Raw genomic sequence first — 126,527 nt, forward strand, 5'->3', positions numbered from 1 at the left:
TCTAATTTGGAGTGAAAAGAATTCTCTAAAACGTCATTAAAAACAAAGTGAATATGTTCTACAAACAAAAACACTAGAGATTTTTCGCTTTGTATAGAATTATCAACTTACAAGTTACTTATCAAACATATCAATTTGATTGTTTCACCTCCAAAACCTAAATACGCACCTGACATAACTTACAATTTTCTCAATTAAATTTGAAAAAACACATGCGCGGTTGCGAGAATCAAAATCTAGTAATTGTTTTAATTATATATGAATGTGATGTTTGGAGATCATATGTGCTGGGATCATATGTACTTACCTCCTGTCTTATACTGTCTCGATAAAAGAAAAGAAGTAAATTCTCATTATACAAGACCATAGGCTATAATTAAGATATGTGAAGATGAAGGAAGATCTTTAGATGCCATTGAGAGTGAATGTAGTAATGTGCAAGTCATATAAATGAACTGAATATCTGCCAAGTTTCCATTTTAAGTTTTCGTTTTGTTATCAGGATTCTGCGGCGATAATATTAGGGATAGGTATCTCACATCGAAAATTCAAAGAGACTTTAAATAATATATAAAGGGTTAGGGTCAATTCACTAATCACCAATTGATTTTAAGTTGGAAACTCATAATTAAACTCGAATCTAACATGGTATTAGAGCTCAGATCCTAAATACCCTAAACTCTTAATTAATATAAACCTTTCGACGGGGTATAAAGGTCATGCTTAACGCTTCCAACCAGATATAAAGGTTGTATTAAACTCGTTCGATCGAGTATAATTGACTTAAAGTTCTGAAATTTTCGGTGGATAAAAGCCATCATCACGAAGAAGAGTATTAGGGATAAGTATCTCACATCGGGAATTCAAATGGACTTTAAGTAATATATAAAAGTTTAGAGCAAATCCACTAATTACCAATCGGTTTTAAGTTGAAAGTTCATAATTACCCCGAATCTAATAGATAATAAACTGTTATCAAGTGAAAATCCACCTAACAATAAATTGGACAAAACATAATACTGTGCTCACTCACTTGGTTGACATCCAAATATTGATGCTTTTATACACATGAAAAACGTAATCATAAATATCGTATGGAAACGTATATCAAACGATTTTTTCTTGTTAGCTACATGTATTCTATCCGGTTAGATCTGGATGATATCAATTGCACTAATACATACATGCATATAAATATATATCATAAAATTTTAATTTAATAATGAGAAAAGGAATCAATTGGGGACGAGAATACACGTGAAAATAGACTAAAGGAGATGCGTTGTGGAGCCAACTATGTTTATATGTTAGGTTTATATTGTACCCTCGTGTGCATCTCCCATTTTTCATACCTTCTCACTCACCTATCCTTCCTTAATTTTATTCATTCTCTTCTTTTGTCATTATTTAATCATTACATATTACAAAAATAAAAGCTTTAAGGATTTTGAGAATCTATAATGGAGAACATGAACAATCATACAAATAGTACTAACTCACACAAAAGAGGGGACAAAAGAACATATCAATAAGAGAATAAGACTATAAGAGTCTAACATACCTTGCTGGATATCACGATTTTGCATGCCTCTTTGTCATTTTCTGGGACGTCCGCTTCTATATAAGTATTAATTATAGTGTGTTTATTTGTTTTTCTTGCTATCAATAATATTAGTTATGTCGAATTATTTAATCAGTATTTGTGTACAATGAATGTATCTCAAGATATCGATCAACAGAAGTGACTATTGTTTTTATTTTTCTGACGTATCATGTGAAATAACTTTCTTTTTAATCGGTTTTCTGTGGGAGGATAATTCCATGATTGTATACTGATGTTCTTTGTTTATTGTACATACTACAACTGATAAAGTCCTTGTCTACATTCTCTGAACAATACAATGTATATTATAAATTAGACGAGCTAGAGCGTACGTGCGTATATATTATAGTAATAAGCCAATATTATACTATTGTATCCAACCAGAGATTCAATTGACAAAAAGTTTTTTTTTAAAAAATAAAAAAAGGGAATGAGTGACGTCGAAATGAAGCTCGGTGCGATCAAAGAGACAAGAAACAAACAGAAAAACAAAAGCAAAAGAGAAACGAGGTCCGACAGTGGCACTTCACCGTAACTAAAACAAAGATACTCTATCATGTGGTTCTCTGTTTGGTCCCAATCGCACATTGCTTTAGCATGAAGTTCATGACGCACCATACGTTCAATTGACATGCCTACGGTGTGGTCCCTTAGGAAATTTTCAACGATTACATATTCATGATGATAAAATGTAGCCAATTGAACGCAAGTAATTCAACCAAATTGGTATTAAAAATAGGGTTGTCGTAGTCTTTTCTACAGTCTAGTTTGTAAATTTTTTGGTTAACAAAAATGGTACAAATTACTAGATGCGATAAACGTCTAGCCTCACTCCCTTTCAAAGTTAACCTACCAACAAATACACCCCAAATCTTATAATTATTGTTCTTAATCATCATTACCTTATTTGCAGTTTAGATGATCTTTAGACTAGTACTCATTAAGGTCTCCAACATCAAAGCAATTCAGTTTTTGGGGTAGTAGCTAACTAGCTATGTCTCTAGTCTCAACAATATTGTAAACCGTTATTTGGTGAGTGGAGTTGGTAGCCTTAACCAAAAGAATGAAACTACAACACTTGTATCCGGCATATCGTAAGAATGATAGCTGCCTTTAGTTGATTTTAAGAGGTTTAAATTTTAGCTAGTGACTTGAGGATCGTAGATGAAATAAAGGGACGTTTAAGGGCAACACCTAAACCTTTTAGAACAAAAGAAAATAATAACCACTATGAATTGCACATATATGTATTAGATATTACTTGATGAAAAATATGTACATTTTACTCTTTTGGTAATTTTACTTTACAATGTACAGTACACGACTAATAAATGAAACACGAAAATGGCAATAATCTTATTAATTTGTAACTACAACATACTCATGAATATTTTCACGATCTCAAAAGAAATATACTAAGGTCCTGTCCATAACCACCTCCAGGATTCATCATATGAAACGATTCCGAGTCACTCGACCCAGTGACTCGTTCGAACCTCGCTCTCAAGTACAGCGTCTGCTCCTCTTTATCCACCGGCACAACTCCAGCTCCGACTGAAACAGACTGCATCATCCTCAAGAAAACAGCGTCGTTCTCCGTCACCTTCCTCCTCACAGCAGACCCCATTTTCCTTCCGTTGCAATACATCGACCACACCGGAACATCAAAGATCGACGAAGGGCCACTGTTGCTGCTTTGACGACGGTCACACTCGAGGGCTATGCGTAGAACACCTGCTTGATCCATCTCCTTGGCTAACGTCGCCGTGGGAACAGCTAGTTCGAGGAGGAGAAGCGGAGGAGATCCCACGGCGGTGTCTTGAAGGCAGAAACTGACTCTTCCACGACGGTGCCCGAAGAAAGTTCCACTTATGATGCTGTTACTACGGGAAGAAGAGGATGAAGAAGAGGAGGAGGAGGAGTGGTCTGAGGAGGAAGAGGAGGAAGAAGAGGAAGAGACCGAAACAGTGTCGTTTTGGTACGAAGGGGAAGGTTGTTGGTAAGTGCAACAGTATGGGAGTATGCATTCGATGAGTGAGCGGAGAGTTCGTCGGTGACGTAATTCACGAGCGCAGTCCACGGTGGTTGGAGTGGTTATGAGTTGCATGTGATGATGATGCTTTCCTAAATCGACCATCGTTCTCATGCTTGTTTCTCTCCTCTTTTGTGAGTTAACTTAGTGAGAGTCGAGAGGGAAATTAAGAGTATTGAGTTTGTTTTTGGTGTGTAGGAGAAGAGGAAGTTTAGTGGCATATATGTATAGGAAGGAGGTGCTCATGGAGAGTGGCGACCTTTTAAAAATATTATTATTATAGTGTATGCTTTATATCTTTCTTTAATCTAGTGCACATTTCTAGTAATGCGGAAAGATTTTTTTATTGCAATAAATTTAGTATTCTTTCAAAAAATATAAAGCAAAAAAGATTTATCTTATTTGTAAATTGATTTAATCTCGTGACTATTTGTGCCTTTATAACCAACCCCAAGATCATCACGGTTTATATAATTGGAAATGATAGAATTTGGTATGCATTTAGCTTTTCAATTCATGAAGAATTCTTCATTTTATGTGTGTGTTTTGTGCTAACAAAGCGCTTGTGTTTTTAAACCTAAAATTTTAAGGTAAATCATGTAATTTCAAAAATAAGCTCGAAAATTCTTCTTTTTTGGTGTAATCGTAAAATCTTCTTGTTCTAAGTTCTTGATGATCTTAATAAATTTTAAATAATAGTGATTTGAAGTCAATAAAGTAAGGTTGCAGAAATTTGCATCTTTTTTTACCAATTATTTTTCGACAAACTATAAACTATTATCAAGTATAAAGCGTGAGAGAATATAATCCTTATACAGACATGAAGTGAAAGAGGAAAATAGGAGGCAGTGGTGGACGGAAGGAGCAGAAGTGGGCCAATTTGTTAATGTAATATCCAATCGGTGCGTTTGGAAGGAAGCGAATGGTGCGCGTGCGTCACTCCAAGTGTAGTCCCACGGCCACTTGACACTTCCAATCATTTTTCACATTTTAATTTTTTTTTTGTTTAATAATATTATACTTCGTCTTTTTTAACATCTGTGATATTCTATTTCTTATTTCTTTCATAATCAAATTATTTAGCATCATATAAAATTAATTCAAATCATATCAATAAAATAATCACCCTAAAACTCGGGCTTTATTTGCATCAATCTATCTATTGTATTAAAATAGAAGTCATAATTTCATTTCATGTATGATTTTTAAGTTAAACTATCCTAAATATTTTTTATTAAATGTATTTTAATAAAACTAATAATATATAAAATATTTGAATTAATTTAATCATAATATCTTTTCATTTAAAATAAAAAAATAAATATTAAAAATTTCGAAGAAATCTGTTTAAGAAGATTTTAACAAGATCTTAAAATTCAAAAATTATATGTAAATATTTTTACTAATTTCGTGATTACTTTTGAAATATTATTATGCACTAATATATTCAGTTATTGTTTAAAAATGAAAAATAAATATATATCATATTTTTATCAATTATATAATCACAATCAATCATATTAAATGAAAATTATTATGTTCATCAAAATATTTTAACAATATATTAATTTTCAAAAAATTTATGTAAATATTTTTCACTAATTTCGTAATTATCAATGAAATATTATTATGCATTAATATTGTTTATAAAATTTAAAATAAAAATTTGATCATAATTTTATCTATTTTGTAATCATAATTAATCATGTTAAAATAAAATTATTATATAGAACTACATATGATAAAATTATATTAAACTGATTGATTTATAAATTTCATTTTCAAAAATATAAAAGATTTATTTAAAAATATAATATGATGACAGACTACAATACATGTATAAAAATTACATATCTTTGAATTTTATAAATATAATATTATATTATGTAAAATGAATAAACGTAAAAATATTATTAAAATGAAATCCAGTTTTAAAGGGCGGGTAAAAGTTTAACATAAATTAAATATAAATAATTTTCAAATATTGTTTTTCATGCATATATTAATTTATTTAATACTAATTAAATGCAAATACAATAAGATAAATATATAATAAAATAATAAACACATGTGATAGATGACAAAAAAAAAAAACACATGTGATGGTTTTAAACAACTAATTATTTACAGCATATAAACTAAAAATTATTATATTTGAAATAGTTATATAAATATTTATATATATGATTAAAATTAAAATATATACTAATGATCTAAAATAAATATATTCATACATATAAAATTTAAAATAACATCTGCACGGTTACGCGGATCAAGATTTAATTTGCTTTATATTTGTTGATGTTTGGAAATACAATTCCAGTGGCTGGCACTAACTCACTTTTTCTTATATGATATCTACATATATAAATATGCACATATTAAATCGAACTAACTAAATGGAAGTATTCGTAGGAAAAAAAAAGTTTAAACATTTTTCCTCAGGTGTTAAAAAACATTTTCCTCATTTTCTCATTTTCTACTATTCATATGAAAATGGAATTTAATGTTCTCGAAATATGTTGTACCATTTTCTTTCTTTTGCCATCACTATAAGATATGCTTTTACCAAGAAAATGTAACATGAAAATAATGATGTAGGGCATGAGGCCTAAGAACAAAGCATGCATAGAGCAATGATTAAAGCCCAATCATGCTCCGCTATTTTTTATAGCATTTCGTAAGATGTTTTATATAATCATTGATTCTAAATTACATATATTGATTTATAGTGCTTGTGTAATGAATGGAATAATGATACTACTGGATTTTAAACCTAGAATTTAAGAAATGCTCGTAGCATGGTACCTTGAGAAAGAAAAGTTCAGAAATCTTTATCAACATCATCCTTAGCATTTTTATATAAGAATTAATTGGCCGCTTCCTTATACTTATTATTTTCTTTTCGAAGACATCACTTTTACAGGAAATCAAACCATGGTTCATATGTCATCATAGATTCACACAGTCGAATTTGAATTTGATATTCGTATATATATATATATAACGGCAAAAGATTATTAAAGTATTGACTAAAAACATTTATATTTCATGTTATAGCTAGCTAGAATACACCAGAACATTCGCTTTATAATCATTTAGAAAAAAATACTGGCTTCGAATGGCATGCAGATAAAAAAAACGCAGATCAAATCCAAAACGCAGATCAAGCAGAACATATGCAGATCATGCAGAACAAATGCAGATTTAACTGGTTAAGCTAATTTATCGAATTAGTGTATTTAATCAAATATTAAAAATAATTTTGTAAATTAAATATCTAAAACAAAAATACAAATTCTTATCAATTATTTTTGTTAATTTAATAAATGCAAAGAAAGTTTAAACATTATATAAAAGTTAAACACAATTATAACAAAAAAAATCATAAACAAAAAAAAATATAATTCTAATAAATATATTGAAACTTAAAAATTATATAAAATTCATTAAAATGACAAAGAATATTCCATTTCCATTTAATTATTTTTATAGTCCAAATTACGAGTTTTACCAGTTTTTACGAGATTTGAAGGTTTAATTCAAATCCGATCTTTAGAGCAACCCGAAACATGAAGATGGATGAGTTACGGTTTGACCGGCCAGTCCAGTCTGGTTTTCAAACACTATTCAAAACAGTTGTATCTTTATTTATCAAATAAACTTACTAAATTATCATATTTTATTAAATGTTAGAAAATAATAACTAAAATTAAATATATAAACCAAATATACAAATTCTTACTTATAAATAATGAAATTTAAATTACCAAACATCGTAGATATATTCATTAGAATAAGTTTTACAAAATATTAGAAAATAAAAGTTTATAAAAATTTATTAATTATTTTAATTATATTACTCATAACAAGAATAAAAATAAAATATACTATAGTATATATGTTTTCTATCAATGTAAATATTATAAATGATTTTTAGTAAAGCAAAGAAAATAGATAATACAAAAATAATATATATATATATATATATCTATATCTAGTTATTGCAAACATAATATATAAAAATATGAATATGTTGAATATATACTTTTATGTAAATGTTTTATAAAATTATTTAAATTCTATAAAATAAACTTGTTTTAAAATAAATTATTTATAAAACGAAATTATTAAATTTTGTTTTAAAGATTTAGTTATTTAGTTTCAAAGTGAATAACATGAATTAGTAAAGTGGACTTTCTATTAATAATTAATAGCCAATATAAATAAATTTATATGCTGTCAAAAAAAAAAAAAAAAAAAAATAAATTTATATTATTGATCTGTATGTGTACAGCTGCTTTTTCTTCCTTAGTTGCAGATCAAAATATTTATGTGCAATTTAGATCTGCATGCAGATTTTTTATTTTTTAATCATTTATTTTTGATCTGCAAAAATTGTGTTGAATGGCTTCGAATGGCATGCAGATCATAAAAACGCAGATCAAACAGAAAATGCAGATCAAGCAGAACAAATGCAGATCAAGCAGATCATGCAGTACAAATGCAGATCAAATCTTTATGACTAGTATTAAGTTTTACGTTTTATCCACGGTGATGCCATATTTATAAATTTTAAAATAATATTAGTTCAATTATATGAACATAGATATAAAAAACTGATAAAACTAATTAAACATAAGATTAAAATAATGCATGTGTTATAATGAGTATAATAATCATTTTAAAATAATAATTAATTATAAAAATATTTAAATTTATAATTATATGAAAATAATACACGCAATATAAATAACATGCACAAATTTATTAAATTAATATATATATTATTTTTACATATATGTAAATAATTATATATAAGTTATATAAATAGTATAAAGAACTAATATTTAAATTCATTAAATCTGGATATCCATAGGAAACGAAAAAACCACAAATATTAATATTTTTAAGAATAGATATCCAATCCGTTATATGCATATATATACATATATTTAAAGAATTATATAAAAATTATATAAATTTTATATTGTATATAAGTTTTACAATAGTTTTTTTTGAATTAGTAAATTATTTATTAGAATTTTTAAAAGTAAATAATTCTTTTGTTATAAAATATTATTATTTTATAATATTTTATATTATTATTTTATTATTTTTTCTTTTAATTTAATTTCTAATATATTTTTATTTTTATGGATCAAATCGGATATCCAGTCAAAATCTAAAATTTTCCAGATATACGGGACATAGAATATTAAGGGGGCTACGGATTGAATCAGAACATATAATTGATTATTCGGACGAAACAGATTGGATCATCCAAATATTCGATATGTGTTCACCCCTATTTTGAATATGTATATTATATATATATATATAAGTGTTTATCAAATTTAATAATATTATTTTATATATATAATATGTCATTTTAGTTATTTGTATAAGAAAATTCATCTTAAATTATTTATAAAAAACAAAACAAAAAACTTACACTTAAAGAAGAATTTTAATTTGTGAAGAAAAGAAATAAAGTAATATGAAATATTGTTAACTAAAGGAGAAAAAGTAGTTGTCAAAAAAAAAAAAATCAAAGGCAGATCATTGGGCTCCTGTGTTCGATCAGCCCACTTATTCCTATTACTTGCAGATCAGTTTTTTATCACATGAATTGTCCTGCATGCAGTTTTCATAATTTTTTAATATTATAATTTCTTCTGCATTTTTAATGTTGATTGGAGATAAAGTGCAGATCAATCTGCATATTAATTTTTCTTGCATTTGTACTGCATTTACTCTGCACTACATTCATAAATGGCAAAAAAATTGCAGTCCAATCTGCATTTAAAATGTCCTGCATTTATTCTGCATCTTTCCTGTGTTACATTCAAAGCCACTATTATTGCTTTTCAAAAATAGTCGTTTGTCACTTGAGTGATATAATTGCGTTACAAAATAATAAAGACTATTAAATTATATTTTTATTCTATCACTATTAATTATTTGTTTCTAAGTTTTTTGTGATATATCGATGATACAATTTCTTACATGTTTAATTTCTCGTTTGGGAAAAAATTTCACGATTGAGGAACTTTTCAAGAAATAATGAATATAAAGCACAACAGTAGGTTATTACGTACACAAAAGTAGATATAAGCATACATATCGCATCGACTTATTAAGATTGCATGCAGTCTAATCTCTTAGATTCATAATCTAACAACTAGATTCACTCGTCATACTCTAAATCATGCAGTTTATTGATTATGTTGATTTTGGAAATGATTTAATTGCTTACACTAGTATAACACTAATATTATATATTTGCCAGACTCAATCGCGACTGATTCATAATCAAAATCAGACATGGACGATGTAAGAGTTGTCTTAACCGGTAGTTTTTCTCTGTCTTCTCTTGATGGCGAGCTGGATCGTTGTCGTTGCCAAAATCTCAACCAGATGTTCATGGGAGTTTAGAAAGCTCATCGGATTCCTATTGCCTATGGCAAAGGTCCTTTGGAGCTACCTTACTTTCCTTTGCAAGGTTACAAAGCCTTAGTTCTGGACCATTTCAAATTTCTTCAATGGAAAATGCACCACTCGGTGTAATGGAGTTGGTCATGTACTGCATTCATATTATTCGGCACCAACTATTCTGAGCTTATTGTCTAGTTTCTATTGAGGCCATTTGGTCGGTTTTGGAATAGCTTTGCACACTTATCTTTAGAAGTAGAATGCAGGTGGTGTAAGAGGCGGTTCACCTTGTGTTTTAGGGTGAATTCGTCCCATGTGGTTGCAAGAATACAACAGAGTTTGATTAGATAGCATAGAATCTATAAACGTATTCTTAGATGATACTAGATCACTCTATTGTTTTGCGGTTGAATTTCGGGTGAAGTCTAATTTCATTGTAAAACTCTTTGGCTAATAATAAAACTGATATTGAGCTAAAAAAAGGAGTTGACAACTCTGGACTTTTAGTATTAAAAATATATTTACTAAAATAAGATTTTTTAAAAAATGGTTATCAAGTTTTGAAATAGTATAAATATGAGTTTGACGGATTGTAAATATATTCACAAACTTTAATTAGATTTTTGATTCAATCGTGTTTTGATTTCTTAGTTTTGTTTGCTTTTTCAAAGATATTTTTTATTCCCAATATTAAACTAGTAATGTATTGATTAATTAGCTACAAAGGGGGTGACTGGCATTAGATTATGAGAGTTGAATTTTACCACATCTACAAGTTACCTTACAACCAACTTTTTCTTTAGTTTCATACAAACATTTAGATTAGGGTTTGAAAGTTTTTTTCTAACAAAAATATTCAAAGCACTCATTAACAAAACATATATGACACAAAACTTTTTTCGGTTTTGGATCATATGAAAAAGGGGGAAAACATGAAAAGCCAAATATTTATGTGAATGCTTTTTTTTTTGTAAAATTTTATGTGAATGATTTGCTCGCATTATGACTTTTTATTCTTCCACAGGAAATTGTCGGCTTACGTTTCCAAGTGTAGTATCTCCAATTTCTCTATATCAACTGAGGAGATAATCACAGAATCAAGAAATTCCATGATGTCCATAATATTCTTTATTATATTTTTCAAGCAAGTCAAGAGATTTATACGACATCAGTTTTAGTTTTGTATGGCTATGCTAACTACCTATTTTAGTATATATGATCACATCATTATCATTCGTAACAGGTCTTCTAGCATTACAAGAATAAGTTTCCATGCCAACCGTGAGATACGTCGGAAAGTCGTCGAAATCCTTGGGCTCCAAAGCATTTTTCACCTAGCAATTTGTCAGAGTTTGGGTCTTAGAATTTTTTTTGATTAATATAAGTCAATTGATCACTGGAACCATCCACTTATAGACGCTAGAGCTAGTTAATTTGATTAGTGGGAAATAATATAAGGTTAATGTTTATGACACCAGGCTAAAGCTAGTTACGATTCAGTTGTATATAGTATTATATAAAGGTGATCAGTGGGCAATAATATATAGCTAATGTTTATGACAATGTAATGGATTTTATGATGGCATGCATTCTTAAGCCGTTTATATGTGCACTGAGCTAGTGGACTCCAAATTCTTTTTAGTCAAATATTCTTATATTATACAACATTTTTGACCAGCTAATTAAAAGCCTAATTGACTGGTACTTGATATACATCTGATCTGATGCCATGATAAATACATAAAAAGACATTATAGTAATCAAGGCACTAGTTAACAAAATTTCGACTGATATTTAGAAACGTGTCCCCTACCACATCCACATAGCCTAAAAACTTAATCATGTCCATAATCCCATAGATCTATATATAAAATAATTTATTTCTTCAGTCTAGTCTATGTTCTAAAAATCAGATTTTTAGAACCTTTACATGAAGTTTTTCACAAAAGAATAGTTTCCATACTTGTATACACTTATATAATATATACATATATAAATAAAAACGTTTAGAACTATAATGGATAAAATTTTATTGGAGATGCTCTAACTACATATGCTATGAAATTTTAGTCAAACACCGGAGTTATTAAAAATAACTAGTACGTCCAGAAAATTAATCTAACCAACCGTTTAAAAAGAAAATCGACCTTATGAGCACCACAATCTGTTGTTCAAAAAAAAAAAGAGCACCACATATTTATATTAATTCCTATAAATGTCACTAATTTTATGAATGCACCATCTATGACGTTTTTTTTTTCTTAAATCTAGAATTTCAAGGAAATATATCATTCAAAATTCAAACAGCTTTATAATTTGATGAATGAGAAAATTTATAGTGTTATGAACAGCAAAATTTTAATAATAATAACTATGTTGTATCTTGATCCGTATAACATAGTTTTTTTTTATAATCTAACCTATTTTGTCTTTGCAGTAAAAAATGTATCAAGTAAAACCATATATAGTATTTCTTTCTGGATTGGGTTTTGCTAAATAGCATGTCTTTTTTTTTTTGTCAACAAATAGCATGTCTAATAAAGTAACATAAAACTTCGAGTTTTTTCAAAACAAAGTAAGAACCACATATCAGTGCAATCGCAGACTAGGTATGGACTCGGGCCTTTTCTGAAGCCACCACCCATGTTTATGATACAAGCACCATTTTTAGATATATAATTATATTATTTGTAGATATAAATTATATTATATATAAGTTGTAAACGATTAAGGTAAGAAACACGTATTAGGTTTTCGAAAAGTTAAAAACTAAATGATAATCCATGTGTTTTCTATTCATAACTTAAATATAAAAACTCTCTTTGATTAAAAAAAAAACTCTCTAAGAACACTCCAGCAAAATTTATTTTGTTTATTAATATTCTAGTAAGCAAACTAAGAGGACCTCCTCAAGAACTAAGTTGACTTTGCTTAGATAATCCGATTGATAACTAAGAATAAGAAACTGGCCCAGTTTAACTGGGTAAGCGAGACCTACTCTAGCATATATACTTCGACTTCACAATGCTATCTAGCTTTTCGACGATATAAAGTAGGTAACATAACTCTTATCTTTGAAAATATTGTAGCAGATAATATAAAATATTAAGAGATTCTTTGAATTCTAAAACTGAATAGCACATAATTTCAAAGTTTGATTTTTTAACATGGAATAACTTATTAATAAAATCAGATTCGTGAATAAGTACCTGAAATATTTTAGTAATTTTTTCTGTGGTTATTAATCAAAGATTTAACCTACAACATGCCAACATTTTGGAACAGACATAGACATGAAAGAGTTAATTTTGATGGTCAAGAATCTAATATCGTAGCTAGACTTTTCAACAGAACTAATTAGAGGTAGCATTTTTTTAAGAACGCTTCCAAAACTTTGAGATTATTCACATTTCAAAAACACAAAATAGAACAACCGGCTCACTAGTGAGGTTTGCGTTCCACATGAATTTAAATTTTATTGGTTATTCTATTACAGTCTAGATTTTCTGACTCCCTCTAGTTTGAGTGATAAACATTCATTTGTTGTTAAAAAAATACAACATTTTCAATTTATAAATTTAAAACTAATTGTTAATCTTACTCTCCAAGGCAAAGCTATTATACTACCCACTTGATATACTCAGTTTAAATTTAAATAGCAATTAAACGTTACAAGTAATTTAGCTTCAGATTATATTTCAACGTATGGAAGACAACCCATATAAAACATTTCATACAAACAACCACTTTAAAGTTTTATATCTTACCACAGTATTATTAACCTCACGTATAATTGTAAACTATGATTGTCTAATTATAGAAACATAGCCAATCATATGCATACTTTGTTTGGGAACATATTCTATATACAAACAAACAAAAGTTTACGAGTAATATAACGAATCTAAACGACGGCGCCTTCGTGTATGGTTGAAAGTTTCAACCTAAAAGATCGAACCGCCCACTTTGCTCGCGTAGAAGTATATCTTCTCAAACTACGAACCAAACCAGACCGGTTATAACCGCTCGATACCTTTAACGGAACCGTTTTATTCCTAACCGTCGATTCACTTGTTTTTCCGTTAACAACGGCGACGGAATCGTTAGGCTGAGTAAACATCATCATCGGCGAGATTCTCCCCTTCTTACGCCGGCGAGATTCTTTCCCCACAGAGTTCTGCATCGCGACGCTTGCTTTCACGGCGAGAGCCGCCATATCCGAGGCCGTTAGACGGCTCTGACGCTTAGAGATGGGGAGGACGAAGTAGATCTGCTCGGCCTGAAGCGGTTGCTCCGATTCAATCGCCGGAATGAAGTCGTCGTAGCAGAGAGAATCTGAGTCGCAGATGAAGTAAGAGGAAGGTCTAGAGGAAGAAGAAGATAAAGGAGCAGCTGCTGATTCGGCTTCCAGGACCTGAGATGCTAGCACCGGAGCGTTGTATTCTCGGAGATCGCCGTTAACCGTCACGATCTTCACCGTCGGTGGAGAAGTGGACTCTCTCTGGTTGAAGGACACACAGATTCCCATTTTCGAGTAGTGATGTGAAAACTCAAGAAGATATTTGAAATGGATTGAAATGATAGGACGCGTGGAGCAAAAGAGTCGGTCAGTGTTGGGTTATTTATAGGAGAAGGAAGAAGTAGTATTCCAAACCGGATGATCAAATTCGGAATTTACTATTCCGGTTACGGTTCAACTGTCAAAAAACCGGTAGCTGACACGTAGGCCCCTAGCTTGGTCAGTTTGTCTGTCCGTTAGTAGATTCTTGCCACGCATAGTAAAAGGACATTTAATTATTATTTTTTCGAACATTAATTTAATATTTTTCTAATCGTGACTAAAACTACAGTTTGCCTCCTAATAAGCCCTAGCTAATTAACTTTATTTTCCATAACCTTAATCTCTTTGATTGTCCATATTTATATCAGTGAATACAGTGGTCGTGTCATGCAATACACTGAGATCAAGAACGATAGAACCAATTTTGTATGGATTAAGATGTGAATGACGCGTGGTCAGAAAAGCATGGCCGAATGGCCGACCAAACCGGATATGGGAAGGTTAGCTGCACGGTGCAGTAGATAAGGCCCACTTAGCTCAAGTCTCGGAAGGAGTCTCACATGCAACCAAAAAACATTGAATAACCAGGCTTCACGTGTTCATACGGTGACTTAATTCAGATGATCAAGCTATTTACACACTCGTGATTTAGTAGTTCAACTTCAACATTTAATATCTGGCTTAGATTTTCTGAATGTGAGGACCGAGTAACTTGCCAAACTTCAAAGTTTGGAGTTGAACTTACACATATACGGTCAAACAAACAATATCGCCCATTCTACGACCAACGGCACCATGTTCACATTTTCTTTTTGGTATATATAATGCGCCGATATTCTATCATTTCTTTTTCTTTCTTTTTTGACATCTGCCAATATTATATCAAATCACAAATCAGATAATTGTTTAGCATATGTGTGTATTGTTATTACTTAGTAGATGAAGATTTTCGGGGTTTTTGTCTATTTTATCTTGGGTTTCGACCTGAGTAAGTTAGTTTGGTTACTAAAGCTATATATATGAAATATAGCCATAAATATTTCATTTCAGTTATAATTCTCAAGCTTGTTACAATGTGTTTCGGTTGGATTTTATACTTTTAATTTAATTCTTAACTAGATCTCGATCCGCGCAACCGCGTGGATTTTTGTTTTCATTTATTCTTATATATATATATATTGTTTTCAATTTTAAATTGGTATATATTATAATACATGTGTCTATCAATTTTTAAAACATAATAAGTTTACGGTATATTTTTTTCATTTAAGAGATTGTTTTAAATTTTCACATGTATTTGTATCTTCTTCTATATATATTGTTTCATTGGCGTATTCAAAGATATTGTAACATTTTACAAATTTAGAATATTTTTTAAAAATTAGACTTTTCGCTTCATAGATTTATATTATCATGTAAATAATTAAACATTTAGTTTTTGTTTAATTTTTAAAATCAAGTATATAGTTTAAATTTTGTTTTCATTGGTTTAAAGTAGTAAAGATTAATCATTGTTAGATAATATAATTTTTGTTATTTAAAAAAAAATTATAATTTTAAAAGTTAACATCGACAAATATTTAAATATTTAATATATGGAGGCATAGAGTTCTTGGTCGTATGTGGGGTAGTTGAGCATGGCTCCTCCAAGCTTCTCACTGAGGTATAGTATTACAACATTAAATTATATTTATTTAATTTATACTATCTATAAATCTAATGGATCATATATTCTTTAAATCCAATTATTGATAGTCCAATAAAAATTTCTGGTATGTCCAAAATTTAAATGATATAAGATTAGAGATTAAATGTAACGTGACTTTCTAGGAATATGTCAATTTTTTAAATAATTACACATGAATCAAAGTTGTGACTTCTGTTTTAATATATAAGATTTTTAATTCTAGCTTCCTTGTCTATGCATTAGAAAATTATAGAATCTATATTAGATATGTGCCATGGTTTTCAGAGTTTCATGTGGTTTCAAGTCTTTACAAGAAAAAGAAGTAACAAATATATTACACTAGACGCAACAAAACTGAAGTCTCATGTTTTTATCTGGTTCTGTTTTAGTAAATCTGTTAAAATTATAACTATATTTCTAGTTTAGTGCAGTTATACGTTATAATGTTCAATCAACTCATCCTAAACCTATTTAAAAAGAGCAAGAAATTACTCAGGAAGTATAACTTATTCTTATTGTATTTCCGTAGCTGTTCTTTTTCCTCCTTTCTCTTAAATACTAGTGATGTTAAGTAAAAGGTACTTATCGAATTCATTTGTCTTCGCAGCGTGTTTAGTTTTCCTTTCGTCGGTGTTTAATTAGCACATTTCTATAATTAGCGAATCAAAACATATATTAACATGTATCTAAAATATCAACAAGAATCTAAACTAAAAAAAAGATTAGCTGCATCTGCAAATAATTGTCAGTCACACATTCAAATTCGGACATTTCATAAACAATATAAGATATAAATTCAAATAAAGAAGCTCGAGTGTACCTAAGACTAATTAATTAATAAGTGTATTTTAATTTGTTCGACAGTTGGATTTTGTTTTTTTTTTTTTGCTAAATTGATTATTTGGAACGATCGATCGCTTATATGCGTAAATTAATCTGTTATGCTCTTGTGTGTATGACCATAGTTGCTTTTATTCGTGTGACTAAACAATCACGTTATCACGTTATTCCTAGCTAGCGTCTTCTTGGCAAGAAATCACTCTCAAGAAATATACGAGAACAGATCTTCACCCATGAAATTAGGGGCCATGAAAATGTGATTTGCGATATGTCGTATGATTAAGTGTCAACGTTCACATGTTTTCGTGGGCATGAAATCATTTACAAGAAATCCACTCGAGAAAAGATCTTCACCCATATCAAGTCAATATGCAATATTAAAATTCATAATTAGGGGCCAGAAATTTAATGTGAATCGCGATATATAAGTCGTGTGATTAAGTATCGATGTTCACATGTCTACTTGAGAAATTCGAATATACTAACAACCATATATCACCCAAACAAGACAAACTAAGCCATCTAGTGTGCACAGAACCTCTTCACACGTCGTCTCTTTCCTTTACCGAATGTATTCCAGTTCTGCCTTACATAATTCGTGCTGATAAGTTGATAACTTCCTCTTAGTCATATGTTCCGATCTTTTTGTTGTAAACAAGTTCATGATGGAAGGAGCCAGGAGTTGGGCTCATTCGGGCCCATTAATAACTTCGGCTAAATTAAGCCAGCCTATATATGGTTTATGATAAATTACTACAAACGAGATAATTCCTCACCGATATCATGTCTCATTTTCTCGATCATATCTTTTCTTTAATTTTTTATTTTCTTCTTCTAATTTTCACTTTTAACATCTCAAACATGTGCAAAACAGAAATTAAATGAAAAACGTTTTATCGTACGGTAATATAATTACAATCTTTAGCTAAATATTACCAACTAAACACCTAATTTCATTTTTTTTTCTTTTAGAAAGTGTACTATTCAATATAATATTTGAGATGATTTGACTTTTAATAGAGTTTTAGATTATTTCAATAAGTTACAGAAATTTAAGTAATTTATGTTAAATCACTTTAGAATATAACCTAAAATCATGGGATTTGAGTTTTAATTTTTTTAACTAAAAAACTCCGCCTAAACACCCTAAAATCACCTCAAAACTTTAAAACTCCACAACTTAAAATATTTTCAATAACAGTGAATTTTAGAGTACTCTACGAAATGTTAAGTTCAATAACCGTTTATTTTAAACGAGTTTTTAAAATTTATGTTTGAATAAAAGTAGATTTGTCATTTTAATATAAATCACCTAAAACTCTCAGTTGAATACACCCGCCTTAATTATATATAAAAAAAGAAACATAATTAAATTTATGTTAGCGAATAATTTTTTTTCAGAAAAGATTGTAAATACATTTATGATAGTATATTTCTTTGAATACATATATGGGAGTATGCAGTACCAACTTTGTTTCTTTAAGGAATTAAGGTCCTATTTTGTCAAAAATATACAGATTTAGGATTCTACTTTTGGATTTATAAAAACATAACTTCAATTTTGAAAAAGATAATTTCTAGCACATGACCCATTAAGTTAATAAGCCGGCCCTGTGCCTGGGTATATGTGTATGCAGTAATTTGGGTGTTTGGAATTTCTGTATATATTAATTTTTGTAATCATTTAGTTAACTTAAATATTTTATTTGGATTTTATAAATTTTTGTTCTATAATAATTTCTTACTTTTAGATAATTGAAACATTAAATAATTGATATACGTGATTTGGGGTTTTCACTAATATACAAAAGTTAATGAATGAAAACTATTTTTTATTTCTCTTATACTTGTATTACTAGGTATTTTGCCTCCACATGCGGACATAATCTTCTTATAGATATTTATTATTTTATATTTTATTAATTCAAAAACAATATGTTAAATTATTATTTATATTCTTAACAAGTTTATAGAAACATAAAATAATTTATATATGACAGAAAATTTTATTAAAATATATATACTAATTATTGTGTAGAATTTTTCAAAACACTTATATATTAGAAATGTTTTAAACTATATTTTTATACAAATGTTTTTTCTTCATTAATATTTAATTATATATTGTTTTATATCTTAATTTTTATAATAGAAATATTATTTAAAGATAACAACACAATATATAAGTATTATTTTATTTTTTTAAAATATAAAATATTATTATAAGATAACAATAAAATATATGAGAATTATTTTTTTTTAGAAATTTAATATTATTAATATAAAATTCGTTTTTAATTAAATTATTATATATAAAAATTTATTAAGGATAACAATAATATTAACCAGACTAATTTTTAATGTGAGTGTTCGATTCTGAAAATTTACTTCGCAAATAATAGTATATATAAATTGATTATTTCCTAGATTATTAGTTAGTTGTGAAATGTCTCATTCAAAATGAAGATGCTCTAAGATAATAGAGGGAGCATACATAATTAGTAAATTTCGCGAATCGGAGCCTTGTGGAAAACGGAACTTATCCTTATGTATAGGATTTTGCTTTGTTTCTTGGTCTCCTCTCGCGTCTCTTTTTAGTTTTTAGGTGTCTTATAGTCAAACAACTTTGAAGCATACATCTAACTAATATTTATATTCACTGTGGAATGTGGAAAGCACTTTAGCTATCATCATAACGAAAAGTGATCTAACCGTAACTTATCTAATTTTTATGTTTTGCTAACTCGATTTCTATAACTCTTTAGATTCTAGTACTACATTACAATTCAAGTAACTTTGCAAAGAATCAAAACGAAACAAAATATCTAAACAATTCGCAATTTCGCATAATCGACATCAAAAAAGTATAGAAACAGTAAAACTCTAAAAAGACATCACAAATCCTAATCTGACCACTTCTCGTGTCGCTAGCGTTCCCATTAATATTACTTAACGTCTTGGGAGACTGAACAAGATAACTCTCACACAAGGTCTCACGTGGTCCCCTCTCACCTCTACTCCTACACACGTGTTACCTGATCAGTGGTTTCACTAGACAAGTGTTGTGTTCGTAGAGACGAGGATGCGTAAGTAGTTAGAAGTTCGACCTTCTGAAAAGTCAGAAACCCACCCGTCGCCCGCGGGGCAGACTGAGATGTTTCGTGCAAAGCCGCCGTCCTTGGGCCGGAATAGCGTAGCTCTCGTTTATGTATCCTTTTGGGTAAGGGTGGGTTACATTCAAAAATGAACTAAAATATTTGTTTTTGGACAAATCTCATAAATAACATTTTTTATATTTTTTTTTACAAAATAGTACATTTAATCGAAATATATAAATATATATATTTACTATTTTAAATGAATGTTATTTTGGAGATTTTTTTTTTGTTTTGTGTTATTTCTTGAACAAAAACATAATTTAATGCTCTTTGAAGATAATATTATTATATATATTTTTTAAATAATACAGTTTACTTTCTCATATTTTCCTTATGTTCATGGATTTTGACAGTGATCCAACCTATCATGCATATATCTTGTGGTCTACTCCTTCACAATTCACAAAAGTAAATCAAATAACTTAACCCTATTTAAATCATAATTGAGGAAAATTTATAAGGTATCAAATAACTTAACAATACTTAAATCGTAATTGAGGAAAATGTGTAAGTTATCAAAAATGTGGCAATCATTTGATTCCGTGGGTTAATAGCTGCTAGAATGAAGTTGGATAAGATACTATCAAAAGTAATGAACACCCGTCTCTTAACGGTAGCAGAGAATCGCACGAAGCCTTTCTGATTCCACACGGCTCTTGTTTCCCTCTATCCACTTGCTTACTTTTCTCATATATCGCATATTGTTCGTCTGAATAAATATGATAAATTTCCATAGCCTAATATTCTTCTTGATAACATCAAAGTATAATAAGTTACAAAAAAAAACATCAAAGTATAATAACTCAACCAACATTACTGAATATTAAAATCTCAGTCGCACTCTTACGACTAACACACATCCATAACTACGACGTCACCACTTCAATTAGAATATTATCACAACTTAGTTCTAACTTCTAAGTCACATAAGATAACTGGATAAGTACTATAATTGCCCAATATTACATTCATTATAGTAATATCACTAGACATTATTAACTATCGTATGAACAAAATGATAATGCACACTTGCATTACACATGCCCTTTGAACAAGCTACGAGCTAACATCAAACCCTTCACAATATAATGTAGATTCTTCTATATTTATATTTATACAAATGTATTTTATGTATGTCTAACTATGCTGCCTTTATCTTAAAATAAAAAACTATGAGAAAAAGACACTGGCCCATTTACAACATTATGACTCCATCCATTTATAAATATTAATGCGTATTATCTATATTTAATTAATTAATTAATTCGTTTTTTTTGTTTTTTTAGAACGGGGCACGGTGTGGGATGCCTTTTCGTCTGCTTGAGTTCCGGTGATTATAGATCGGAGGTGTTCCCGGAGAGAAACTTAAACCACCTTCTTCGCCAGAGCTTAAACACCGGTAATCGCTACCTAGACCATAGTCGTCAAATCTAACGGTGGAGATAGAGAGACCACTCATCAGACGGTTGAAAGCATTCGTCTTGCGCATCTTAGTCGGTGTGGTAGCCTCGTCCGACTCCGACCCGCCGCCTTGGTACTCTCTCCCGTGCTTCCCTCTCACTGAGAAAGTTAGACTTTGATCTCCTCTCTTCATTCCACCAAGCTGAAACAGTAAAACAAAAAACAATATGATCATTGCAAGCATATGTACAGAGGAGTCCACATAAAACACGAACGAAGCTTTAATTATTTCTGAATAAAATTTGCAATATAATTCATTAAGAAGTAAAATGTGTGACGGGTCTAACGATTTTTCGGTTCAAACTATTGAAAGTTCTCATTTTTAAGACAAGAAGTGGTGGAAACAGAGCAAGAGAGTTTAATTGTTTGGTTGGTGTACCTTGCAACCGAGAGAGCAGAAGCGGAAAGAATCAAGGAGGCTTCTACAGCAGATTTCACAAGTGTTTGTAACACCTTTTCCGATTCTTGGCTGAGGTCTTTCGTTGAGGAACACGATCTTTGCGCTGTTGATGATGTATGTCTGAACGCAAGTGATGTCTATATACTTCTGTATCTCATTCACTCTCACCACGTTGTGGTAAGAAGATCTCCTTATCTGCAATTTAATTCCATTTACATTTGCATATTAACATAAATAAATAAATAATTTGGGAAAACAAGAAAAGAGATATTGGACCTGAACAACACGATGGTCTTTATGTTTGACCATACAGTACGAGCAAAAAGCAGTTCCAGCACAATCGAGACAGAACAAGTTGCACTCGTTTTTGTTTGAATCGGCGTGGATTGAACATGGGACGAAGTAGCTGCCTCGTAGCATTGGCATTAGCCACGGTGGACTCATGTAATCTTCTTCCTCCTCTATTCTTATCATCGGGCCCTGAAAATTTGAAGCTAAAAATCAGAAACTGGAGAAGAATGATTAGGGCAGGCAAAAAAAAACGGTGAAAGAAGAATCACCATTACTTTCTTGTAATCAGCCTTGAAGGCCCCGAAGCTAAGCTTGTGGTTATGGTATTCAATAGCCAGGTTTTTGAGCTCCACTGTGTAGAAAAACTATAGACGAAGGTAGAAGAAGGAAGGGGAAGAGGTAAGTGAAAGCGGCTGCTGAAGAGAGAAAATAAAGGCTTTTTATTACTTTTATTCAATTTTTCTTAAGGCGGTCATTAAAGTTTATGCGGTTTATATTTCATATGATGATGGGAACACCATTTTAAAAATATTTTTGAGTTGTTTTGTATTTTTGTTACTCCCTCTGTTTTTTTTATATAAGTCGTTTTACGGCTATGCACGTAGATTAAAAAAACCATTAATTTCTTATATTTTTTTAAAAAAACATCATTAATTATTTACCTAACCACAATTGAACCAATAGAAAAATAAAAGATATATTACCATTGGTCATACAACATTAATTACTAATAAATTTTACATAAAAAAATGAAAACGACATATAATTTGAAACAAAAATTTTTTTCTACAACGACTTATATTAAAAAATGGAGGGAGTAATTAATAAAGACAACATTATTGCAGTTTTTAGTTTGGTCTTTGAGAGGAGGGGTCCTACAAAAACAGCAGAACCTAAAGAAAAGTCCACAACTAAGAAATATTTTGGTTTGGACCCCATACTGTTTGCGGACTCCACTAAAACATGGTGATCTGTGATTAGTTAGTTTTTAATTTTTTTTTAATCGGATAAAAATAAAATAAAAAAGTTGAAGGACCAATTATTAAGGACTTGGCAATAATAATACTCTAAAAGTCTCTTTTTGTTTTTTTCCTTAATTATATTTTCTGACTCCTTTATTTGGGAAAAATCAATTAATTTTATTCTTTATTTAATTTGGAGAAATCTTTATTTCCTTTTTTTTTCTGTCCTCCAAAGACGCACGTATCTATGAATTTGCGTGTCTGTTCAGTATGTATGTAGCAGATCCCTAAAGAAAACAATCAAAATGTTGAAATTGCATATTATTTACATATGGTCACAAAAATTTGCGTTTTAGATATTTCCCTCATCTATTATCCGGCGTTGAGTATTCAATACATTTTATACCATGTTAATTATACTTATGAACTTGTGTTATACGATGATACTAGGTAATAATCCGCAATGTGTACAGAATAAAATAGTTTATTTGATTATTTATTGTATATTGTACTAAAAAATTTGTTGTATACTTTTTTCGAGAGATAAGTATTCATATATATGTTCGAATTCAGTTGATCTATTCGGATTTTGAACTTTTTGAGTTAAAAATTTAAATCGTAGTCGGATATTACAAATTTTGATCTATATTTGGTTCGAATCATTAAAGGTTTGGTTTAGATTCGAGTTCAGGTACCCATTTTAATTATGTATTTTTTTAGAAAAAATCTAAATATACTTAAATCCTAAAAATCCAAAAATAAAATAATATAAAACATAAAAAATTGGATAATGTAAAACTAAATATTTAAATTTACATAAATATTAGTTCAATTTAAATATTTGGATGGAGAACAAATAAATATTTTCAATATTTTGAATATTTTCTGTTACTTTTAGATATTATTTGTAACTGTGTTGATAATTTTTAGATATTTTCATATTTTTGAATATCTAATAGATATACAAATTAAAATAATTAACATATTTAAGTTTATAATTGTGATTTAGATATTTTGGTATTCAAAATATTTTGGTTTGGATAATATTTGAATCTGGTTATCTGGATATCAAATTTTTAGATCCATCTGAGTACTTAATCAGTTTTAGTTTGTGTTTAGTATTATTTTCAAATCTACTTTAGTTCGGTTCTTCGGATCCATATATTTTATCCAGATTTACTTTCTTTTAATAATATAAACCAAATTAAAATAAATGTAAAACAAATAGTCAAGGTTTATTTAACATACATAATTGTTGGATCATACTTTAAAAATAACAATAAAATGATTGGACATCGTGTCAATATTGTTGCGCATGTTACAAAACTGACATAGTCTATAACCAATAACGTGTATTTTCTTATAAAAATTCTTGGTAAATATAATAAAAATTTGATACAATCGATTGAAAAGTGTTATAGTTGCATGAAAATAATATGATCTCTTTAGTTGGCACCTGAATTATGTTTTTCAATCGATTTCATGAACTTTTTCCTTTTAAAGCTTTTTTATTTCTATTTTTTTCTAGCCATCTGATTATGTTTTTAATTCTTGGTCTGATATGAAAACTCCGTAAAAAAATCAATATTTGGCTACTAAAGATCCGACTTTACGTGTGGTGTTTTTTACCTCAATTTCTTTAATTCCTAACCAAACACAATTCTTTTTTTGCATTTGTGTATATAAACTTCAACCATGGCTAAGTTCGGCAAGATACAAAACTTTCAATTTCTAAAAACATTCTCATTCCAGTATTTTAATAATATGTGAATCTTAATGATTTTAGAATTTATTTCTTTCAGAATGATATTATTCACTAGTTATACAAAGAAATTTTCAGTTCACTAATACAAATGATAAAAATACAAAAACTAAAAATGAACTATTTAAAAAATTAGTGTGAGCACATTAAATTGTTTGTGGTGAAGTTAAAAAATTAGTATGTAAACGTATTAATTGTTAAATAATTGTAATGTCGATACGTCAGTATACTCTAATTGAAATCAATGTAAAAATGACATGTGTCCAATATAGTGTAAAATCATTAAATGACAATATTTTTCGTTTAATATAAATGAGTTATATTACATTTTTGTTTACATGTTATAGTAGACAAGCACATATTTGGATTTCAAGTCTAGTTAAGCCTTGAGAGTGATACAAAGAAAGGAACAACCACACTAGAATTTGAAAAAAATGTCAAATAAGAAATGGAAATTAAGTAATGGTCAGAATTAGAAAGACACATTATCCTAACTCTTTGTATTATCGACAATTTAAATCAATAAAAAAGAGAGAAGCAGAGGTGGCGATGGATGAGATGAACCTTCTCGTCTAATCGTTTTTTTGTTGAGTTGATTACATAAAAGGGCACATTTTGTCTTTGTCTTTCACTCTGAGTCACATTGAACATGTGACACACTTTCCTTGGAGCCAGCCAATATTTCAGACAATAGTGCCCTTTCTTCTCTTTGCGATTTTGTTTAGTTTTCCAAAGTAAAATCGGTACAGTTTTCTGGTTTAGTTTATTTGTTTCAGACATTAATTTGTTAGGTTTATTGATTCAAGTGATTTATTTTTGACCGTTGAATTTCGATCTGGTACTTTTCATCCAAAGGCAGAAATTAAAACTTGATCAGTAGGTCAATTTGATAAAGACGTGAATTTGTTGTGTTGGATGTGGGGAAACGATCAAATACAAACTTTTAAATTGTGGTCGGCCTAAGTATTTATTCCGGAATCCGTCTACAGTATCCTTGTACTCCGTACACAAAATCTTCTGATGTATAAATCATGCACAAAATTTTTTGCACCTATTCTATCCATATGCATTTCTCAAATATAAATCATCCACAAAATGTTCAGGAAAAAAATATAGAATATGGCTAGTGCTGATCGTTAACATATTACAAATCCTAAAGAAAGTATACAGAGATAGGTTTAACATATTATATTGGTTGTGGGTATCAACCACAAAAACACAAAAGCCAACTTGAAGGTGGAAAGCGAAAAGCATAAGCTCGACCGTAGTAAGCAGGTATATGGAACCTGTGGCCGAAGAGATGTGGGAGTAGTTGGAGTTAGATGGAAGGGGGTTTCCTTGTGGATGAGTGTGTTGTGGATAGGGGAGCTGTGTATTGGAGAGTTGTGGACGGTAAAAGTGTGGTCGGTTGGTTGTTGAGCCGTCCACTAGCAAAACCAGTCGGTGGCGAATAGTCTCGATGGGAAGCGGTGGTCCGGTTGGTTGTTACCTGAAATAATGGAGAAAATGAAATAAAAATTAACCTTTTCAAATCTAAAAACAGTGAAATGGAGTTTCTGGGTACGAGAAAAGTAAACCAAATCTGTAAAGGAAACAAACACAAAACTGTGTTCTTTAGGTTTGAATCGAGAAATTGATAATGTAGATTAGGAAGAAACTCGAATATGAAACATGTTATAGAAACATATAGTAATGGATCTGAACATATAAAGTGTAGATTAGGAAGAAACAAACTTTGCGCATGATTTGAACCGGAGGGACCGAGAACGGTGGTGTTGATTCGTGAGAGCGGCGGGGTTACGGAGGCGACAATGGAAGACTGAGAAGACTGACAGAGACGGATTGATTGAGAAGCAAGAGCTTGGCGGTGTTACGAAGGTAAGAATGGAAGGAGAGAGTGAAGAATCAAATCTAGGATTCTAAAAAATCGTCGCAAAAGGGATGTTTTTAGAGAGGCTGCGATTTTAGAATAAGAAAATAGGGTTGTGAGTTCGAATTAGAGAGGGGTTGGTACATTATGTAAACCGATAAGCTCTGATTGGTTTTATTTTTTTTTTTACTTTCCAAAGGAATAAGGACATAAAAGACATTGACTAAAAAGAAAGGTTGTCACATGTAGTAAGTGTCTTAGACTGTAAATCTAAAGACATAAAGTGTCTCAGAGAGTAAAAATTCTTTTTTGTTCTTGGTGGGATGTGTCTGACGCTTTTGTCCTTCCGGTTCAAAATTTAAGATCATTTTCAATGAAATTCTATTTTTTTATAATTTACGTTAGAATAGAATAAATCTATTACAGTGTAATTTATACTCAAATTAGTGTTATTTTATTATAGAGTGTAATATAGAAAAATATTATCTTTTACTTTAAATATAGAGTAAAATGTCATTTCACTATATTTTACTCTATTTACTCTTATGTTCGAAAACTTGTTAGACGCAACGCGTGCGGTCAGATATCGCCTAGCGCCGAATCAATTAATCGGAACGAGTTGTAGCTAGCATGTATTGAACGAATAAAATATTTTGCCAATGCAGTGAATTTTTTATTAAATTGCAGATATCCCATATATTTAGAGCATTAATAATGGCGGTTCTTAGGGTGGAGTTCTTATCAGAATATAAGAAATCGTCTCTTAACTTTTAACTAAAAAAGTTAAGAACCGGTTCTTAAAACTCTTATTTAAGAGCCGGTTCTTAATTTTTTTAATAAAAAGTTAAGAGACAGTTCCGCTAAGAACCCTACTCTAAGAATCTCCCATTAATCATGCTTTTAGAGGGGTCAGACTTAACGTTAAGAGTAAACACAGCCGACATTTTTTTTTTATGTATGCAAATGGATAGTAAGCAGAGATTCATATACGGTAAACTTCCATAAATTAATACTCGATAAATTAATAATCTCAATAAATTAATATTTTTTACCGGTCTTCTGGACCGGTTCAAAATCTGACACAAATTGATAAAATAATAAGATAATAAATTTTTTCTATATAAATATATGGTCCCATTAAAACTATAAATTAATAATTTATATGTATACATATTTTATATAAGTAAGTACTTATTAGTATGTTGTTTGTTTTATATTCACAATGGAATTAATTTTATATTTTCTTAACGCTTAGTATATTTTTGATGAAATTTAGTAATATTATATCTAAAACCATATTTAATTTCAAAAATAACTTAATGTCTATACACTAAAATTAAATATTTCTTTTTATCTTAGAATAAATACATCTCAAAATAAAATCTAAATAGCTTTTTTTTGTAAATTAATATCTTTATTAATTAATTAAATTTAAAAATTTCAAAATTATTAATTTATAGAGATTCTAGTGTATGTGTAAGTGTAGAGAAACAATGTGATTTCATTTCACGGAGCTGATAGATCAAATATAACGTCTTTTTTACCACTCTGCCCGAACCGGTGATATTTTCCTTGTAATAATATATATTAAATCCTAAAAAGATATAACTTCGTATAACCCAAAGTATTAGCTTTTTCTGCGTGATGAAATAAAATATAGTAGTTAAAGGGATAGCCATGTATAAAGAGCAGTGTTCTAAAACGTGCTAGGCGTTGATTACACGTTAGATGACTGTATAGTGCCTAGCCGTATAGACGGACGCCTAAACGGGGTATATATAGATATATACTTTTATACAAAATATAAATATAAGATTAATATATATATATATATATATCATTTTTGAAAAAACTGAACATGAATATATTTTAAATCCATTTTATGTATAAGTATATATTTTAACATATATAAATAGTTTTAAATTATAAAAATTAAAGCAAGATTAAATATATAAAGATGATAAATTTAAAATGATTTTGCAACAATTATACTAATATTTACAATCATGTAAATACATAAAATAAGTAAAAATAATATAAATAATAAAATTAATAAAATATAATAATAATATTAATAGTCTATTTTTCGTATATTAATGGTTAAAATCCACCTAAGCATCCGCGTAGACCGCATAATATCCGTCTAAACGCTGTTATTCGCCTAAATTATACAAATTTGCATAAAATATTGTATAACATAAAAACAGTACGATATGTTACCATATAGCGTTTAGGCTGACATCTAGACTATATTTTAGAACACTGATAAAGAGAATATGATCCACGTCATCAAAAATAATATACATGAACGAAATGTGACCACTAATACTTAATAAAAATCCAACCGAAGAAAGTCAATAGTGAACAGTGATGAGGAAAGTGAAAGAAACATCTTTTTGTAAGTTATCTCTTCAAGTTAGCAAATAGAAAGAAGAACAAGCAAAAACTATAGATTGGTGTGGCTCGAAAGTCGAAACAGTTGCACTTGACTCACGTGACTTATATATGTGTATCGACTGACCACGTGAGTCGTTAGATAATACGAGCCCAAAAACATGAAAGTTAACTATAGCGTGCCTGAAGTCTAAAACCACCTTTTGTTTGTCTATAGAATTACTATCAAAACCAGACCTGGATAAATATAGTAGTTACACTAATATAGTACATTAGGGTCTTTTAAAAGTTTGGGAATGCTGACCAATGTAATCGATCGGACCTTACCGGATTGTTCATCTGCTGGTTTTCTGTAACCGGTTTTAAATGAAGAAGCATTAGCTATTGACCCGCTTGTATGAGGTGTTTTTGGTCCAGAGCTGTTTATTTTATATCATTACCTAAATCGTGTACAATTTTTAATGAAGATTAATGCGCAATTTGGATGACCAAAGTAAAAGTGCAATTTGCAGCACGATAAAAAGGGAGTTAAACCCTTTCTTAAAGATTTTTAATATTTTTGGGTACTTCACTTTCTTTTGCAACTTGCTTCTGGTGGTGAAAAAGAGCCAATTGGAAACATGTTTGGTCTTTGATTGGAAACATGTTTGGCCTTTGATTAACTGCGCTCTTCCATAAAGTATATCCTCAAATTCATAAATTACAATTTTCATTGCTTTGTGGTTTGAATTAGATTAGAGCTGAGCATCGGGATGATGCGAGGGAAATAGTCTATAAAGATCAAGTAATATATTCATTATGTTCCATAATAGTATAAGATGTTTTGCAAAAAACACAAGAATTAAATAACTTAATTTTTTAAAAGATTACATTATTAACAGTATAATTTATATAAGTTAATGAATCATAAATAATGTAATAAATTATTATTCGCCAACCAGTTTTCTAAATTTAAAGTACTTTAGAAAATATCAAAACACTAGGTGATTTTTCCGTGCTCATGCACGGATATAATATTTCAAGAGTAAATATATTATAATAATAATTGATTGCTATTTCATTTTAGTTTAAAATTAATTTACAATTTGTATGCATCATTTATATTAATAATATTATATTACTTTAATTATACATATAATTTTATATATGTTATATCTAATCGGATTTGTTATTATTATAGTCGAATTAGTTATCATTTGGATAAATTGGATTGCATTGCTGAATTCAACTGTAATATTTTTATTCTAAATATATTAAAAATTTGATTAATTTCTTATTTACCTTTAGATGGTTGTTGTCTTAGATATGCAAATATATTTTATTAAGATTATGTATAACTTAAAAAATATTATGCTTAGAATGAAATAAAAATAAACTAAAGTTTTTGATTCTAAATTACATAAATTAATATAACGATAATATCCTGATGTCTTATGCATATATATAAATTTTACAAAAGAACTAAATTGTAACAATTGTTTAATTTTTTATTTTCATTTTTAATATTTTTGAGTTGTCCTATGATTTATTTTACAAAATAAATTACTATTCTTATAAAATTATATATTCTTATCGTAATTAAATCTATGATTTTAGGTATAAGTTAGATTAGTCGAGTCACTCATGTTGTGAGTATATTGAGTTACATATATTCTTCCAAATTCAAAATAACGTAAAATTATTTTTTATTATAATTAAGTCAAATCAAATAAATTTTATTTCTCGTTTAAATGTGCATGTATTTTCATAATATTTATCAAATTATATGTTGATGTTTTTAAAAAATATTAGAAAATATGGCGATGATCAATCGAAAGTTACATGCATAAGTAGCTGATACATTTTTGAAAGCTCATGAAGACATATCAATATTTACAATAAATAAAATATTTTATAAATTCTAAATAACTTTATGCCTTTGAATTTTTGAATGGAAACTGAAATTTATTTTAAAAAACCTTTAAAATATAAATAAAAATTTGCTTTGATGTTTTGATTATCGTTATATTAAGTTCCACAAACATAAAAAAAGCAAATTTAATATTAAGAAAACAAATAAGTTTAATAAATAAAATATAATATATCTACCTTATTAAACTATTTTGTAACTATTTGATCAGACGATGTTTATTTTAAAAATGTATTTTTATTTTTTTAGTATCTCTTAAAACTAAATAGTAAACAAAATTGTGATTGTATTTGAAAATAATATTATATAAGTATTATATAATTTATCTATATTTTTTTGATGTAACTGAAAGATGTTATATAGTCAACTAATATATGAAAAATAAATAAAACATTTCAATAATACTTATTATAAACTATTTTTAGTTAATTAAACATATATCAGTTATGTTTTTAATTATTTTTATGCGATCATCTAAGAAAATAGATAGATATATAAAAGAATTTATATTACTTTGTTTTTTTTTGTATTGTGTAAAATTAAGTTTTAAAAGAAATAATATTTCTTTTTCAAATATCAAGATTATTTGTGTAAATTGTTTTTAATGAAATCATATTATATACAAATTTATATTTTTCATTTAAGAAAATATAGATATAAAGAAAGTATTTTATTACTTCAAAAGTATATTGTATGTTATTTAAAATATTTTTTAAATTAATATTACTGTTTTGTGAACTTTCCCTTTTTTATGAAATTATATTATTTATACATATATTTTTCGTTTTTCAATTCGTTTTTTTAGTTTATAAAAATTTTGCTTTTTATTATGTGTATATGTTTTGGAAAGTTTTAAAAAGGAAAATAAATAAAAAATAAAAAATAATATTTTAAATATAATATTTTAATTTATTAAGGGTATTAGTGTAATCAACTATCGTGAAAGTTAACATGGAAGCGACACATAAGAAACTGACATCTCAAATAATATTATAGAGATATTATATTTTTAAATATTAATTTTCTTTATAAAAAGGGAGCATACAAATCCTTGAAAGAAAATAGTAAAGATGTTCAGATTAGGTTTTGGTTCACAGCTCACTTATTTACAAAGTATTTCTTACTCGATTTTTTTATTTGTAAAAAATATCTATAATTTTCTTCTTATATTTGATATGTTACAGATAACACAAAATGTTTATGTATCAATCACTTTTCAAAAAAGGTAAGTTCAATATATTTGAAAAAGGAATTCTATTTTTTCAGTAAACTAATTACTACGGGTAAAACTGATAATATATATTTGAATAAGAAAATCTTGCCTCAAAATATTTATTGATATATGGTGAACGGTGAACCACGCGGGAAGCGCCGCAATTAGAGTAGTGTTATGGTCGGACTAACCCTCCGAAATTGTGAGAAGTTAATTGTCAATACACTTTATAAATTCAAAGTTGTCACTGAAAAGTGAAAATTCACTTCGTATAAGGACTCCCTGTTATTGAGCAAGGAGATGCATTGAAAGAATGAAAGTAACGAAAAAGATTAATGGATATTAATATATATATATATATATATATATATAATAGATATTAAATTACTACTACTATAATACTTTCTCTGTTGTCTTTTACTTGACGTTAATACTTTCTCTGTTGTCTTTTACTTGACGTTTTACAGATTTTTGCAAATTCAGTCAAAACGGAGGGTACTGACATTCATGAAAAAGTTAAAAATAGGTACTCTACATAAAAAAAAAAAATTAACCGTCATATAAAAAAAGTGGAGGGAGTATGTAAATATTTTTTTCCATTTTAAAATACTCTATATTTTAATATTTCCAAAACATATTAAATTTTAACCATAAATACATAACTTGTGATTTATATATTTCTCATAGTTCTAAATCTATAATAACTCAATAAATACAATTAAGATTTTCTGAAATTTACCATTAATCATTATTACTTAATATATTTTTAATAATAGATAAAAATATATGATTTTAGAAAAAATAAATATATAATTTTGAAATAATTTTCTTTTAAAAACGTGTATCATAATGCAATTCAGTAGAACTTCTATAAATTAATAATGTTGAGATTTTAAAATTTTATTAATTTATATAAATATTAATTTGTAAAAGTTTTGTTATTTAGATTTATTATTTTAAAATATATTTATTATAAGATAAGAAAAATATTTTATTTTAGTATATAAACATTAATTTTTTTTTAATCTGACATTTATATTAATTTTATTATATTATTTAGTGTATATAATATATATTTACTAAATCTCGTCAAAAATATATTAGGTATTAAGAAAATATAAAGATAATTATATTGTGAATATAAAATAAATAATATAATAATAGATTCTTACTTATATAAAATATATATACATATAAGTTATTAATTTTTTATTTTAATAGGATTATATATTTATACAGAAATTTTTTAAAAAATATTATTTTATTATTTTATCAATTTGTATTAAATTTTGAATTGATCTAAATTAAGATCAACGAAATTTATTACTTTATAAAAATTATTAATTTATCGAGTATTAATCAATAGAGGTTTTATTGTAAATGGAATATGAATAAACTAAAAATATAACGTACGAAGATACAGACATGAAGTTCAAACAAAGAAAGCAGCCTGTATTTTTGACCCAAAAAAAAAAGAAAGCAGCATGTATAGGAGTTAGGGAAGTAACTTTTCAGAGGAGCCAAGTAACTATTTACAAGAGTCTTTCACTATTTCATATGGGCCGAAAGTAGAAATAATATTATTGTGGGCTTCATTATAAGCCTAACTAAATGTAGAACTATTAAGCCTGCATCGACTTCATTTTCAAAGGGCAATATTGCGAGTTTGATTGATCTGAATCTAGAACATGTATACTTGTATTTTTTTTTTTTTTTGCTAAGAATGTATAGTTGTATTTTTATCTAGCTATAATATGAAATCATCTACATATATAGGTTAACTTACTTAGATCTTAATTGGTAGAGCATTGGCATTATGCTCTACATTATCCAATCAACAATTGTTAGAAAAATATTTAAAAAAATATTTATTAAATGCTAATACTCTCCAAATGCTCTCTCGCTAATGCTTTCATATGAAGTTTTAGGAGAGCATTTGCATTTATAATTTATAAAATTAAGAAAAATATATAATGAATTCATTTATTTTATTTAATAATATCATAAAATTATTTTTATATCTAGAAAATAAAATTTTGATTTCTAAAATTAATTTACGATAATTTTTTTTTTTTTAAGTAGTTTTTCGCATTTAAAATATAAAATTTAATTCATATAATTTTATTTTATATAATTTATTTTAAATGTGAAATATTATTTTTAAAATAGATATTTTAATTATAGAATTTATTTTAAAATAATATTTTTCGATATAAACATAAGTTTTAAATTATTAAATAAAATAAATTTATTGTATATATTTTTCATTTTATATGTTACTATATTTATATATATATATATATTAGAAATATATTCATTAAAAATAAATATATTATATATTATATATTAATTTTTATAATAATTTTAAATAGCATATTCATACAGCTCTACCAATTATCTTATTAAACAGTTTAGCAAAAGCATACAATTATTGGCTATTGCTGCATACTGCTTCTAATGCTAACACTCTACCAATCAAGACCTTAATAGGTTTGGCCTAAACCGAACAAAAGAAAACCAAAATGCCCCTAATCATAACATATTGTAGAGACTAGAGAATATTCGTATGGTCATGAGGAAATTAAAGTATATTATTCATGACAACGTATGAGGATAAAGAAAAAAACTACTGTTATGGCTAAATATTCTTTTATTCGCTTCACTACCTTAACTATTTACGTTTTTATTTCGTCAAATTGTAATGAATGATTAATCCGAAGATGAAATGACAGAGTGGAATAACTTTTGAAATTGAACAAAGCGAAACAATTGGCTAAAATCAAGACTTGTACTCAAGCTTTTTATAGACTTTTAATTGAGTGAGAATCTTAATTATGGTGTCAGTCCTCTGTTGTTCTTTGATGCCTTCTCCTTCCCTTACAGCGCATACATAGCTGAAAGGTATTTGTATTTTATGGTTCTTTTTTCATGAAATGGTTGAAAATTTATAAATATTTTCAAAAGTGTAGTAAAGAAACGGTGAGTGAGTTTTTCTTAACTTCAGTAGCATGTACGTTCTGAGAAGCTTCTCGTAGAGAGGAATATTACTTATTCCCACGATCGACTGCATCCAATATGCATGATCTGGTGTGGTCATAAATGTTGCTCATATTCAAGTAATTGAGAATTTTTTTTCTCTATATTTTATTGATCCACACAATATGAAATTCTTATGCATTAATCCCGAAATTTAATTAACAATTCGTGATTCTGAACAACATTTATATAAAATTCTTAACGTTTATAATAGCAACGATAATTGTATTTTGAATGATATCATATAGAATGATCATGTGTTTAAGCAAAAAAAAACACCTTTTCTTAAATCGACCACTAAGTAAAACATTGAACAAAAGTCTAGGAACGAATACTACTTTTTTGAATTGGTTACTATAAGAAATTAGTTCTATAGTTGATCTTTTGGGTTTGCTTGGAAACTATCACTATACTTATATGATTTCGCGAAGAACTAGAATTAAAACGGGTCCCAGTACATTTCTGTGATATATTCCAATGCTGGATTTGGTAGGGAACTAAGCATTTCTCATTACGTGATTTTTAAAAAACCAACTCTTATATTTCGAACCTTTACTTTTCCCTTCCTTCTGTGCATACACTCATGACTCAACATAAAATGTGTTGGTGGGTGAACAAACGGAAACTTCAACGCGCAATGTGATTTTGTAAGAATACATTCAGTGGAAATTTTTTTACAAGAGTTCTCAAAATTATATAAAACTATAGTTTATTTTGGGTATCTAAAAATGATTTACAGTACTTCAAATACTGTATAAAAATATATATGTATAAAAAATGTTTCAACAAAAAAAATTCAAATATATTTGAGAAACTCTTAATTTGTCAAAAAAAATATTTGAGAAACTTATTGTGAAAGAACTTGAGTGAGATTGCTCCAAAGGATTCTTGTTAAATGGTGTGAAGTCCAATCCAAAAGAAAGGTAACTAAGATGTGTTTACATTTTAGAATTTGACTGAAAAACACTGGCATTTCTAGATTTCTGGTCATATCATAGTAAACTATATATATTAGGCTTTTGTTTTTGTGCACCTACATTAGGGCTGGGCAAATAAACCGAATCCGAAAACCCGAACCGAACCTGATCCAATAAAAATAAATCCGAACCGATCCAAACCCGACATAAATACCGAATGGATCTTGTTTTATGGTATTTCGGGTTATGAGTATTATCCGAACCGAACCCGAACCTAAATGAATACCCGATAGAACCCGAAACATTCAAAATTTTCAAAAAGAACTTGTACCAAACATGATCTCAATTCCTAATATGTATTCAAAATATATTGAACATCTAAAATAATTATGTATTATATGAAGATTGATGGTTGAAGGTGGCTGTTGAAGGTTAAAGTTTTTAGATTTTGGTTTTGTTTTCATTGAATAATATTTTTTATTTCATGAGAACTTGGTTTTCGTTTTATGCTTTCATTTATTTGGTTTTCTTTCGATCAATAACTATTTCACTTGATTTTGAATGATCACATTTGATGTTCCTTTTTTTTTTGAACCGATTTTATTTATTTTTTGGTTACAAAATAGTTACAAATCAAGTATTTTAAAACCAAAGAACCGATTTTACTTACTTTTTGGTTACAAAGTAGATATAAATCAGGTACATTTAAAACCGAAGAACCGATTGGGACTCGAACCCGAAAGTATATTGGGTTGTACCGGTTCTTTGAAGATTTACTAAATCCGACCCGAACCCGATAGAACCCGAACCGGTCCCGAACCGAATTTTTATATAACCCAAATGGGACTGGTTTTGATAAACCCGGAAAACCAAAACCCGATTGGACTAAACCGAAACCCGATTGGGATCCCGAATGCCCATGCCTATACATATTAGGCTAATGAAAATAGACAAAATATACAATCATTATTTAGTTTAAACTCTTTAAGTCTTAACGTAAAACGCACAACCAATTAGTGACAAATAAGTCCACGAAGCATCTTCTTTCCTTTCTAGAACCCTAAAAGCAAACCATACACTTCTCTTATCTCTCTCTTTCTCAAAGAACCTGTCAATGTAATTAAAACAGTTTCCAATATTTTCGCCACCATAAATAAACTCTCACCTCCACCTCTTTAACTCCACCACTCCAATTGAGAAAATAATTTATTTTATAAAACTTCACCACTCTAGAAATTTCATACCACGCAAACAAAAACAAACTCATAAACCCTAATCAACCACAACTTCCACCACCAACTCAAAGCTTTCATTTTCCAAATTAAAGAAGAATGAGCAGAAGCAAATCCATAGTCATCAATTCCAGTTCCGAAAATAGTATCTCCACGGTCGCTGCCGCAGCTGTAGCTATGAGACGTTCTGCTTCAAACGCAAGCCCCGTGGTACATACTAATGATCTTAACAGAGAACCGCGGCGACCGCGGTCAGTTAAGTTTCCGGTATCTCCCCAACTGATACAAGGGGAAGAGATGGTCCATTTCGGACATCCGCAACACGTGCTGGTTAAAGTTGAATTGCCAGATATCTACACGTGTGCAGGTTGCAAAGAAGAAGGAGCTGGGATTAGGTACGTGTGCCAAGAGTGTGATTATCAGCTCCATGAGTTTTGTGCTTTGGCTCCTCCTCTACTCAAGTCGCATCCTTTTCATTACCAGCATCAGCTTCTGTTTTTTGCCAAGCCTGGTACGCTTCTTTTACATGTCCCCTCTTCTTCAGATGCTCTTGTTTGTTGGAACTTTTTGAATAAAATCAAGAGGTAATTTTGGAAATGGCTGGACTTGGTCGGTTTTATTTTCTTCAGCATTTTTTCCATGTTGGTGCTAATCTTATATTCGTTTTGTTTGTTTTTCAGACCAAGTACTAGATGCATGTCACTATAAAGAAATCCTGATTATTGTAGACTATATATTAGTTGCTTTACAAAGAATAATAATGATTTGCTTTATACACGATAAATATACGGTTAAGTGGGCATCAACATTAAGAATTAAATTTGGCCATGTTGAGCAACAGATAATAAGCTTTCTAAGAGATCGTTAAGTCTTAAAAATTGAACTTTAAAACAATAATTAGAACTGAATCACTAGCTAATAGCATTAATATTTGTCATTAGATATAACTGAACAACGTAAGGGCTAAACATCTATTTCGGTGAATGTTTTTGCTCGACACCATGCGGATTTTAACTTATAATTTTACTATAAGTATCCCAATAACCGTATATACTAATAAACATAGATATGTCTCATGTTAGTACGTTATACTTTCGAGGATATTATATTGCTGAATAGTTTTTTTTTTCAATGATGTATAACAGCTAAAGGAGGAATAATGAAATCAAAATGCGACGTGTGTGGAAGATCACCTAAAGGTTACACCTATAGATGCAAAGCTTGCAGTTTCCAGATGCATCCTGGCTGCGCCATGTTATCTCCTTCCCTCTCCTCTTCCTCTCTCCATCGCCACCCTCTACAGCTCCTCCCCTCTTCCTCCCCTGCCAACACCACCGGCGGGTTCCTCTGCGGAGAGTGCAAGAGAGGTAAGCGAGTCGGGAGGGTTTACCGTTGCACCGTTTGTGATTACCACTTGCATGCCGTATGCGCCAAGGACGCCGCCGTGAACGGCCTTCGTGAGAACGGACACAAAGGGAGGGATAGGTCTCCAGCGGTTTTGGGAACGGCGGCGAGGTTAGCGTCGCAGGTTGTGATTGATTTTCTTGGTGGTATGATGGAAGGTCTAGGTGAAGGTGTTGGTGAAGCCATTTTGGACGGTGTAAGTAGAGGCGGTGGTGGTGGCGGTCGCGGTGGAGGAAATGGAGGTGTTACTGGGGTAACTCCACGTGTCAGAGGAGGCTAATTATGGAACTTTGGAGATAATTAATTAGGAGTGTTTATATGCATATTGAAATGATTGTATTGTTTTTTTTTTGCCGTGGTGATTGGTAAATGGTAATTACATATAGACTTTGTAGTGTTGATGTTATTGGGTTGGGTGAGAGGGAGGTAGTATATTGATTAAATTTGGGGATAAAGTAACAAGAATACGAAAAATGTGTAATGTTTAATTAGTTTTGATATTAATTAAAGTAATGTTGATGTATATATCTGTGTGCTGTTCTTTTTCAATAATTCAGGAATTTGCAAGTAAAATATCTTACGTTTTACGTGCATAAGCTTAATTGAATACATTGTAACCAAACGTATATAACCTTTTTGGTGTATTTTGAAAATATGAAAAGTGTGTTTATATTTATTTGGCTTTTATTATGTTACTTACATAACGAGACATAGAAAGAAAGGCAAAAAGCTACTACCTAATGCTGATGGCATCTTGGAAAAGAGAGGCACCTCAGCTGTAACTCCCATTCAAATATATAGTGATCACTGAGACCCACCACTCACAGTTTATCTTCCATCCAATTTTTGGTTTTGGTTAAATGTTAAACATGTTGTTCCCATTTTTGTTTGTGAAAATTAACACCAAAAATACACCACAAATCTTTAAAAAATCATTACAATTTGGCGAAGCTACATGGACAAATTAAGGGTGGGGCAGTTGCCCACCATGATTTATAAAATTTCAATGTATTTTCTTTAAATTTTTAATGAATTCCCTATGTATATACAATAATTTGTTAATAAATTTTATGTTTGTCATAGAACAAAATAACTTCTAGATCATCCATTGATTGCAAGAACCACGCATTGTTTCAAGGCAATTGTAGATTTTAATTTGACGTTTATTTTGTATTGACTAAGTTAAAAACATGCGAGTTCGCCCTAGAGAAATCCTCTCTGGCCCGATTCCCAAGGTGCGCCGCTCAGATGAATCTCCTCCGCTCCAACGCCGCCGTTCTTTCCCCTTCCCTCTGAAGCAGCTCCTCTCCCTCTCCATGGTTCTGATGGTGACTCCTTTTCCATCACGGTTCAAACCTCCTCCAGATCCACCTCCTCCAGATCTGCCGCCGTGGTCGCTGTGTAAGTCTCGTCCGTTTAAAGCTCGCTTCCTCATCGTCCCTCCAGAACCTCCAGAACCCCCAGACGTTCCCCTTCTCCTCGCTCCTCTCCTTCATACCCTCGAATCCTCCATCAATCCCGTCGTCTTCCTCCCTCGTTGCAGCTCTCTGGTTCCTGTTGCTGTAGCTTCTCCTCTGAGGTTCTTTGCATCGAACATTGGTTTAACCGGGACTGTTTTCGGGTTATTTGGAGTGTGTGTTTCTACTGCTTGGTGCAGATTTCAGCACAGTTCCTCTTTTCAGCTCGAGCCACAGTTTATTTTTGCAGAAACCTCCTCTCTCTTAGTCAAGCTTTCAAAAGGTATTGTCTCTGTTTCTTCATGGAACAAGTCTTACCTGTATGAACCTTCCCTCGTTTTAGGAGTTAGTTGTCTCAAGATGAGTCCTTTACCTCTGAATGAGGATATTGTCCTTCCTTTGAATCTTACTTTACCTCAGTTTGAGGATGTTGCAAGCGATCGGTCTTTACCTCTATATGAGGATGGTGCAAGCGATCTGTTGTCTTTACCTCTATATGAGGATGTTACACTGTGTTCTCCCCCTTTAGTACCTCAGTATGGGGTTGGTACAAGAACCTTTGTCTTGTTGGCTTTGGTTTCTATGGTTTCAGGGAATGATGCTTCTAAAAATGGAGGTCTTGGATGGTGTATCCATGGTATGGATGAAGCCCATGACTCTCAAAGCTCTGCTAGGATACTATATGTGGTCTCAACTTTTGCAGCCGAAGCTTTGACGTTGCAGGTGGCCCTTCCTTCAGCATCATCTGCTGGATTTTCAAAGCTTCAAGAAATTTGGGACTCTATTGTCCTCTTCTCTGCCCTGCATTCAGGGATGGATTTGAACGAGATCGCAGGTTGTCTCCTTTCAAACCTTGCCACTCTCTTCAGTCCTCTATCATTTAACTTTTATCAGTGCATGGCATTATGTTTGGCTGTTGCAATTGCAATGTGTGTTTTCTTCAGACTATGTTCCTCTATTACTCTATTTTGAGATATGAATGAATGAAAGAAATGTTTGACAAAAAAAAAAAAGTTAAAAACATGCATTTGCTAAGAAACTAAGAATTGATCAACAACTAATATATACTATATTTTAAAAACAATTAAAATAATCTATCAATATTACCCAAGTAACGAAACTACACTAATATCAAGAATCCTTCAGTAGTACTTATGAGTGGTGACCCAAAATATATAGTGACTTGTGCTATTTCAAGAAGCTCCACAATCCACGTGGGAATCGTTAATCTGTCATGGCCTTTTGGAACTCTATGTGACAAGATTCCTATTCTCAATCTGTCATTGCTTCCTCCTCTCTTGCTTTCCACCGATCTTGTTTCATATAATATACATAGGATTTTAAATGGCAATGTAGAGAATCAACGAGATACCCCAAGGATAACATGTTAGTTATATTACCCCCGAATACACGTTAGAATGAATAATATAAATTGTTAAACTTGGTAATTCTTCTCGTTATTTTTTTCTCTATTGAAGGTGATGAGAGGATTGTACTGCAAAGAATCTGATTCACTATTAAAGGTTACGGAGACACAGCATGTATATAGAGAGATAATGATATAACTAGGCATATGAAGTGTTGAACTCTCCTCTGTTTTTTATCCGAGCACATGGTCGTTGTCAAGTCCCTGAGCTTTCCTTCGTCCGTAGTATAAAGTCTCTTTCCTTTTTCTTGTTTTTATTTTGTTGAAACCAAAAGAATAATTTATAATCGACTTTTGTCTAGATGGAACTCTTCTCTGTTTTTAACTCTCATCTGTTTTAATCAATCATTAATAAATTTGAAAATATTTCTTCATTATTGGATATTGTATTATTTTTACATTTAAAAAACTTAATAACTAATAAATGATTTTAAAATCTCAAGAAACTATAGATGCATACTAATGTTTTGAATTTCCATATTTTATCAAAGACAATTAAAATTAAAAAACCATATTAAAAAGTAAACAAAAATTTAATAAATCTTATTTCAACTAAAATTAATAATTTTAAATTTGTTTTTGATTTTTGATTTTTTATAGTGGTGAAATTATTGTCCTATACATATTTTTTTCTTATACAAAGCTAGAATTTGTTGTTTATATATAGGAATGGCAATTGGTACAACCTCATCCGTAAATAAATGAGATGAAATTGAGATAAAACCAGAATAATAGCGCAAAATATATGTAGCTAGAGAAATTGACAAATCAAGTCAACTACGATCATGAATGTTTTATCTTTGCAACTTCTTTGATGAGATTTTCTTCAGATTATAACCCAAATCTCTGAAGATGATGCGATGCACAGATCATTTCTTCCAAATATATTTATCTGACACAAAATTTGGACCATGTGTCCTTCATGTGCCATCTTTTTCTCTATTGAAGAAGATGAGCAGAAGAGTTGGGGAGTTTAGGGTCAAAATCACACGTTGCTACATTGTATATAAATGTATTATTCTCCTTTTCTTCTATATTGACGTGGATGAGAAGAAGGTAACTATAGCTTCTAAAGTCCGACACATCTCCTCTCTACATGCGGTTATGGAACTCATTTGATAAAACCAAGTAATTAACAATCTCTCATGTTTGATTAATTTCGGGTCCATAAATAATATCAGAGAAACTATTATATATGATTGAGAATGCTTGCTTCCAATCAGTGGCGGAGACAGTGAACAAACAGGGTGGTCAATTGACCCACCTCAATTTTAAAATTCAACTTAATGTGAGTATATAATTGTAATAAATATTGATTAATTAGTTCAATTTTTACAGTTTGACCCTCTTGATAATTATGAAACCTCCACTGCTTTTTATATAATCTAATTTTGACCCACCTAGATTTGGATCCTACCTCCGCCACTGCTTCCAATATGATTCTCTAATAGATATCTCATGGTTTATGGTAAATGAAGAGTAGTATATATATTGCAATAGCAATAAGGAGAAAAAAATTCAAAGTCCATGCACGTCAATGTTTTAGTGGAAACACTTGAATCAAACTCAAATGATTGTTAAAAAAAAAACAAATTTGAATGAAGTGTCTCATTTGAGTCTAGGTGATCTATTATTTTGATTTGGAGATGATGATGATTCTATTTGTAAATAAGATAAAAGAGTCGAGGCATAGAAGCCGACCCAGTTCCGTGACCAAATATATGCATAAACGTAGTCCAATAATACAAATTTAATTGTTAAAATTATCAGAAAGTTTCGAAAATAACTATTCAAACCAAGTAACCAACGGTTTAACTCTTAAGATATATCATTTTAATTTTAAAACAACTAATAAAATCAACTAGAAGACACAATTATATTAGAAAGATACCAAGAAAAAAAAGAGAATCTAGCTGTGGTCGGGTCGACTTCGAAGACGTATATACATAGAGGAGACCATGAGAGTTGGAGTTTGATTAATTGAAATTTGATAATTTTCAAAATCGCAAATTTAATTATAACTAGAGGTCAGCTGGAGGCAGTTGAATCTTTATTATAGAAAATAAAATAGATTTATTGGATTTATATACTGTCGAGTCTCTTTACTTTAACCGGTCTGGTTCGGTTCAGAAATCCAATTTAGTAAACAAGTCAAAATCTGTTCAGATATTAATAGGCGAACCTAACCGGAACCGACCTAAATACTTGGGCCGGGTATGGGTTTTGGGAGCGGTTAGTTCGATAATAGATAGTTAAGGATTCGCAGTCTGTGAAATAAGATCCGTCCGTCGGAGTTAGTTAGAGAACGCGAGAACGGAGAAACCCTAATAATCTACACGAAGCTTCACTCACTCTCTGCAGAGAAGAAGATTCGAGCTGTTTCCGTAAGTCTCCTTCTCTCTCTCTGCTCGGCGGTTCTCGTCGGCGTTTCTAAATTCGATTAGATCCGATTCGTGGTGTTATTAACATTGTTTGATTCTGAATCTTAGGGTTTCCAGTGATGGCGAACTTGGGAGGCGGTGCGGAAGCTCATGCTAGATTCAAGCAGTATGAGTACAGAGCCAACTCCAGCTTGGTGCTAACCAGTGAGAATCGTCCTCGCGACACACACGAGCCTACGGGAGAGCCTGAGACTCTGTGGGGGAAGATTGATCCCAAGTCTTTTGGAGATAGAGTTGCTAAGGGGAAGCCTCAGGAGCTGGAGGATAAGCTTAAGAAGTCGAAGAAGAAGGAGCGTGATGTTGTTGCGGATGATTCTGTTTCTGCTCGGCAGAGCAAGAGGCGTCGGCTCAGGGAAGAGAGTGTGCTCACGGATACTGACGACGTGGTTTATCAGCCCAAGACTAAGGAGACGAGGGCTGCTTATGAGGCTATGCTTAGTCTGATTCAGCAGCAGCTGGGTGGTTTGCCTCTGAATATTGTTAGTGGTGCTGCGGATGAGATCCTGGCTGTTCTCAAGAACGACGCAGTGAAGAACTCTGAAAAGAAGGCGGAGATTCAGAAGCTGCTGAACCCTATTCCTGATCAGATTCATCAGGTTTTTGATCAGCTTGTTTCCATTGGGAAATTGATCACCGACTTTCAAGAAGGTGGTGATTCCGGTGGTGGTAAGGAAAATGTAGATGAGGGGCTTGATGATGATGTTGGTGTGGCTGTTGAGTTTGAGGACAATGAGGAAGATGGCGAGGAGAGTGATCCTGATATGGTACAGGAGGAAGATGATGAAGAGGATGAGGAACCTCAGAAAACTGGAGGTATGCAAGTGGATGCAGGGATAAATGAAGAGGATGCAGGAGATGCGAATGAGGGCACCAGTCTGAACGTTCAGGATATTGATGCTTACTGGCTCCAGAGAAAGATATCTCAGGCTTATGAACAGCAGATTGATCCGCAACAGTGCCAAGTACTAGCTGAAGAGCTGCTTAAGATACTCGCTGAAGGGGATGATAGGGATGTTGAGAACAAGCTGCTTATGCATCTTCAGTTTGAAAAGTTCAGCCTCGTTAAGTTTCTGCTGCGGAACCGTTTTAAAATTGTGTGGTGTACGCGATTGGCTAGGGCAGAGGACCAGGAAGAGAGGAACAGAATTGAAGAGGAGATGAGAGGGTTGGGTCTGGAACTGGCAGCAATTGTGGATCAGTTGCATGCAACAAGAGCAACAGCGAAAGAGAGGGAGGAGAACCTGCAGAAAAGTATTAATGAAGAGGCCCGACGTCTGAGGGACGAAACTGTTGGAGATGGAGGTCGAGGCAGGAGAGATGTTGCTGATAGAGATTTAGAGAGTGGTTGGTTGAAGGGTCAGCGTCAGATGCTGGACTTGGAGAGCTTGGCTTTTGACCAAGGTGGTCTCCTGATGGCGAATAAGAAGTGTGACCTTCCAGCTGGCTCCTACAGAACTCATGGCAAGGGATATGATGAAGTTCATGTGCCATGGGTTTCTAAAAAGGTTGATATCAGTGAGAAGCTTGTGAAGATCACCGAGATGCCAGATTGGGCTCAGCCGGCTTTTAAGGGAATGCAACAGCTGAACAGGGTTCAGAGCAAAGTGTACGATACAGCGCTATTTAAGGCAGATAACATACTTCTTTGTGCTCCAACTGGTGCTGGGAAAACCAATGTTGCCATGCTCACCATACTGCAGCAAATTGAGTCCAGTAGGAACGAAGATGGAACACTCAACCATGGAAAGTACAAGATTGTGTATGTCGCACCCATGAAAGCCCTAGTTGCTGAGGTTGTAAGTAACCTGTCTAATCGTCTGAAGGATTATGGAGTCACTGTGAGGGAACTCAGTGGGGATCAGTCCCTCAGTGGGAAGGAAATTGAGGAGACCCAGATAATTGTCACCACACCAGAGAAGTGGGATATCATCACAAGGAAGTCTGGTGATCGCACTTACACCCAGCTTGTGAGACTTCTTATAATCGACGAGATCCATCTTCTTCATGATAATCGAGGGCCTGTGCTTGAAAGCATTGTCGCTAGGACTCTGAGGCAGATTGAAACCACGAAGGAGAATATTCGCTTGGTGGGTTTGTCAGCCACACTGCCAAATTACGAAGATGTGGCCTTATTTTTGCGGGTTGATCTTAAGAAAGGGTTGTTTAAATTCGACCGCAGCTACAGACCGGTGCCTCTTGGTCAGCAGTATATTGGAATCAGTGTGAGAAAACCATTGCAGAGGTTCCAGCTGATGAATGATCTTTGTTATGAGAAAGTAGTGGCTGGTGCTGGAAAGCAACAGGTTCTTATTTTTGTTCACTCGAGGAAGGAAACAGCAAAAACTGCGCAAGCAATAGTGGACACCGCAATGGCGAAGGATACACTCAGTAGATTCTTGAAAGAAGACAGTGCAAGTCGTGAAGTTCTTCTGAGTCAGATTGAACTTATAAAGAACGGTGATCTGAGGAAACTTCTGCCTTACGGTTTTGCTATTCATCATGCTGGCCTAACAAGGGGTGATCGTGAGATAGTTGAGGCCCTTTTTGGTGAAGGGCATGTGCAAGTCTTGGTTTCCACAGCAACTCTTGCATGGGGTGTGAATCTGCCTGCTCATACTGTCATAATCAAAGGAACGCAGGTCTATAATCCTGAGAAAGGGGCGTGGATGGAACTCAGTCCCCTGGATGTTATGCAGATGCTTGGTCGTGCTGGAAGACCTCAGTATGATGAATATGGAGAGGGTATAATTATCACTGGCTACAGCGAGCTGCAGTATTATCTCTCTTTGATGAATGAGCAACTACCTATTGAGAGCCAGTTCATTTCCAAACTTGCTGATCAGCTTAATGCTGAAATTGTTCTTGGAACTGTTCAGAATGCTAAAGAGGCTTGCCACTGGCTTGGGTATACGTATCTCTATATCCGTATGGTTCGTAATCCAACGCTGTATGGTTTAGCGCCGGATGCCCTTGTAAAAGACGTAGTCTTGGAGGAAAGAAGAGCTGACCTGGTACGTACTTTCATCTGCTTTTACCTGTTGTTATCTACTGTTAAAAATTTACTTGCTATCGTAATGCCTTAACTTAAGCTTTTCCACTGTTAAAAATTATTTGCTATCGTAATGGCTTAACTTAAGCTATCTACTGTTAAAAATTAGTTTGCTATCGTAATGCCTTAACTTAAGCTTTCCTACTGTAAAAAATTATTTGCTAGCTTAATGACTTAACTTAAGCTTTCCCACTGTCTAATATGTGCGCTCCATGATGAGCTATTGTTATCAACTTTACTTGCTTTTTATCCTTCAAGTTGATTACAAATTTAGTATTCATTTCATATTTTCTGAGAATTTGAATAAGAAGTTTGCATCTGATAAATTGATGTCATATCCCTGAAATTGCTTTTCATATGTTTAATATTCTTGATGAACTCTTGAGCTTAACATGGGTAGCATTGCCTCTGTCCACTATATATGCCCTTGATGAACTGTTTGGATATCTTGTGCTTATCACGTTGATTGTGAAATTGGTATTGTAGATTTCTCTGTGAGTCTCTGTGAGAATTTTTAGTGGGAAGTGTATATGATGATATAATGACGTTGCCATTTGTTTGCTCTTTTCCTGTAAATGTTGTTCCTAGTATCGGTAGCTTTCTCATTGTATGTTACAACTTACAAGCACTCCATGATGAACCGTAGGATGCCTTGTTTCTTTCATGTTGATCACAGATTTAATGTCATTGCTCCAAAGTTTTTTTTTTTTTTAAAATAGCATTTATGGCCATCTGTGTCTAACGTTTACTTGAATCATTGTTCTTTGCAGATACACTCAGCTGCTACTATCTTGGACAAAAACAACTTGGTTAAGTATGACAGGAAAAGTGGATATTTCCAAGTTACTGATTTGGGAAGGATTGCTAGCTACTACTATATAAGTCATGGGACCATAGCTACGTACAATGAGCATTTGAAGCCAACGATGGGTGATATAGATCTTTATCGTCTGTTCTCACTGAGTGAGGAGTTCAAGTATGTGACTGTTCGGCAAGATGAGAAGATGGAACTGGCCAAACTTCTGGATCGTGTCCCAATTCCGATCAAGGAAACACTGGAGGAGCCCAGTGCAAAGATTAATGTTTTGCTACAGGCATACATTTCACAGCTAAAGCTTGAGGGTCTTTCTTTGACATCAGACATGGTTTATATAACTCAGGTTTGTTGCTTGTTCTCTCATCTCTACATTATTAAATTGCTGTGTCTGTTCTCTGGTTTGTTCCTTGTTCTCTCTGCTTTTATCTCTCATCCCTCCTAGTTACATTATTAAATTGCTGTGGTCTCTGGTTTGTTTCTTGTTCTCTCTGCTTTCGTTTCCCATCTATCCTAGTTACCTTATTAAATTGCTGTATCTGTTCTCTGGTGTGTTCCTTGTTCTCTGTGCTTTCTTCTCTCATCTCTCCTAGTTACATTATTAAATTTATGTATCTGTTCTCTGGTGCTTACGTGTCATTTTTTATATCATTTTCAGAGCGCTGGACGTCTTGTACGAGCTCTCTATGAAATTGTATTGAAGCGCGGATGGGCTCAACTGGCTGAGAAAGCTCTGAACTTGTCTAAAATGGTTGGGAAGAGGATGTGGAGTGTCCAGACACCTCTCCGTCAGTTTCATGGAATTCCTAATGAGATTTTGATGAAGTTGGAGAAGAAGGATTTGGTGTGGGAGAGGTACTATGACCTGTCGTCACAGGAGCTAGGAGAGCTTATTCGTAGTCCTAAGATGGGCAGACCGCTTCACAAGTTCATCCACCAGTTCCCAAAATTGGTTCTTGCAGCACAAGTTCAGCCTATTACTCGAACTGTTCTGCGGGTGGAGCTCACAATTACACCAGACTTCCAGTGGGACGAGAAAATTCATAAATACGTGGAGCCGTTTTGGATCATTGTGGAAGACAATGATTGTGAGAAGATCCTTCATCATGAGTATTTTCTATTGAAGAAGCAGTATATCAGTGAGGATCACACCTTGAACTTCACTGTCCCAATCTTTGAACCGCTGCCACCTCAGTATTTTGTCCGAGTGGTTTCAGACAAGTGGCTTGGGTCGCAGACTGTGTTGCCTGTATCTTTTAGACACCTTATACTTCCAGAAAAGTACCCGCCACCTACAGAGCTACTGGACTTGCAGCCCCTCCCTGTCACAGCGCTTAGGAATCCGAATTATGAGAGACTCTATCAGGATTTCAAGCATTTCAATCCGGTGCAGACTCAAGTCTTTAATGTTTTGTATAACACTAACGATAATGTGTTGGTTGCTGCTCCAACGGGAAGTGGGAAGACTATATGTGCTGAGTTTGCTATATTGAAGAATCATCAAGAAGTACTCCTAAGGCAGGAAGATGATACTAAAAGGCAAAGTGGACCTGATGCTACAATGCGTGTTGTCTATATTGCTCCGAAAGAGGCTATTGCTAAGGAGCAGTTTCGCATCTGGGAGAGGAAGTTTGGGAAGGTTCTTGGTTTACGGGTTGTTGAGCTGACCGGGGAGACAGCGTTGGATCTTAAGCTGCTGGAGAAAAGTCAGATAATTATAAGTACTCCTGAGAAATGGGATGCTCTGTCTCGCAGGTGGAAACAGAGAAAATACGTACAACAGGTTAGTCTTTTCATTGTGGACGAGCTTCATCTAATTGGTGAAGGTCAAGGTGGTACAGTGCTGGAGGTGATAGTCTCTAGAATGAGATATATTTCTAGTCAGGGTGATAATAAGATTAGGATTGTTGCGCTTTCTACTTCCCTTGCAAATGCGAAAGATCTTGGGGAGTGGATTGGGGCCAGTTCTCACGGCCTATTCAATTTCCCTCCTGGAGTCCGTCCTGTTCCACTGGAGATCCACATTCAAGGAGTGGATATATCCAGTTTTGAAGCCAGGATGCAGGCAATGACCAAGCTAACCTACACCGCCATAGTCCAGCATGCCAAGAACAAGAAGCCGGCTATAGTTTTTGTCCCAACTCGTACACATGTCCGTTTGACTGCTGTGGATCTGATGGCTTACTCTCACATTGACAACCCACAGAGCCCTGATTTCCTGTTAGGGAAACTAGAAGAACTTGAGGATTTTGTTGATGAACTCCGCGAGGAAACATTGAAGGAGACACTGCGCCATGGTATTGGGTACTTGCACGAGGGTTTATGCAGTCAGGATCAGGAGATCGTGACACAGCTCTTTGAAGCTGGACGGATTCAGGTTTGTGTGATGAGCAGTTCATTGTGTTGGGGCACTCCATTAACTGCACATCTGGTGGTGGTGATGGGGACGCAGTACTACGATGGAAGGGAGAATTCACACTCAGATTATGCAGTCTCTGATTTGCTTCAGATGATGGGGCGTGCTAGCCGACCTCTACTTGACAATGCTGGAAAGTGTGTGATATTCTGCCATGCTCCTCGTAAAGAGTATTACAAGAAGTTTCTTTATGAAGCCTTCCCTGTGGAAAGTCATCTCCAGCATTTCTTGCATAATAATTTCAACGCAGAAGTGGTTGCTGGGGTTATAGAGAACAAGCAAGATGCAGTTGATTATCTTACATGGACTTTGATGTACAGGAGGCTTCCCCAGAATCCTAACTACTACAATCTTCAAGGAGTGAGCCACAGACATTTGTCTGATCACCTATCAGAGCTGGTTGAGAACACCTTGTCTGATCTTGAAGCCAGTAAGTGCATTGAGATAGAGGATGAGATGGACCTCTCTGCTCTCAACCTTGGGATGATTTCATCCTACTATTACATCAGTTACACCACCATCGAGCGCTTCAGTTCTCTTCTGTCTTCTAAAACCAAGATGAAGGGACTTCTTGAGATCTTAACATCGGCTTCAGAGTATGACATGATCCCAATAAGGCCTGGCGAAGAGGACAGAGTTAGGAGGCTCATCAATCACCAGAGGTTCTCGTTTGAAAACCCAAACTGCACAGATCCTCATGTGAAAGCAAACGCTCTTCTTCAGGCTCATTTCTCGAGGCAAAGCATTACCACGAACTTGGAAATGGATCAGCGTGAGGTCCTTCTATCAGCAACCAGACTTCTACAGGCGATGGTGGATGTGATATCAAGCAATGGCTGGCTGAATCTTGCTCTTTTAGCAATGGAAGCAAGCCAGATGGTGACTCAGGGCATGTGGGAGCGTGACTCGATGCTTTTGCAGCTCCCTCACTTCACAAAGGACTTGGCAAAAAGATGCCAGGAGAATAACATTGAAACCGTATTTGATCTTGTGGAGATGGAGGATGAAGAACGCCAAGAGCTTCTCAAGATGAAGGACACTGAGCTCTTAGACATTGCCAGATTCTGCAACCGCTTCCCAAACATTGACCTGACTTACGAGGTTGTGGGCAGCGAAGATGTGACCGCAGGGAAAGAGGTGACATTGCAGGTGATACTTGAGAGAGACATGGAGGGGAGGACGGAAGTGGGAGCTGTGGATGCACCCAGGTATCCCAAGACCAAAGAAGAAGGGTGGTGGCTGGTTGTGGGGGACACCAAGACGAACCAGTTGGTGGCCATCAAGCGTGTATCCTTGCAGAAGAAAGCGAAGGTCAAGCTGGATTTCCAAGTACCAAGTGAAGCAGGAGAGAAGTCGTACACACTCTACTTCATGTGCGACTCTTACTTAGGCTGTGACCAAGAGTACGCTTTCTCCGTTGATGTCAAGGAATCTGGCGCTGAAAATCAGATGGAAGAGTGATCTTGTGTTTCAGGTTAGTGTGTTTTAGTGCATTTGTCAGATATAAACTTGGATTTTTGTAGAGTTTGAAAGTCAGAAAATGAGACATGCTTTCTTTTATTTGCAGGCGTGCTGTGGATTCTGGAGAGCATTCTCACTTTTATGTAATATGTGTCTTGAGTTTTAGAACAAAATGTGTGCTTCTGTACTGTTTGTTTTTGTTTTGTCTGGACCAAAATCGAAACAGTAGACGTGTCAAAAACTCGTTTTGAGTTCTGTTTCTCTGAAAGCTGAGATTTGAGAAACGAATATTAATGAAGTGCAGCAACTTTTATTAAGTGACAATAGTGAGGCCAGGATGATGTTGTAGAGAGGCGTATTGAAAAGCACTGAGCAGTGACTGAAGTTCTCACTACCATTTCTCATCGACTCTTTATAAACTTGTAGTATGAATTTTCCTTTGCATAAGCACTTTAATCATCCATCCAACACACTTGTGGGTGTTTCAAGTGTGTTTTGTCGTTTTCTTTTGCGTTGCTACTTTTGTTGTTGTCCGAGTTTGGAAAGAGAAAAGACAAAAAACAAGTATTGGACTATAGAGTGAGCATCTTCAATTTTGTTAGTTACACTCAGAAGTCGGAAGGAATGAAATCGTTAAAATCTTATATTATGGGGAATGGATAAGCTTTGACTTGTAGTAACAAAATTGGATCTTAAACTTTCATGTACAGTATTTGTTTTGGTTCAAATAAAATATGAAATACCGTATAACAAGATCCATATAGATATTTATGTTTGATGGTGTTTCAAAAAAAAATAACAAAAAAAATTAATGTTTGATTAGATTGGTTTTTTTTTTTTTTTTTTTGTCAACTTCTGATTTTATTAAATACTAGGTAAAGAACCCGTGCGATGTCGCACGTGAACTCATTTTATAAAAATAAATAACATATCACAATAGAAATTTTTATAAATGTATAAATAATTATTCAACCTATTTTTGGTCTTAAAAATATATTCAATCATGTTTTGAGTCTTTAAAGTATTTAAAATATTTATTTCCAAATTGTTTCGTATCAAATATATTATAATTAATTATATTTATTTATTTGTTTCCATTTGTATCGTTTTCAAAAGGTGTGAACAAAAAAAATATGATTGTTCAAACATAAATCCATCATCCTTCATTTTTTATGTTTTTATAATATTTTGATAAATGAAAATCTATTTAATATTTTTAAATTATGTCTTTATCAATGAGGTTTATCAATGAGTCTAAAACATATTTAAATTTATTTAATCAAAAAGGCATAGATACACCCATATAAACAGATGATTTTTTATCTGAAATATAATTTAAATTTAAAATTATTAACATTTTGAAAGGATACATTTTTACAACATTTTTTGTATTTTTAAAGGATGCATCTATTCAACAGAAGAAACAAAATTCATATTTTGCATGTAAAATAAAAAAAAATTGATTAAATAGAGATAAATTGAGAATTATAAAAGTAAATACTCATAAAGTATTCAATTGTTACAAGAAAAATACACAGCAACTAATAGAATATAATCAATTGGTAAATGCGCACACATTGAAATTTGTATGCATGTTTAAGTTATTATCGTTAACTATTTTTATATAAAAATATTTGCCATTTTGTATAATTTATAATTTTTTATCACCAAAATTGTTGATTATCAAAAATTGCAATTATTCATCACTAAAAATTACATCTATCAACAGTTTCAATGTTTCATATAAGAAGTTGTAATTGTTCCATCAAACACTTACAATGATTTACTTAAACGATTGCAAAGATTCACTTAAATCGATAATTATTCTCTTCAGTTTACACGTAATATTGATTCACTAAATAAATAGCACATATAACAAACTGATGCATAAAATAAAAATGTTTTAGCGATAGAATTATTAAGATGAAAAACATATTAATTGACAACTTCTTTTAAACTCATTCAATTCTTAGGATTAGAAAACACATTGTTAGAATAAAAAGACATATTTTTATACATGCAATTCTTAGGATAAGAAGACATGTTTTAGATGGTAAGATTTATGTAATATATAAAAACATAAACATTTGGCCAACTGCTTGAATACCAAAGCAATTTTTATAATGAACATACACATATTAGATAAGAAATAACTCCTAAAACCTGCACAATTTATAGGATAACTAAATATATATTTAGACATATTAAAACCTATTCATTTTTTAAGGATTAAAAAATACATTATTATGAAAAGAGCCATTCTAAGACTTTTTTTATATAAATTTCTTGAAAAAAAATATAATCATTATAATCAAAATATACATTTTAAATATTTCATCGATACTTTCTATTAAACCAAACTTAAGCATTGCACTGGTCACATTGCATTTTTATTAATAGTTTCATTGTTAAAATAGACGTCTTTTCTGATAATATAATGAACTATAACTCTAAAGTTTACTTTACATTAAAAAGTGTTTGGTATATTAAGCATGAACTGTAAACCAGATTATTTGTTCTAAGTTCCCGTATCAAATATGCATAAACAAAAAAACAGAATAAAGTCGCTCACATAAACTATATTTAACGTTTCGTTCTCAGTTTAATTAAGATAAAGTAAATATAAAAAATTATAAGACATGCAAATAACCTTTTTTGTTGAAGAATAATTGAATAATGAATCTTTGATGATGCAGAAATGTAATAGACACTCTTGGTATTTTTGAAGGCAAATCTATTATCCTGAAAATTAAATATGAATTATTAAAGTTGTGATTTACATTTACTGAACGTTTACTCATTTGATAAATGGAAAATACAAGTTGTATTGGTTCAAGAAATAAAAAATAGTAAATAAGAAAAAAAAATATTGGAGTTTTAGCCAAGATATTCTACAACACACTATATATAGATATTATTATTATTATTTGTCGACTAATAAAATGTTATTAAATGATACCGAAATTACAGTGTCGATCATACATATTATAGAATGCAAATTATTAGCTATGTGCGCCATATGCTGAAAAAAATATTAAAAGTAATTTTCAGGACGCATCTTGGTCGAAAACGCCTTACTCGCTAACAAAAACACATACTCGTAGTACTTTTTAATAGCCTCTTGCTCCAATACGATGCTTTGCCTTTATTTATCTTGAGGCTGTTTCTGGATCATATTAGTAAAACCCATTACACCTAGTATTAGCTCTGAGAATGTGACAATCTGACACCAATTAGTCCATATCAGTGTCTTTCTAAATATCATAGATCTCTGTTCAATTCCAATATAATCCATAAGCACAATCTTTTCTTCAAAACCAGCATTGCCATTTCTCTTTACAAGCGTCCCCATAAATCTTTGACCATCTTCTGCCATCCGTTCATTGAAATGCAACAGATGTATAATCCATTCAAAATCACGAGATGAGACCAAAGCCGGATGGTGATATACACCAATGCCAAGTATTGTTGACTTCAAGCGTTTTTGTATTTTCCTTCAAGAATATATTTCTGGGTTGTCTTTGTTGTATCCCCTGGCCACGGTGCTTTAACGCTTTGGTTTATTGTTCCAAAAAATTGTACTTTCCTAATCAAGTTTCGGGAAAGAGAAAACCGATGTGATTCAAAGATAACGGAAATACGCTGGCAAAAGAGACTTTGAAGAAATCATGTTCAAATGCCAGAGAAAACACTCCCATAAAAAAAGACAGACAACGCCAAATACTATCAGAAATCATAACCCAAATGGTAACGGCAATGGCATCAACAGCAGGAGGAAAGCGGGCCTGAAAGCATCATATCGGCACACCATAATAATTAACCAGAATTGAATTGCCTCTGGAAGTAGATGTCAACCGTAAGGGTTTGGTTTTATAGATATCAAAAAGACATAGTAACTGATACAACTTTTCATACCAATGTTCATAACCATTAGATGCACCTTTTCATGATGAAAATAATAAAAATAAATACAAAATTCTAAAATTGAAAACGAACACATGCATCTTTTAAAATTCAGTTAAAAACAGTTATTTGTTAATAAAATAATAATATAACTTGTAATGATTTAAGTTAAATGATCTAAACTTAAAAAAAAAAACTGATAAGTAAATATTTAATTACTTAAGGCAATCTAACTTTAAACTACATTGGCATACTTTGATTTACAGTTGTCGTGATTGAATAGTGTTTTAAAGCATTTTTAAATCTAAATAACACAATTATATACTTCAAGTATTTTATATGATAAATTATGTTGCTGCGAACATCATTAAAGATTAATTAATTATTTAAAATTAAATAAAAATTTTGCATAAAATAAAATATATATTACAACAAAAACTATAAACTACATTCTTACACATGTTCACAATCTCTAAAAAAAAAACTATTGCATGATGAAAGGACACCTCCCTATAGAAAGACCTATCTGTATATACTTTAGTAACATTTTTTTTTATATTTTATTAACTTCTTTTAAACTAATGCAATTTTTAAAACCAAAAGATTAATCCTTAAATATTTTATTTTGGATTTTCAAAAAGTACTTTCTTAGCATCATAGGATGCATCCATACACATTTTAAAAAACTTTTTATATACATTATATGATGAAAAGGCACATCAATATAGAAAGATACATCTTTTGACATTTTAACTTCTTTTCAACTAACACAACTTTTAAAATAAAATAACACAATCTTTCACATTAATTGAGATTCCTATAAAAACACACAACCTTTGGAATTAATTGGGATTGCTATTATTAGTAGATAAAGAATACAATATCCCTACACACATTACAAAGTGAAATACACGTGTAGAGTAACAAAATAATTTTCAGCCACGTGGGATAAATGAGACATGCAAATCTAGATCTTTCTCTTTACTGCCGCCGGCAAACTTCCGGCCACCGTCGACGATAGAGCTTCATCTTCCCACCTTCATTCTTCGTTTCACTTTGATTTTGTACTCTCTATATTTAGCTTTCGCCTTCAACTGTCACTAGAAGTTTGAATCTCTTACAACTGCTGCTGAATTTAAACTGAGATAACTCTAATTGATTCAACTAGAAGACTTTTAACTGGACCACCTTTATAGAAGATGCCAGTTTCTACTGAGTCTCCATTAAATCAACCGAGTAATTCCAACATCACCATCGTCCTTTTCATCTGAGATGCTCTGTTTTTATGTTGACTTATACTCTTAATATATAAGAGAGAAAGAGCCTCATACAAAAGGGATCTGTGCTCAAACAGCAAAGAAGAAAAGTTTCAAACCCAAGCATCAACGGAATATGGATTAGCCCAACGAAAGAGATAAACAAAAAGTCGCCTAGCGAAAGATTTATCCGCAACGGAAGGTACTTTGATCTAGTGATCGATAATATGATACAATATAAACAAGAAACAAAAAAGAGGGGTGGTGACCGGTGGCGAGTTGCTCACCGGCCACCGGAGATGATTTCAAGTTCGATGTAAAACTAGAGAGAAGTTGGAGCACGGAAGTGGGATTAGTGTGGGAGAAAGCATGATTAGATTGGGTTTAAATTCATTTTTTCGGGTCAGCTCGATACATATTATTCGGTTTCTTTTTATTTGCATGCCACACCAAGCTTCAGCGTGACAAAAGCAAATAAAAATTATTTGCACACTGATGCGTCCAACGAGATGTAATGGACTTTAAAACGGGCTTTATAAGGGTGAAAAGATAAACTGGGCTGATAACAAAGTAAAGCCCACAAGCACTAGATTACGCCCTTTTCATCATATTTATTCGTAGCCACTGAAAAAAGGTAAAGAGTATCGCCGCTGCACTGTCTGAAAGGGTTAGTTTCCTAGGAAGAAGGAGAAAATGCCAGGCCCCGTTGTTGAAGAAGTGAAGATTGAGGAAGCCATCAAAGAGCAAATGAAGCTCGAGGTTCGTTCCCTTCCCTTCCCTTCCTCTCTCTCTCTTTTGTTCATATGACGATTGTTTCTTCTGTCTGTGTATTGAGCAGAAGGAAGACGATGTTGTCGTTGAGGATGTCAAAGACGAAGACGATGATGTCGATGACGATGAGGACGATGACAACGTCGATGGTATAATCTATTCTCTCGATTTGATTCATTCCGTCGATGTGTTGGTTCTAGTGATGATTAGTAATCGTTTATTTATTTATTTATTTATTAATTGAATCTGTTATGTTTGTATTATCGTTTGTGGGACTCTGTTAATACTATATAATAAGGTCAAGGAGCTGAGAGCGGTAAACAAAGTAGGAGCGAGAAGAAAAGCCGCAAAGCTATGCTGAAACTTGGAATGAAACCTGTCACTGATGTTAGCAGAGTGACTATCAAGAGATCAAAGAATGTAAATAACCTTTTTTTTAATGTTTAATTAATCCTTATCTTTCTTGAAAACCAATGCTTGATTCTTGCATATTCAGGTTTTGTTTGTCATCTCGAAGCCCGATGTGTTCAAGAGTCCCAACTCCGAGACCTATGTGATATTCGGCGAGGCTAAGATTGATGATATGAGCTCTCAGCTACAAGCTCAAGCTGCTCAGAGGTTCAAGATGCCAGATGTTGCTTCAATGATCCCCCCTAACGCTGAAGCAGCCGCGGTTGCGCAAGAGGAGGATGATGATGATGATGATGTGGATGAGACCGGTGTTGAAGCCAAGGATGTTGAGCTCGTGATGACTCAGGCTGGTGTTTCCAAGGCCAAAGCCACTAAGGCTCTTAAAGCCAACGATGGAGATATTGTTTCCGCCATCATGGAACTCACTACATAGGTTGAGTTCTCGCACTTTCGTCCTCTTTTCATTATTAAACGTTTCATTTCTCGAACATTGTTTGTGTTCCGCCACTTTAAAAAGGGTATTTTTCTCCTCTACTTTAGAGCCACAAGTACCACTTGATGATAACTTGTTTGTCACTGAACTTAATCTCCTGCTTTGAACAATCTAGATGTTTAGTGAGACTTGCTTGTTTCTTCTGTCGATCATCCCATCTGAAACAATGATGAAAACCAACTTTTTCTGTTAGAAAGAAAGAAACCTCTTGTGGATCAATCATTGGTGAGAAGATGGGTATAACAGAGTAATGAATGAGTAGTAATTGTTCCACCATATCTGTGCTTTTCTGTTCAGCTCATCATTCACTAAGTTTCTCTCTACCAAACATGTCGAGGAGTGTTCTGATGAGAGCACATTAGTCTCTTTCAACTGAAGAAACGAGCAAAAACTTGAAGAGGGACAGGGAAAAGTCGGATTGTTCTCTAGGCTCAGAGGTCTGGTACTTCTGAAAAAGCCAACCAAGCTCGTTCAAGAAGCACACAATCTCTTCTCTTGATGTGGGACAGCAAACGAGGGCGATTTAACTCTTTGCAGATGGATGCATTGGCAATTATCGATGGAAAGCTGTCACCGCTAAACCCATTCTCCACCTGTATACAAATAAGAAGTTAAGCATCTCTAGATTGACAAATAAAGCTATTGAGTTATATGAAGTCACACCTAAATGAAACAGCGTCTAAGAAAACCAGCTTGTGCATTTGTGTACATGTGGAAAGGTGATTAGTTCGAAACCTGCCATCTCAGATATACCAATACAACATGGATATCTAATTACCACTGCGAACAAACAGATGATCAAAAAGAAATCTGATAAAATGTATCAATGCGACGAAAATGTATCATGCGAAGATATGATCATTTAAATTTAATCAGTCATTAATAAATTTGAAATTATTTCTTTATTATTGGATATTATATTTATTTTTTACATTTGTTTATAATTTAATAACTAATAATTGATTTTGAAAGTTCAAGAAACTATATAGATACACACTAATGTCTTGAATTTCTATGTTTCATCAAAAAAAAATTAAAATTTAAATTTTTTCTTGAAAAGTAAATCAAAATTTAATAAATCTTATTTCAACTAAAATTAATAGTTTTAATTTGGTTTTGATTTTTGATTTTTTTTATAATGTTGAAGTTATTGTCCTACACTGTTAAATCTTCTTTGCTATAAAACTAGAATTTGTTGATCATATAGCACTAGACATTAGTGTGTATCAACAACCTCATCCGTAAATCATTGAGATAAAACCAGAATAATTGATAAATCAAGTCCACCACGATCATGAATGTCTTACTTATTTTACCAAAAAAAATGAATGTCTTACTTTTGCATCTTCTTGATGAGATTCTCTTCACATTAGAACCCACATCTCTGGTGATGATGAGATGCACCGATCATTTCTTCGAAGTGTATTTATCTGACACAAAATTTGGACCCATTATGTTATTCATGTTCCATCTTTTCTCTCTATTAAAAAATGAGGGCCAATCACACGTTGCTACATTGACCTATATAAATATACTATTCTCCTTTTCTTCTATATCGACGTGGATGAGAAGAAGGTGACTATAGTTTCTAAAGACCGACGCATCTCCTCTCTAAATGCGGTTATGGGACTCATTTGATAAAACCAAGTAAACAGTCTCTCATGTTTGATTAATTTTGGGTCCATAGATACAGAGAAACTATTATATATGATTTGCAGGAGAATGTTTGTTTCCCATATGATTTTCTAATAGATATCTCATGGTTTATGGTCAATGAAGACATTTTTTTTTTTTTTTGTAAAGCTATGGTCAATGAAGACTAGTATATATAAATTGCAATAGCAATAAGGAGAAGGAATGGTCAAACTCCATGCAAGTCAATGTTTTAGAGGAAGAAACAATTGAACCCAACTCAAATGATTGTTACAAAAAAAAAAAAACAAATTTGAATGAAACGACTCATTTGCGTCAAGGTGATCTATTATCTTGATTTGGTTAGATGATGATGAATCCATTTGTAAATAAGATAAAAGAGTCGAGGCAGAGAGGCCAAGTCTAATTATCAGAAATAGTTTTGAGACTAATTAACGGTTTAACTCTAAGATATATCATTTTAAAACAACTAATACAACCAATTAGAAGACATAATTTGGGATTTTTGCAAAATTGACCTACAACTTAAAGTCAAACACAAAACTAACCTCCCTTTTTTTTGAAAATTGGTTTTGCCCTATTCACCCCACAAGTTCATATAATTTACGAAAATGCCATCAATTTTTTTTTTCTTTTTTTTTTCGAAAATGACATTTTTACTCTCTCACCCTCATCATCTTCAAGTAATTACAAGATTGCCATTGTCATCAATACCACAACCACCATGAACAACCAATTTGAAGCTCTTAATGCTCCCAAAATCGATTTACCCTTCTTCTTTTTCCATTCTTGTGAACTAAACACAACATATCTCTCAATTTCTCTCCACAATGAGCTAAAAAAACCCAAGATTTTGATTCTAAATTTTTTATGGTTCATAGAGTCATAGAAGCTAACAATTATGGGTGGGTGACTTTCGTTTGTGATTCTGTGTGCTTGGAGAAGCCTTATGTATGCTAAGGAACTTATCTCACCAATTTAAGGTATGACATCGAGTTTTTTTCCAGATCTGTTCGTCAGACGACTTACTTGGGAAGTCGTCTGGCTGTAGACGACTTACCTTTCAGTCGTCTGGCTGTAGACGACTTACCTGGAAGTCGTCTGGTCAACGCAGAGGTTATTTTTACAATTGACTTTGAAATCTGTAACCTGAGACGACTGAAAGTTAAGTCGTCTACTATTGTTTGGATTCAAAAAAAATTCCAAAGAACCTAGACGACTTACATTTCAGTCGTCATAGGTTAGTTTTGCATTTGACTGGATAATTTCAGAAGTTTGACTTCCCCAGACGACTTACATTTCAGTTGTCTGGCGAAAATTAAAATAATAATATTTTTTTAAAAGTAGACGACTTAAAGTTAAGTCGTCATAGGTTAGTTTTGCAATTGAAAAAAAAAACTTCAAGATTTAATTATACACAGACGACTTATAATTCAGTCGTCCACCAGACGACTTAATTGTAAGTCGTCCAGGACTTTTTTCCGAGATTCTGGTCAAACCTCGTAAATCCTAGACGACTTACATTTCAGTCGTCTCGTGGACGACTGAATTATAAGTCGTCTGTATATAATTAAATCTTGAAGTTTTTTTTTTCAATTGCAAAACTAACCTACGACGACTTAACTTTAAGTCGTCTACTTTTAAAAAAATATTATTATTTTAATTTTCACTAGACGACTGAAATGTAAGTCGTCCAAAAAGTCAAACTTCTGAAATAATCCAGTCAAATGCAAAACTAACCTCTGACGACTGAAATGTAAGTCGTCTAGCTTTTTTGGAGTTTTTTTTTTAACCAAACAATAGTAGACGACTTAACTTTCAGTCGTCCAAAATAACAGATTTCAAAGTCAATTGCAAAAATAACCTCTGCGTTGACCAGACGACATATAGTTTAGTCGTCTAGACAACTTAGATTGAAGTCGTCCGCGTCTTCTCCACTAGTTTTTAAGTCTTCTACGTTAGTTTTTGAATAACTTGTATTTTTAAGAATGATAAGTAACTTCAAGATATGTAAAACTCATATTTACAAAATATGTTCTCTCCCTTAGTTTTACTAAATTTGACTAAGTTTTTCAATGCAAACTTATAAAAAATATGATATGCTTTGACTAGTTACTATTGTTTGTTTCCATCTCTTACCAACATTCTTGTTTATTATGATGAGAAAAAGGCCATTGGAGTTTATTATTGCATATGAGAGATCCAAAGATAAGAAAAAGGCTACTGAAGTCTATTATTTCATTGATTTGTAAATGTGTAAACACATTGTTAGCACATTTAATACATCTTGGAAAATATTATTACTGATTTTACAAAAAATTCACAACTAAAAGAGTATACATGCAATTCACAACTTGAGTAGATGAGTAGACAAGACCAGACAACTTGAGTAGATGAGTAGACAAGACCAGACAACTTTTAAGAAGTCCAGATGACTTCTAAGAAGTCCAGACGACTTCCAGGAAGTTCAGACGACTTTTAGGAAGTCCAGACGACTTCCAGACGACTTTACAGGAAGTCCAGACGACTTTACAGGAAGTCCAGACGACTTTACAGGAAGTCCAGACGACTTCCAGACGACTTTACAGGAAGTCCAGACGACTTTACAGGAAGTCCAGACGACTTTACAGGAAGTCCAGACGACTTTACAGGAAGTCCAGACGACTTCCAGACGACTTTACAGGAAGTCCAGACGACTTTACAGGAAGTCCAGACGACTTCCAGACGACTTCCAGATGACTTTACAGGAAGTCCAGACGACTTTTAGGAAGTCCAGACGACTTCCAGACGACTAACAAGTAAGTCGTCCCAAAAGTCTTCCAGATCTGAAAAACCTGCATATTAAATCCAGATCTGAAAAACCTGCATATTCAAAAACGTTCAAATGGCTTAAAAACAGAAAAAATGAATGGAAGATTAGATAAATCTACCTTTATAGAACACACAAAAATACATATCTAAAAATAATAGATCTACCTTTAAATTAGTGGAAGATGAGTACCATCTAATTAAAAACCTGCAAAAAAAAATAGATTAGTAACAAAGACATGAGACAAAATTGAAAAATTCATATAAAGTTTGGTGTTTTCAAGTCAAAGAGATTAAAGTGGGTTTGGAGAGTTTTAGTTTGGGAAAAAAGTAAGAACTTTATACAACAAGAAGTTACCAAATGAAGAAAAATCAGACATAAGAACTTACCAAAACGCTCAGAAAAATCCAGACGACTTCCTAGAAGTCCAGACGACTTCCTGGAAGTCTAGACGACTTCCTGGAAGTCCAGACGACTTCCTGGAAGTCCAGACGACTTCCTGGAAGTCCAGACGACTTCCAAGAAGTCCAGACGACTTCCAGACGACTTCCAGACGACTTCCAGACGACTTCCAGACGACTAACACGTAAGTCGTCCCAGAAGTCTTCCAGATCTGAAAAACCTGCACATCAAATCCAGATCTGAAAAACCTGCATATCCAAAAACGTTCAAATGACTTAAAAATAGAAAAAATGAGTGGAAGATTAGATAAATCTACATTTATAGAACACACAAAAATACATATCTAAAATTAATAGATCTACCTCTAAATTAGTGGAAGATGAGTACCACTTGATTAAAAACCTGTAAAAGAGATGGATTAGTAAGAAATACATGAGACAAAACTGAAAAATTCATATAAAGTTTGGTGTTTTCAAGTCAAAGAGATTAGAGAGAGGTTGGAGAGTTTTAGAATGATGAACATTACATTTTTGTTGCAGCCATTTGAGAGGAGGAGAGAGAATGTGTAAATTTTTCTTTATATAGGGAGGCAAAAAATCTAATTAGGTTAAATATTTTTGACTCAGACGACTTCCTGGACGACTTACATTTCAGTCGTCTGGTGAAGAAATTAAAACAGACGACTTACATGTAAGTCGTCCAGAAGAGTTTAATATTTTTAGCGGGAAATTAAATATTTTTAGTGGGAAACTAAAATAGAAGACTTTCCAGACGACTTACAAGTAAATCGTCTGGACGACTTACAAGTAAGTCGTCTGGACGACTGAAATATACGTCGTCCGGGTAAATTATTCAACAGACGACTGAAATATAAGTCGTCCACACCCTAAACATAACCCCTAAACTTAATTATCTAATTAAACACTTCATAAAACCAAATCAAACTTGAAAAGTGTTTACTATACACAGAAATAAACACATATAAGTGAAAACTAATTTCTGAAAAAAACATTTTAGTTTTCCAAAATCTAACCCTAACAATCCATACAATACTACAACATATGTTTGCCAAACTCCTAAACCAAAGTATTTCATGATTCACTACTTCCACTCATCTATCTTCAAAACAAATCAATTTTATCATATCTTAATTTATATCACTTAAAACTGTTTATAATTACTTGATTTTTATTTTTCACGCATCAAAATATTTTTTACAAGATTTATAAATTATTTTTAAAATAAGCTGGTACCAGACGACTGAAACTTCAGTCGTCTAGACGACTTCCAACAATTCAGACGACTCAGACGATTTACTGGGGCTATATTCGTAAAAATGGCTTCTGTTTTTTTGTTTGGTCACAAGGGGCTGAGCTGTAATTTCACTAGGCTTTTAGGTTAGTTTTGCATTTGATTCAAGTTTGGGTATAGGTTTGGGATTAAAATCAAGTTGTGGGTTAGTTTTGGCAAAAACCCCACATAATTTTATATTCGAAAGATACCTTTTGTAAGGTTTGGAGTTTGATTAATTGAGATCTAAGCATGAGAAATTTGATAATCTTCAAAATCACAAATTTCATGAATTATATAACTAGTAAGGTCAGCTCGAGGCACTTGAATATTTATTAGAGAAAATATAGATTTAAAGTTTGGATTATATACAGTCGACTGACTATCTTTCTTTTAATTTCGGATATTGGATAATAACCAGTCTGGTTCGGATAGATAATAACCGATCTGATTTGGTTCCAAAATCCAATTTTGTAAATAAGTTAAAATCTATTCAGACAATTCTTTGCATAAGCACTTTAAACATGTCACACACTTGTGGGTGTTTTGTCTTTCTTTTGCAAATGCTGCCTTTGTTGTTGTTTGAGTTCGGAAAGAGAAAAGACAAAAACAAGTATTGGACTATAGTGGATTACAAACCCAGATTTGTAATACATTAAGTAGGGAATTTTGTTCAAATCAGGCTTGTAACCGTTTCACAATTTTCATTTTCGTCTTTTCGGTCGATTTTAATATATAATATCTATTTAAAAAAAAGTATTGGACTATAGAGTTTTTTTGTTAGTAACACTGAAAAGGAATGAAATCGTGAAAACTTCATATTTATGTTGAATGGAATATTTATGGAAACATATAAAGCTTTGACTAGTAACAAAATATTGGATCTGAGATCAAATAAATTTTAGATATTATTATTATTATTTAATATCAAAAACCCTAGTGATGGTGACGCTCTCTCCGGTTTGAAATTTGAAAAAAAAACAAACCGTTGTGAGATGTGTGTATATACCCTTTCGCCTCTTCTCTCTTTGAATCAATCTCACATTCACAAAAACATCATCCTGAGAGAGAGAGAGAGATGGAGAACAACGGAGTAAAGAGTGCAGCGTCGTCAGCCATGGAAGCCTTCGAGAAGCTAGAGAAAGTAGGAGAAGGCACTTACGGCAAAGTGTACCGAGCAAGAGAGAAGGCCACCGGTCTCATCGTCGCTCTGAAGAAGACTCGTCTCCACGAGGACGAAGAAGGCGTCCCTCCCACCACTCTCCGCGAGATCTCCATCCTCCGCATGCTCGCTCGCGATCCCCACATCGTCAGGTCTCTTCTTCTGCCATTCCCCCTCTTTTCTTGATCTTGATCTTGATTCTTCATCTCCAGGTTGATGGACGTTAAGCAAGGACTGAACAAAGAAGGCAAGACTGTGCTCTACCTTGTGTTCGAGTACGTTGACACTGATCTCAAGAAGTTCATCAGAAGCTTCAAGCAAGCTGGGCAGAACATTCCCCAGAACACTGTCAAGGTTTTGAGCTTTTGTCCTTCACTCAATATGCTCTCTGTAGTGTTGCTAAATGAAACATATTATTCTTGAGTGCAGAGCTTGATGTACCAACTATGCAAAGGCATGGCTTTCTGCCATGGCCATGGAGTGTTACACAGGTATAAAGATCCATTCTTTGTTGAAACAGTAGATCATTAATCTTACTTCTTCTCTTGGGTTTTGATTACAGGGATCTTAAGCCTCACAATCTCTTGATGGACCGCCAGAAAATGACCCTCAAAATAGCTGATCTTGGATTGGCCAGAGCCTTCACTCTCCCTATGAAAAAGTATACACATGAGGTATTTTTATTATTCTCTCTTGTTTATTCATCCTAGCTTTGTATCTTTGGAGTTTTATTCTCTCTTCCGTTGCAACAGATTCTAACTCTATGGTATAGAGCTCCAGAAGTCCTTCTTGGAGCAACCCATTACTCAACCGCTGTTGATATGTGGTCTGTTGGCTGCATTTTTGGTACACATTCTTCTCTTTTAGCTTCAGTTTAATAGTAGCAAGAAGGACTAACTGTTTCTGTTTCCTTTTTGTTTGTAGCTGAGCTAGTGAACAAGCAAGCAATCTTTGCTGGAGACTCTGAGCTCCAACAGCTCCTCAGCATTTTCAGGTAATTATTTGTGTTCTTCTTCATCATTCTCTACCACACAAACATGACTTTTTTGCTTATTCTGTTTCTTTCATTACTGTGACATTCAGGTTGCTGGGAACACCAAACGAACAAGTGTGGCCTGGAGTGAGCAAACTCAAGGACTGGCATGAATACCCACAGTGGAAACCATTGAGCCTCTCAACAGCTGTTCCAAACCTCGATGAGTCTGGACTTGATCTCTTATCAGTAAGTCTATAAATGTTCCCAACACACCTCTTAGACCTTTGCTTGATTAGTTGAGAATCACACAGACCGGAAAGTAATTTGCGTTTCTCTTTGTGTTCTAAACAGAAAATGCTGGAGTATGAGCCAGTTAAACGAATCTCAGCAAAGAAGGCTATGGAGCATCCTTACTTTGATGATCTACCTGACAAGTCCTCTCTCTGAAGATCTCTTTATGAACTCTCTCAGTAGTCTTGTTGTTTGTTCCAACTTTGTCATTGCTTGTCTCAAGCACTTCTTCTTAGGATGATCATGTTTTTCACATTTCCCTTGGCGCTGGGGTCATGTTCCCAGTTGTATAACTCTCAACTTCCTTAACATTGATAGAAAATATCAATTGCTCTCCGTAGTAAGCATTTTGCAAAAGTTCAGAATATCAATTTGAGCTTCTCTCGCTAGCACTCTCTTAAGATTGTATACATACGCCTCCAATCTAATATAAATTATCTAACTTTCAAGAAAGAAACAACTTTTGGAGGATGATATATATATTAAAAGTTTACCAGAAGCACAGAACGAGCCGACGATGAATGTGAGCAGAACATTGAGTGGCTTGGCTTGAACTACCTAAAAAATTTCCCATGAAGAGATCTAAAATCAATTTTCATTTTCAGTCACCTCTCTGGTTTGAAATCTTGCAACTCACATTTTGACCATGCATGCATGGCCTCACGGTCCTACTTTTAGTACTTAGTACAACTACCCACAACAACAACAATATTCGTATAGAATTGAGAGCAACTGAGAATATATTCATATATCCCATATATATTAATCTTGGAACATTGATGATTCTTAGAATTTTTAGAAAAATAAGTTGGTCAATTTAAATATATATTATAAGTTTTATTAAACTAACTATCCAATTGATTAATAGTGTGCAAAAGAATATTCTCAATTCTCATCTTAAATAAAAGCTACGGAATTACCTAATATTATTAACATATAGATGACAACTAATGATTATGAATAATAAATATTTGATAACAATTTTTGTATCCTATCTTTTTTTTGTTTAATTTTATATTATTAAAAGAAAATTAAACAATCACATTAAGCATATAATTAAAAAATTAGATTTTTATTATATATTATATTTTAAATTTTTTGAACTACAAATTACTAAAAATAGTAAAAGTCTCACATTGAAAATTTTGTGATCAATTGTTTAACTATTTTTTTGCTCAAACAAGATACAAATGATTATAAATCATATGAATATGAAGTCTCATTAATCAATTTTCAAATTAGATATATATATATATATGTTAATATCATTTAAATTAAATTATATACTATATTAAAAAGAAAAAAAAATATTAATTTCAATATTTATATTGAAAAATTATTGAGATCATAATATTTTAATTTTAAAATTTGTATTGAAAATCTCACATTAAAAGTTTTGTGATTAACGGTTTAAATTTTTGTTACAACAAATATACAAATGTTAATAAATTATACGAGTAGGAAGTGTCAATAATGAATATTTATATTAAAATATACTATATATATATATATCTATATCAATAAAATCCCCTGTATATTATTTGAGAAGCATTACAACTTCTTTTTGTAGCCACGTGTCATCACTAGGATGATTCTTAGAATCATTAGAGAAATATGTTGGTCCATCTAATTATATAATAAACTTTTTATTAAACTAACCATAAATTCATTTTTAATGTTCTTTATAATTTCCTTAAATAAAAATTACGGAATTGCCTAATACGGCTAAAATATATATGACAATTAATGATTTTGAATAATAAAGATTTGATAAAAATTAGTGTATCTTCTATCATATTTGTTTAATTTTAAAATATTAAAATAAATTAAACAACCAAAATAACCATATAATTAAAATTTAGATTTTTCTGTATATGTTATATTTTGAATTTTTAAAAATAACTATAATCTACTAAAACTGTTAGAAGTCTCACATTCAAATTTTATGATCGATGATTTAAAATTTTTGTTATGAAAAAGTACAAATGATTACAAAATCATAAAAGTAAAAAGTCTAATTTAAATAATTATTAAGATTAATAAATATATATATATATATATATATATATATATCATTTTAAATTAAATTATAAACCATATGAAATACATAAATATTTTAGTTTCGAAATTTAATCTGAACAATTTTTTTGATAAAAGATTTGAATGAACTTTGACAACTTAATTTTTTCTAAAAATATAAATTACTAAAACTATTAATCCCATGAAAATTTTGTTATCGGTAATTTAAAGTTTTTACTATAAAAGATACAAATAATCAAACAATTATATGAGTAGAAAGCATCATTTAATAGACATTAATATTAAAAATTCAATATGTATGTTAATATCATTTAAAATTTAATTACATATCCTATCAAACAGAAAAAAAATTGTTTGGATTAATAAAATTGATTTAATTATATGTTCGCACCAATTTAATTATATATGTAATAGTTAATGACTTTTAATTATTTAATATATATTTATTATTTCATGCAAAAAGATATAATATATATAATTATTTATATATATAATATTCATCCCGTGCAAGGATCTTGACCTAGTTTAATTATATACCATATGGAATAACTGCTTTATTTTTTCAGCATTCTCGGCCCCTCATTAAAAAGGATTTGCTTGACTTGGTTAATGATTTTTTGGTATTAGGGAAAATGGATGTAAGGCTAAATATTACAAATATATGTCTAATTCTGAAATCAGAGAGACCCACAAGGATGATAAAGTTGCGACCCATAAGTTTATGCAATGTAGGATATAAGATCATCTCTAAAGTATTATGCCAGAGGTCGAAGTCTTGTATGCCCTTACTATTATCTGAAACTCAATCAGCCTTTGTGGCCGGTAGGTTGATTTCAGATAACATACTTATTGCCCAAGAGATATTTCATGGGTTAAGGACAAATAAGGCATGCCAAAATAAGTTCATGGCAATAAAACGAATATGAGTAAGGCGTATGATAGGGTGGAGTGGAGCTTCATTGAGGTGTTACTCCACAATGGATCAAATTGATGATGAAATGCATATCGTCGGTTCAATATCGAGTTTTATTAAATGGTCATCCAAGGGGACTTATTATTCCACAGAGATGATTATGTCAAGGGGATCCACTGTCTCCGTATTTATTCATCATGTGTACAGAGGTCCTAATATCAAAAAATTTAACTAGATTGAAGGTCGCAAGAGATTGTCCGTCAATATCTCATTTGCTCTTTGCGTATGAAGCTGTGCCGGGACAGCCGATAAATTTTGAGAAATCTTCTATCCAATTTGGTCACCGGATAAAAGAGACCACAAGGCAAGAACTCAAGGATATATTAGGGATTCAAAATAGCGGTGGGATGGGATCATATTTAGGCATACCAGAGAGTTTGGGAGGATCGAAAACACAAATTTTTGGTTTCATTCATGAACGGTTGAATAACCGACTTAATGGTTGGACTTTTAAATTCTTCACAAAGAGGAGAAAAGAAGTGATTATAAAGTCAGTGGTCACAGCACTACCAAATCATGTTATGACATGTTATCGTCTTCCAGAAGCAGTAACGAAAAAATTGACGAGTGCAGTAGCACAATTTTGGTGGAGTCCAGAAGGAAGCACGAAAGGTATGCACTGAAAATCGTGGGATAAATTATGTAACTCTAAAGATGTAGGGGTTTCGCACTGTGGCCATGATCCGCCTGCATCTAAGGAGATTCATAAGAGTTCATCTTTGTCTTTGTCTTTGCAGTGTCACCATGATGCTTCTGCATTTGATGAGATTCCTAAGAATGTCATGCAAGATGTCCATGATGAGTAGTTTTTACATTAAGTTTTGTGGCTTATATTTTTTTTAATGTTCTTTCTCGTTGATGCAAAGACTACTTGTATTGAATACATGTATTGTTTCACAACTGAAACGAGTCAAAGACTAGCCAAAGGAGTCATCTAATCTTTAGAAGTTTGACGAAATGATGTTGGGGCATAATGGCACCTTTAACAGTTTAATGGAAGATTCGGAAATATTGAGTGTAAGTTTAGTATTTGTTTACAATATTACCATTTATTTGATATCTAGCTCCAGTTTTACATATGCACCTCAGACCATTTTTCTTGTAAAAGAAATATATGTGTATAATAACCCTGCAAATTATCATAAAATTTGGTTCTTCTCTTTTTCTCCTTTCCAAAATTTTCTCTTCTCGAATTCTCATCACATGATTCACAAACTCACAAGAGTTTTTTTTACTTGAAAATTATTTTAATAGAAGCGATTTTTCTTTCAAAACTATTGTCATAGATTTGTGATATTACGTGTATACGCACACCAATTAACCTAATGTGCACACTACCACAATCGAATGGTATGTCGATGTAGCACTTTAGGATCGAATCCACAGAGACCAACTGTTACACTTTATTTCTATAGGATCAATATTAAGCTAAAACAATATGGGGGTTTTAAGATTGAGGTATTATAACAGAAAATAAAAGACTAGTTAAAAGGTTTTCAGATGATTAAAAGAGCTAGGTTCAGGGTGATTCATTGGGATACTTAGAATCATGAGCTACACAACTATTCAGGAAAACAATACGAGCCAATCTAGAACTTGAACAACAAGAATAGATAAACCCACTGTCGTGGTGTCTACCAATTTATCAAGCAATCCTAATGCCTAAACTGTCGTTTGGATCAGAGAATGATGACAAGCATTAAGTTCAGATTCAATTGGTTCACGATTCGCCTTAACATCAGCTTTCGTTGGCTAAGGACAAATCGCCTATCTATGCTATTTCCAGTAACCTAAAACACTTTTGATGAATAGATTAAACTTGTGATCAGATGCTAAATGGCCAGTTTAACATAAGCAATAAGCATAACAATAGACAGAGATATCAAAGAATAACAATCCTATTTGTGTCTAGCTCATTGATCCACGATCCTTAACACCCTAAACCTAACAAGCGACTACTCAGACATGGACAAAGAAATCACAGAGACAAAGACTGAATAAAACATCATGCAATTCAATAGAATAAGAATAGGGTTCAGGATAATCTTCTCTATGACGAGAGAGATGGAGCCTTCTCCCTTTACAATAAGCAAATCCTCAAATTCTAAAGTCTTCAATGGTTTTCTTCTGTCTAGAATAGCGTAGAATGATAAAGAGAAACAGAAAATATGATATATCAAAGCCACAGGCGGCTGGGAGAGAAAATATGGATAATTAGGGCAAATCCCGTAATGATTGTAGTTTCCTAAAAAATCTCTGCCGCTGGAACACTCACTCGGAACAGTCACTTGGGTTGCTCCGCTATCCGGAACAGTCATCAAGACTGTTCTGCGTGAAAACCACCGAATTGCATTGTTTTCTGCCTCTTTTGTTCCAGCTGATCCATCTCCCATCCAATGCAACTCCAGACCTGTAATGACTCCAAAAGGACTAGGAAGACTCGATAAAGACTTGAAAACCAATTTAAAAGCATATATACAAGATGTATAAAACACCATATATCAATTCCCCCAGACTTAGATCCTTGTTTGTCCTCAAACAATGTCAAGTATCAAGAACAGGGAGAAAGGTTTGAAAGTGTGGGAACTCTCCTATTCTCAGCAACCATACTTTAACCACGAATCTCTAAACCATACAAGCAGTAAAACTAGGACAACACACCCTTACCGGAACCCCACTGACTGCTGTTCAAAAATCGGCTCCATACTCTTCATCTCAAACCTGAAAAAGCAACACTATCGAGACAGAACTCCCTACATTCATTTAAGAGTAGCGTGAGCTTCTCATCACAGGCATCATTCAGGGTAGACGGTCTAAATGTGGAACAGGCTATTTAATGGTGGAGTTAAGAGTGTTTAGGGGCTACCATTTCATTGAAGAGGATGCAGGATATCACACAAAATAGCAAGAGAGGATAGATCCATTGATGTCCACAGCCTCTACTCGTTTTTGCTCTATCTGGTGCGACTGTTCTGATGACGGAACAGGCAACTGATTGTTCTGCTTTCTACTTTCCTCTACACACTCTTCAATACTTGGTACCAACTTCTTGCTCGACCTTTCCAGTGGCTCCATGTTTATTTTCTTTCTTCCCCTTCTCCATCACATTAATCTCGTTTTTTTTTTTTTTTTTTTTTTTTTTTTTTTTTGAAGACTGATATGGTGATGTGACGAAGAAGGAGGTAATACATGATCGTTCTGAGTGCCACTGGTGGTTCTGATTTTGCAACCATTCTGGTTCTCCACCCCTGCTCTTGTGCAGTTCATTGGTTATGGAGCAGTTGCTCCCTTAATCTGTTTGTTCTCCTTTCTGACTGAATTTCTGCAGCAGTAACGAGTAGCAGGCTGCGTTGATCCTTTCCTCTCCGACCTTTTTGCACATATCTGCACATATGACACTGAAAAACAAATGCATGAAGGTGGAATAAAGGCTAAGGTGCAGGGTGGAAACTAGCTAAAGATGAGCTAGCCACTCAGGATCAGCAAGATGGATAAAAAGGATAAGAAGTCCTGAGTGTGTTCTCGTTTCCCTGATCTAATGCCCATAACAAGAAGAATTTCAGTCAAGATTAGGTTCAAGTAAGGTGGAGTTAAGTCTACCCAGTGTAACCTGATCGGCTGAGAACCTTCTGGAGAATCAAGTGAGATATGTCAGGGTGTTCCAGGTCCACATGTGTGTCTTTCGCCACTGCTAAGGTCACTGAATAAGATAACTAAAGCACGAGGTGGTTAGTGATCAACACGGAATAAGGTCCTAATTCCCACAAAATTTTGACTGACTCAATAAAAACTGACTCGAATTGACCCAAAAGAAAAACAAAAGAAAGAAACGAGTTAGTAAACGACGAAAACCCTCCCCCAGACTTACTTCACAACGTCCCTGGTGTGAAAATAAATCAGAGAGAAGGTGAAATCAAGAATAAACATTTTTTTTTTTGTTCGAGATACTTACCTGGCGCGGAGCAGCCTGACAGAGCAAGACGCGGTTGCTCCGGTAAAGGATGCTCTGGAATGAGAGCAGCCAGCTGCTTGCTCCAGTCAAGGGTCTCGGATTTTCTGATTTCTGACCTGAGACTCAACAAACTAAAAAAAAAAATAAGTAAAAAGAAAATCCTAATGTTAATGACACTCAACAGTGGGTTGCCTCCCACCAAGCGCTTGGTTTAAGTCTCTAGCTTGACTTGGTGACTGGGATCAGTCGGGTTGAGCAGGAGGGCTTGTTCCAAAACAAGCTCCACAATCAGACATGTTCAGCTTCAAAACTCTGCTCAACAACCCTTTCACAGCAGCTTCCCCTTTCTCCTTCAGCTCATGTGTGAGAATAGCTCTGACTTTAGAGAACGGTTTAGAGGTACCTTTGCACTTTACCTCATACTCAATGGAGTTCTCATCACACTTGAGAGGTATCAAAGTCATTGTAGGATCTCCCTTGATCCTTTTCTTCTGGACTTTCTGTTTCACCCTTGAATTCCCTCTGAATTTAGTAGGATCAGTGCTAGGATCTTCATCAGAGAACAGCCTGCTCTCACCCTTATCACCATGCTCCTTTTCTGGAACAACTTTCAGCTTTTCTACATCAAACACTGAGATGCGAGAGGCGTGTGATGAGGAAGATCTGGTGGGTACAGCCTTGTAGAAAACTTTCTTGTTGATGTTGGAGAAGCAGACTCTCTTGTTGGGCATATCGATGGTTGCTCCAACAGTAGCCATGAATGTCCTTCCAAATATCAAAGGCATCTCATGATCCTTGTTCATCTCAACAACTTGAAACTCAGCAGGAACAATGCATTCCCCTACTTGAACATGAAGGCTGCGGATGGTTCCATATGGGACTGCTCTGGAAGAGTTTGCAAAGGTTAGGGTCAGCTGAGAACGCTCAACATCAGCAATACCCAAATCGTCTACAATAGCCTTTGAGACGAGATTCACACAAGAACCAGAGTCACACAGAGCATCCTTGAAGGTTGTTCCTGCGATGGAGCATGGGAAAACAAACTTTCCAGGATCATCAACCTTAGGCAATACCTTCAATGCTGGTGTAGACAGTGCTTTGATATAGAGAACCTTGATCTCCTCTTGAGTCTCTCTACAGTGTTTAAAGAACTGGAGCAATGGACGAATCTGCAGAGCATCTTCGAATGCAAGTTCTTTAGGAAGCCTTCTCACCATCTTGTTAAACCCTATCAGCTGCTCTTCACTAATGGGATCCATCAGATGTCTAGGTGGAATTGGATAGGGAACCTTGGGAACATAGACTCGAGATGGTGGAGTCTCAGCAAACGGCTGCTCTATTGCATTACAGTGCTCAGTCCTAGGATTTTTATCAGTTCTTCCAGGAAGCGTCTCTTGTTGCCTCTTGACACTCTCAACTGTTTGAGCAAGCTGAACATCGATCTTTCTTATATGGATCGCAAGATTGTCATACTTGTTATTCAGCTCAGTGAACATGTTGCCCATCCTGGTGTCTATTTCCTTGGTTACCTGATTCAACGCCTTGGCCTGAACCTGCTGACCCTGCAACAGCTGTTGCATCATCATACCCAGACCCTTCAGCTCATCTGGTTGACTGTTCCCGTTAGCTGGAACAACATGCGGATTGCTCTGCGGTTGTCGCTGGTTCTGGTTCTGAATATGCCCGGCCGTAGGTTGTTCCATGTTGAAAACGTGTCCTTGGTTGTTTTTCAGTAGCTGATCAACCTTGGCAGTCAGCTCATCTATTTTCTGGGCGTCAGAACTGTTCCCTTTCATGGAGCAATCACTCTCCTCTTTCTTATTAGCTGAGCTAGCAGCCATGTTCTCAATCAGCTTAAAAGCTCCATCAGTGGTTTGAGTCATGAAATCTCCATTGCTCGCAGAGTTTAGAGCACCTTGGTATTTCCAGTCCACTCCATCATAGAAAATGTCCAGGAGATAATCATCATCAAATCCATGGTGAGGACATTCTCTGCGATAGTCATTGAAGCGCTCCCATGCGTCGCAGAAAGGCTCATCAGTGAGCTGTTTGAAGGAGGTGATCTTGTTCCTCAATGCAGCTGTTCTCGCCTTAGAGTAGAAATAACTGAGGAACGCTGATCGGACCTGTTCCCATGAAGTGAGAGAGCCAGTAGGGAGAGAGTTCAACCACCGTGCAGCTTTTCCATCAAGAGAGAATGGGAATAACATGCACGTGATGTAGTCTGGTGGAACACCATTCACGCGAGTGAAACTGCAGACTTTTTCGAAGCTCTCAATATGCTCCATTGGAATTTCTGTAGAGAGACCAGAGAACACCTTTCTCTGTACTAGACCAATCAAAGCAGGCTTGATCTCGAAGTCCTGCCTGGTGCAGAGTGGAGGAACAATGGCAGAGCGCGTAGTAGGGATGTTACGCGGAAGGTTTCTCTGCCCGATTGGAACAGTCTGCGCCTGTTGTTCTTGCTGCGCGAGAGCAGCCTGTTCAGCAGCATCCTGCTGAGCTTGGATGGTCTGCTGCATTTGTAGCATCTGCTGCTGCATGAGTGCCATAGCCGCAGCGAGATCATCCTGATTGGCGTGATCACCCATAGTGGTGTCAGTTTGCCTTGGCTGTTGACGATTTGTTCTTTCTAACCTTGCTAGCTCTTGGTTGGTAAATGTAACTAACTCTCCTTGTGCGTTTCTCCGAGTATGTCTACTGGTCATGCACCTGGAAGATTAGCTGCAACAAAAAGGATAAGGCAAGTTAGAGGTCTTAGACTAAATAAATAACCGAAAAATAAAGGTAAAAAGATGGTCCCCGGCAACGGCGCCAAATTGATATTACGTGTATACGCACACCAATTAACCTAATGTGCACACTACCACAATCGAATGGTATGTCGATGTAGCACTTTAGGATCGAATCCACAGAGACCAACTGTTACACTTTATTTCTATAGGATCAATATTAAGCTAAAACAATATGGGGGTTTTAAGATTGAGGTATTATAACAGAAAATAAAAGACTAGTTAAAAGGTTTTCAGATGATTAAAAGAGCTAGGTTCAGGGTGATTCATTGGGATACTTAGAATCATGAGCTACACAACTATTCAGGAAAACAATACGAGCCAATCTAGAACTTGAACAACAAGAATAGATAAACCCACTGTCGTGGTGTCTACCAATTTATCAAGCAATCCTAATGCCTAAACTGTCGTTTGGATCAGAGAATGATGACAAGCATTAAGTTCAGATTCAATTGGTTCATGATTCGCCTTAACATCAGCTTTCGTTGGCTAAGGACAAATCGCCTATCTATGCTATTTCCAGTAACCTAAAACACTTTTGATGAATAGATTAAACTTGTGATCAGATGCTAAATGGCCAGTTTAACATAAGCAATAAGCATAACAATAGACAGAGATATCAAAGAATAACAATCCTATTTGTGTCTAGCTCATTGATCCACGATCCTTAACACCCTAAACCTAACAAGCGACTACTCAGACATGGACAAAGAAATCACAGAGACAAAGACTGAATAAAACATCATGCAATTCAATAGAATAAGAATAGGGTTCAGGATAATCTTCTCTATGACGAGAGAGATGGAGCCTTCTCCCTTTACAATAAGCAAATCCTCAAATTCTAAAGTCTTCAATGGTTTTCTTCTGTCTAGAATAGCGTAGAATGATAAAGAGAAACAGAAAATATGATATATCAAAGCCACAGGCGGCTGGGAGAGAAAATATGGATAATTAGGGCAAATCCCGTAATGATTGTAGTTTCCTAAAAAATCTCTGCCGCTGGAACACTCACTCGGAACAGTCACTTGGGTTGCTCCGCTATCCGGAACAGTCATCAAGACTGTTCTGCGTGAAAACCACCGAATTGCATTGTTTTCTGCCTCTTTTGTTCCAGCTGATCCATCTCCCATCCAATGCAACTCCAGACCTGTAATGACTCCAAAAGGACTAGGAAGACTCGATAAAGACTTGAAAACCAATTTAAAAGCATATATACAAGATGTATAAAACACCATATATCAATTTGATATACTAAAATACGGATGAAACTCCTTTTACTATTGACTCATAATGATCCTTTCACCAGACAAAGGTATCTAGATACAAAAGCTGAACAAACTCCAAATCTTACCCATTGCAAAGTAAAAAATGCTTTGAATTTTTCTCCCACAAGAAAAATTACATATATCCCTTCAAGAACTCCATGTTTCACAGCCTTTTCCGTACAAAAAAGATGCCGAAAGCTGTATAAGGGAAGTTGATGCAAGAAATAAGAACACAGTGTTACTATTCGATAAGTAAGACCGAAGAGCAAACCAAACATAAAACCTACATCAAACTAAACCTATCGATATTTTGAATACTTGTTAAAAATAAACTTTGTGAGCTTTGAAACACTTAGCACACACTTCGTGGTTGCTTTTATGTTAAAGACATAAACTAATATCCATAAGTTTGAACTCTGAGATTATGTAAGAAAGAAATAGTCTGCAAAACATAGAATTAACTTAATTTTGCTCCCAGTGGTTGTAAACTGGATTAGGCTCTCGACTTACATTATAGGACATAATATTTGAGCTCATATTCACATAACGATTTTGGTTATCTGTTTGGGCCCAAACCCATAGGCTCAACAATTTTCTATTGTTTTACAAGATATCTATCTTATTAAAACTCAAGTACAAAATTGGAGTGTTTGGAGACTTGAATAGGACTTTTAAAAATTTGGAGTGTTTGGAAACATGGATTGCAGTCTTTTAAAAAAAAATATTTTTGTTTGAAAACAAGGATAGTAGTATTAAGAAAAAAAAGTAATGGGCTTATGTTTTTTTAAAAAATTGAAAGTTATCTAGGCCACTTTTAAAATATACCAAAATGGGTCAATCTAATTCCCTAAAAAAAATTTTTCTAAACTAACCATAAAACAAAATTTAAACTTTATATACATATTTCAAATCAAAATAATAATTCAAATTTGATTTATATCAAAAATTGATTCAAAAATATACATATATTCAAAAATGGATTTTTACTAAACTATTTTTCAATAACCATTATAAAAAAATATTGTCAATATATATAAGAAAAATATAATACAAAGCCCAATTTGAAATACCAACTCAAATTATGGTTTTCATATTTCATATTAAGTTTTAAAAATATAATATATGTAATTATTTATATGATGGTATGTATAAAATACTATTAATTATATGATTACTTATATGATGGTACATATAAAATACGATTAATTATATGATGATAAAATACGATATATAATAATGACTAGGGATGGGCTTTTGGATACCCATACGGGTTTAGTTCTGATCGGTTTGTATTTTGAGTTTTCGGGGTCAAAGATTTCAGCCTTATTAGAATGTTTCTAAATTTTGGTTTGAGTTCGATTTGGATCTTTGCTGGTTTGGTTTGGGTTTGGATAACTAATTTAAATTATTTTTAAAGTCTTAAATCATTATATATTTTAAATTTCTCAAAATGTATAAATAAAATAATATATTACGTATAAATTTGAATAACATATGTCATAATACTTAAGCTTAACATATCAATTGGCTTGATTTAAAATTTTGGATACGAAATCAATAATTATTTTAAGTATTTTTGGTGATTTGAGTATACTTTAACTATTTCAGATATTTACTTTTGACTATCTATATATATTTTCAAGTATTTAAACCAATTTAAAAGTATCATTTTTGATGTTTTATATACGTTAAATCTAAAAATAATTAATATATATAAGTATATAAATCTATTTTTAGATAAATTCGGATATCCAAATACTTCGGTTCGGATCAGATTCGGTTCTCTAAATAACAAAATTTTGAATAATTAGAATATTTAATCAATTTATGTTTGGGTTTGGTACTATATCTTTGGATCGGTATCAGTTATGTTCCTCGGATTCATTTTTCCAAATCCTAATAATTACATGAAAAACAAATATCAACATATTTTTCAAAATATACACCCGTGCGCCTGCGCGGGTCAAAATCTAGTTTTTACTTATACTAGGGTCGGCCCGTCCTACGGGCGGGATTATAAATAAAAAATAATTAAAATAGTTAGAGTAAATTTCTATTATAAAATTTGATATATAAATGACAATTAATCAAATGCTTTGTTGGATTAAAACTATACTAAATATGGAATGTTTATTACATAATATCATATGACACTATACGGAATGAACCAACAGAATATCTCTAACCATTTTGGAATTTATGTTTGTGGCAACAATCACTTTATGATATGGAAAATGCTTTACTGCCGCAGTCGAATGTTTATGTTTATGTAAACAATATAAACATAATATTGTCTTTAATTTTTGTATTTTAATGTTGATATACCTCCATTTTTAATATGGGATGTTTTATATGATTTTTTCTAAATTATTTTATTTAATTGTGTAAAGTTACTGTAAGTAATTTCATTTTCCAAATTTACATGTTTGTAAATATATATTTATGTTAGTGAAAACACACAAAATCTATATTTTTGGAAAAACATATTCATGATACATTTCTTACTTTTAAAAACATTTATGTAGTTTTATATAAAAATATTTCAATTAATAAATGTGAGTGGAAATATAAATAGAATTGGTGTCCAAGAAAAAGCTCCAAAATTTCATTTAAACTCTCGACTGTGTATATAATACCTTTGTAATATTATAATACCATATAATAGATGAGGTTCACTATTATGTTATTTTCTTTTTACTTTCAGGTTTTTTTTTTTTTTTTTTTTGACGTCAAAAGGCCATTCTAACTTTTTTTTTTTCTTTTTACTTTCAGGTTTAGGATATCTGAGAACGTCATTATATATGTTGGTTCCTATGCTTTTTCTGAATAATATTATATTGTGTTTTGTTCCTTGTATAAGGAGGACGCATCATCTGATATAACAAAACTCATGATTTGTTCTTGTTTCCTTCAAAGCTCATATTGGAGCACTCATAAGATTCTTAGTTTATTAATAAAGTTTTTATTTATTAATTAGAGAAATTCAAATTCTAACAATCAATGAGATAATTAATATTTGAAAAACTTTAATGTATAAATATTCTTTAGTTTTGACTTTTGAATTAGATTATTTTGGTTAAATGGATATTGATCTGTATTGTGTATTCCTACCAAAAGGTATTTTATAGTTGAAAACATATTTCTCTCTCGTGGTCCCTAAACTTCCGTATAATCTTAATTTCATCCTGCGGAACTAAAGATTGTCAGATCGACACCCAGAGTTTAAAACTGTAATCTACCCGTAAAGCTTTAAAAACGACGATGTTTAAGAGTCTCCAAACCAATGTTACGGAGAAAACAGAGTACTTCAAAAGGTTTCTACTTTCTAGGGCATCCCAGATACTTTTACACTCTCACAAAGCAACAAACTATAACAGAGAGAGAGCTTTGATCTTTAGTACGGGAAGAGCTAAGCTTATAGATCGCAATCGGAGAAGATGCAGCTGTACGGTATCCAATCGATGCTCAAGGAAGGCTACAGACACCTCTCTGGCCTAGAAAAAGCCGTCATCAAAAACATCAAAGCTTGCAAGGAGCTCTCCACCATCACCCGCACTTCTCTCGGCGCCAATGGTTCGTTAATCGCTTCCTTGATTCATTTTATCGGGATCCGCGAGTATGTTTCTCCGATATAATTAGAATCTATAGTGCTTGATCTGCTTACGGTTTAGTGAGTAATGTAAATCTGATAGGCCCTTCTTTGTTTGTTAGGATTGAACAAAATGGTTATAAACCATTCAGATAAGCTCTTTGTAACCAACGACGCTGCGACCATTGTGAATGAGCTCGAGATTCAGCACCCTGCTGCAAAGATTCTTGTTTTAGCTGCCAAGGCGCAGCAGGAAGAGATCAGAGATGGAGCTAACCTCACCATCTCTTTTGCGGGAGAGCTTTTACAGAATGCGGACTGTGGAGGAGCTTATTAGGATGGGGTTGCATCCGAGTGAGATCATTAGTGGATATAACAAAGCAATCATTAAGGTTTGTTGGGTTTGTGACTTACCTGGATCACTATTGGTGGCTTTTTTTTGGCTTAAGGAGTGTATGAATGCAGGTTGTTGAGGTTCTTGAAGAATTGGATGAGAGTGGTTCTGAGAGGATGGATGTGCGTAGCAAATATGAAGTTGTTTCTAGAATGAGAGCTGCTGTTGCTAGCAAGCAGTTTGGTCACGCGGAGATTATTTGTTCCTTAGTAGCTGATGTGAGTGTTTCTGTTTCATTGTTGGTTGGTTACTCATGTTTATTGGAGGTTTTTCTTTTAGTTGATTAGTTTACTTGTTCTTGTTTTTTTTTATTCAGGCATGTATTCAAATATGCCCAAAGAATCCAACCAATTTTAATGTGGATAACGTCCGTGTTGCCAAGCTTCTTGCAGGAGGATTGCACAACTCTTGCATTGTCTGTGGCATGGTCTTGGAAAGCGATGCTGTTGGGAGCATAAAGCGAATGGTAAAAGCAAAAGTGAGATCGTTTTCTTTTGTTTGTACTTTGCTGTCCATGTTTTTGTTGTTTTCATCTAATTGATGCGTTTAGAAATTATAGCTTTATGCTTATTTCGTTCTTGGTTTCGATATCTGAATGTTCACAAACCCTTTTTATACTTTCTTCAGGTTGCTGTATTTGCTGGGGGCGTCGACACTACTGCAACAAAAACAAAAGGAACTGTCTTGATCCATAGTGCTGAGCAGGTTAGTTTCTTAACCCTTTGATTTCAGTGTGATAGGGTCAAAAAGCTGAGGTTTATCTGTATTCTTAAGCATGGTTGTGTGTTTCAACGGACTTGCGTAATGTCTCCAGATTTCTTCGCCGGGATTGAAGATTCAAACAGCGATGCTTCACGTCGATTGAACATCTCGAAGCTCCATTGTTGGCATCTCGAATCTCCATCGTTGCTTCCATAGATGGAAGAAGAACATGAAAGTCATGAACCCAAGAATTTTGTATTGATTTTGGGAGGACGATAATCATCGCTCACTATCGGTTTCATGATTAAAATACAAAAGCCCAGAAATTGTTAAGTGTGGCCCAAAGGAATCACGTAAATGAAACGCATAGTATTTAGGAGAAGGACAGGTGTCACATCCATGAAGATTGATTTAGTGACATGGCATCACAGGAGAGTGGCAAACATTTTTTTATATATATAGATTTACATTTAAAAAAAAAACTGCTAAATACAGAAAAATATATTAAAAATTCCCGAGTATATAAAGTATTATGAAATATATTTGGTAATGTTCAAAATTATATTTAGTCAAACATATATAATTTTGACCATTACCAAATTAAATTGTAAATAATAGAAAACAATTGTTTGAGTCAAACATTTCCAAGATTTTATAAAATATTTTCCTTATATATCATATAAAAAATCTTTTCAAATCTCAAAATATAGAAAATAATTTTTAAAAATATATTTTTTAAGTTTGTAAACTATATACTTGGTAATAATATATAGAAATTTGACCCTATGTTTAGCCAACAATGAATCTAGTCACCAAAATCTATTATTATTTTAAAAAAAGTTTTTTAAAATAAAATCTGACCCATTTAATTCATTCCTTCCGCCATTGACAAAGATTCTTCTCCGCTTCAAATAGTCTCTCTCGCTCTCTCTCTCTCTGTCTTCCTCTGCTTCTTTCAATTTCCCCGCCGCGCCACCACCGGAACTCCCTCTTTCTCCTTCCCCTGGTGTCGTCTCCGGCGCCGTCGCTGCAGAAACAGGCAAGCTTATCTCTTTTGTTTTGCTTCTGCTCTTTTCTTTAGTTTTCTGTATCGGCTTTTGATTAGTCTAAGGCTGTGTATTGAAGCAAATACGTTTTACTCTTTTTTTCTGTTCGAAAGCACCAAACTTTAGTTTGCATATGTCTTATAGACTTTTGGGTTTATCTTAGTTTTTGTTTTAATGTTGTCTTTGCTGTGACTACTGACTAACTCCAGATCAAGCTTTTTGATGGAGGATACCAACGAAACACAGTTGCGAGATGTGCCTTGTGTTGCTGATGATGCCCTCAAGGAAGAACTTGGGGATGTGGCAGACAAAGATCAAAACGTTAGTGAAACTCCCCAGCAGCCCCTTCTTCTTGGCCAGGCTAATGGAGTTGCTGGTCACTCTGAAAAGAGGACTCGTGATAAGGTGCAGTTTTCGAGTCCTGAGATTGGTGATGGAAGCGTCAAAAAGCGTAAGACTTGGTTGCTGAATGACCCTGAGGTAACAGAACAGACTGTAATCTCCGGATTGAGTATCACTGTTTTGGTTTTTGAAAGGATATGAGCTTAGTGGTAAAGGTCTTTTGTTTGACAGGCACAGGGAGATGATGAAGCAGGGACGCCAGAAGAGCAGCAGGCGTTTCTCATAGAGTTGGCGACCTTTCACAAAGAGAACTACCTTGATTACAAACCTCTTAAGTTTTATGGGCAGCCTCTAAACGCTCTCAAGTGAGTTCCTGGACAAGTGTTGCTTTTGTTCTTACATTATCTATGGTTAATCAGTGCCTGATTTTTTGCATGTTTTACTTATGCAATGTAGGCTATGGAGAGCAGTTATTAAACTAGGTGGCTACGATGTGGTAATTATCCACTTCTCTAGTTTATTCTTAAACTCCAACATTGCCATTTCATTTTTAGTTCGTTGTTTAAATCTTCTAGGTCATTTAACTTGACTCGTATGATTATTACCAACATTGTGTTTGATTGGGTTGTGGATAACATATGAACTATATATGGGAAAGACTCTCAGAGGAGAGAGATTTTCACTCAAAAGTGATTTTGTTAGGCAGATATGCTAAAGAGTGTTTGATATGCTTTGGGGAAATAAATTTTTGTTTTCCGTTGTTAGCTATATTTGGGAGTTTATATTCAGTGTTTATTGAAGCTTCTTCTGGTATTGAATGTCTATTGGTCTTTAAGATTCCTTTGTTTTTTTTAATGTAATTTAGGTCACCACATCAAAGCTATGGCGGCAAGTTGGAGAATCCTTCAATCCTCCAAAGTATGGCTGATGCTGCCCTTAGACTCTTCCTTAGTCTTTACTGATTCTTCATGTTGGTAACTTGTTACACATTTGGTTTTCCAGGACATGCACAACTGTCTCCTACACATTCCGCATTTTCTATGAGAAGGTGAGTTTCTCTCTTGTGAATAAGCATCATATATATCTATCTGTCTCTTGTCCTTCTTTTTGGTATAGTGGTCTTATTGCAGTTTAATCTATCTTATTATATAGATGCAAGTACATTATGATTTGTGTCTTTTACTTCGATTTGCAGGCACTTCTAGAGTACGAAAAGAGTCTAAGGAAAAATGGTGACCTTAACCTTCCTGATTCAGCATTCAATCTGTCTTCAAGCCACCAGAAAGAGGTAACAATTTCCCCTAAAATAATAGTAAATTACCTTAAAAGTTCGCTCTTCCACTATTTCTCCTTCTCCAAATGTTTTTCTCTTCATTGATATAAGGACTTTGATGTTAGGTCATGAGCCATCAAGGTTCAGGATCAGGCAGGGCAAGAAGAGACTCCGCAACTCGTGCTATGCAAGGCTGGCATACACAGCGCCTTGCTGGATCTAGAGAGTCTGCTGAGACTAGTGTTAAGGTTTCACTTTCAAGTTCTTACCCCCACTTTCCTGATTTTTCACCTGCAGAAGCTTCTTCCCTTGAATCCATAACGATGTTCTCCTTTTTTGGTTTCAGGATAAGGGCTCTAACTCAGCCCCAAAGCATAAGAAACTCAAAAGCATTGGTAAATTTTTTTCTCAAGGCATTTTTTGCTATATTCTTGTTAGCAAGGGTTGCTTAATATTAATGTGTGTTTAAATGGTTTTTCTTTTCAGGGCTGCCAAAGCCCAGACCACAAACTTCCATGGACCTTGTTGTTTCACAAGAAGCAGAAAAACAGTTACGGCAAGCTATTCTTCTCTTCTGCTTATTTGGTTTATTCTAACTTTTTTGTTTTGTTCTTTCAATCCCTCTAAGAAGTAATAGTAAAATATGATTTTGGCTTCTTAGGTCGGTTGCTGATGTTGTTGATGATGGACCCATTGCTGACTGGGTGAAGATAACTGTCAAGGAAACTGTGAGTTACTTCTGCACCCGTTGCAACAAAACATAGACTGCTTGTTTCCCATCTGAAATCTTACCATATCTGTTTTTTTTTCTTTTACTTTTTGAAAATTCACAGAAGAACTCCTTTGAGGTATTTGCTTTGGTTCCTGGACTTCTTCGCCATGAGGTGAGTACTCCCTTGAAACCCTATTTCTGGAAAGCTAAGTCTTTGAATTTTGTATGAATATTGCATATTACTGTGGCAATAGACAGCAAGCACATAGAGAGAGATCTGTTAGTTACCAAAGCAGTACCGTTGACTATTTTTTCTAGGATGTTGATCTGACGCAGCATAGGTTTTTGGATTGTTTGACCTTTACTTAGCATAGAAACTGGTTCTAGTCTCAATACAGAGTTTTGTTGGAGAAATGTCTTTTTCTTAGTGAATTCATAGACAGAGTCATGAACATCAATTTGTTTTCGTTCTCAGGTTCGAATTCAATCAGATCCAGCTGGACGGCTGATTATAACAGGAGAGCCTGACCAGCTTGACAATCCTTGGGGCATTACACCTTTCAAAAAGGTAAAGAACTTTCTTATATATATTCAGATAGCGCCATTAAACGATATAGAGACCGGTCGTATCAAACTGAGAACTGTCTCTATCATTTCACCAGATTGTTAGCTTACCAGCAAGAATCGATCCGCTTCGCACATCTGCGGTCATAAGCTTGCATGGTCGGGTGTTCATACGAGCTTCATTTGAACAGTGACTGCTCTTTAAGAGTGACCTTGTTTTTTTCTTTAGAAATTCATTTCGTATCAGAACAATATTGTTAGGCTGCTGAAGCAGTTTTAACTTGTAATTTTAGTGTCAAGACTACAGTTAAGAGGAGACAATCAAACATTGTATCTTGCTGTTAGATTTTTCTTTTGTAGATGCTGCTTAAAGCCTTTTAGGATGCAACCAACAATGATATGCTTGGTCCGAAATTGGAATGTTATATTTATGTTTTCTTTATAGATATGAATAGTTTTACCTATCAAATCTACTATAGGTTCTATCATGCATCTTTTCAGGTTCTCATGCTTTTTCTGTTTTCAAAAAGTACTTCTGAGATGATTTGTTTTCAAAAAAAGTGAAAGAAAAGTTTGAAATATTTTGGGGGTGTTATTGAAGGGGAAAACAATAGTAACGAGAGAAAAACATTTGACATTTTTCCTGAATCTAAAAGGTTAATGATTATCCCTTAGGAGACATGATAAAAAAATACAAGTTTAACTATTTTTTTCAATATTTTCATCATGACATAAAATTTAAGAAACAAGAAACCATTAGTTTGGTTTGATCTAAACAATGGTTGATAAAACAACATAATGAATTCCTTTACTAGATTAGAAGATTATGTATTATATCAAGTGAATAAACACATACAGGAATTATCTGTAAGTAATTATGTTGCGTGTGTCTTTTATCATGCAGAAAGTTTCCGGAGAAAATTATAAATAGAAACTCAGTTGCGTATCTTCAACTTGGTGTAGCTCAATTGCATGCAAGTCAAATGACATGAACACATGACAATTTGATATTATATATACAAATATACCTACAAAAGTAGGTACTGAAATTCAATTTTATTTATTTTGACGAAAACAATTCTTGCTAAGTGTCTATACTTACAACCAGAATAACATAGAGAGTTAGATGGTTAACTAGAAATGGATTTATTTATAAGGGAATCATACTTAACATATATTCATCAAATCTAAATTGCAACTTTGCAAACCCACTTCTCTTTTGGAATTGATATTGGTTATCTAAAATATTTGGTTATATTTTTTTTTGTTAGTATATTGGTATCTTTTAAATAAACATCTAAGCTTCATCTTTTGTTCCTAGTCAATAAATCTGTCCCTAGGGAATTGAAACAGTCCTCTTTTTCACATTTCTTGGTAATCAAAACCCTTTTTTGTTATCTTGCAGCAGAAACTGACACTACAAATATGATTCATGTTCCTAGTTAGTTTTCCTAAGTTAAGGTCACTAATTCATATGTAATCAACGTGAATTAACATCTACTTCATGTTTCTACTGTTCTGTAACGGTTGTCTTTAATCATTACCTTGGTCCTTACCTAAAACTTCAAAGCAACATTCTTCGTGATCTCGCCACCAAAATCATTTTATCTTAGTTTTTTAAACCGATACAGTACCCAAATATATTTGAGTCGCATATTCTATACTAGCCAATATTAAGGGGGTTTATGTGAGTTACAATTTGTTCAAAGTTAGTTATATTGCCAACCTGTAATGGTGTTGGATTTACAACTCTCTCTTAGAAAGCATCGCTCTCATTGGAGCATTGATGCATATATTTTATGCATGCAAGTAACTGGAGTGTTTGAATGGATAGCACAATAACATGGTCACTCCAAATAACCAAATTAGACATCCATTTGAGATCTTGAACGGTACAAGCGAGCGATTAGATATATTAAACAGTCAAATGATTAAATTACAAGATTATAAGAAATAAAAATAAATATTATAAGAATAGTAAGCGTTTACGTTTTGACTATCAAAGCGCTATCATCTATATAACTAGTGTTCATTCTTATAGATATATTTCGTTGAAGTTTAATAAAGAAGTTAAAGTGAATTTGCATTATACTGCAAATAGTAGTGGGAAATATTTTGGGCTTATGCGTTGATATAAACATCAAAAACTATATATTATACTATGACTGTGGACGCATATTATATTGTATAAAATACTCATATAAATCAACTTATGAGAGTGAGATGTACTCACATCCTATGTTACATGGAAACGGAAGCGGGTACGTGGAAGCGGAAGCGTAAGGAAGCGCAGAAGCGAGATTTTTTAAAATATTAGGAAGCGGGTACGTGTTGGAAGCGTATACCCATATATATATATATATATATATATATATATGTAATTTTTTAAAAAAATTAGGAATAAAATTATATGATTTAATTTTGAAATAAAATATTTATTCATTTATAATAATTTTGAAATGATTTTATATTAAAACTGTAAAAATACTCATAAATTATGTTTACAAAAAATATTATATTAATTATTTTTAATACTTCATAAATAATTGACACAATATGTTTTAATATGTGCTATATCTTTAATAAAAATCTCAATGCATAAAGATAATTTATAGTTTATTTTTGATATTTATATATTTATAATTCAATATTCATTACTATTATTTTTTTTATTTTATATAGATTAAAACTATGGTTTTATATTTTATTGATATACATTGTATTTTTTTTAAATGGAAGCGTGATTCCAAAACGGAATCATAAGCTTCCAACAGGGTTTTTAAAGAGAATATTTTAGAAACGTTTTGGAAGATCCACAAGGTTCCGATTCCGATTCCGGTTCCGAAGCGGGAAGCGGACGTCCGATGAAGCTTCCGTGCGACGTAGCTCACATCACATATATATATTTCATCAAGAATATGTCGTAAACCTCAAAATTCCTTAAAAGAATCGAACTCGTTATTAAAGTAGACCTATATATCTATCAAATCGAGCTAATTATAAGATTAGTTATAGGGTGCAGCACGAAACCCTAGCAAAGAAATACATATATGGAGTCTGGAGAGGTCTTTTTCTAGCAAATAATAACACGAGAGACAAATATGCATTGCTCTAACCTCAAAGACGAGAAGAAAGATAAAAAAAAACAGTAAAACGCAAATATGCATATCAACTAAAAATAATAATTACCGAAGATCCCAAATGAAAGACGACTCCACAAAATGATTAAAACACATAAGATTTAATTAAAAGGTGGTCTTGAAGGTGTACCAGCTCCCCATCCATGCAAATGAGGATCAGCGGAAAACCCATAACCACCGACATTACCTCCTAACTGTCCCTGACCAGTCACTCCCGACGGCGGAGATGCTGATGGAGCTTGCTGCATCTGCGGTGCTCCTCCTCCTCCTCCATCACCGCCTTCTTCCTCTTCCTCCTCGATAGGCAGTCTCTCGAAAACCGCATTTGAGAACGAAGTAGCCATTAGTATAACCGGAGCTGATGCCACAAGCGGGGCCACGACGACTCCTCCAACCACCTGACCTTGCCCTCCGGCCAGAAAAATCGACAGACCACCAGCACCAGGTGGCGCAGGTGGTGGCAAAACGGTTCCGGTTAACGAAAGAATCTCAAACCTTCCATGTAAAGTCACAACTCCTCCGGCTCCAACGCCAACGCCATTTCCAGAAGTGACTGGCTGACGGAGAGTGACGTTAGAAACGGTGCCGTTTCCTCCTAAAACGGAGACCCCTCTCCCTCTCCGCCTAGCGTAAGTTGAAACACTCTCAACTATGTCAGCTCCTGGAGATACTTCAAGAACATGAGATTTAAGCGCATTGGGGCTATCGCGCGTCACTATGATCGGTGGCTTAGCCTTGTTCTTAGATCCTGGTGGACGTCCACGTGGACGTTTCCCTGGTGCTGAGCTTGATGTAGCCCGGTCTGATGAATCTGGTCCACCCGGTTGATGATGGTCTTTGTTTGAGTGATCAGATTCTCTTGAATCATCCGAAGGCTGCTGGTGCTGCTCGTGTTGCTGCTGATGGCGATGCTGGTCAGTCAAGTTGATCCCGCCTTGCGGTTGAAATTGTTGATGGTGAATCTCCGGTCTGAAGAGGTTATGGAAGTATCTAGAATTAGCTCCACCGCCTTGCTCGTAACCGCCTTCCATCGCCGCCGTATCTACTAGTTCTCTATCCCACCACTGTTTACTCGCCGGCACAAATCAACTTCTTGATTCTTGATCCTTCTCGCTCATATATTGATGAGAGGTGAGGAAGAGCGTGAAGATATAAAAAAAGAACTCTGACGATCAAGAGGTCTCAAAATTCATCAAGATTTGGAGGAGCAAGAAGGGATGAGAACAGAACTAAATTAAACAACAAGCAAAGAGAAAAAAGGTAACTTATATATGTCAAATGATCTCTCTCTTAGGTTGGGGAGAGGTAAGAGGAAACCCTAGTTAGGTAGCCTGATTAGGGCAAGAGGATGAAGCAGCTTCTTATTGACTACGAGAGATGTCGTATTTTTAGCGACTCTAATGTGCTCTAGAAAAGTAGAGAAAAGCTTGAGATTCATGTGGCGATGGATTTTTGGTCCTCTCATTGAACGAGGAAAGTAAAAGCAAAGGCAGACACCGATAATTTAGCGGAGAAACAATAACCTTTATTTTATTTTTCTATATTAATATAATTTAATATAAATGTGAAATTATGAATATATGTTTTATAAAATGTATATATTACGCACACAACCCGACAAAGTATGTGAGTAAGTGGTTATCTTTGCATTGGATCCCGAAGAAAACGATGGCTTCGTCGAGGTTTTTCTTTGGCTCCATATAAATAAAAGAAAGATTGTGAAATTTTATAATTTGAAAGCCTGAGATAAGATAAGATTAACAGGTGAGGAAACAAAAGAGTCAAAGGACTATTTGTTTATGAGAAACTATAGACAAAATATAGAAACGCATCATTTTCGACAAAAAAATGTCAAGTGGAAGTTGAGTACAAAGATGATAAACGAATCCCACAAAGACCACACTCACTTTAAAGGCGCGTGACTAACATGGAGTCGACCCATCTAAGCTTGAACCTCATCGGACCGTGACTGGGTATCCTAATTTTCAAAATGCACTGCACCCATATAGTAAAACCTAAAGCTCCTTAACGTGGACGCATGTGGGCAAAATTTTTGTGGAACCCCTTTGAAACTGACCGGAACCGTCCATCGTCATGGCTTGTGGGACCCACGAACCATCGTTTTTGTCAGCGCAACCTGCCGAGACTCAGTGCAATGTACTTGAACCGGACACGTTAGCTTAATCCGCACGTGTACAGACAAAAGTCACGTGCAGTCAAAAGGTCAGAGCATGAAAATGAAAGGCAAGTAGTGTGATCACGTGGAGGCGGTCGGAGACATCGGTACTTAGCCAATACCTTATCCAATCGCACTCCTCCGTAATCTATCCAGCTTACCCATATCACAGTCACTCTTCATTAAGGTATTGTACTTTGGTTCTGCTGGATGAGACGGTCCTAATTATAACTCTTAAGTAAAGCTCTTATGAGGTATATATGATCCTACTGATTTAAATTGGTCAACCCCTTTCTCTTTAATTAATCATATAGTATGTATCAATAATTGATACGTCCAGTTAATTATAGCATATATAGAAGTTACAATTCACCCCTTAAACAAAACCTACAATACTAAAAGAAAGTTATAACTCACCACACCAAAAAAAACCTTACCAATGCACACATGTGTCATTATATAAATCGACCGTTGTGTCCTTGACTACCATAAAAGTTATTTCTATCCACAAACCTGGAATAGAATTTTTAGCAAAAACAAAAAAATCTGGAATAAAATATATCCTGACGAAAACTGATAAAACAATAATTAAGGTGATAATGAGTCCGCTAGCTTGTCTAAAGAAATATTAGTAAGATTTTTGAGGCTATGACAACATTAAAATTTAAAGATCCCTAAACTAAAAAAAAAGATCCTAATCCCTTTAATAATAGTTATTAACCCTACTTGATATGACATCATTTCAATTAAATACATGGAAAAACTGATGATTACGGGACACCCATTTATCAGTATTTTTATATCTAATTTGATTTTTTTTTTGTATCAATCAAACGACAACGCGCCAAATATATATATATTATTTTATTTTTGTAAACTATCGCGCCAAATATATACTTAGAGCATGATTATCAACGTCCCAAAAGCCGTCCTTCGCTATTTTTGGATTAAAAAAAAAAATGAAAAAGGGGATTAATGTGTGGGACGGCCTTAGTTAAGAAGTTTTCTTAACCGTCCCAATGAGACACGTGTCGGCTGAAGGGAGTAAACGAAAAGGGGGTAGGGCAAAATCGAGTCAATTGTGAAACCATGTCTTTCTCGATCTCTCTTGTCTCTCGATCTCTCATCTCTCTTCTCTCTCGATCTCTCATCTCCGTCGCGTTCTCCGGTTATCTCGATCTCCCCACGGTGCTCTTCTCAATCTCTCGGCAGTTCTCCTCTCGATCTCTCGTGGGTTCTCGTCACGGCGGTTCTCCTCGGCGGTTCTCCTCGGTGGTGCCGCAGATGCCATTGACGAATATGTTCGGATGGCTGAAACCACAGCTAGAAAATGTTTGCACCATTTCACTGCGGGGATAATCCACTTATTTGGCGATGAATATCTAAGACATCCAACACCGGAGGATCTTGAAAGACTACTAGCTGTGGGAGAACAACGTGGATTTCCGGGAATGATTGGAAGCATCGACTGTATGCATTGGGAGTGGAAGAATTGTCCTGCCGCTTGGAAAGGAATGTATTCACGTGGAACCGACAAACCCACAATCGTGTTGGAGGCGGTAGCTGGACAGGACCTCTGGATATGGCATGCGTTTTTTGGAGCTCCAGGTACTATGAATGATCTTAATATTCTTGATCGATCACCTGTTTTTGATGAAATAATTAACGGAAACGCTCCGGAAGTCCATTTCCATGTCAACGGAAGGGAGTACGATTTGGGTTACTATCTTGCCGATGGTATTTACCCGAAATGGGCTACTTTTATTCAATCAATCCGACTCCCACAAGGTCCAAAACCTTGTTTATTTGCTAAAAGACAAGAATTCGTGCGAAAAGATGTTGAGCGTGCCTTCGGAGTCCTGCAAGCTAGATTTGCGGTTGTTAGAAATCCTTCTAATTTATGGGATAAAAACAAATTAGGAAATATTATGAGAGCATGCATCATACTCCCTAATATGATTGTCGAGAATGAACGAGATTCCTACCTCCGCACATCAGAATTTCAACAAGGAAAAGATGATGATCCCAGTTTTGTAGTCAGACGGACTACAAATATCCGTACTACATTGGGACGTCGAGCAGATGTTCGGGATACAGCAGGCCATCTACAATTAAAAGAAGATTTGATCGAACATATTTGGGATAAATACGGACATTTACCAAATTTACCAAATGATATGTAATTTTTATGTTTGTATGAAATTAATAAAATGTGTGTTTGTTTTTTATTAATAAAATGGGATGTAAAATGTTTGTAATTTTCTATTAAAGTAATAATTTAGTTTGTTCTTATATGTGTTATTAAATTTAAAATGGAATTTTGTCTTAAAAAAATTAAAAGTTAAGGACCCAGAAAAAGTCCCACCAATAATCATCATTTTAACAAAAAGTCCTTAACAAAGTCCTAATCTACAAATAATAATTAAATACTCTAAGGACTTATCAATTGGGACAATTGATAATGATGCTCTTAGCAGATATTATCTAATCAGTTATCCCTATATATGTATTGTAACAACATACCAAAACAAAATTGTCATCTCAACGCTTATCTCTTTTTTTTTTTTTTGTCGTCTGTATTATAATGGCAAAAACCCAAGGAGGATTTTACAAGATTAAGGTCATCCAGGCCCAGCCATATTAAAACAAAAAAACAAAGAGGCCCACAACGGCCCAGCCAGGAAGAGTCCAAAGGAAGAAGGTGACGAGACTGGCATCAGGTTGAACGAGAAGCGCAGGTCATGCGCGGTAGGGACACGTGCCAAGCGAAAGCGCCACCCTTCTTCACCGACTTGCACGTCATCGTCGGAATTCAAATCGGCGTTTCACCGGACACACCGGAAACAGAAACCCGTTCAATGAAAACCGACGAAGACGATGATTGGAAGTGAAAAGACTTCGATAACAACTCCTTAATCTTCAACACCGGACCGTCAACCACCGGAAACTTCAATCGACACCGCCGAGAGTAAATCCAGTAGCAGAACCACCGTCGTACCAAAGACTAAACCAAACGGTCTCTGCTTAGAGAAAACGCTTCAACCACATACGATCGAGAATTAAGGATCCGATTCACAATCAGATCTGAGAACGAAACTCTTTCGAATCAGGAAAAGCTCAAGCGGAGAGAGTAGACAAACCGGAACATCCGGATATAAAGCCGCCGTCATCACCAGAGGATAAGGTGCGACGCAGAGACTAAAGCCGGCCGCCAAACACCTGAAGAGAAAGCGTTTACGCCAGAACCAAAAATCGGCCGACCACCGAAAAAGGTGCGACGCCGGAAAAGAGACCCACAAGAGTGAAGATACGCCGGATAACACTAGACTGAGGTTTGGTCTCATCACTTTCCTCCGTGAAAGATGGATATCTCTATGTTACTTCAATTTAAAAGTTCAAAAAATTACGATGCATGTTAATTTTGTACCGGTAAATAAAGAACGGCCACTATTGTCAGTCCTGATCTTCAAATATGTTCGTCAATGTTGTGTTGATAGTTCAAAACCCACCGACATTAGTTTTTGTAGATGATAGCTATCGATACTAGATAAATTTACGTTTCAAAGATAATAATTAGAACCAACAAGATCAATCAACAAGTATAATCCAACTCTTTATATCAAATTATCAATCAAATCATACTTTATTTGGCTTGTAGCACGGAATCTAACATGGGTTGCTTTGTATACATAGAAATGAATATAAAGTATATTGACCTACAAGGCTACAAACGTGGATATATTGTAATATTATGAATAACTTTGCTTTTGTCAGAAAGAAACTTTTGCTATTGCTATATACAGTAACAAAAATTTGAACCAAAAATATATATATATATATTGGCAACAAAACATATAAAGAACTATTACAATTCTGACGTTTTTTTTACTTTGACTTTGACATGTTATTACATATACAATTAAGAAAACTCTACAATTAATAAGATGAAACTTTATTTTATTGCTCCTATCAATTTGGAGATCTTGGTATCCCAAATATACTTTTGTTTGCTGTAATTAGTGTATACCATTTTTTTTTACAACGACAATGGTGGCCACGATTTAAGAGGAGCTACTAAAATCAATTAAACTAGTGGTCTCCACTAGATTTTATAATATAAACCAGAAATCACGGATCAACCTTTTTGACAAATGCCTAATCCCATTCTCACAGGCTATCGCGACTTGTGATCTGCCACTACCTCATCCACAAATTTTAAAAAGTATTAATAATCATAAAGCTGGGGAATAAAACAAAATGAAATTTCTTTTAGTGTCTATTCAATAGTCAATATTAGGATATACATCAATATATTAGAATAGTAAGTTTATCATTATCTATTATATACTATTCCATATTAGTTTAGGAAATTAGTTTGATTTATTCTCTATATAAACAATGCATCTTGTAATATTATTTTCATGAGAGTCTAATATAATTCTTCCATAAACACTTTTGTGTTCTTTACTCTCATCAATTTATCATGGTATCAGAGCCTGAACAAAACTAAAAACATCAAAAACATCCATATTCTCGTTTGTCTTGCAAAATCACAGAACAATCAATTCTCATTCAAAAACTTCTGTATTCACGACTTGAAAAAGAAGATTTTTATTCAATCATAGTCTTGGTGTCTTTGCAAAATCGCAAATCATCAAACTTATTCTCTATTCCTTTGTTTCTCGATTTGAAACAAGGAAAATTCATTCAACAATTCAAACATTCATTCATCAACTTTCGTATGGCTATTAGCTCACGAAGATTCAGATTTCTTTACGGCAGTCTACCGGCAGCCGATTCACCCTACCGTGAAGATTGCAAAGCAAACAATCATCTCATTGTAGGATGGATAAAACAAACATTCGAACCAAAACTCAGATCATCTATCTCTACTTGCAAAATCGCAAGCTATGGGACATTCATCAAGCCTCCGCAACGATTAGTGCATGAGCTTGAGGGAGGGTATTGGGAGATCTAGAAGATTGATCTAATCCAATAGTCAATATTAGGATATACATCAATATATTAGAATAGAAAGTTTATCATTATCTATTATATAATATTCCATATTAGTTTAGGAAATTAGTTTGATTTATTCTCTATATAAACAATGCATCTTGTAATATTATTTTCATGAGAGTCTAATATAATTCTTCCATAAACACTTTTGTGTTCTTTACTCTCATCAATTTGTCACTTTCATTATTTTCTACTCGTTTTGAATTTGATACTTTAATACTTTGTACACATATCTGAAGTAAATTACAAACTGTTTTGCAGAAAAATAATTTGGCTGGTTATATGAGATAAATATATAGTGAAGATTAAATATTTATTTATTAGAATTAACTATTTAGTAGAGACGCTAGCTGCAAGCCTGCAACATGGCCAAATTGCCAATTTGGTATGATAACGAGCCCACATGTCTAACTTACCGTTTTTTGATTTTCTGAGTTAGTGTCCAAGGTTTTGGGCCCATAAATAAGGCTCCATACAAAGAGGACAAAATTTTTAGAAACGCCCATGTGTAGGGACACTGACGTGATGTTCATCAGTTTTGATTAGACCCGAGCATTTTATCCGGATCTGAAATCCAAACTATAACCTTCTAGTTTGGCTTGGGTATCAGTAAGGTCATTTTATTCTATTGGATCTTGTTGTGGAGGGCTCATGGGTCTTGTTTCGGATCCGAGTCTGACCCGACTCGTTCGAGATTTTAATTTTAAGAATAGAAAGTCACAATTGAGTTCCAAAAATGATGTGGCCTTAAATAGGTCGATGAACAAGACATGCTGAGAAACAACATGGTCAGCGACAGAGAGACACTTGAGTTAGTAGGGTTGTCGTCTTTGAAGGAGGAGATATTAGTGCCGTTAAAATCGCTGCAGATGAAAATGGTGGCAGAGAGAAAAATACAGAATTGGTCGTCAATGGATGAGATGAATCGGTGGTTTCAATTATTGCATCATGATAATGTATTGTTTGAGTGTGTGATCTTGCGATTTTAGTGACAAAGAGGAAGCAGCAAAGGAAGAAGTGGTAGGCGGAGTGAAAATAAGTTTATATGTGGCGATTTTTTTCTTTTAAAAAGAAAAGGACATGACTTTAGTGTTTGTTATTATTAGTTACTAGGTGCGGAGATTCCGTGCAAGCGCGGGGCTGGTTACTTTGGATATCGGTGGGGCGGTATGATTTACGGGATGTTGGTGTTGTTTAAGATTTGTGCAAATTAAAGAATAAAATTTATCGGAAGTAAGACAACAAAATTGATCCTAGCGTTTGACGATTAACTCAAGTTAGAGACATCTCCCAAAACAGAAGGAAAATTCAAAAAGTATAATTAAGGTAAAATATAGAGAATGTAAAAAAGGCCTAAACATGAAACAGAGAGCGTGGAACAACGGAAAGAGAAAGAGAAGAAGATGAAGAAGCTTACGTCATGTATATGAAATTAAAAAGACAGATATTGTGACAGCGCAGCACCAACTTATTTGGGGGTCCATATAAAGTTATCAACTCTGTATATATCCGTTGTTTGAATAAATACTCAAAGTTTCAAACTACTTGCATTACAATATTATTTTATTTTTTCAAAATACACATTGTTTGCTAGTACTTGTTAGGTAGCTCAAAGACCGTAGTAGCATATATTAAAGCTACACTAATCTTCATCGCTAAGATCACACATTGTCTACATCCTCAACGTTAGGATATTCCAAGTAACACTTCTCCTCGTCTTCCTCGTCACGGGTTCCATCTTCATCTTGTAAACTCCAAGTAACCATCTTCCAAAACGCATCACTCCACTTCTCTTCCCTCTTCAGGCTTAGCGGTGGTCTGTGATAAAATCCAGCCGTTGGATTGAAACAGAGCTCTTATATTGGCTTTGTGGCTCATAAGAGTTTCAAGAATGGTGAAACTGGAAGCATCGTGGCGAGTGGCTCCCCTTCTAAGGAGATCTGCCCCCTGTGTGAAATAGTTTAACAAAACATAAAGATTAAAATAGTTTAACAAAACATAAACGACGGTTGACGTTTTTACATTATGAAAAAGTAATTGTGGGTTTAAAATGTTTGGGCTCAAATTATGTTGGACTCTATGTCTAAAACATGATTTGAACTTAAAAACTGAAAAAAAAAAAAACGTTAGGTTATCTTTCTTTCTTTTTTTCTCCGTCGTCGGGACAGCATCACCTGTGTGATCCCTGGCATGATTAGAGCTTAAGTTTGTGAGATTGTGGAGCGATAATAGTGTGATGCGTTATTGAAGAGGAGTTTACTTACATCAGTTAGGCTTCGTCCGCATCATTCCATTGTCGTTGGTCCTCGGGTGCTTCGTCGTCGTCGGAATCTGCAAAAGAAAAGGTTTTAATTTGTTAAGTAAGATGTCTTTTATTTCTTTTAGATTCGGTTGCTAAAAACATAATTCATTCAGTTTTCCTGTTTTGTTTGGAGATTGCAGGGATGAAACCGTAGATCACAGAATCCTGTAAGAAAAACAGAGAAAAATCATTAGTTGTTCATAAAAAAAATCCATAGACAAAACCAAAACAAAAAGATGAAGACACGTTTCATATATGAACAAAGAGTAAGCAAAGCAGAGTTAAAGTGATAAAAAATAAGTTAGAAACAATCATCACCAGTTCATCAAAGAGGAGAATGGTGATGCCCATAAACTCTCCATTCTTGTTAATGTTCCTGGAATCCTAGAATCGGATGAGCCGACCAACAATGGACTGAGTGGACCTTCCAAGGCGGATAGAGTTGAAGGTGGAGTAGGGAACGGCGGCTGAAGCGGCTGGAGCAGCTAGATAAGTCATTTTCGTGACGGATGTGAGAAAGTAAAGCGATCGGAAAACTGAGAAAGAAAAGTTCGAGACAAGATGGAGCTTTTACCTCGAGAGATTCTATATATATGAGAGCTCTGAAGGCGTTAGAGGAGAAATTAAGCGTTTGGTAGGCGCAAAACGTGCGTAGAGCCTTAAAGATCGACCATAATAGCTCATTTACGAAAGGAGAATCGCAAGCGACGAAGGAGATGGTAAAGATGGCGGCTTCCCTAATCTTCTTAGCTTTGTCCATATCACCATTTTGGGCAGATACAAAGTCTAATAAACAGAAAATCAATAAGCCTAAAGCCCACTTTTTGTCGAAGTCCATTCGTTACCTATCAATTAAAACAAAAAGAGGTGGGGTCCACAATGTTATATTAGTTTTCGACCTTTATAATATATATTAGTTTCGACCATCAATGTACAAAGCATCCTTTAGTGCAATGGTATAGTTGTGGGTGCTTATATCTCAATAACCCGGGTTCGAGCTACATATTTGACATTTTTTCACACTTTTAAAAAGTGGGACCCACATACTGCTGACGTGTCGCATCAAGAGGAGAGAAACTCTCCTATTATATAATAGATTATTTGGTTATCTTGGATTACTACTTGATTGATTTTAATTCATTTAATCAGTTTTGGTTATTGCTAGGTTAATGTTGGTTATTACTTGTTAGTTTTGTAATGGATAAAATTTTGGATAACAAGTTAAAATAAAATAAATATAAAATCGATTCAAAAACATGAATACAGACTCGAAATATACCTGAAATACTTTAAACTAACCCGATTCGATACATACCTAAGAATTTACAGGTTTTTATAATTGTAGACTGAATAAACTTATATTTGGAAAGAATCGACACAAATGCGAACATAAAATGTTTAGAAATCGGTGAAGAACAAAGGAATTAGGGTGGGAAATGTATGAACCGAGAAAATGAGAGGCAAAGAAATAAAGCTTTTGTGGGAAAATAACAAAAAAAAATGGAAACGATATCTTTTTGTTTGAAATATGCAAAGTGATAGTGAATCGAGTTTACGTGGACCTAATCCGGTTTCTAAAATAAAAATTTGGCCTGGTATATTTTGTTTTGTTTTAATGTGGCCCAATCATACTTACTAATTATTAGCCTAACCCAATATGTATTTATCTTTTGTATATTGGGAATTTTCATTTTATGTTGAAAAAATATGTACAAATTCAAAATTCTGATAATTAAGGTCATTTAATTTTTGAAAGATATATAAATATTTTTCACTGATAAGTTAGTAAAAGAATATGGGAAATACTTTTATTTGGATGACTTGAATATATATATATATATATATATAAATCAGTCCCATAAATAATTAAATAAGTTTAGTTCTATAATTTTAATTACAACTGTTCTCCGTCCAATGCATGGATGATTATATAAATAATCCAAATTTGTATATATAAAAAACAAGCCGATCATATTTAAAGTTTTACATTTGTCAAAACCATATGTTATGTATTTTAATTTTATAAATTTAAATTTATGAAAACCATATATTATGTATTTCAATTTTATAAATTCATTTCGCGCAAGACGCGAGTCTTATTCTAGTAAACGTATATTTGGAAAGAATCGACACAAATGTGAACATAAAAATGTTTAGAAATCGGAAAATCCAGACCTTGATCGGAATCCGATCCAAAGACCTGAATGCCAGACGTAGATTTGACAGTCAAGATATGTTGTTACTTCATTTTCATTTTGTCTAAGCTTTTATATGAAACTCACCTAACGGCTATCCAATTAAGAATCTAAGCCCATTAACAAGTATAAGCCCAAGAAAAAGATACAAGCCCATTAAGAGCATCTCCGCTATCAATATCGTCGACGACGATTTCGAACGGTCGCTCGCCTAGAATCAACCTCCGAGCTCGACTTTCCAAGGGAATCCTTCATCTCCGGCGAGAATCTGATAACTGGTAAGTCGATTCAGTTCGAATGAAGCCTTATCTTCTCACTTGAGAACACGAAGCTGACACTTTAAATAGCTTAATCGAATCGATTCTTCTTTCAGGACTTGAGCCATCGCGCGTAGGATGATCGATAGAGAATGCTATTTGCTCTTCTGTATCATTATATTCATGATTGCTGTGCCTTGCTATACCCATGAAAGGTAGTTAGTGTTCTTAGAATTACTCTTTAGTTCTTTATTGATACAATGGAAATGATGTTAATTTTTTTAGGTTTGATGGAAAAACTTTATATGCTGGGAAGGAGCTGTGGAAGGAGACTCTGCCATTACAATCTGGATCTCGTGTTTACAAATTAGAAGGGATTAAATCAAATTCTTGGTATGAAGTCAAGATCTCGTACCCAGCTTCTGTATGTCACAATCTTGCTTTTTGGAAACTTTTGATTCTTGTGATTGTTGAAAGTCTCATCTTTTGTTAAATGGTTAAAGATCCCGGCTCTGTTCTCTCTGCAACTGTTGAGGAATGGTGAAGTGGGGTTGAAGGTTAACCAGATGAGGAGACTACTCAACACTGAGAAGTTGATCTTCAAGTCCGAAAGTTTTGAAAACAAGGTATTTGTAAGCATCTTCAGTCAATGTGTTCTTTAACTTGTGAAGAAGCATGACCCCAAGTCCTTCTTGTTTTTCTGATGTAGGAGGGATTGCATGTTTTGGTGACGGTTGAACCTGAAGGAATCGTAGCTATACCTAATTTGAAAGAACGGTCGTTCATCATTTACAATATAGGCAAGCTTCTTTTCTCTTACTTACTATCTCATCAATCTTCTTCTTTATTACAACGTAAAAGCTTGTAGTGAGTTAGGTGCTTCGTTCTCTCATGGTGACAGTTTGTGAAGAACAGCTATTAGGCATCGCATACTCATGCTGGTCAGTGGTGGTTTTAGTAGTATTGTGTCTGGTGGTTGCGCTGATTCTTCCCCGGTTTCTTCCATCTTATCTTCTAATCAAAGATGGAGATCGTGACCGTTAATAATATCTAGAGGTAGGGATTAACAGCTTGTTTCTCTTTACATATATGTTTGTTACCTCTGGTAGCTTCTCGATGCTTATTCATCCAATTCGGTTTGGATTCAGTTGTATTATATTGGAGGTGTTTTGGATAATTTGACTCTGAATAATTCGACATGTTTTTTGAGTAATTTTATGAAATTCTGTTTATCCAACTAGATACCCAAACAACGTTAAAGGATTTAAAAATCTATTAAGAAAAACGTATATAAATAAAAGCAATTTATGGGTAACTTGAATGTTACTCACACAAACGCAAATGGATATAAATGATTATTTGTTTTAATTATAAGTTTATGTCCAAAGATAGGCCCAGGCCATTCAACTTTCTATATATTATTCATGCATTACGTTAAGTAAGGCAAGGGATCCATAAACCTTAACCTATACGAAATTCAACCACTTTGGCTATATTCATGAGACCAAATCCTCTCTCGTTTTCTTATGTAATTTGTAATAAATAAATCTAATTTAGTTAGTTTATACATATATTTTACAATTATAACCACGTGCTAGTGGTCGGGTGATAGCATGAAGTTCAACGTCGCTAAGTGAACTGAGTTCGAATCCGACTACTTCAGATATTCCTAATACGTGGCTACTAGTGATTTAACATTTCCTCGCCGGAGAGCGGTTTACTGTTTTTTTTTAGTTTACAATTATTTAGATGTGAAAAAGACACATAACCAGTGCCCAGAAAAGTCCTTTTCTCAACTTTAATATAGTTTAGTAGGGTCGATGGTACTGCTCATAAGGCTTATCCATTTCAGTTGCCATCCAACATTCCCCAAGATTAAAAAGTAGTATGTAAGTACAACATTGTGTATCGTTAGCCCTTTTATAAAAAAAACAACTGTGTATTATCTTTAGGGTGTTAGATTAATTTGAAGGAGAAAAAGATTATACTACCATTGTACGTAATTAATAGAACAAATTAAGATACATGGAAACATAAGTTATTTCGCGGTAACTTTACAGTTTTACACAGTTGATAATTTGCTTTAAACGACAAAGTCACGAGGGAACACATACTCTGTTCTGTAATTACAGCGCTAATTACATAAACTAGTAAATACTAAATAGTAGTATATGATTTGAGCGGGACCCATTGTTATGAGAGCTAAGAAGAACCAACTGTCTCTCTCTCTAATCACGCATCATAACCAACTTCTTCTCCAGCATCATCATCAATGTACAATTTCCATTCATCTCATCTTCCTGGCCTATCTTTCAAAAGTTTACAACCCATTTTATTTTCCCCTAACTTCTTTCTAATTTTCTGTTACTTTTTTTCCCGGGAAATTTTATCTCTCTTTTTTTTTGTTTCTCTGTCATGATCATTACTTGTTAGGTTTCGTTCGTTTTCCCTTTTCCTTTCCTTCTTCCCATCGCAGACCTAAGTAAACCCTAGAATCTCGTCTTCACTTTAACAAAGGTTTTAATCATTCAAAAACTATGTCTAGGGTTTACTGGGTCAAGTTTTAGAATCGCTCCTTGTCTTCTCTAATCATATGGCGTACTCGTACTCTCCTTTTGGTGATACAACCTTCACCAAGGTCTTCGTTGGTGGCCTTGCCTGGGAGACTCAGAGCGGCACTCTTCTTCGCCATTTCGAACCCTATGGTGCGATCCTTGAGGCGGTCGTTATTTACGATAACAACACTGGTCGATCCAAAGGCTACGGCTTTGTGAGTCTTCTATCTTATTCATCAAGTTGGTTTATTGCTGAACAAACATCCTCTGCTTCCATGGATTCGTTAGGCTTAGGATCCTAAAATGCTGGTTTTTCTGAAACCTCTCTAGCCACCTTTGCTACTTTTTGGGTATTCTAGTTTATTATATTCATGGTTGTTGAATGACTCAGTCCTCTGTTTTTTTTATTTGTATGGAGGATTTTTTTTTAGGTGACTTTCCGAGATCCAGAGGCTGCTAGGAGAGCATGTGTTGACCCAGCACCTATTATAGATGGCAGGCGTGCAAATTGTAATCTAGCTTCCCTTGGGAGACCTCGGCTTCCCATGCAATATTCGGTGATACCTGGTCAGTCTTGCTTCACTATTCATTTATTTTTTTTTTCTTGCATAAATTCCTGAGACCTTTATATTACTTTTTTTTTTTTGTTCGTTAGGACGGATGAGACCTGCTTCCCCATATGTTGGAGGACATCCGTATCAGCAACCAGTTGCTTATAGCTACCAGCAAGGAGTTATGTACCCTTATGGGTGAGTTATGCTATTGAGAGTGTTTACAGAATCACCTTGCTACTGTACATATATGCTGTGAAGAGATAATCAGTTGTAATGTATACTTGCTAGTCCATTTATGTTGTGTTAGTAATACAAAAATAGTTCCAGTGGATCTCAGTTTGTTTTGGACAGGCAAGGTCATGGAATGTATTTGGACTTTGATAAGGCCAAAATGAAGTTCAGGAGTGAACATTTGGGAATGGATGGACATATAGGCTTATTTTCTCCTAGTTTAGTATATATTATTTTCTTTGTGCATTGTAATTTAGCCATTTGTTTTATAACCACTACCCTTCTTTATATTTTCTTTTGAATGTCTAGCAATGATTTTACTTCGCCTGTTTCTAATTTTTATGTTTCCGTGTTCTCTCAGGGCTACACCATATGGACCTGAGTACATTTACTCACAGTCTCATGTAAGCTTCTGAAATTTTTAGTCTCTTATTGGTTTACTTAGGCATTCAAAACTATTTTGACTAACTCATGTCTTCTCTTCATGGTTATTATAGGGCTTGTATGGTCCTTACACTGGGCAACAACAGTACCTTCAGGTTTATGGAGTACCTGGGGCTGTTAACTCACCTGGCTACCAATATGGGCAATTTAGTCAAAACATCCCCGCTGGTCACAATTATACAGCGGTACAGGGCTATTCAGTTCCAGGAAGTCATATTCAATCTCCCTACCCTTCAGTTATAGCAGGTCCTTCCCCAACACAGTCCCATATTATTGTTCAGACTTCTCAACATATGCAAAGAAGCAGTTCTGATCAAACAACAGGGTGAAAGCAATACATAAAAGAATCATAATCTGATTCTTTTGAACTAGTCTTGCTACTAGACACTTTCTAAGGCACAGGACTGTTGATAAGAAGATTGTTACTGGTTAGTGTAGCTTTCTATGCCCTCTTGAGTCGAGTCCTCTGCATTGTAAATAAGATTAATGTCTACTGAGCTCACTTACTTGTTCTCTGTGCATATATATTTAGCTCCAGGGGCTCTTCTCTTTCCATATCTGTACAGAACAGTTCCTAGACTGAGAAATTGTTATTTCAGCGTGTGTGCATATTATCTGTACAGAACAGTTCCTAGACCTTATTGTTACCAATTTTTGCTTGAATTTATTGGAGAGAAGATCCCACATCGAATATATGAAAGAGACTTGAGTAATATATAAGGGACTTGGATCAATCCACTAATTGCCAATTGGTTTTAAGTTGGAAGCCCAAGAAACTTATCATAGTATCAGAGCGGGCCCAATACCCTGACCCATTAATCCGGCCCGGACAGTGGCCCGATCATCCCATTAGCTGATGGCCCATAGAAGGCTCAGTTCCGCCGAGATCGCTAGAAAATAAAAAGCATGATTTCGGAGGGGGTATGATGGATTCTGCGAGATTAATGGTTATACGCACCATTATCTCGAGGGAGGGTATTGGAGAGAAGATCCCACATCGAATATATATGAAAGGGACTTGAGTAATATATAAGGGACTTGGATCAATACACTAATTGCCAATTAGTTTTAAGTTGGAAGTCCAAGAAACTTATCAGAATTTCCTCTGTTTTTCTCCTCCATTATTCTTGTTAAAATCATTTCGTTGACTACATGCTAAACTTGTTTGGGAGAAGAAAGACTAGAGTTAGTTAAACCCATTATCAAATAAACCATTTTTACAAGATAAACCTTTTGTTTTGAGTTACCATTGTTTTTCCCTCTCTCAAGATAATTGCACTTCATCGTTGGACCCATCAAATCTTACAAGCATCAACAAAAACTTAACATCCATGCATCTTCATCATTTTGGATTTTACTGTATTGTTTTATAAAATATTAATCGATCGAAAGGGGTTTAGAGAAATTAGACTATGCGAATATTTAAATGTCAAATGAATATCAAGGTAATGGCAAAGTAATGATGTTTTGATACCGACTCTGAAGATCCAAATTTGTACAATCATCGTGGTAATATTTTATGTTTCCATATTCCTGCCACTACCTCTTTTTATATTTCTTGTTTGTCATCCTATTTATTTTCAACCCAAGAGTATTATAAAAAACATCAAAAAATTCCTACGTTTACAAACATTCTTTAGACTTTGTAGCAAAACACCCATTAGAAAATGACTTAAATATCTGAGGCTTAGTACATCATTTAACTAAAATTTTAGTGATACACCATTCATTACAAAATTCTTTTTAATGATTGGCATATATTTGTTTAAAAAATTTGAGTGATTTTTAATTAATAAAAATATATTTATTTTGTTAGTAGATTTTAACACTATTTTTAATGTTTTTAACCCAGACCGGACCAACAGCCGGACCGAATTAAACCGCGAAACAGAGACCAATCCAAATTGGATTAATAGCAAAACCAACTAAAGTTAAACCAGTTAAAAGTCAGTATTAAACCGTTAAAAATTCGAAACTGACAATCCAATGAACCGGTCAAGTCAAGGTTCGTAAACCAAAATTTTGTTGATAAAATACCTAACTTTTTTCTTTTAAAGTAAAAATAAAGTTTGTAAAAATTAATAAAGCAACGCCGTAACTAGTTTTTTTGCAACTCACAAATCTCAAGATTCAAACCATAATCTTCGCGTCTAGATATTGTTTATTTATACTTCTCATTTTATTTAAATATTATTACATGACACTTATGTTGAAGATTTTAATAATTCAAACATTAAAGTTCATGAAATTCTAAATTTGTATAAAAGAAAATGCATTGTACTTACTTTTGCTTCTCATTACACGAACAAAAAAAAACATATTTTACATGAATTGTTTTAAAGGTAAAGAAGATTTGGAGTGATGATAACCTCGAGAACAAAGTTTAAATGTATTTTTCTTATTAATTTTTTATTTTAACAATTAAATTATTTTATAAATTTTTATTAAATTTTTATTTTTTTTAAGAAAAAGTTTGGTTACAGAATTTTTTATTTAATATGATTTTTTTGTAAAGAATATATATATTATTTATAAAATATCATTAAATTAAATTTGGTCGAACCTAATTGAATCCGATCGAACGATATTGACCCATGACCAAAAAAGTTTTCAGTTTAGTTACAGGTCCAGTTTTTAAAATATTGCTATTTTTCTTATATATATATAATTTAAAATATTTTAATTATATACTCTGTAACAAAACTATTTTCTTATATTTTGAAGAAAAGACAAATAAAACATTTGGGGCCTCGTTCATTTTTATAAAAGCCCAAAAAGTTACAAAAACGCCGGCACGTGGTAACTCAGGTGACAGGTGATGGCTCCAATTGGGGCTGTTATCTGGGTCCCACGTGGGAACCCACGTGTAAGAAAGCAAAGGAAGCCCCCATCATCCTCTTCGCGTTTTCCTTCCCCTAACCAAAACTCCGTGCTTGCACCAAACAAATCTCTTCTCCCCCTCCTCCTAAACTGTGTGTAGACTCTCTCTCTCTCTCTCATTACAGCAAAACAAAGATTCTTTAATCGTAAGTTTTTTCGATTTCTTCTCTTCTCGTTTTCAGTTGCAATGTTGCTTAATTTCTGATACCTATGGATGCTTGGTAAGGTTTCAATCGCAACAAAAAATAAGAGGATCGGTTCTGGAAATAGAGAGTACAGATGGTTTCCTCTTTGGATTTGATTTGAGTTAAAAAAAAAAACAAAAATGTTGCGAATCCTTGAACTACCACTTTGTAAACAATGAGTAACTAGCTAGTTTCATGCATGACTTGACCTTTTGTGATTATGCTATTTTCTGGGTAGAAATCTGGTGGTTTTCTGAAGTGCACAACACAATGCCGCAAATTGTATTATTAGCTTCCTCTTAAAAAACATGATTAGAGATTGTTCAAAGAATAGGGAGGGACCCAAATGGTGGATCTTGAAAAAAGGGCTAGGAATGTATTAATCTGTCAATTTTTGAGATTTTCATATTTATTTTCCCTTGGCATGTTTTTATACTTTCTATTCATTTCCAATATTGCAGGTTCATTGACATGAGTCTGTGTAGCGACGGATTATCAAGCGATCCCTACTTCTTGGTTAATTTCATAATGAGCCATTATATAGGTCCTGACGTGTTTTCAGATATCCCAAGATGCTCTGCTTCTCAAAGACTATCAAAACGCTTGCCTCCTTACACCCCCAAGCAAATCGGATCCTCCTCTCTAACCGTTGCTCAGCTACAGAACTTGTACTATTACGTTCTCAGAAACGCTAGCTCCTCCCTCCTCCTTCATCCTGACATGGTTCTTATGTACCTCAAGGGTTATCTACCTATGGAGCCAAGCGGAGAGCTTCATCAGTTCACTCATTATTTCCCTACGAGTCTCCACCCGCAGAAAAGGTATTCCCCGAGTCTCGAGATTGTCAAGGGCATTGTTGTTATTGATGATCCTGCTCTTGCGTTTATAAGAGAGGGAGAGGTCCAGAGATTCAGATGCTTGTCACGTTTGGATGATCTTAGAATAGATAGGGTCGTGTCTTTGGCTCCTCGACCTGTCAAGCTTCTGGATGAAAACCGAGGAACCGAGCAGGAGTGTTTAAGTAATGGAGAAGTGACATCAAATGGTCTTGTCAGTGACCAAGAACTTCAAGACACTAGCAAAAGAAAGAAAGTGGAGGAAGCAGTTGCTGTTGATGCTGTTTGTGTAAACAGTGATCATATCCCAGAAGGACTATCAGGAGACATACCACAGAGAAAGGGAACGGAGCAGGAGGAAGCGATGTCCAATGGACTTGTCACTAACCAAGAATGTAACTCATCTGCTGAGCCTCTAGAAACATGCAAGAGGAAGAAAGATGAAGAAGAAGCAGTTTCTGCTCAAGCTTCTTGTGGTGTCATCAGCAAGACCCCAGAAAGATTTCGAGAGACTTACAAGAGAAGACGGTTCAAAAACTCATCAACAACAGCAACAAACAACAAGAATGGAGAAACTCTTATGGAAAGAGACAAAACAGATCCGCCACTTGTAATTGTTCCTCCTGAGATGAAGGAATGTGATGAAGAACCAACGGTTGTAACTAAAGGAACAGCAAGTAGAGGAACATCCATTGGTGTTGTCGACATTGGCGTCAACAACGTTGCTTACTTTTTCCAGGTGGCTCTGCCCGGTGTCAGCAAAGAGAACGGTATTTATATTCATCTCTGCTACCTGTTTCCATAGTTCTCATTGTGATTAACACATGGTGTCTTTGTGCAGATAAGTTCAGCTGTGAGATTAAATCAGATGGAAAGGTTATAATTGAGGGATCAACCACAATAGGACAGAAGACGGTAGAGAGGCATTCTCGTGTTTTCAAGATGAATAGCCGGACGCTGTGGCCTCCTGGACCGTTCAAGCTGTCCTTTAACCTCCCAGGACCAGTTGATCCGCGGTTTGTCTCTCCTAACTTCAGATCAGATGGTATCTTCGAGGCTGTAGTTATCAGACAGAAAGACACTATCTAGACCAGAGGTTCCTTCAAGCTAAGTAACAGGATCTCTGTAAATCTTTTTGTGAATGGGATATAGAAGCTAGGCCCAATCAAACAGACATCTCTCTCAATTTTTTGGACATGAAGCTGTTGCTTTTTTGCTAACTAGGGTTGTTACTAGTTAACTCTTTCCACTATTGATCCCACAATGTTTTCATGTTACTCTCACCGAAGCACTAGGGTTGTTACTAGTTAACTCTTAACCTGTGAATAAAACCAAACCAAATGGCTAAGGATGATGCTGGAAGATACATAATTGCTTCAGACATGACAGCTAGTTTTTGTTATTCTTAGAAAACTTATTATTGCCAATAGGTGTTACAACATTTCTATTCAATAATCAAAAGTGGAAACAATCCAAATTACAGTTTCATGATATAACATTCATATTGATATGATCAAATGAAGATAAAGAAAGTGATCTCATCACTTAGTTTTGGTGGGGAAAGAAGCCATCTTGTTGATTCCACAGAGACCCTCAGGTTTACCAGTGTTCCTCTTCATCCTAATGTAACCTTTCTCTCCCCACTTTGGTCCCCAAGAATTCTTCACTATGATGTAATCCGAACCCTTGCTTGATCCGTACCCAACCGCAGCCACACCATGATCCAAATCCACCCCGCACCGCCCATCAAAGACACCCTTCACATACCAAAACACAGTCAAGAATCTATTTTTCAATCATTTTCTTGATTATGGGTTTAGTAATATGTACTTACGCCGCTATAGAACTGGAACTCTCTACCAGAAGCATCAATGGCGACACTGAGAGGCTGATGAGCCAATGCCTTCAAGAGACTCTTCTCATCATTGGTAGGTACATCTTGGTGCCCATTGATAGTCACCATTTCAGATTCATCCTTTTGCGTCTCGCAGGTTCCTTCTTCCATGGAGTAAGGATAGTCCTCTTCCTTGCGAAGACCACCGTTCTTGACAATGTAGTCAAAAGCATAGTCCATGAGACCACCGTTGCAGCCATTGTTGTAGGTTGTGTCACAGTCTATGAGTTCTTGTTCTGATAATGTTGTCAAGTTTCCTGTCACAATCTTGTTTATACCTTCCACTGCAGCCACGGTCGAAAACGCCCAACAACTTCCTATAAAACATTAAAGAACAAAATCAAAAATCGAGACATTAATCCAGAGGTCACTAGTTCAACTGGAAAGGACTGGTCATTGTGTCAAAGGTCTTTAGTTTGAGTGATCCCTAGAACGAACCTCCTCTTGTTAAAAAAAACAAATAAAAACCTTTGTAATATACATAAGAGTCCAAGATTTGAGATTACCGCAAGAGCCTTGATTCTTGACATAGCTAACGGCTCCTTTCTTTCTCCAGTCAACAGATTTAGGCAAAGACTCAACGTCTTTATAAGCGAACTCTTGGTAAGATCTTTCATCATCATCGCGTCTCACTATATCAGTCTTGAGTCCCAAGTACTTGTTCTTGAACTCTTGGTGGCTCAAATCCGCAAACTCGTTGAGACCAAGCCAGTAGCTTTTGGCTTTCTTGTTAGTCTCATCGATGTGCTTTAGGTTATCCTTGAAAACTTCGAACCTACGAAACTTCTCTTCAACGGTTTCGTAAGCTTTCTCGAAGTTAGAGAGCCAGTTTTCGAAGAGTTCGATGAGTTTGTCATGAGACTCTAAATCCTCGGGGGCATATCCAACGATGGAAAAGTCGTGGGAAGCAGCGAAAGAGAAGGATAGTGATGCAGCGGTTAAGGCGAGAAGAAAACAGACGATTCTTGTAGCCATTTGGGTAATTCAAAGTTTGTAATTTGTTAGTTGATAGAGTTGTAAGAGAAGGGTTGGTTTATATAGGTTCAAGTTTTTGATAGAGGTTAGTCTCTTTGCTTTAGAGTGAAGTTGTCTGAATCTCAATCTTGTATAAAGTCCGTATCTTTAAGCTTGGTTTTGTTTTCCCTGAGGTTACTTTCACTCCAAGTAATAATTGTATATGTTTCTTGAAAATCCTCAAGTTCGGCCACTTAAACTCATACTAGGCCCACATATTTGGAGGTGGTTAATCTGGATCTTGCGGCCCACAATCACTAACCCTCTTTCCTGATGCTATCCTCAAATTCATAGGACATTAGATTACATACAGTGAAGTGTTTTTGTAAGATATTATCCTGTACAGAACAAAGTTTGACCTGTCAATCCAACAAGGTATCTGATAAGTGATAAAAAGTCAGGAGGATCAATATCTTCATACCAAAAACTTATTTTATTTTGATGACCACTAACCACTCAGTATAAAGTAAATAAGCATCATATTGTTCATAAAACATGAATCATGTAAAGTTCAATATGAAAACTCACTGGCTATATCTTTACAAGGTCATCTACTTGTATAAACGATGTAGAGACAATATATAATAAGCATCATATATTTTTCATAGACACATGAATGATGTAAAAGTTCAATTTGAAAAACTCATTGGTCTTATATTTTTACAAGGACATCTACTTTTTTAATGATCAGCATTTACGCTGCGGTTTGCGTGATATTGTGGATCTTTGTTTACATGAAAGTCCCCGAGACTAGAGGTATGCCTTCGGAGGTTATCACATTCTACTTTGCCTTTGGAGCTCAAGCTCAAGCTTTCCAAGGATATATATATATATATATATATATAATCTTTGTACCTAAAAGATTTTCTTCATCTCCTGAGCTACCTTTATTTGGTTTCTCTTTTTTATTCCTTTGTTTTGTTATCGAAATTAATCTAATAACCGAGACTTGTGGTCCAGTGGTAATTAACTCAAATACGGTGAAGCCACCTAAGTTCGAGTCTCTGCTATCGGAGGATTAAAATTTTGGCATTACCAGGCACATAGGACCAACACGTGCGCCAATAACGTAGGCTGCTAACACATGGTTAGTTTGGACCCACTTCGGTGGAGTCAGAATACCCATGTATAATTCAGAAAAAAAAAAATTAATCTAATAATTACTCAGTTTTCTCTCTTGCTTCGGCGCATTTTAGATTCAAACTCCTTATCTCTCCACGGAAAAACAAATGGGATCCCAAAACAAATACAAAAAAATAGATTTAGGGTAATATCTCCAGTTTCTTGGGACGCAAGTTTGATTCTCAAGGCTTATATTTACAAAAGTTAGAGTTTAACTTTTTTACTTAGATTGTGTTTGCTTCATGCTAAACTCGAATCCGGAAAGGAACACCTTGCTTTTGGTACACATTGTTCTGAGCCAGGTATTGATCAATATCGCTAACCGTAGTTTCAAATGGATGGTTGGCTAGGATTTATCTGACTGTGTATATCTGCAGGATCAATATCAGGCGGCCGGTACTAAGTCTCATTCTCTGAGAACCGTTGGTCCTCTTCCATTGGTAAGCTCTAGACCTTCTTCTCTGATGAACCGGTTGTTCCTTCTCTGTAAGTGTGACCGGAGCTAGCCGATAAACTTTTCTGCGCATCTCTACAGTAGAGCTTCTTTTACCAACTTTAAGAAAATGGTTGTTGAATGGGTCTTCGTGTTTAATTAAAGAGCCTTTTAGATGATAAAGAAAATGGAAAAAACATCATGAGAGGTTAAACCAGAAGCAAAGCACATTCATCTAATTAAAAGTTAGGTACTTTTAGACTGAGAGTTAAAATCAAGATGAAAGAATGTTGGACTTCATACATACCTCTTCTCTCACCAGATCTCAGATTCTCAGCTAACCTTCTGTCACAACCTATCTAATTACATTATATATATGTATTGATTGCACTATCATAGCATGGGGATCCGTGGCGCAATGGTAGCGCGTCTGACTCCAGATCAGAAGGTTGCGTGTTCGATTCACGTCGGGTTCAAAATCCCGAAAATATTCGGCAATCCCCAAAATATTTTTTTGGTGGCCACTTGGTCGCGAGGTTGGGTCGTTAAAACTTAAAAGAATCCAAGAAAGAAGACCCAAATAGTTATTTGTTCCTCAAGTCAAAAAACAAAATGCTCTGACGCAAAAACAATGTCTACTGATGCTTTTTTCTTTCACACCATTATCAATATTCGCAGCACTTTTATAATCATTCATAAGCGATCAATTAAACTGTATATATATAAGGCGAAATCATCGGACCACACACTAGTAATGAAACTTTCTAGTTGTGCAAAAAGGTCAACAGTCAATACAAACTGCAGAGTTTGATGGATTCCTTGCTATTTTGGAATTTAAATCTGTTTTATATGCATGTATGTTTATGTTTATATACACACACATGTAAACACTGGATATAAAATTCAACCTTTGCATATAAATCACTTCGAAATCAAATTTAGACACTTTACATGTTATTTTATATAATATAGAGGCCTAAATTTATATAAGCAAGCACACTGGTGTAAGAATATTAGCTAGACATGAAATACTGTTTTATCTCATTTTTCTCCTTTTTTTTAAAAAATACTATATATATATATATATATATATATATATATATCTTTAGCAAAAATTTATTCCACGACACCCATTTTAAAAAAGCTGTATTATATTCAGTAATGCACATTATAGCGCATAACATATACGTGGGAATCTCCAGTCTCATTGGTAAACTTTACCTCTCATCATTTTAGTATGCGAATTTATAGTCCATCAACAAAACATAAAGCATCTCCTCTCCACTTTATGTTCTACGTACTTCTCTTTGAAGGTCATGAGATCATTTATTTTTGTTGCGACTCTTGGTCCCGTCGGGGCAGCTAAAAGCTTTAAAAATGTGAGAATACACGTCCATGGCATGTCTAATACATGCATCAGTTATACTTTGTACGTAATGTTATCGTTAGTCATAATGATAACAGTGTAATTTTTAAACCCTTCAAAAATGACCTTATCAGTTATCAACAATATATTTCTTTTATTGAGGATGATTTTTATGTTTTGTGATAGTTTTTTTTATTTCACTGTCCACTAAATTGAACTTTAGATTAATGGTCATAAGTTTTTGTTGAACATCAGGTTAATGGTCATAAGTTTTTGTTGAACATCAGGTTAATGGTCATAATTTTCTGTCGAATTAAAATATAAATACGTATATAATATGATTAGTAGCACTAAGCACAAAGACGCACTTTCCGAGTGGAAATATTGCTTGTGATTTGTATGGTGGACCAGCCGTCGTATTTTACTTCAATGGCTCCCCTGATAAACGAATAATAATCATTCTAACTAAATCACTCAATTTTTAACACACAAAATTAAACTAAACCATCAAATTTTGAATATGTACAATTACATACACAAAATTAAACTAGACCATCAAATTTTAAATATGTACAATTACTTTCTTTCAACATTGACCTAAACTAACACATATTAAGTTACAAAAAATAAAAATAGAAACTCTAAAACATATTATACAGGATACGGCAATCTATTTGTTAGGTCGAAACTCAAAAAGGTAGAAGAGAACACCAAAATAATTTCTTGCAGTCATCTTGACTCTTTTAGTTATATACTAACTGTACTAACCTAATACTAATATCTCCAATTGATGTATATATTCCAACAGTCATTTTGACTCACGTTTTTCATTATAAAATTCACTACAGTATATTAATTTGCTTCCTAAAATTCTATAACCCCTAAAAGTAGTTGAAGAAACACGGTATTTATTTATTTTTGCTTTATAAATAAAATAACATGGAAAGGTAAAACTCAGCCTATACATTACATACCATTTGTAGCGCAGACACTGGTCAGATTTCCTTTTCCATTTATTAGAGAATATTCCATAGTTAGCAGGAAATTATAAAACTCAAGTAACCAACTGACTAAATAGTCTCTTGGTGCTCTATTTAAACAGAGGTATTCAAATGGTTTTTTGTGTGGGTGTATTCAAATGATTAATTATTGCATTCAGGCTTTATAGTGTTTAACCAAGTTTAACACTATAGCTACTGGTTAAAGCCAGTGAGTAATTTGTTGGATACAACATTATCTATTAACTGTGTTTAGGACATTTTCATATATCAAGATACACATCTCCTGTAAACTATAATATATGTTCAGTTACAAATAAAAAGACTATAATATATGTTAAAACTGGAAAATATAGTATTGAAATATTTCGGATGCTTCTCTAATGCTTAAACTAGAAATTAACAGAGAGAAAAACATTTCATAAAACATTTACAAATTATAATTAACATGTACATTAAGAGAATAAAAACATTTTCCTGTAAAAATAATCTGCTTAAAAATTATAGAGACATCTAAATACGAAAACGAAATAAAAAAAATCAAGGCAAGTAGGAATCGGGAACATCTTCGCCTTGCTTAATTCGGATCTCAATTTCGGGTTCGGAGCTAGAGCTACCGGGCAGACCGCCACACTTATGACACCTGGCAACCACCAAGATCTGACGGCATGAAGGACAAGATGAATGAGACCCGAGCCACGTGTCAATGCAAGACACGTGGAATCCATGACCACACTGCGGTAGTACACGGAGCTCGTCGCCGTTGGAGAACTCCGTCAGACAGATCGCGCACTCGGCGAACTTCTCCGACGACGGCGAGTCCGGCGAGAAAGTGAGCTTCGGTAGAGATTGGAGTACTTTCTTCTTCAGTCCTTTGTTCGCCGCTGCTACCGGCGGTGGAGGAGATTGACCGGAACCGCCTTGAGATCCGGCGTCGGTTCGGTTACCGGCGGCGAGACGACGGAGCCAGACGCATCGAGTAACGGCAAGAAGACCGAAAATGCAAACCATGGCGCAGAGCAGAGCAGCGAGGGTGACGACGAGATCGGAAGTCACAGCGGCGGTGGAGGGATCCTGTACCGGCGACGGAGAGTTAGATTCAGCGAGAAGACGGAAGAGAAGGCGAGCCATTTCGAGCGAGAGAGAAGAGTTATGGGTAGAGATGTCAAATGGGCTGTCCCCACTGGACATGTCCAAATGGACAAATCAGTTTATTGGACATTATTTTTTTTAAGTCCAAATTATACCAAGTTCAAATTGTCCAGACCAAATTGGACCATTCCAAATGGGCATTCCGCGGAGTCCAATTAAAAAATCAGTGTTAACATACAAAAATTCATATTTAATATATTATTATGTGTTGTAGAATTCAAAAGCATAGATACGATTTTGGCGGGAAATCTCGATTTACGGTTTTGGAGGAAAATCTCGATTTTACGGTTTTGGCGGGAAATCTCGATTTTATAGTTTTGGCGAGAAATCTTGATTTTACGGTTTTGGCGGAAAATCTCGATTTTACGGTTTTGACAGAAAAGTATATCTACAGTTTTGGCGGAAAATCTCGATTTTACAGTTTTGGCGAAAAAATCTCGATTTATGGATTTGGCGGGAAAACTCGATTTATGGTTTTGGCGAAAAAACTTGAAAATTCAATTTTACGGTTTTGGCGGAAAAACTAGATTTACAGTTTTGGCGGGAAATTTCGATTTTACGGTTTTGGCGGAAAACGAGATTTTACGGGTTTAACGTAAAAATGTGATTTTACGGTTTTGGCAAGAAAACGTTATTCCACGGTTTTAACGGGAAAATATGATTTACGGTTTTGACGGAAAACATGATTTTTACTCAAATACATTAACCCTAAATATTTTAAAATTTTGGGCCGTCCATGTCCATCTGGATTTGTCCATTTGGATATGGGTGTATTTGGGCCTCGTCCATTTGCACAAAACAAAATTATGGTCAAATATGGGTATGTCCATATTGGTTTGGACATGGGCTACCCATGGACAGCATGCCCATTTGACATCCCTAGTTATGGGTTCGTTTGAGAATATAGAGAAAAAGGAAGGACTTTGATTTGAGTCTGAGGCAGGCGAAGAGGAGCAGAGCAGAGCATAACTTTATAGAGCAGAGACTTCTCCTGGTCTTATATCGCTGTCGGTTTAAGGTTCCTTTGGTCATTTTCAGTTTTTAAATTAATTATTATTCTTTGGTAGTTGATAGTTACACTCCGAGACTCACGAAGAAAATATTGTTTATTTTAGCGATTGTCTTTAAAAGTAAAACTCAAAAACATTTGTTTAAAAGACTAAAATTTATATACAAATTTTTACAATATAATATTTTACTAACAAATTTTAGTTTGTAATGTTTTATCAACCAGCCAACTACATAAAACCGAACGTGGAAGTTTTTTTCATAATCTACATATGAATACTAATAAATTAGTCACTTATGGTCAGTACACAGTTGTTATCTTTAAAATTATTCATCAGCTAATGAATCAAACTCTAATTTATTAATATGAACAAATGTGTGTTGCTGGTCAATATTTATTTTAAAACTATTTTAAACAGGAAAACAAGTCTATATTAGTAGTTTTGTAAAACGGGAAAAAAATATTGACACTAGTATATCATCTTTAGATCATTTATTCAGTCTATTAAAAAATTGTTGTACATATTAGTATGTACGAAATTGTATGACTAGTGGTGTGAGTGTGACCATATTTATTGTAATACATGTAGGAGGTGTTTTTCTGTTGTTGGAAAATTGGAACAATAACCGAAGATTTTTTATCACTTAATAATTGTCTGCCTTTGACTAGTGAAGATCACTCACATAGTCACAGAAACATGACAAAGTAATTGTTAATTGTTTGATTCAATTAAACAAGTGTTTTTATATTCATTAATCAAATTGAGATTAAACAATGCAATTACTTTAGCTAATATCGTTATAATAGACGAATCACATATGTTTATTTTTATTATTACGACCGAATTTGGATTTTTTTGTTGGTCATGGTCCATTCAAAGTACAAAGGTGAATGTTCTCTTGACCAAAAAGTATTATAAATAAAAATCCATGGATGGTTGTAAAATGCTACGGCTATGCATAATGCAGAAAAAAGTTTTATAAGAAGGTTGGGTCTTTGTGAAGATCAGAGATGCCATTGGTAAAGAAAGGCATTGCTATGTGTTATTAGATGCTTAATTAACTCGAACCGTCCATAGTAAGATCCGACAGTTTGCATTCAAGAAACTTTTTAATGTCTTAGTGTATAAACATTTTCTTAATATGGACTTTAGTTAGGTTAAACTAATTATTCGATAGTTTAAGTATCTTCCCAATTGATGGTTTTGGTAGTAGAGAACTTCATGACGACTCTCCTTGTACGCTGAGGAATATAATCGATTCTTAATCGTTAATGCTAGATGATTAATGTTCGCAAACCCCCAAAATATAGATATTTTTGTTATAGAAAATATCTTAAGCTCTCTAATAAAGACAACTTTCAATGTAATTACTTCATTTTAATCCTAAGTTTTTAAAGAGATGTATATCTTTTATAGCCTATACCCAAAGGAGAAACAAAGCATGGAGAGGAAACATTAATACGTTTAGGGAAAACACATTCTGCTATCAGCCTATCACTGCACACACAAACTAGACACATGTCGATATGAGAAAATGAAGATTGCGTAAGCAGTTTAAGTAACACAAAACCCTATATAATATTTTTCATAATACAAATTAGTGATTAGAGATGACTACACTTAGAAGTGATATGAAATAGTGATAAGAAGGGGCCGGCGTACTTTAAAAGAATGGTGACATATTTTATTACAAGTTTATATGATTTGAGCTGAATTATATGTTGTGGAGATATTTATAATAATGACAAAAAACATTTATGTGAAGAATCGTGCCAGAATCGGCCAAGTATATGGTCGTCCTCGTGTTACTTGGTGTTTAAAAACTTTTTCTCAACGATGAAGATACATATAACTTAACTTCAAAATAACAGGTGTAACACTCAACGATTTGGTGAAGAAAGTGGAGAGACACTCGTCAAATTTTCGTTTAAAGGGTTTTTAGTTCAGATTTTATATACGTATTTGTCATTGTATAGAACATTAGTACTTTCTACAAAATCTTGTTATGCAAACAATAGAAACACCTTAAATGCAATATACATTTGAAGCTTACAATTAATTAGCTAACCGGAGCTTCTAGCTCTAGTGGTAAAGAGCTTACATCTGTGAGTACCGCCATCTGGGTTCGAATCCCGGCCACTGGAGAATTAACATTTCGGCATCGCCAGGGATAGAGGACCAACACGTGGCAACACGTGACTAGTCTGGATCACTTATGTGAGACCATGATACCTCTGTATAATTCAAAAAAAAAAAATTAGCTAGTATGTGAGGAGGAACGCGTGAACTTAGAAGTTTCTAAACATAGTAACTCGATAAGAATTAAAATTAGTATTAATTTTCTGGTGGACTCTTTCTCTTCTCAGTGCACTCTCCACTTCCTGTATTTCTCACCGCCCATTTCTTCTTTCTCCACACATGCTCTACCTTTCTATCGTTAAATTTATTAATTCTGGATAATAAATAGGAAGATCACATCTAAACATGTCACTATACAAATCGTTTTTGCAGACCATATTTAAATGATTATGGGTAAGTCCAAAATCATCTCCCATTACTAGTATATAGTCAAAAGTCAAGGAGGAAACTTCTTTCCTCCACTAATCAATCAATTGCGAGTTTGAAAAATAATGCAGCCTCGAGGAAGATGCATAGAAATTAACCAAATTCAATCAAAAGTGGGGACGAGATTGCTCTATGGCACATCTTCGGTTGATGACAATGACTTTGGCAATTTCCCACGTCTAATGCAATCAACTTTTCAAAATGGCCTCGAGTAACTTTTCAGAATAATAGACCCGACTATGTTGGAACTAAACCGTTGCTTAAGGCTTAATGTGCATATATTTCACGTGGAGTTTTAAGTGAAAGCCGCCAAAAGAATCAGTAATATGTGAATTTCGTTAATGTTTATTCGATGACGTACTGTTGATGATATTGAAAACCATGATTTTGGATTCTTGGTCCTCGTTGTTTATATTGAAATATACATGACCTTAATTTGATTACGATCATTTTTTTTTTAACTAAAGGCTCTTTGATTACGATCATCAGAAGCAAATCTTTAAAGATCAAGTTACTCTTCACCTATATGGGTGGGAGTCGTGGAACTTTGTCGTCGATCTAATAATACTGATGGTGATGTTCATGTCTTATTATAGCCAGCGTCCAATCTCGAAGTCAACCGAAACAAGATGCAAACCGAACTATAGCGTCTGTGAGAGACAACCGGATAGAATATTCAGGTTTCTTTGGAGCCATCTGATTATTTAGCTACAACTCTAGCATTTTATGTCTATGAAGTTTATTTTTTTTTAAGTTTTAAACATTTCTTAGACTGTGGTGGCATGTGCATCAGAAGCAAATCTTCAAAGATCAAGATCTTCTTCACCTTTGTGTGTGGGACTCTGTTGTCGATTTGACACTGATGCTAACGTTCGGGGCTCATAAATGTTTCCTCCACAAACACATACGCGGGGAACCTCTACAATTTTAGTCGTGCTACTGAACAAATGGTACGAACTTAACTCAATTATTATTCCAAAAAACTATTTGAACTTTTTAAAACGTTCATAAATTTATATTGACTCTAACATAAATTAGTCAACCGTTAACGAGATAAAACGACGTTATTTTGATATACGGAAAAAATGTCAAATTTCGAACCCAACAATTTTAGTCGTGTCAAATACGACCCAAACAAATGGTCAGTGCCAATTACGACGTCAATTCAATTATAATTAAAAGAACTACCTAAGCTTCTTAAAACATGCCTAAATATACATTGACTCTAACAGAAGTTAGTCAACCGTCAACAAAATAAGAAAGCGTCATTTTGGTAGATATATATATATATATATATATATATATATATTAAATATGTTTATTTCAGGACACAAACCCATGTCGATACATTTTTAAAAGGGCACACTAACAACTTAACTAAAGTAACTATTTGAAATATTATTACATATTTATATAGACTAATATTCCTTTTCATGTTATCCAATTTAAAACTTTGGTGATTATTTTTATATATTTTAGTTATTTTTTAATATGTCTAATATTTTGAACATGATATCTTAGTGAAAGAAAGGTAAAAGGCTTCTATAACATTTTTGAACAACAGATCACAAATATATAATACTACCTTTGAAAAAGAAAAAAAATCTACTTAAGTTTAAAAATTAAAAGTAATTCATATAAGAAAATTTTATAAATAGCTTCAAGGTTATAAGTATATTTAATATCATATAATTATAAATATTTTATTATTTACATTTTAGTAATATATAAGTTTATTAAAGATATAATAAGTAATATCGAAGTTTTAAATTGGATAAGATGAAGAAGAATAGTAGTTTATAAAATTTCAAATTTGTAGTAATATTTCAAAAAGTTACTTTAGTCTAGTTGTTGGTGTGTCCTTTCGAAAGGGTATTACATCACAGGTTCGAAATGAACATATATTAAAAAATATAAATCAAAATGATGTTGTTTTATCTTGTAATGGTTGACTAACTTTTGTTAGAATCAATGTATATTTAGGCACCTTTTAAGAAGTTCACGTATTTTTTTTAAATTATAATTGAGTTGATGTCGTAATTGGCACTGAATATTTGTTCGGGTTATATTAGGCACAACTGAAATTGTTAAGGTCGAAATTGGCTCTTTTCTCGTATAACAAAACAACGTCGTTTTATCTTGTTAACGGTTGACTAACTTCTTATACACGTTTTAAGAAGTTTGGATAGTTTTCTGAATAATAATTGAGTTGAAGTCATATTTGACACTAAATATTTGTTCGGACTGTATTTAGCACGACTGAAATTGTTGGGGTCGAAATATGAGACCGATCAAATGATTTCAGTTTCGAAACGTAACACAATCAAACGAAATCAAATAGCTTACAGCACACGCAAACAAGAATCGGAAATTTACAATATATAAAACTGGATGCTATTAACAAATAAACCCCTCAAAAAACCCCAATAAAAAGTTTATAAAATCACTAAAAAACTCACTTGGACAGAAATCAAGAGAGATCATCTCATCTCATCTCCCCCACTACTACGCCATGTTTGGTAATATAGCCGAGAAGTTTGGGATCTTATCAATATGTTTCAACGCGTTCTCAGCGATCTGCCTCGTTCTGAAATCACCATTTTGAAAAGCGTCCACAAGCGCAGCGCTCACGTTCGGTTCTTTCGCCACCTCTATCGCTATAAACTCAATCCTCAAGATCCTCTCCACCACCCAAACCGCTCTCCTCGTAAGCCTCTCCGTTCTGGTCTCCGTCAAAACGTTTAGTATATGTCTTATCCCATCCGCTTCATCGAGTATCTGAACACCTTTCTCCACTTCTAACCCGTCTTCTAACAAGCTCGAAAGAGCCGCGAGAGAAGCCTCCACCACTTTATCATTCTCATGGTCCAACAAACCCACTAGCTTCTCCACAGCTTCTCCTTCGACGAGGCAAAACGTTTCTCTCAACGAACATATCCCCTGGTGGATCCTGCACAGGCCGGTGACAACGGGCGGTTTGCTCATACACGAAAAGATGGAGCCGCAGTAGCTTGGAGGAGGGAGATCAGGCGTCCGCGAGAGGTTCACAGACTCTAGCGAGAGATTCTCTAACGCCATGGCGGAAACCATCTGGATGTTGTCTTGACCGTTGGACTGAAGCAGATGAATAAAGAGCGAAGCAACGTTGTACTCACGGCAGAAGGCAACAGCCCTAGGCTCGTTGTTGAACGCGAAAGTGATCCTGGAGAGTATACGCACAAGCCCTTCGAGAAAGTTCATCGTAAACCTCATCCCTTTGATCTCCCCCTGCCGGATCCCATTCACCTTGGAGATGATTTTCTCGAAGGCACCAACTCCCAAAAGCTCCCGAGTGAGTCCCAAATCCCTCTCAGGCAACTCAGCTAAGAGCCCGGCGGCTGCAGCCTGTTCTTCGGAGATAGGTGTCTTTTCCGAAATGATGGCAACAATGCTCCCGAGCTGTCCAGCTGTAGCGCGCAAGGCACCGGCTAGCTCCTCGCTCATGAAGGGGGAGAGGTTATGAAGAAGCTTTATAGAAGCCAGACGCAGATCATTGTTCTCTCGGACTTCGACGAACTGAACCAGACTGATGATCGCACCTGAGGTTTTAATAGCGGAGACGACGTGAATAACTGCTTTAGGGCAGCTAGTGAGTCCAACAAGAACCTCCAAGAGCTTGCACTGGATCGCTGGACCAGTGTTGCTTATCAGATAGAGAAGATTCTCCACTCTGTTCTCGGAGACAAGTGTGGCTTTGTCGAAGTCGTATCCGATGTTGACTATGTTAGCGAGGATAGTGGCTGAGACTTCTTTCAACCGTATTGGGAGGTTGTTTGGGCCTATGTAGAACAGATCTTTGATCAGTGGAGGGAGAATCCCTATGTCGATCAAAACTTTGGCACTCCCGTCGAAGGATGAGATGTTGTTGAGAGCTTTCAGGGCAGCTTCGCGTTGGGGCATGTCACCACTTCTCATGAGATCGACTAGAGAAGAACCCACGGTCTGAGCCACGAGAACCTTCATATCATTGTTTAAGGCAAGGTCTCCAAGGAAAGTAGCCATTGAGAGTTTCGTTTCAAGTGAACCTGCACACATCATGTTTCACATTCTCATTTCATAATCCATGTATTAGGTCTGTGGTTTCGGTTTTTCTTTATTTCGGTTTTTCGATTATTTCGGTTTTATAATTTTTTCGAAAATAACCGATATTCGGTTAGATTTTGGTATATCTATTTTAAAAAATTCGGATAATTTCGGTTAAATTCGATTATTTTCGGTTATTGACCAATGAAGAAAGTAAGGAATGAATGATCAAGCAAATCACCTTCAAGGATTTTGCCAAGAAGAGGCTGGAGTCTACCATAGGAAGCCATCTGCTTAACAATCTCCTCAGACCTCTCCAGGTTCTCCAATGTTCTATCAGCTTTCTCAACGATGGAGACGTTTACTGAGTTGCTGCTTGTCAGACCAACCAATAAAATAAGTGCTCCATTAACCGAACCAATCTTCTCACACAAAGTTTCAGACTTGGAGAGCTCAAACAACAAAGAAACAGCTGCTTCCTTCCCTTTTGATGGCTCGTGAGATAAGAACTTAACTAGTGTACGCACTGTATCCCCTTCAGCTAGTATCTCCTGCAAGATTAATGACACTTTGTCATTAGCACTCGCTTGAGTAGGCATGGACGCATTTATTCGGAATCGAAAACTAAACCGAAAAAACATAGAAAAAACGTAGTTCAGTTCGGGTTTGGATCCTATCAATTACCCGATCGAATCTTATATCTCTAAAACAGTAGAATCGAACCGAAACCGGACATATACCCAAATTTCTATAATATAGTTTATATACTTATAAGTACTAACTATATTTAATTTTAAAATAATCAAATAATTTAAAATATTATTTATAAACCGAAATATCAAAAA

General features: G+C 33.9%; 17 protein-coding genes, 2 long non-coding RNA genes and 2 other non-coding genes across 24 annotated transcripts in view; 12 read left to right on the plus strand and 9 right to left on the minus strand.

Annotated features, from left to right (window-relative positions):
- Positions 1-2,820: 2,820 nt before the first annotated feature.
- On the minus strand, positions 2,821-3,936 carry LOC106356420 (protein MIZU-KUSSEI 1-like). Its single transcript, XM_013796178.3, has one exon. The coding sequence runs from the start codon at positions 3,747-3,749 to the stop codon at positions 2,997-2,999; it is 753 nt and encodes a 250-aa protein (XP_013651632.2). The 5' UTR covers positions 3,750-3,936; the 3' UTR covers positions 2,821-2,996.
- Positions 3,937-13,707: 9,771 nt separating this feature from the next.
- LOC106356421 lies at positions 13,708-14,957 on the minus strand. Its single transcript, XM_013796179.3, has one exon. It carries the CDS (start codon positions 14,596-14,598, stop codon positions 13,975-13,977), a length of 624 nt encoding a protein of 207 aa, XP_013651633.1. The 5' UTR covers positions 14,599-14,957; the 3' UTR covers positions 13,708-13,974.
- A 6,073-nt stretch (positions 14,958-21,030) lies between these two features.
- LOC106358206 (protein RGF1 INDUCIBLE TRANSCRIPTION FACTOR 1-like) lies at positions 21,031-22,967 on the minus strand. Of its 2 annotated transcripts, none has more exons than XM_013797957.3 (4): positions 22,738-22,967; positions 22,454-22,657; positions 22,157-22,372; positions 21,031-21,919 (listed from the first exon to the last, which is right to left on the minus strand). In XM_013797957.3, exons 1-4 carry the CDS (start codon positions 22,738-22,740, stop codon positions 21,599-21,601), a joined length of 744 nt encoding a protein of 247 aa, XP_013653411.1. In that variant the 5' UTR covers positions 22,741-22,967; the 3' UTR covers positions 21,031-21,598. The 2 variants fall into 2 exon arrangements, with proteins under 2 accessions (XP_013653411.1, XP_013653412.1); XM_013797958.3 differs by having other exon boundaries at positions 22,744-22,966.
- A 3,321-nt stretch (positions 22,968-26,288) lies between these two features.
- LOC125576523 lies at positions 26,289-27,436 on the minus strand. The gene is made up of 2 exons (XR_007314936.1): positions 26,927-27,436; positions 26,289-26,681 (listed from the first exon to the last, which is right to left on the minus strand). It is a non-coding gene; the product is annotated as an uncharacterized LOC125576523 (long non-coding RNA).
- Positions 27,437-37,532: 10,096 nt separating this feature from the next.
- Positions 37,533-39,690, plus strand: LOC106356424 (diacylglycerol kinase theta). Its single transcript, XM_013796181.3, has 2 exons — positions 37,533-38,274; positions 38,909-39,690. The coding sequence occupies exons 1-2, from the start codon at positions 37,863-37,865 to the stop codon at positions 39,445-39,447; spliced, it is 951 nt and encodes a 316-aa protein (XP_013651635.1). The 5' UTR covers positions 37,533-37,862; the 3' UTR covers positions 39,448-39,690.
- A 600-nt stretch (positions 39,691-40,290) lies between these two features.
- Positions 40,291-41,631, plus strand: LOC125576524. Its single transcript, XM_048736789.1, has 2 exons — positions 40,291-40,907; positions 41,217-41,631. Exons 1-2 carry the CDS (start codon positions 40,358-40,360, stop codon positions 41,594-41,596), a joined length of 930 nt encoding a protein of 309 aa, XP_048592746.1. The 5' UTR covers positions 40,291-40,357; the 3' UTR covers positions 41,597-41,631.
- Positions 41,632-44,269: 2,638 nt separating this feature from the next.
- On the plus strand, positions 44,270-52,548 carry LOC106358207 (DExH-box ATP-dependent RNA helicase DExH12). Of its 2 annotated transcripts, none has more exons than XM_048736790.1 (5): positions 44,270-44,434; positions 44,540-47,502; positions 48,311-48,700; positions 49,013-52,244; positions 52,338-52,548. In XM_048736790.1, the coding sequence occupies exons 2-4, from the start codon at positions 44,551-44,553 to the stop codon at positions 52,229-52,231; spliced, it is 6,561 nt and encodes a 2,186-aa protein (XP_048592747.1). In that variant the 5' UTR covers positions 44,270-44,434; positions 44,540-44,550; the 3' UTR covers positions 52,232-52,244; positions 52,338-52,548. The 2 variants fall into 2 exon arrangements, with proteins under 2 accessions (XP_048592747.1, XP_048592748.1); XM_048736791.1 differs by having other exon boundaries at positions 44,298-44,434; positions 44,549-47,502.
- A 5,366-nt stretch (positions 52,549-57,914) lies between these two features.
- Positions 57,915-59,106, plus strand: LOC106358210 (nascent polypeptide-associated complex subunit alpha-like protein 4). Its single transcript, XM_013797960.3, has 4 exons — positions 57,915-58,149; positions 58,229-58,310; positions 58,460-58,581; positions 58,658-59,106. The coding sequence occupies exons 1-4, from the start codon at positions 58,084-58,086 to the stop codon at positions 59,003-59,005; spliced, it is 618 nt and encodes a 205-aa protein (XP_013653414.1). The 5' UTR covers positions 57,915-58,083; the 3' UTR covers positions 59,006-59,106.
- Positions 59,107-66,231: 7,125 nt separating this feature from the next.
- Positions 66,232-68,010, plus strand: LOC106356425 (cyclin-dependent kinase B2-2). Its single transcript, XM_013796182.3, has 8 exons — positions 66,232-66,533; positions 66,594-66,735; positions 66,811-66,872; positions 66,944-67,055; positions 67,134-67,227; positions 67,306-67,375; positions 67,465-67,603; positions 67,709-68,010. Exons 1-8 carry the CDS (start codon positions 66,298-66,300, stop codon positions 67,802-67,804), a joined length of 951 nt encoding a protein of 316 aa, XP_013651636.1. The 5' UTR covers positions 66,232-66,297; the 3' UTR covers positions 67,805-68,010.
- Positions 68,011-76,584: 8,574 nt separating this feature from the next.
- Positions 76,585-76,691, plus strand: LOC125576861. The gene has a single exon (XR_007315284.1). It is a non-coding gene; the product is annotated as a small nucleolar RNA R71 (small nucleolar RNA).
- A 5,296-nt stretch (positions 76,692-81,987) lies between these two features.
- Positions 81,988-83,598, plus strand: LOC125576525 (T-complex protein 1 subunit theta-like). The gene is made up of 2 exons (XM_048736792.1): positions 81,988-82,651; positions 82,725-83,598. Exons 1-2 carry the CDS (start codon positions 82,526-82,528, stop codon positions 82,938-82,940), a joined length of 342 nt encoding a protein of 113 aa, XP_048592749.1. The 5' UTR covers positions 81,988-82,525; the 3' UTR covers positions 82,941-83,598.
- A 548-nt stretch (positions 83,599-84,146) lies between these two features.
- Positions 84,147-87,761, plus strand: LOC106356426 (AT-rich interactive domain-containing protein 6-like). 2 transcript variants are annotated; one of them, XM_048736793.1, is made up of 14 exons: positions 84,147-84,394; positions 84,611-84,881; positions 84,975-85,108; positions 85,200-85,239; positions 85,609-85,661; positions 85,746-85,791; positions 85,939-86,031; positions 86,142-86,264; positions 86,363-86,411; positions 86,503-86,572; positions 86,678-86,744; positions 86,850-86,900; positions 87,204-87,296; positions 87,391-87,761. In XM_048736793.1, the coding sequence occupies exons 2-14, from the start codon at positions 84,624-84,626 to the stop codon at positions 87,484-87,486; spliced, it is 1,173 nt and encodes a 390-aa protein (XP_048592750.1). In that variant the 5' UTR covers positions 84,147-84,394; positions 84,611-84,623; the 3' UTR covers positions 87,487-87,761. The 2 variants fall into 2 exon arrangements, with proteins under 2 accessions (XP_048592750.1, XP_013651638.1); XM_013796184.3 differs by having other exon boundaries at positions 86,503-86,566.
- A 2,693-nt stretch (positions 87,762-90,454) lies between these two features.
- Positions 90,455-91,956, minus strand: LOC106356427 (AT-hook motif nuclear-localized protein 27). The gene has a single exon (XM_013796185.3). It carries the CDS (start codon positions 91,461-91,463, stop codon positions 90,534-90,536), a length of 930 nt encoding a protein of 309 aa, XP_013651639.1. The 5' UTR covers positions 91,464-91,956; the 3' UTR covers positions 90,455-90,533.
- A 7,424-nt stretch (positions 91,957-99,380) lies between these two features.
- LOC111200535 lies at positions 99,381-100,947 on the minus strand. The gene is made up of 2 exons (XR_002654184.2): positions 99,892-100,947; positions 99,381-99,574 (listed from the first exon to the last, which is right to left on the minus strand). It is a non-coding gene; the product is annotated as an uncharacterized LOC111200535 (long non-coding RNA).
- Positions 100,948-102,272: 1,325 nt separating this feature from the next.
- Positions 102,273-103,594, plus strand: LOC106356428. The gene is made up of 6 exons (XM_013796186.3): positions 102,273-102,402; positions 102,498-102,596; positions 102,667-102,805; positions 102,885-103,007; positions 103,091-103,181; positions 103,283-103,594. The coding sequence occupies exons 2-6, from the start codon at positions 102,520-102,522 to the stop codon at positions 103,423-103,425; spliced, it is 573 nt and encodes a 190-aa protein (XP_013651640.1). The 5' UTR covers positions 102,273-102,402; positions 102,498-102,519; the 3' UTR covers positions 103,426-103,594.
- A 986-nt stretch (positions 103,595-104,580) lies between these two features.
- Positions 104,581-106,828, plus strand: LOC106356429 (RNA-binding protein 24). Its single transcript, XM_013796187.3, has 5 exons — positions 104,581-105,151; positions 105,368-105,503; positions 105,592-105,685; positions 106,083-106,125; positions 106,219-106,828. Exons 1-5 carry the CDS (start codon positions 104,975-104,977, stop codon positions 106,492-106,494), a joined length of 726 nt encoding a protein of 241 aa, XP_013651641.1. The 5' UTR covers positions 104,581-104,974; the 3' UTR covers positions 106,495-106,828.
- A 1,874-nt stretch (positions 106,829-108,702) lies between these two features.
- Positions 108,703-111,333, plus strand: LOC106355252 (increased DNA methylation 3). Its single transcript, XM_013795232.3, has 3 exons — positions 108,703-109,191; positions 109,692-110,836; positions 110,908-111,333. The coding sequence occupies exons 2-3, from the start codon at positions 109,702-109,704 to the stop codon at positions 111,153-111,155; spliced, it is 1,383 nt and encodes a 460-aa protein (XP_013650686.1). The 5' UTR covers positions 108,703-109,191; positions 109,692-109,701; the 3' UTR covers positions 111,156-111,333.
- Positions 111,334-111,437: 104 nt separating this feature from the next.
- On the minus strand, positions 111,438-112,975 carry LOC106356430 (cysteine protease XCP2-like). The gene is made up of 3 exons (XM_013796188.3): positions 112,467-112,975; positions 111,901-112,277; positions 111,438-111,823 (listed from the first exon to the last, which is right to left on the minus strand). The coding sequence occupies exons 1-3, from the start codon at positions 112,933-112,935 to the stop codon at positions 111,608-111,610; spliced, it is 1,062 nt and encodes a 353-aa protein (XP_013651642.1). The 5' UTR covers positions 112,936-112,975; the 3' UTR covers positions 111,438-111,607.
- Positions 112,976-114,933: 1,958 nt separating this feature from the next.
- TRNAW-CCA lies at positions 114,934-115,005 on the plus strand. Its single transcript has one exon. It is a non-coding gene; the product is annotated as a tRNA-Trp (tRNA).
- Positions 115,006-117,292: 2,287 nt separating this feature from the next.
- Positions 117,293-119,046, minus strand: LOC106358211 (RING-H2 finger protein ATL80-like). The gene is made up of 2 exons (XM_048736794.1): positions 118,937-119,046; positions 117,293-118,051 (listed from the first exon to the last, which is right to left on the minus strand). Exon 2 carries the CDS (start codon positions 118,022-118,024, stop codon positions 117,434-117,436), a length of 591 nt encoding a protein of 196 aa, XP_048592751.1. The 5' UTR covers positions 118,025-118,051; positions 118,937-119,046; the 3' UTR covers positions 117,293-117,433.
- Positions 119,047-123,902: 4,856 nt separating this feature from the next.
- Positions 123,903-126,527, minus strand: part of LOC106358214 (U-box domain-containing protein 44) — a 4,151-nt gene continuing 1,526 nt past the window's right edge. The window contains exons 3-4 of the mRNA XM_013797965.3: positions 125,924-126,233; positions 123,903-125,684 (exon numbers count right to left, since the gene is read on the minus strand). Of these exons, the coding sequence (XP_013653419.1) occupies positions 124,126-125,684; positions 125,924-126,233 (1,869 nt within the window). The 3' untranslated portion in view covers positions 123,903-124,125. The remainder of the gene's footprint in view (positions 125,685-125,923; positions 126,234-126,527) is intronic.

This window comes from Brassica napus, chromosome A7, assembly GCF_020379485.1.
Source record: "Brassica napus cultivar Da-Ae chromosome A7, Da-Ae, whole genome shotgun sequence".
Lineage (NCBI taxonomy): Eukaryota > Viridiplantae > Streptophyta > Magnoliopsida > Brassicales > Brassicaceae > Brassica > Brassica napus.

Coding starts and splice junctions, on each gene's coding strand:
- LOC106355252 (XM_013795232.3), top strand. CDS start 109,702: ATGAGTCTGTGTAGCGACGGATTATCAAGCGATCCCTACTTCTTGGTT. Junction 110,837..110,907: donor CGGTGTCAGCAAAGAGAACG/GTATTTATATTC, acceptor GTCTTTGTGCAG/ATAAGTTCAGCTGTGAGATT.
- LOC106356425 (XM_013796182.3), top strand. CDS start 66,298: ATGGAGAACAACGGAGTAAAGAGTGCAGCGTCGTCAGCCATGGAAGCC. Junction 67,228..67,305: donor GTCTGTTGGCTGCATTTTTG/GTACACATTCTT, acceptor TTTTGTTTGTAG/CTGAGCTAGTGAACAAGCAA. Junction 67,604..67,708: donor CTGGACTTGATCTCTTATCA/GTAAGTCTATAA, acceptor TGTTCTAAACAG/AAAATGCTGGAGTATGAGCC.
- LOC125576525 (XM_048736792.1), top strand. CDS start 82,526: ATGGAGCTAACCTCACCATCTCTTTTGCGGGAGAGCTTTTACAGAATG. Junction 82,652..82,724: donor ATAACAAAGCAATCATTAAG/GTTTGTTGGGTT, acceptor GTATGAATGCAG/GTTGTTGAGGTTCTTGAAGA.
- LOC106358206 (XM_013797957.3), bottom strand. Junction 22,373..22,453: donor AAGACCATCGTGTTGTTCAG/GTCCAATATCTC, acceptor ATTAAATTGCAG/ATAAGGAGATCTTCTTACCA. Junction 21,920..22,156: donor TCTGCTCTCTCGGTTGCAAG/GTACACCAACCA, acceptor TTACTGTTTCAG/CTTGGTGGAATGAAGAGAGG.
- LOC106356421 (XM_013796179.3), bottom strand. CDS start 14,598: ATGGGAATCTGTGTGTCCTTCAACCAGAGAGAGTCCACTTCTCCACCG.
- LOC106358207 (XM_048736790.1), top strand. CDS start 44,551: ATGGCGAACTTGGGAGGCGGTGCGGAAGCTCATGCTAGATTCAAGCAG. Junction 47,503..48,310: donor AGGAAAGAAGAGCTGACCTG/GTACGTACTTTC, acceptor TGTTCTTTGCAG/ATACACTCAGCTGCTACTAT. Junction 48,701..49,012: donor ACATGGTTTATATAACTCAG/GTTTGTTGCTTG, acceptor TATCATTTTCAG/AGCGCTGGACGTCTTGTACG.
- LOC106356427 (XM_013796185.3), bottom strand. CDS start 91,463: ATGGAAGGCGGTTACGAGCAAGGCGGTGGAGCTAATTCTAGATACTTC.
- LOC106356430 (XM_013796188.3), bottom strand. CDS start 112,935: ATGGCTACAAGAATCGTCTGTTTTCTTCTCGCCTTAACCGCTGCATCA. Junction 112,278..112,466: donor CAAGAATCAAGGCTCTTGCG/GTAATCTCAAAT, acceptor AATGTTTTATAG/GAAGTTGTTGGGCGTTTTCG. Junction 111,824..111,900: donor AGTTCCAGTTCTATAGCGGC/GTAAGTACATAT, acceptor TGGTATGTGAAG/GGTGTCTTTGATGGGCGGTG.
- LOC106356429 (XM_013796187.3), top strand. CDS start 104,975: ATGGCGTACTCGTACTCTCCTTTTGGTGATACAACCTTCACCAAGGTC. Junction 105,152..105,367: donor GATCCAAAGGCTACGGCTTT/GTGAGTCTTCTA, acceptor ATTTTTTTTTAG/GTGACTTTCCGAGATCCAGA. Junction 105,686..106,082: donor GGAGTTATGTACCCTTATGG/GTGAGTTATGCT, acceptor GTGTTCTCTCAG/GGCTACACCATATGGACCTG.
- LOC106358211 (XM_048736794.1), bottom strand. CDS start 118,024: ATGGCTCGCCTTCTCTTCCGTCTTCTCGCTGAATCTAACTCTCCGTCG.
- LOC106356420 (XM_013796178.3), bottom strand. CDS start 3,749: ATGAGAACGATGGTCGATTTAGGAAAGCATCATCATCACATGCAACTC.
- LOC106356428 (XM_013796186.3), top strand. CDS start 102,520: ATGATCGATAGAGAATGCTATTTGCTCTTCTGTATCATTATATTCATG. Junction 102,597..102,666: donor CCTTGCTATACCCATGAAAG/GTAGTTAGTGTT, acceptor TAATTTTTTTAG/GTTTGATGGAAAAACTTTAT. Junction 102,806..102,884: donor AGATCTCGTACCCAGCTTCT/GTATGTCACAAT, acceptor AAATGGTTAAAG/ATCCCGGCTCTGTTCTCTCT.
- LOC125576524 (XM_048736789.1), top strand. CDS start 40,358: ATGCGAGTTCGCCCTAGAGAAATCCTCTCTGGCCCGATTCCCAAGGTG. Junction 40,908..41,216: donor CTTAGTCAAGCTTTCAAAAG/GTATTGTCTCTG, acceptor CTATGGTTTCAG/GGAATGATGCTTCTAAAAAT.
- LOC106358210 (XM_013797960.3), top strand. CDS start 58,084: ATGCCAGGCCCCGTTGTTGAAGAAGTGAAGATTGAGGAAGCCATCAAA. Junction 58,150..58,228: donor AAGAGCAAATGAAGCTCGAG/GTTCGTTCCCTT, acceptor TGTATTGAGCAG/AAGGAAGACGATGTTGTCGT. Junction 58,311..58,459: donor GGACGATGACAACGTCGATG/GTATAATCTATT, acceptor CTATATAATAAG/GTCAAGGAGCTGAGAGCGGT.
- LOC106356424 (XM_013796181.3), top strand. CDS start 37,863: ATGAGCAGAAGCAAATCCATAGTCATCAATTCCAGTTCCGAAAATAGT. Junction 38,275..38,908: donor TCTGTTTTTTGCCAAGCCTG/GTACGCTTCTTT, acceptor GATGTATAACAG/CTAAAGGAGGAATAATGAAA.
- LOC106356426 (XM_048736793.1), top strand. CDS start 84,624: ATGGAGGATACCAACGAAACACAGTTGCGAGATGTGCCTTGTGTTGCT. Junction 85,792..85,938: donor TCCGCATTTTCTATGAGAAG/GTGAGTTTCTCT, acceptor TTCGATTTGCAG/GCACTTCTAGAGTACGAAAA. Junction 86,032..86,141: donor CTTCAAGCCACCAGAAAGAG/GTAACAATTTCC, acceptor CTTTGATGTTAG/GTCATGAGCCATCAAGGTTC.